Raw genomic sequence first — 121,896 nt, 5'->3', positions numbered from 1 at the left:
TGAGCACTCAGATCTAAATGTATCCCCATCATTATGTGATGCCAAGGGGACTACACCGTCTCCTACAGATACAACAGTGAACATCAGTGGGGTCTACAAGAGAAAAACAAGAATGAAGCAGACTGAGAAAACTGACACTGTGGCTCCAGACCTACTATGTGTTAACTCTGGAGAGACTGGAACCCTAGCTGGGATATCATCCACAAAATCCCATTCAAAAACCACTGACTATCAGCATTCTGAGCAGGATGTCAACTCAACAGAAGATTCAGACCAGAGGGAGGCTGACGGAGGTGAAAGCCTGCCCCCAGTGAATTTGGTTTCAAGTGATCCTAATAAAAGCATATTTTGTGAAGTGAGTAATGTGCTCATGAAGGATCCTGCATCTGTCTATTCACCCAGTGGTGAACGTATAGTGGAAATCCAAAATTCACTCAAAGAAAAGTCTAACAACCCCTCTGGGACCCCTCCACCACAAACAAACACCACCGCTGAGAGCGAAGCTCCACCAAAGTTATGTATATCCGAGTCCTTGAATGCTGAATCGGGAGAAAGCCTAAAGACGGATGGGAAACAAGGCCAACCTGATCAAAAGTCTGCCAGGGACAGGGATGAGAACGCCTCAGAGAGAGACCTATCCCAAAACATTCCCAAATCTAGGCCCGTCTCAGAGCTCATAAAGGAGACCATTCAACTGCATGAAAAGCTGCAGCAGCAAGATAGGCCGAAGCCGTGTGAAGCCAAGCCTGATGGGGCCTCTGAGCAAGGCCATTCTATAAAAGTTGCACAAATGAAGGCAGCTTTTGACACACCTCAGAAATCCCCAGATAAGGTGCTCGAACGTAAGACGTCTGTGAGAAAAGGTAAGGACATTCAAAGACAGCCTGCCTCTATACATTAGTATCAAATGAATGGGTACAGCACATAATGAACCCACTGTAAGTATATGTGAATCAATAAGATGTATGTGAATAAATGTGTCACTCATCTTTTAAAATGTAAAGAACGGAAGAAATCAAATTTTACAATCAACTGGTTTTATGATATGACTAAATCCATTTGCAACACCCTTTATGTGTACACAAGAGTGAGGGATAAATCGGTTTGGGTGACAGGATAGAAGCGTTTTCCTTTGTGTCCCTTTCTGCACCTGAATTCGCGAAATACCGCCATCTTGTGGCGTTCATCTAAAATGGCGGTCCATTTTGTTCTCGTGAAAAGCACAATTTTAGACATTTTAAATGGAAAATCTGGACCCTGGTTTAATCTGGATTAAATCAACGCACATTTGGATTATTTTACCGGACAACCGCTATGGTTTTTCCACACATTTTACGTGGGCCGCTGGACAAATGAGGAAACGTTTTACAGCTCAACATGTCCAACCTGCACAAACACTTGGTTTATTTCCTTGAAGACGTTACACGAGTATACCCGAATGAAAATGTTATGCTCCCTTACTAAATATTTTTTTCTGTGTTCCTGGTTTTTCTCGGTACGTGTTGTCGTATCTACCTCAGTTGTACGATTTGTCAATTGTCCCAGTGCAGACAAGCAAAGCCGGAGGGTTCCCCTCCCCTTTTTTTTTTTCCTTTTTGGATCCAGTGTGTTTTGCTGATTGGTGGCCGTGGTTGCTGCTCAGTCATCGCTGTAAGCCATAACAGAGGCGGGACTATGGGAGGGCGCTGCGGTCGCGCAGTGACAGCGGAGGGAAGAGAGAACACACAGGCGAGTTGTCAGCAGCGTCTTTGAAACGGGCGGAATCAATTGGGATAAAAAAAAAATCGTCTGGCTATATTAGCGTTTTATCGGCTGTCGGGGATATTTTTATTTTGATATTGGAAGGTAAGTCTGAATCATGTAAGGATGGCTATGTTTTGTTTTCAAACGTGTGTGTGGTGTGTATATATATTTTTTACCGGTAGTGCAGCTACGGTGGCCATTAAGATGGGAAAAGTGCATGCGTTAGCCGAATGAATCGGGATTTTCCGTGGAATTTGAATTGATCTTTTTTTTGCTAAGCTAGCGTTAGCCCACGGTAATTAACCCCCACGAGCAGTGTCGAAAACCGTTATGGTAACCGTGTAACTGGAAAACGGGACGGGAATTGTGTGTTTGTCTTTTCTGTAGGGTTTTTTTAATTGACATCCTCCCCGTGAAATGCGCCGTGTTTTGTGTTGTGTGAGGTGGGGTGGGGTTAGCCAACCACAGTGCGGAAGGAAAACTCGGAATCGGTAGATCCTCAGGCGTCCACACGGGGGGGGGGGTGCAGGCAGTGCAGCCGCGCCCAGGCCAGTGGCATTTTGAGACCAATGCTAATCATAATGATCTCTCCAAATTAAACATTTCAACTAAATCAATTTAGTCGATAATACATAAAACGTTTTTTTTAATCGGGTGAAGCAATTGGTATGCTGCACACACCAGTGCTGCACACACTAGTGCCTCTTAATTTTTTTCATTATTATTATTATAAAGCTACTTTAAAATCAGCCGAAAATGCTGGGCAGGGTCTATAGATAGACTGGTGAGATGGGTGGCAGGGTTACGGTGGGATCAGCATATGGAAATGCTTGAGCCAGCGGCATAGATTGCTGTGTCTATTAATCATCAACCCTAACCTTCTGCTTGGTTTGGCTATAGCACCTGGAAAATCGTTAGTGTAATATTATGAATAATGAACCGAGTCAGTCCATAAGCTACAAATCTACCACTCCAACTGACGTCCTGTTTTTGAGCTCATATATGCCTATTGGGGTACCGTATAGAGCCCAGAGGCATTGTATTGAAACCTATGACTGCTTTGGGGTGTAGCTTATTTTGAACTATTGAACCGTTTAAAAGGAGAGGAAAAAAGTATTTGCGGAGAGCGGGTCAAGTGACAGATGCCTGCTGATTTGCTGTACAACAGTCAATCTTAATTCACAGATGAAGAAACTGGATTGTTTGAGACACATTCCTCACTGGTCACTCTGCCCCGTATTGACCAGCAAGTTCTCATTATTAGTCGCATTATTAGACTCATTATTAGTCTTGTTATTAGTCTGAATTCCACTGCAAGACCAGGTAGTCCAGCTAAGTTGTTTTCTAATTTGTCCTTCAGCTTCTTGAATGTTACATTTTCGTGTACTCTTCTTTTTTTACCTATTTTTGCTTACTCTTTTTTTTCCAGATTGGTTGTTTGATCATTCAAATTTATGCCTGTTATAAATAGTTTGAGTTGGCCTCACTCAGTGGCTAGTGTGATGATCAGAAATGCTCTGGCATTCGGGAAAAGCTTTAATTTGCGCGTCACAAAGACATGCTTAAAAACTCGGTGATGCTTCTCTTTTAAAGGATCAGACATAAATGGTGACTTGCATTCAAACCATAGTAGACAGATGATGACCCACATAGTCCTCATTGACCCCCCTGTATGTCAGTATGCCACAGCTGTGGCTGATGTGTTCAGTCATGATGACAATAGGGCAGTTTGATTTGCAATGACTGTGACTCGTGTGCCACAAGGCAGACTAATATGCATTTTTGGCCCCTTGCTAGAACTACTCAACTAGGTGTAATCGGTTTGGGAGTCTTCTCATGAGATGCAGAGCAGGTGAGGGCTGGCTGATGTGCTCAGGGATTTCATGTCGCCAATTCCACAGCCATGTTTAGGCATGTTGTCCGCTCCAGATACATCAGCCTCTTCACACTGCGCTGCAGTGTAAGGTCTGCAGAAGTGAGTACCCTGCCTCGCAATGGCTTGGCTAAGAGAGGAAATGGGTCAGGAAGCGGAGGGAAATTAAGCATGAGGTGTGAGGAAGTTTTGACTATTAACTAGTGCAGCACAGCACACTGGCGCTCCATGACATGAGCTCTGTTGTACCTCAGGATTTTGGAGAAGTATTAAAATCACTGAGAGAATTTCTCACATTTACTTTATCAGAAGCCTTGGCATCCCAGGTAGTTCAACTCTGGCCAGTCCAGCTGATCATTAGCTTGCTTGCATAAGTCTGATAAGTGGACGCAATCTCTCTTTGGGTGTTTTGTTAAAATGTTGTTTTGCCAACAGTACGTCTCTGTGTGAAATGTTTTATCAGTACAGGCCTAAGGTGTGTTGTGTAAATTAAAGAAAGTAGAAGAACGTATGCGATCTCTTCCTGTTAAGCATTCAGATCAGTCTGACAGAATATTAAATATTAAGCATTCTAAGGAAAGCCAGCCAATCAGAGCATTCCTTAGTTTGTGTCAGGTCTGGTCCTGTGCAAGATTTAATCTAAATCCACACAAAACAAGAGGTTTGCTTTAAATCTTTCAAAAAAGGAAATGCTACAACTTGGAATTTTTTATAGCTAGAAAATTTAGTTTTTGAGTTTGATGTCCTACAAGTTCTTTTTTTGCAGGTCCATTTGCCATTAGTTTGTGCTTAGGACCAGATGGTAGAAAATCTCATTAACTGAGCACCTGTACAACATAGCATGTGTTGTATTTGTTGTTTTATTTGTACATTACTAGCCTGATAGGTGAAGAAACTCACACACACAAAATAATTACACTTAGCACTCTTAAAGGCTCACACAGTTGTGGCAGAGACATGAACACAGTAATTAATCTCTCAATAACGATACATTTAAAAAAAGATTGAGCCAAAAATACAGCCCCACATGCAACCTTTGCTGAAAGTGACCAAAGACGATGAGTCCAGGATAATTTAACTTTACAGGAGATCCAATTTAGATAAGAAAAAAACATGATTAGAATGCCCTATTTGGCTATGTTTGTTTAATACACAGGTTTTAAATCCTGAATGCAAATTTCAATGTTAAGCGATATCAAAATAAAACCCATGTCCAACAATGAGTTTCTTCTTCCAGGTTGGCTCATAAGTGTGATGCATTATGTATTTGCCTTTTTTTTATAGAATAGTCCTTATATAGAATTTTTATATGTGTATGAATATGTAGAATTAGATATAAAATATTGCCAAATCATTATGCAGATTGACAAGACCGCCATTGGTGCTGTGCCCTCACAGGGTACCAATGGAAACTATCAAATCCGCTGTGGCGACCCCTGGAAAACAGGGAACGAGCCGAAAGAAGAAGAAGAAGGAAGTTCTTATGTAGAATTTCTTTAGTTGTAACTGGTTCTTACGATTTTTGGGAGTACCTCTGTTAGGCAAGTAGGAATCCTAGGATTAAAAACAATTACTTAGAACAGATGGTTCAAATGCCCTTTCTCCTTTTGCCCTCAACCTGCACTTGGAACTTTGTAATGCTATGTAATTTGACACATCCAGCTGATGCACAGACTATTAATTCTGCCCCCCCACCCGCTTCTGACAACATCTGGTGAAATGGGGCAATGGGTGGAACAGTGATCACTGGGAAAGGATGAAACTAGCTGACCAGGAAGAGGAAGTGACAGGCTTACTTGCTAGGCTGTCATAGTTGAAAGTCTCTATATCTGAAAGTAGCCCTTGTTAAATCGGATCCCCCATTCGTGCAGATGATCCAAATACCTCAGTTAGAGTTGGCATCATGTCGGAATGGTTTTTCATTGAAGGGTTGTTTTCGTTTAGTTTCATTATTTAGTCTTCTTACTTGGGAGTAAACATGAAATTTTAGTATTTTGCTAACGTTTGCATAAAATTTCCATTGTGTGAACAGGTTTCTGATTGAGGCTTCCCACCATTAGCAGCACACTTGTTAGACAGTCAAAATAAAAACAAAGCTTGTCCTTGTTTAAGGTGTTTTATCAGATTTCTCAAGAGGTCTCTTTCAATATTGGCTTAAAGCAGGATAAGAATTGGCTAAGATGAAGGCCTCTCTTTTGAGAGACATTTGACATCTTTTTTGCTGTTAGGCTTTAATTTGCAAGGTCATATTGGGTCTCCTGTTTTTAAATCGGTGTTCCCTTGTCTTTCTAACTCCTGAAGTGTCTGGTATGGTACATATGTTGAATATGTATAGACAGGCTTTAGCTGATAGGCCTGATTAGAGCAGTTCCTCCTCACAATGTAGCCCTGGAACCCTGTTAGTCTATAAGCTTGTCACCTCTGAAGTCCAGCAGAGTACAGCAGTATTACAGTGATTAACTGATGCGTACTATGTTTCTAGTAGTATTTCACAGTGAGCTGGGCAAAAACCACATGTTCGCCCGGGAGTGGAAAGAGGTGAAAAAAAGAGCACGTTATCTCATTGTTGCAAAAAGCAATGGAATGCAGCTGGAATCTGATTACAATGGTAGTCCGTGGCCTTGGTTACATGAAGGGGATTTAGGTGGCGTCTCATGTGTTCTTGGTTACAAAAGGCAAAGGTTGCCAGTGTAGGGAGAGCCCTGAGGCGACATCATTGAGGCGGGGGACCGGGGTCATGGGGCAGTATGGGTCGCAGACTGTGGGAAAAGATAAGCCATTCCCGTGTATGTCAATGGGCTAGTTATTATATTTTGTATTAATTCACATGTTTGGAAGAGTTTGCCAGTTTATTTACACTGGAAAGATTAGAAGAAGAAAAAAACAGGCGTGTCATAGGCCCTAGACCAGTGCTACTCAGCTATGTGCCATGGAAGGCTGATAGTATGCGGGTTTTAGTTTAGATTAGTTCCTCCTCTTTGGTTGTAGATGTGCTAATCTGTGAAACCAGCTTGTATGAAGTTCAATAGAATAAAAAAAACCTGCATACTCTCGGCCTTCCATGGCACATGGTTGAGTACCACTGCTTCGGACAATTAACAGTAATTGTCTAACACACAGAAAACACAACAGGGCTTTCTGAGAAAATCTCTCGAAAGTGAACAGTGACCTGTCTGCTTTTCTCATTACTAGCTACTTTGTGACATGCCATGAATTGCATCAACTTCAATTCTGGTTGTGAGGGTCATAGCCTGCGGGAGGGTCTAGGGCAGCAGTCCTCAATCATGTGTGGGAATGCCATGTGTATGCAGTTCTTAATGGCAGCCCTACACTTCACCTGCTAATATGACTAATTAGACCTCCTCTGTCTAGGTGAAGATGGTCCAGTTTGTGAAATCATTTGGTGGTAGTCCTGTTGGGTTGGAATGAAAACCCACATGCAACATACACATAGCTCTCCGTGGCACGTGTTCGAGTACCTCTGGTTTTGGGCGGTGTGCAGGTTTTGTTACCTATTGAGTTTTACCTTGTTATGAGGAAGCAAGCATATTACCTGTCAACATAACATTTATTGCTCAACATTGTAAATCACTAATCCCTGGCAAATATCACTTGAATTTTAATTTCAGAAATTCCCAGATTGGAAACATTTCAAGAAGACCTTTTTTTTAAAATATTATTTATTTATAAGATTTTCAACACATACAACAACATAACATAGCATAACATAAAACACATATACATAGTTTTTAAAAGAAAGCAAAAAAAAAAACGTTCAATGCAAAACAAGACAATTTGGTGACAGTAACATACTATACATACTGTGTGCTTTTTATATTAGGAAAACAGGACTCAGCCAGGAAGTACAAGATGTTGGTACAGTGCGGGGGGGGGGGTACCCAGTCAATGGGGACAGAATCCAGTTGCAGGGACCTGACATGTCCCAGGAAGGATTGCCAGATTTGATAAAATTGTCCATTAGAGCCGTGAATCTTTTTTTATAGTGCTCGTAGGGTTTTTATGGTTAAAACTCTGCTGTAATGTATATTAGTGTTCTTACGAGGTTTATTGTGATGACTAAGTTCTACTCCTAGTTTCTGACCATCTGTTTCCAAGTGTTACTAAAATCCCAACTAGTGTGGAAAGGAAATGGAGAAACTTTCATCCTATATAAACAAGGTATAAAAAAAAGCTTTTTTTTTGTCAGAACAACAGAGATCTTTAGACTTCATTCCAATTTTGCTTACCTTCTGTTACCTCTTACATACCCTGTTGTAAATTGTTGGTGGGGTATCTGTGTTAGGCCCCGAGTTATTCACCAAGGCACTTTGAAACTAAATCCTCCCAGTCATCCTAGAGAATATCAGTGTTGTTTTGTCTCCCTGACCATAAGATGTAGATGGTGAGATGACAAATGTTGCTGGTAATATTCAAGACTGATATTGTTAATTTTGGTACCGATTGGTCCGCCATGATGAGCTGTTATCATTGGGTCCTGCAGGCTGCCACTTTTTATTCCCAGGTAGGCCGGTTATGTAATGTTATGGTGATCTTGGCCTTTGTTTTTTTCCAGTTTAGCTGACCCTACCCTTGTCAAGAATGGACCGGAGACATGATGCCATGATCAGTCAGTCCCCATATCTGTTTATACAGGCCTACTCTAGTGCTGGGTGGTATGGCCAAAAACGTTGTCTGACAAAATTATCTTAATGAGAAGATAATGATTTTTATCATGACTTCTGTTAAATGACTTTCTGTCAGCTCTAAGGGGTAAATTTTGCTTCTGAATGAGATGGAAAATCCAGAAGGTTAACTGCCTTGAAAATACCTCTTTATTGCCAGATTACCCCACTGTCCAAATATGAACATGATTAATGCAATTAAACTGTAAACAAGTTATAAAATGGGCAGCAAGGAGGAATCACATTCTGTTCTGTATTTTTTTAAAGTCATCATCTGAAACTAAGAATAATAGAACTGTAAACAGGAAATTAACAGACAACAAGCGGGAATCAAATACTCTGCCCTGTTTTTTCCCCAACAATAGTAGCCATCTGAAAATAAAAATGAAAACAATTTCTGTTTTCAGTAAACAGTATTTACCTGTTATAAAAACAATTCGCAAGAACAGTTGTGCAAATAAATCTTCAGCTATAATATTAAGATTTGTTAAATTCTCATAGCCCTCTCAACAAAATGGCAGATGCAATAGCTGTAAATACAATACTAACGTCTACTCTTACGTTAGAAAAGTCGTAACTTTTCACATTATGAGGAAGAGAGAAAATTCTGTCAACAAACTGATTTTTTTTTCAAGTTTCCTGCTGGTAGGTCATGCTGTTTCCATCAAGATATCTTTATGCAAATTCTAAAATTGTGATGAGCAGTGATTTGACAACAGAGCTGTGAGATTGTTTTGTTGTTAAAAATGTTAACTTGATGAAATACAGCTGATTCACGTTTAATTTTTTTCAGCTTTTCAAGTCTGCTTAGATATCTTCATGACCTAATTGCATGTAGGCTAACCATAGCTAATGTTTCCTTGACCGCTGCTGCACCACTGGCCCTACCCCCACTGGTGATGTGGTACTGAAAATTTCAAGGTTTTCTGACATCAGTGGGCAGAAACATGCAAAAAGATGACAAACTAAGAGTCAGAGGCGCAGCTCCACACCACTAGTTTTAGAGATGCGCCACCTCGCTCTCCAAGCATCAAATTGACAATTTGCGCAAGTATATAGTGGATGGAGATGAGCTGAAATTGCGTACTACATTTCCTAGCATAGCAGCAATGCTGTTTTTTTTTTGCTGGGGTTTCCCCCCGCTTACCAACATGAGTGGAAAACTGTCAAGAGGCAATAATGAAAATAATAGTTGTTTATTTCAAAATCAAGGAAAGTTCAGTCGAGCTAGTTATCGATATATATTTTATTGCCCTGCACTAGCTTGTTCATATATTTGCATATTGGTTTTTATTGATGTATTCTGTGGGTGTGGCAGTAGTATCGCTTCATCTCATCCCTCGCTGACAAACCAGTTGGAGTACGAATAGCCGTTGACAGGATAGGATAGTCCAGAGTTCAACAGGAATGTGTAAACATAATCATGTGTGGCAGATATTGTTGGTATTAAGATCTTTTGTGATTGAGGAGTCATCAAAATCATTGATGTAAACACACTGCTCTAAAACCGGAATATAAAATCAACACATCTGTTTATGTAATGCATAACTAAATGTATTCTAATACAACCTGACAGCATACACGTACATTGGGCTGGCTCTTTCTTTGAAAATTTAGGGATGATATACTCCATAGTTCCCTTTTTTTCCCTTCTTTTTTTGACAAATTTAAAGGTCGTGGTGAATCTAGAGGAGAATAAGTGGGAGAATTTAGAGGTGACTGCATGCAGGTCACCACTAAGAGTTGGAGTGGCCATCATCTCAGTTCAGTCACTGAGTTGTAATGTGGTACAAATATACGGTAAAGAAATAAGTTTCCTCTTCTTGGGATGCTAAATAAATGCATATTGGGTATATTTATAGCTTGTGGGATTGATAAACTCCATTTAAGCACTAATGACTGAGTGCAGAGTCTCGAAATTGACCTTTGGGGCACATTAAAGGTTATGGATGACTGATTTGGACCTCATACCATCAGTTACTCAATGATGGCATTGAATCTGCATCTCAGCTGTGAGAGAAATAAACACAGGCCTGCTGGCACACTGGGAAGATATGAGCCTTCACTCTCCAATGTTTTACTCCTTTCCCCTCTGTTCTGTAGCTGATTTAAAGTCTTATGTCACAGCAAAACAATTTCCCTTGGTTTAATAGGAGGCAGCAGTCTGCTATACTGCATCTCCTTTGCTTAAATTGAGAGGAGAACCTTGTCATGCCTAACTCCTGGTGTGCTCTAGAGCAAAGATGAATAACCTGGCTTCTTTCCATATCACTTCAAGTTTTGCACCTAGTCCTTTGGGGCAACTTTATTGATTGTGGTATATACATTGTCTGATATGTGTAGGTTACCACTGACACAGGGCATGGTTTGCAATAACATAGCTGCTTCTGAAATAAGTGTGATATGGTGATATTAGATATCCAGACAGAGCAGTGGGGAAAAAAGGCATGGTTAGTTCTGGTTTTGGTGATACTTTATGGTCAGATTAAGTACAGAAAGGCTAGTAGAAGAATTAATTTCCCAGTAAGACCTAAAACTCCCCTGAAGGACAAGTCTGATGTCTGCTGACTGTGTGAGGTGTTTCATGTAATGTAGAAGAGGGTGCTTTTTAGCGTGTCACACAAGACCCATTTCCTGCTAGTCATTTCCTCAGGCTGTCACCAGTAGCCTATCAGTTGAAGACAGACCCGTGGTGTGATCCGCTATCTGTCTCTTCGCATCAGGGGTAGCTCTGCTGGCTTGGAAGATGGGCAGGTACACAAACCTCTGTTGGCTGCCCCTCATCTGTTTTGACTGGCAGGCCTTTGAGGCTTTTCTGCTTGAATTAGTGCTAGATCGGTGAGCCATCAGGAGTTATATGACTGACCACCAATGCATGGCCCCTGGATGACTTTGACTGGTGTATGTCTGACACTGATTGTTAACGAGAGTGGAGTTGGATTTTTCAAATATTTTAAAGCCAAATTTGGTTTTTAAAAACGTTAATCTTTTTTTCTTTTCAATAAACTACAAATAAATGCTGGAAGAACTTACTTTTTATTGCACGCAAACATATCCTTTTTGATACCATTTATCACTGTCAAATCAAAACAATAGCTATCCACAAATATTTAAATCATGGACACTTTTGCAGTTCCTCATGTTATGGTTACTGTTGGGTAGGCCTTTCCCACGAAAAGTCATGCAGTGCGTGGCATTTTATATGTCTTCCACATGTCCTCAAAAAACCCCCCAAAAAACAAAACAAAAACACAAACACAGAAAAAAAACGCTGTTTGGAGACAGAATTTAAATTCAAAGAAAAAGAGAATAATACACGATTTTTTTCTGAGTCAGTGAAAACAATGCAGTGATTTTAAATAATGCCAAAATATCAATAGTACAAATAATATAGTACAAATAATAGTTAATGTTGACATGCTTTTTATGTTTCATTTGATCATTAATAGGCCATGACTGAACACTGAAAAAGGAGAATAACATTGCATTGATGAACAGTATAGAAACGATTGTTAAGTATCTTTTAATGGGTAGTGAGAATTTAATGCTTATTTTGCTGCACAAAATATTTGGTGGGTCCCAGGCCAAAAAATATCTCCACAGGTGGGTCATGACATGAAAAAGTTTGGGAACCCCTGTGCTAAATGATCATATCTTGCATTTTTTATTCAGTTATGCCTTTTATGCTTTAGTTGTGTGTGAGAGAGAGAGAGAGAGAGAGACATCCCAGGAGTGCTTTCAACTCTTCATATCATTGTTTAGGTGCACAAACTATCTAAATACACCCCACATCAGTAGACATCAGTGTGCTGATTATGAAAATGTACCACTACTGCATTTTTGTCAGCTTTGCTTTGCCAAGTGTATCTATAGGAATGGCCTTTGAGTCTGTAGCCGCACTAGTTGTGACAGTCCGTGAAAAGGAAACTGTGTCATGTTCCTAAAGAGGATTGTCACGCTATGCCACACGAGTTGAGTCAAGCCCCAATGTTTCACAACCAGCAATAACCCCACCCAAGCTGATATCGCATACGTAGCCTACTACAGCTGTAAAAGCCAAACCCTCTCCATAAAGGTTTCATATCCAATGCCTGTAACCTTGTTTATAAAGGATTGTTGTTACATATTTTGACAAGATTGCATTTAAGCCCCAAGAATTGGTATTAACTGTCCAACCGAATGAATTCAAATTATTCAAATTTGGCCCAAGATCCAAATTTTATCACTTTTATGTTGTGAAATGAAAAGTTATAGACTGTCAAAAGTCTTACATAGGCTTAAGACATAGTCTGGGTATATTCCCAGTCCCCTTTGAGTTTTCATTTACAAAACAATTCCAAACAGCTTATACATTTTTCCAAACCTGCAATCTCTAAGCTTTCTCATCTATCAGTTTGCCTCATTATATACCCCGTGACCTGTAGCGTGACCCCACCTGTTTGTTGTGCTGACAGCACTGATGAAATCTATATTATAACAAATCGTCAGTGGATTATTATTAGCCAGTATTTTCCCCCAGAAGCACAAATCCAATAAATCATCTGTTATACTTCACTTAATACTTGGGCAGCATGGTGGCCCAGTGGTTAGCACTGTTGCCTTACAGCTAGATGGTCTTGGATTCAAACCCCAGGCCATCCCAGGTCCTGTCTGTGTGGAGTTTGCATGTTCTCCCCATGTCTGCGTGGCTTTCCTCTGGGTGCTCCGTTTTCCTCCCACCATCAAAAAGACACGCATGTTAGAATTAACACTCCTCCTGTCTGTGCCCCTGAGCAAGGCAATGGAAAGAAGAACTGGAGTTGGTCCCCGGATGGTGCAGCTGCCCACTGCTCCTATACAATAGGATAAGTTAAAGATTCTAACTTCAATAAATACTAATTAAATTTACTGTCTTTTGTAGTGACACAATGACGATGCAACCTATCGGCCATTGATGAAATATAAATATAAACCTGTCTGTGGCAACATTTCCACCAAAAATCCCAAAGGTCGCACAGGTAGTGATGCATTTACCGTCACCCAGCAGTGGTTGGTCCACCACAGAGGATACGTGGAACAGACACGTTTGGAACTGACGCATGTTCTGGTGTTGTGGTGAATGAACTCCTTGGTGGTTTCAAAATGACTCCACGGAAGTGTATGCCAAAAAAAGAATTGAGATTGCCACTTTAAGTGGGTATAGACAAAGAATGAATGAATGACTGAATGTGATACATTAGTGCTGCCAAATATACTCGTACATTCAATGTCACATGTCATCTTTGCTCTTGGCCTACGTTGGTAAACAGTCCATAACAAATAACCATCTCAAATTCATTAGCCATACGCAGCTAAAGTCAGCGTTGTTTGAGGAGCACACAGACTTAAATTGAACAGTTACCTTTCATTGTACTGCAGATGGGATAACATCTTTAAGGGCTTGTTTTGAATCTCTAGACAAACCTACTTTTACAGTCACACATGATATTCCATGTTTTCCTCAGCATTATAGCGAGGACAGCAGAAAATATCAACAGTGCAACTGGAAAGTAACTATTAGGGTTGCACAATTAATCATGTACAAACGATCACATCTCATGACTTTAATTCGGGCAATTAATTTGGGCAGCATGGTGGCCCAGTGGTTAGCAGTGTTGCCTCACATCAAGAAGGTCCTGGGTTCGAACCCCAGGGTTGTCCAATCTTGGGGAGGGGTCATCCCAGGTCATCCTCTATGGCATTTGCATGTTCTCCTCGTGTCTGTGGTGGGTTTTTTGCGGTTGCTCCGGATTCCCCCACCATCAAAAAGACATGCATGTTAGGGTTAAAACTCCTGTCTGTGCCCCTGACCGAGGCATGGCAAGACAAACTGGAGTTGGTCCCTGGGTGCTGCACAGCGGCTGCCCACTGCTCCTAGCTACACAGCTGGGATGGGTTAAATGCAGAGAAAGAATTTTCCCACGGCGATTAATAAAGTAAATCAAATCAAAATTTCCATAATAGAATATTGCCATATTGGCAATCACAAAACGTTTATTTCTCTTGGAACATTCATTGTAAATGATCAAGATGTCATTAGACAGCTGCCACAAATAATCGGCCTATTCATTTGAAGCGTAACCCTGCCACCCTACCAGTGTGTTCCATGTGAGCGTGCACGTTTGTGTTTCTTTTTGTGCAGCGTGCAGGAATAATGTATCCTGCACATCAATGTGGGACCATATGATAGCAGACACAGCTATACTTGTGTGTCTATTGCTAGTAATGTGAATTTGAAAACCAATTTCACAAGACTTTGCAAGTTTTCAATTATTCATTCATTAATCTTAAGCCGCTTCTCCGGGGTAGGGTCGCGGTGGCAGCAAGCTAAGTAGGACACTCCAGACGTCCCTTTCCCCAGAAACGCCCTCCAGCTCCTCCTGGAGGATCCCATGGCATTCCCAGGCCAGATTGGACATGTAGTCCCTCCAGCGAGTTCTGGGTCTACCCTGGGGTCTCCTCCCAGTTGGCCATGCCCGGTAAACCTCCAAAGGAAGGCACCCAGGTGGCATCCTCATCAGATGCCCGAACCACCTCAACTGGCTCCTTTTGACGTGAAGGAGCAGCAGCTCTACTCTGAGCTTCCTCTGGATGTCCAAGCTCCTCACCCTATCTCTAAGGCTGAGCCCAGACACCCTACAGAGGAAACTCATTCAGCCGCTTGTATCTGCAATCTCACCCTTTCAGTCACTACTCAAAGCTCATGACCATAGGTGAGGGTTGGAATGAAGATTGACTGGTAAATTGAGAACTTTGCCTTCTTGCTCAGCTCCCTCTTCACCACAACGATCCGGTATAATGTCCGCATTACTGCTGATGCTGCACCAACCCACCTGCCATCTCACGCTCCATCCTACCCTCACTCGTGAACAAGACCCCGAGATATTTGAACTCCTTCACTTGAGGCAACAACTCATCCCCAACCAGAGGGCGCAATCCACCATTTTCCAGTAGAGAACCATGGCCTCAGACTTTGAGGTGCTGACTCTCATCCCAGTCATTCCACTCTCAGCTGCAAACCGCCCCGTGCACGCTGGAGGTCGCGTTCTGATGAAGCCAACAAAACCACATCATCTGCGAAGAGCAGAGATGCAATTCTGAGGTTCCCAAAACAGACACACTCCTCACCTTGGCTGCGCCTTGAGATCCTAATATCACAAACAGAATCGGAGACAAAGGACAACCTTGGCGGAGTCCGACACCCACCGAAAACGTGTTTGACTTTGTGCCGAGAATGCAGACACAGCTCTCACTTTGGTTATACAAGGACTGGATGGCTTGTAGCAACTGCCCCGGTATGCCATACTCCCGCAGTACCCCCCACAGAGTGCCCTGGGGTACACTGTTGTAAGCCTTCTCCTAGTCCACAAAACGCATGTAGACTGGCTGGTCAAACTCCCATGCCCCCCTCAGCACATCCACAAGGGTAAAGAGTTGGTCCGTTGTTCCACGGCCAGGACGGAATCCGCATTGTTCCTCCTGCATTCAAGGTTCGACAATTGGTCGGTGCCTCCTTTCCGGCACCCTAGAGTAGACTTTCCCCAGGGAGGCTGAGCCATGTGTTCCCCCGATAATTGGAGCACACCCTCCGGTTTTCAATTATTTTCAACAATAACAGCATTGAATACACCTGGCCAGGGTGTCTCCCTACCTGCCACCCAATGACTGCTGGGATAGGCTCCCGCATCCCTGCGATCCTGAGAGCAGGATAAACGGTTTGGATAATGGATGGATGGATAGTGAAAAGATACCAGCTTGAAACGGGCCCAAATAGTAGTGAGTCACTTAGTGTTATTAACAACATACCCCTGTCTCTCTGCTGGGCTCTCTATCCTTATTCTTTGCCTGTAACATTTGGGGTACATTATAAAGTGTTCAAACCAGTACTAATCCTTCCAATAGTCGATGTGGGGTAATATAACTTTGGTTGACTATCAGGCTGTGACAGAGCTTACCCTGATGTGTTGTCCTTGGAGTAGCTGGCTATGCATAGCAACATATGATACTGATTGAACCTCACTTATTCATAGAGTTGAGGGTGGTGTGAGTGGGGAGCTCTGTGCACGGCCCATGCCAACCTCAAGAATGCATTGATTGTTTAGTCTTGGCTAGTCGCACTATTGTGGTGATAAAACAGTATGTCTTATAAACCTGTCTCTACTGCAAAAGACAATGCACTCTTTACACTCTTGTTTTATTGCCAGTTAACTGGCCCAACAGCATTGGTGTTCAGACACTGTTGCAATGGACAGTTTTCACTACTCACTATGACCAATTCTCCCATGACCCACCAATAAAACCTTGGGATGCTTAACACACACCATTTTGTCCTCCAAAATAAAACCCCTTCTGTATTGTTCTTTTTCCCATTGTGACAGCTCAGGATCTCAAGACTTCTCCTCAGTTATGTTACGTTTTGATTTTTATCATGAACTAAGAAATACTCCGTTTTTTAGGCTCGATTAGGAGGCAAATGTTCCAAGCTGCTGTTGCTTTGTTCTCATTTCCATGCAGAAATCATGAGATATGAATGATTAATGACATGGTATCAGGCACTCCCATCAGTGGGCTTTCTTCAGCATATTTAAATAAAGCTTGTCAACTCCGTGCCTTTTTACATTATAACCTTACAAGGCATAATTTTTTTCTTTTTTCCTTTTTTGCCCCTAACACATTATGTTTCTTTTTCACATTCCTGGGCTGGTATTTTCCTGATGTTGCTAAGCAGCATGTCTGTATTAGTAAACATGGCCTGGACACCTCTTGGCAGAAGTGTCTCGCCAAGCCTCGCATCCCGATGTGGCTGATTCACAAATTGCAGCCAACTGACCACAAATGCATTTGCCCACAACATACACGCCCCATAAAATGAATCTTTTCCCAACCGTGGGGGAGAAAATGTACACGTCTTCATGTTTGTCAGCCTCTCACTTTCCCCCCACTGTTGAAGGGAAAAGGTCTTTTGGTTTTTTTTTTTAGATTTTAGCCTAACCTGTTATCCCTGTCATTCAGTTGCATGACCCTGTGATTATCCCCCATGCAGTTGTGGGACACTAAGCAGAATGTGACAGCATGCAGTGAGGTGTGTCACACACAGCAGTCTCCAGGCCTTTCAGTGAGGTGGGCCAGTGTGGAGAGGGGCCTGGAGCTGTAAGCTGTCTGCCAAAGGGATGCCAGGGGTTCACTAAGATTGCCACGAACATGTAGCGGGAAGGCCAGGCTTCATTACCCAGACATCACTTTGATGCCATGTATCGGGTCTTGCATAGTTTCAACTTTTAAATAGTTGTTGAGGACTTTATCAATGGCAAGTCTTCATATACGCTTGCTCGATCCTGTTTGTAAATACAGATGAGGGGAAATGCATCAGTGAAGACCCAGATGATTTATTCATCGTTTACTTTGCCCTGTCCACCAGATTACTGGTGAAGTCAGATGTACACAGTGGCTCCACCATTATGTTTACTGTTTTTGCCCCTCCTTTCCTCAGCTCTCTCCCTTTCAGGGAAGCCTTCACTCCAGCCAAGATGACATATGGTCCCATCAGAGAATCTGTAGGGGATGGCTCCAATTTAAGATGTGAAGTGGCCCACAATTAGCCTGTCAGACAGTTAGTAAAACATTTATGCCTGACTCATCTGGCAGTTCCATGACAAAGGTTATTATAAGGTTATTAAGACTTTGTTTTGTGTCAATTCTATGCCATATGTCTTAGTAAAGAGCAAAAGGAGATGCAGGGAAAAGGGTTTTCACATTGGAGATATTCAGGTGGCAGAGGCTACAGCAGTGAGTTCATGTTGCAGCAAGAGTAGGTTTCCTTTTGTATTTAAGTGTGTCACTTTAGTACAAAAATAAATAAGATCTAAGATAGTCTGCACATATTCAAAGAAATCGCATACTTGGTGAACATTGTTTGAAAAGCTGGACTGAATCTGACAGATTTGGCATACTGCTCAAGCAGAGTCTTGGCATGCATTTAGCTGCAGTCTTATCGCTTTCAATTTTTTATCCACTGCGTTTTATTCCAGTCTTCACTGTCAGATTCCCTTGTTGAGCTCCCTGATACTCTCAGGGAACTGTTAGGTTTTGGTGCATGAAGGTGAGCTGGTCTGACGATTTAAGAGTGTCTAGATTGTACAGCCTTAAAGAAATTACATTGTAAAGATTCATGCCAGGTTTTTTTTTATTTTATTTTTTTATGTTAACTGTTTAAGTGTGTGTTTAACTGTTTTCACATAGATTCTGACTAAAATCATTTGGGCTATCCTCCAAAGTGATACAATTTGATAGACAGGGAAAACCATGGAGAAAATTGCTATGATGATAACTTTATATCTTTTAAATCTCTTTTAATTATTGAAATATAGTTGGAGACATGGATAGAAAAGCTTCTAGTCTGTGACTTAAGCATTTTTCAGAGTCTGCTTGGGCCCAATAAATGTGAATGGGGACAATGGATTATATTGGTGGCATAATATTTTCACCAGGTCAGTGCCCACAGACCACAGTTTCCATCCCTGATTGAAAATCACAATTTACACTGGATCAGAAGTTATTATAAGTTTGCTGATGACTTTGGACAAACCTGAGATTTGTAAGTGTTATGGTTGGTGTGTCTTTACACCAGCCATTTCATGTTACACTTTCCTAACACTGGAAAAATTTGGATCAGCTGTTATTTCATAAGGCATGATGACCATAGCATTGCTCACACTGTCAATAGAGTAAGGCAATGAAGTCACACAGTTTGTTAGACAATACTCAGAAGAATAAATATAAATGCCCTCCAATGTTTTGGTCCTTTTAAAGACTATTCAGCAGGTACAAGCTGGCTAAGGTCCTCATCTTTTCTTTCCCACTTGCTGCAGTGGGTTTATACATTAGGCAGGCCGTTTAACCTTCTCTTTCTATATCAGTTTAAATAAAGGTACATAAGCTTGGGTCCGCAATGGTGTAGCGGTCTAAGCATCGGCTTTGTGTCGATGCAGTTGCCCACTGGGGACCAGGGTTTGCGCCCCGGTCTCGTCAGATCCGACTATGGCTGGACTCAATGAAGCAGCCATAACTGGCAACGCTGTCATCGGGAGGGGGGCGGAGTCGGCTTGTGTTCATCACATGAATGCGTCCCAGTGTGTGTCGGAAAAAGCAATGGTTCGGCCTGGATTCGCCTTGTCATCGAAGTGGGGAGGCGTCTCCTTCGAGACTGCCGGCCGGGGAGACGCAGTTGGCGAACACATGCAGTAAAAGGTTGGGTGTTTGAACTAAAATAGGGGATCGATTGGCCACTAAATTGGGAGAAAAAGGGAAAAATCAGAAATAAATTTGTAAAAAGAAAAAAAGGTACATAAGCTTATTGATTAAGGAAATAGATTAGGGGCGTCTGGGTAGTGTAGTGGTCTATTCCATTGCCTACCAACACGGGGATTGCCGGTTCGAATCCCTGTGTTACCTCTGGCTTGGTCGGGCATCCATACAGACACAATTGGCCATGTCTGCGGGTGGGAAGCCGGATGTGGGTATATGTCCTGGTCGCTGCACTAGCGCCTCCTCTGGTTGGTTGGGGTGCCTGTTCAGGGGGAAGTGGAACTGGGGGGAATAGCGTGATCCTCCCACGCGCTACGTCACCCTGGCGAAACTCTACACGTCAGGTGAAAAGAAGCGGCTGGCGGCTCCACATGTATAGCAGGAGGCATGTGGTAGCCTGTAGCCCTCCCCGGATGGGTATAGGGGGTGGAGCGGAGACCGGGACAGCTCGGAAAGAGTGGGGTAATTGGCTGGCTACAATTGGGGAGAAAAAGGGGGAATAATCCAAAAAAGAAAATAGATTAGTAGATAAAGGTGGATGGAGAAGGAGAGATTGGGAATCCTGACGAGGCTTTAATGTTGAATAATGTGTGATCAATATTTCTTTCTCACCATCATGACAGTTTATATTTTTCCTACAAGGAGATTCTCAAAGGTTGCATAAATCCTGAATAAACATGTTGTTTATGTACATGTGTTATACATGCACACTGGGTCTTAGTCTTTTTACTGTTGTCCTTGCTTAGCCAAGTTGTTGTCAGGCTTTCCTTAAATCAGGCCTGGACTTTGAGCCACAGCAACAGTATTAAGCCCAATGGTTCTCATGCACCGTAGCCTTGTCATTTTTAATTGGCATTACAAGGTTCCCTTTGACCCCTCCTAATAGCATGTTACTCTGCATCCAGTTCTGCAGTGCATACAGTAGGGTATTTTGAGATCACATTTACACCATGTTGTAAATGGGTTATTAGGTTTTTGTGGCATACATTTTACCATGGCAGCCTCAAATTGAGACTAGCTACAGTGGAGGAATTGTGGGATGGAGAGGGTCAACTGGGATTTTTTTTTTATTCTAACGAAGCCTCGCAAAGCAGAGGTGGATGATTTAAGCATCTGTTCACGCACATTTCTCCAGGCTTTGTGGTGCAACTGCAACTCGCTGGTCTTTCTGTCTTGAAGTGTGCCACATTTAACAACTGGAAATCAGAGGTGGTGACAGATTACGAAACTTCCGAGACACTTTACAATGAATCCAAGCCTTGTGATGCGCCGTGAGGAATATTGTGAGGTCATCCATTTTAGGTAGCCAATCAACATGCAGTACAGAGGAATACAAACGCAGCACCACACCAAGGTGCAAAACAATGGAGGACGAGCAAGTACTTTTTAGTTGTTCGTGCCAGCCAAAAAAGAAGACCCGTTTATAGTCCTTTTTTTTCAATTGCTTTGAGATTAAAGAAGAGCAAATCTTGATTTTTCTGATAGTTAAATACAATATGTGAGCATGAAGGTTTATTTGTGGTCAAATGAAGATGATATTCTTCCAGCCGTAGCCATTCCCTTCCATTAATCTGCTGGCCATATGAGGATTGTTGGTCTTTTCAACTGAAAGTGCTTAGTGAACTGACCAAATATTTCCCACTGCTATCTAAAAAGGGGAATCTTTTAGAGATACTTTCTTGAGCTGTGTCAGCCTTTTCTGGGGGAGTAACCAAATTGAATGTATCAGGCATATGCAATACTCATTTTCAGTAATTTAACAGAAGATTTAGGGAATCTTATTACACCTGTGGGAAAATTGCAAAAAGGAATAAGAATAAAGTTAAAAGGGAAGGGAACCCCCACAGTGTTGTCAATTTTTTCTTTAGAAAATTTGGAGTTCTGTTAACACTGACTGTCTGGCATCAAAATGCTCTTTGAATTCCTTTTAATGACTCATTTATTTTACAAAAGCGTTTGGCTGTTTGGAGATTTCCACATCCCTACAGGAAGAGCTTCCTGCCTGCATTGGAGAGAGACACGTATAGCATGCTTCCTACAGGAGAGGGATCAGATCACAGACACACATGCACACGCACTCGCACACAAACACATACCATGAAAACCACCACCAGTAACAACAACACATGTCCCACATCCTGTGCTGCTCCCGGGTCACGTACATGGGTCAGAGTTGAGAACTGTAGAGGAGCATACTTTCTAAGAGGTTCTGTTAGGCTTGGATGATCTTCAGAAAGTTGCTTTTTTCCCCCCATCAAATACCAAAATGGGTTAATGGCTTTTGTGTTACATTAAGTTGTTGGTTAGATTGTGCAATTGTTTTGTTCATTTGGTCTGAAACTGGCCAGCTCGCCATTGTCTTTGGAAGTGGTCTGTTATTGTCAATTGAGCAATTGGACTTGAAGCTTTTGAATAGTCTCGTTTTCCAAAGCTCTCGTCTGCCAGCAATTTATGTCTGGGAGAGACTTTCAGCTGAACCAGCTACAGTCTGTTTTTGTTCGAGCTGGGTACATCTTATTTTCCTTTAGAAGGCACACTCTCTTAGTATGTGTCATGGAAAAGGGGCCTTTCCAGCATTGCACATGCTTTTTGATAGTTGGCAAAATCAAAAATGAAAAGGCTGTGAACTGTACAGGAGGACGATTCTGCTTATTCCTTGAGACTTTTATTTTTGTTGGTATTTTACACCTTTATGGATAACGACAGTGGCAGCAGACAGGAAATGGGGGACAGGGAGAGAAGGGTATGACTTGCAGCAAAGATCACCAGCTGGATTTGAACCAGCAACGTTGCGACCATGTGGTCATGTGGTATGCACTGTAACCATTCGGCTACAGAGGCGCCCATGAAACACATCTTTTACCGCACTGTGTGTCCTGCTGAACATGAAATCTCTGTTCATGTTGCGCCAGTTATTGAATGAAACTTCTAAAGCAGTTTTCCTTTGTCTTGTTCTCCCATTTCATTCTCTCCTTGCTTCCTAGGTAACTTTTATCAGCACTGGAGTTACTGTGAGAATACTCCCAATTTAATTTTGTGTGTTACACTAAATTTGCTTTATTTAATAGAATATAAAGAATGTTATGGAACAAATGTATGAACACTTGTATGAGACAAAATGGCGCCGTCTTACAAAGTCATCATCATCATGCAATATTCAAACCAGTTTGAAATTATCAGAATATTTCCTCATCTTTGGTTTTTAAAGAAATACAGTAGGTGAGGACATCTAGACTAATAGTATCAGTCTGATCAGTATGACACAATTCAGATTCATATCAATCAGCTCATTGGATACTATGAGGAGTGTTGAATTGGTTCCCGATAGTGCCGTCAAGTATCAAAAGTATTTAGTCCACGGTGGTGTAGCGGTCCGAGCATCGGCTTTGTGTTGATGCAGTTGCCCGGGGTTCGCGCCCCGGTCTCGTCAGATCCGACTATGGCTGGACTCGATGAAGCAGCAATAATTGGCAGCGCTGTCATCGGGAGGGGGGCGGAGTCGGCTTGTGTTCGTCACATGAATGTGTCTCTGTGTGTGTCGGAAAAAGCAGTGCTTCGGCCTGGATTCGCCTTGTCACGAAAGTGGTGAGGCATCTCCTTTGAGACTGCCGGCCGGAGAGATGCCGTTGGCGAATGCATGCAGTACGAGGGTGTGTGTTTGAACTAAAATAGGGATCGATTGGCCACTAAATTGGGAGAAAAAGAGAAAAATCAGAAATTAAAAAAAAGAATCAAAAGTATGAAGATTTTCACTGTGACCAAACACTACACAAGTAGATTTTTCTGCTTCACACACCTTCAGCAAAATGGGGGAACGATGTTTTGTTTTTCTTTTCTTTTGTTTACTTGAAATGTGTGTTGTTTATTTTGGAAGACGGGAAAAGCATAGTCGTGGAGACGTGGCAAAATGTATGAGTGGAAAATTATAGTTTTAATCCCGTTTCTGCTTCAATATTGATGGAGGGCCTTAAAGTGGTAGTTGACTTGGGGGGGGTTTGGTTATTTTACGGCATCTAGGAGACATACTACATTGATCCGGACCAATTTTTCTGTTCATAGAACCTGAATGTTGTTATGAACATGCACTAGCACTAACATGGAAGCAAACGGGACAGCAATTCCGTCCTGTAAAACAGCAGGAAAATGTGCTTCTGACTCCAAATCAATGTGCATACTTGATGGCTTGTGCGATTGATCAGAGTAACTTTCTAGCCTTTTATTTGGAATTAAAACTATAAATATGAACAGTGCAGTGGAGGTATTATTTTTTCCGTGTTTCGTATGAACCTCCACGAGAAGTGTAAGTCTTAAAATGGCAGAATAAACATGAATAATCTGATAATATTAAATTGTACAACCCAAGAATACACATATTAGCTGTGCATGTTGCATTGGAGTCATTAAAGTGCCCTTTTTCTTTTTCTTTTTTTTTCTCCTTTTTTTGAGCCAACTGGATAGCTGCCCCGTTCACTTCCATGTTAGTAATGTTTTGATATACACTTGTAAACGGTATAACATTTGGGGAAAAGTATATAGCGTTTTTCCATTGTCAAAAATGCTTACTAGTTGAACAAACAGAATGGGTGATTTAATTATTTTTTTAGATTTAAAAACAGACAAAAAGTCTTAACAAATCTTGTATTTTAGATGTTGTTGGGTATTAGCAGCGACACAATGAATGCTTGTAGCTCACCATTGTGCTTATCAGTAGCCCCATTAGCTCAAGTCTGATCACAGTCAGTGTTGTGTCAGGAGGAGGAGGATAGGGAGCATCTGTTACATCATGAACATGGAGCCAGAGAGCCACACACATCTGGAAGGGGAATGTCTTGTGTGAAAATATCCACAGATGCTCTCAATCTGTACGAACAGGACATGCTTCAGTGTGTGCGTGTATGGATAGGATGTTCTGAGTTCTTGGAAGTTAAGAAGTGGCTCAAGTAGCCTGCATTTGTGTGTGCCAGTGACGTAGCAAATACATCAGTATACCTCAGTGTTCCCAGCCTTTTGCAATCGCGAGCCTTACAACTTTTCATTACTACTGAATGCTACTCCAGTGCACCTCTGAACAGAGAGGGAGTAACAAATTGGTAAAATCAGCAGGCGTAAAGATGTATCAGAATGAGAATTTGTATACAAAAAGCTGTTGAAAGCATATATTTGGAGACTACTGATATAGCTATTCACTATTGTATTGATCCTCATGGACAACACATTTCTTTGCCAATTAATATATTGTTAAATTTCTCTCTCTTCTTCCTCACACAGATATGTTCAGACGAGTTGTACGACAGAGCAAGTTCCGTCATGTCTTTGGTCAGGCGGTGAAGAATGACCAATGTTACGATGATATCCGGGTGTCAAGGGTCACATGGGACAGCGCCTTCTGTGCAGTCAATCCCAAATTTGTTGCCCTAATTATTGAAGCTAGTGGGGGCGGAGCGTTCCTGGTTCTTCCTCTTCACAAGGTAAGTGTATAGGATTCTGTACATATAGTGGTTGATTCTATGTGGTTTAGCTTTGTATAGTAAGTTATTTGATTATTTTTTTTGTCTATGATTTAATTTCTGATCTTCACTTCACCTAACTAAACTTGTCTCTCATTGGCAATCAGTGGCTGCTACTCTTGGAATATTTACATCCTCTTCGAGATTGGATGGTTGAATCTGTGAACTCATGACACCAGATAACCTTTGTTGACTGTGGGTCCAACTCAAGCCTCTGATCAACATTTCCCCTCCCTATTTCAGGATGGGCAAATGTGGGGAAAATCCCATTGGTTATGTTCAAGTGTGCACCCAGATTTAAAGCCCAATTGACTTTCTAAAGATGCAGCCTAACAGCCTCTCTCCCCATCATATAGAATATTCTGACACAGCGCAGTATGTAAATCTTCCTTGATGGCAAAAAAAAGTTCACTTTGGGGAACTGCACAGTGACCACACACTGTAACAAAAACATCCCAACCCACTGTTGGATTTCAAAATGATATACATGTTCTTTTTCTGTATCTTGCTCATTTATTCACAAAGGATACATTCCAAATGTATACATTAGAAACATCTTTCAGGTTGTGGTTTAACGGAAGGGTATTTCTGGTTCTCTTGTCTGTGGTCTCTCATGGCCTGTTTGAGTGGGTGAGACAGAGATTGATTTTGACAGCTTGGTTTTGTCAGTAATGCAACATCCACTGGGAGTCTGTTGTGACGTGAGATTGAAGACTAGCCCAGATGTTGGTGACACTCACTACCGATGCATCAGCACCCTGAGACGCCTGTCTAGTCCTAAGCACTACTGCTAGTGGAACCAATGAAATCTCCATAAATAAAGCTTCAGGATTTTCTATATGTTGTGTGTCCATAAAAGTCAAGGTCCTCTTTGAGAAGTGATGCCTTTGGATGCTCTAGCATTAGCCTTTAAAGACGCTGTGTGAGATTATGCATGCATGTAATGTTTCGCTTGTTTAGGGGGGGGGGTTTGTCTGTTTTTTTTTGGGGGGGGCAATAATGAGTTGAATAATAAAGCCTTGACAAATGAGGGGTAACATTCAATCAACCCCCCCCCCCCAACAGGCGGGAGAGCCTTACAATTATACTTCTCTTCTTGCCTCTGTTTTTGGCAGTAACGGTCTTTTGTCTATGTTGTTGTCAGTAAATAAACATTTGCATTACAGACACTGTCTGCTACAAGCAGGAGTGCTGACTGTAGACGTCCATGTCACTTGGGATTAACATTTACCAGCGAACTTTTTCCCCAGTGCTGGCATGTATACAACAGAAACCACACCAAAGCCCAGAGGGGAATGGTCTCCCTGCTCTTAACCTCCATATAAGGGCCTCGAGTTGCTCCACTCTGACTGCATTGCTCAGGTTGGAACGAGGCAGTGTTTGAAGCGTGTTTGGCTGTAAACAAGTTAGATGGGTGAATACTACTATCTTCCTTCTTCTAGCCCTGCAGTCACTGCTGGGCTCATTAAGGTTTAACAGAGGTCAAACACTCATCAAAATCAAAAGGGAACCCTGGAATATCTCCCAGACAGCTCTTGGGTGAGATTATGGTGGCCAGTGGCTATAGCAGTGACCCTTTTGCTGGTATTTCTGTTTGGCTACTCTCACTTTGGCCTAGTTGCAAGGCCTGACACCCTGAGTGACATAAGTGCCGCTATGCCGTTGTCGAAGCCAACCTGGGCCTGTAATTAGAGCACGCCAGTACACTGCCTTGTCATCTGAGAAGATTCTGGCACAGAGGACCGGATCCTCGGGCCTGTCATCACTGAATTTAAGCCTCTCAGCACCTCGTTCACTATAGAATTCACTCTTGGAGCTTGGGCTGGAAGCTAGATTAGCTTCACACTCCTTCTGTCCCCTGTTTGAATGAGCTGCCCTCTGCCTGACATGTCACAGTACAGTAATGGTGTGTTCACTTCACTGGACAAAGTTGGCTTTCAGCTCTTGAGTTAAAAGTAGTGGGAGACTGAGGTCTTTATGTACAGTGCAAAGCCTGAACAATTTCCACAAGTTAGATCAAAGAAAGCTCTCTTGATTTTTCAGATCTGCCCACGTACAGGCTGGCACTGGTGACATGGACTAATCTCTCTGTAATGGCATTTTCTCCTTCTAAAAATTCAATGTATTCAGAAACTGAGAGTGAAAGGGGATTACGAGTCAATTTAAGAAAATAAATGCTAGATCCTTGTAGTAAAGGAAAGTCTGATCAGTATTTAGTATGACCACAAACAAATCTCTGCTGAGGCAAGAAATCAGGGACCCAAGATCCTGTGTGTGATGGCGGGCTGTTCTGCAGCCTGGAGCTTCAATGTTGATAGTGAATAATGGACAGATTTCATTGACTTTGGATCAAGTTAGTTTGTACTTCGATTCCCAACTTACATTTTTTAAAAGTTAGTGCTATTACTATTTCAGCTGATCAGCTTTATCCCAGAAAACCATTTTCTGCTTGTTGCAATTCTGCACATCAATGTCACATCACAGATAAAAATATATATATATAAATTCTTTTGATTCCAACTTGAAGTTTTAGGGCACACGACATTGGAATAACAAAAAATTTGGATTCAGTAGTTTTTCCTTGTAATTAATTTTCAAGCCACGGGTTTGTTTTTTCTTTTAAGATTTATCTTTTGTATTTTATCACAATGTCATTTCTAAATGAATCCTGTGTGTAATCTTTCAGAGAAAAGGCAGGTACATTTGGTACTGTCCATATCGCTCAAGCCAACTGCTGCAGTGGAGTGAGGCTAATCTTACACCCATAAAGTCTACAGCGTATCATAGTGACACTAGCCGTGTTTCCAGAACATATTTTTATGCACATTTTGAATTATTGCATTAGACAAGGTTTATGGAAACAACAAAATTCGAAACAACTTCCTCAATTTCATTAAAAAAAGTTTTTACGCTCTCTTGAGGGGGTCTTTGTCTTTTTTGAAAAAGCGTTAATGCGCTAAAAGGGGGATGGAAACAACTTTGCCGAATAAGTTCTGACATAGCGAACATTTAACTCATGACTGATCAGCTGTTTCCACGGTCGGCTTCTTCCCGGATATTCCCATAATGTGCATTTCTTTGTCTTCGTCTCTGGACAGCATGAAACATGGGCAATAATAGCTGACATGAAAGAACAATTACATCTTTACCAATTGAAACAAATTCCAGAAGACCTCTCTCCATTTTCTCTTGTAGATGGCCAAGGCAACCAGTTTTGTTTCTGGTTCACAACCTCTACTTCCTCTACTCCGTTTATTACAGCCATGTGTAACATTGCAAACACCGGCAACTTCTGACAAAATTATGCTTTGCATAGCCTAGTTTTATTCTCTTCAAACCAGTTAATGGAAACGTGCCTAATTCACATTTTCTTTTTTTGGGACATTTCAAAATTTTGCTTAAAATTCGCTTGACAATTAATGGAAACGCAGCTACTGTAATGGATCAGTATTACAGGTACACAGTCATTTTATATGACAATGATTGTCACTCATGGGGCTGCTTAGAAAATGGCTTTAATAATTTGTGATACATCTCCATTTCATGGATGAGCATGCTGATTGGAGAAAGGCTTAACTGGTATTTCAGTCAGTCAGTCATTATCTTGTTGGAAACAGTACCACTGCTAAAACTTCTCATCAAGGGGCAAATCATTTGAGTGGTTTAATTTTTGTTGTAAGGATATGCACCCCCCACCCCAACCAACCATCCCTTATGAGAGGGGGCATCTGGCTGGACAGCCCATCTGCCCATGCTGTGCTGCTCCTGGTCTATGTGGGAAGCCAGCTGCTCCAGGCCTTTGTCCCAATGCTTTCACCCAGCCCAGCCCTTTGTCATTGTCACATTCTGGCTGGGGGGAGGTAGAGGTAAGATGCTCCTTCCCCCTTCCCTAAATAAGCCTTAGATTATGCTTCATTTCTTAAACCTAACGTTGTGCACTTACGTGATATAAATCAAGAGTTTTAAGGTTATTTTTCTCAAGCTGTAAACATACTTTAATGACGTTTAATCTTGTCTGCATTCATTTTCTCAGATCCACAATGTGTCCCTTTTTTCCATTTAGCTGGAAATGGGTAGCATCTCTCGGGGAGGGCAGAGGTTGATGTCTGGGGTCTGTGACCTGACCTCGGGTCTCAGGCTCATCTATAGGAGTGGTCAGCCGATGGTGCAGGGAAGGGGCCAGGTCGGCTCTTTGTTTCTGTGTGAATGAGTAGGATGAGGTTTGTGCAGCAGGCCAGCATGACTCAGCGCAGCCATGAGTATTGTTGCTTCCTCCTGTCAGAACACATAGGGATTTGTAGGAAGGGTGTAAGGTGTCTGTCTGAACACGTCATTCCCTTCCCTCATGCTTTCAATCTCTCCTTTTCTCCTCTCTTAGCTGGATGCCTACTAATTTATTCCCTGATTTCCATATGAAGGAAGCTGTGGGAGTGTGAATGGAGCAGCTAGCAAGTGTGCAGTGAGACATACCAGTTAATTCCTCTCTCTCAATCTGGCTCAGGACAGAAGGGGGGGGGTCTCAATAAACCAGCACAGTTGTTATGATTCATATTCCCAATGCTTTGAAATCCCTTATTTGATTCAGCCAAGCATGACATTATTAAATTCTCAGTGGTGTCTAGCCCGCTCTTGCCCCAGCATCTTCATTTTCCACACAGTCTGCATGTTTGAGTCACTATGTGACATATTTAGGATAATGTTCGCTTCTCTGGTTTCCTGTTTAGTCCATTTATTTTTGAGCTTCTTGTATTTTTTCTTTTAATTCTCTACTACGCATATGCATATATTTCAGGCAGGCTCCATGTTAGTGCCCCCAAAATACCGCTTACAGAAAGGACAATCAGATTGGAGAGCATGTTTGATTTGAATCCTGTCTCTCAACCCCCCCATTCATCCAGTACTCAACCTTTGGTATAAGTAATCCCCGGCTGCGCACATGGGAGTGCACTGTGCACTCTTGTTTTTTTTTTCTTCCCCTCGGTCACATACACTTCATTGGCCACAGTCTTATGCTCTACACACACATTTTACGTTGGGCTTGCTTAATATGAAGGGGTCCCCCCCCTCCCATATTCTCTGGCCAATCTGTATTCCAGGACGTCTATACTGCCTTAGCCGCCTCTGCCTTTGCCACTGCTGCCGCCGAGTCCTGCTGACTGCAGATTTTACCATATATGGTCATTCATTGCTCCCTGCCTGACAGCCTTCCAAGACCATTTCCTCCCTGTGCTGCCATTGGCTGCTGCTAGCAGCGCCGGTACACATGTGAATTGTGGGATAGGCTTGAATAGGAAGAGCGGCCTAGATGAGAGAACCAGTTCTAGTGTCAAGTGGGTTTTTTTCTCTCCTTCTTTCTGTCTTGCACAGTCGCTTAATGTCTCTCAATGTCTCATTTGTGCGCCATCATTCCTTTTTATTATCCTTTTTTGTAACTGTGATGACAAGAGTGTTAATGATGACATTGATAGTTTCATGTGCACTGGCAATTGTTTACGAAACGTGGTTGATGGTTGTCTGTGAGAAGTTGAGAGTGTGGTATCATCCCTCAAGACAATCATATTGGTGTGGAAAAACTCATTTTTTCCCTAAGCTTCAACAGCAAAGTGTTTTATATTACACACTTTTGAACAGCCTTTTGATTATATGAGGCATCATGCCTGTAACATTTTTTTCAGGTTTACCACCTAGATTGTCTACTCAAAGTAACATATTTTCCACAGATGGAGCATAAAGATTCCATGAAGCTTTTCATATTAAGAACTGAGAACTCAGAAACTGTCTTACTGCTAAAACGGGACTTGGTATATATCCGTGAAGACGTTTTGCCTCTCATCCAAGAGGCGACACGTCTTCACGGATATGTACCAAGTCCAGTTGCACTTGATTCAACTCCTTTGGATAACCATGACCTGGATGAATGAGAACATTTACAGACTTACTGCTAAAAGTTTACACATACAAAGCATTTATATTGGTGAGACCTTGCATTAAAAAGCACAAAGGACATAGCATGACATTCTAAAACAGAAATATCTGACTGTTCAAAAATAAATATCTACAGATATCTAATTTGAAAAGGCACTAATGGAGTGTGGGGACCTAATCTTCCGTACAAAGCAGAAAAACTAGCAGTTTCACAAGTTGTAAAAAACATTCAGATAGTGGGTCTACAGTAGTCATTCTCTGAGAACTGTTCTATTACCCTAAAGTATGTATATCTGAGCAGGTGATATCAAGTACACAGTATCACTACAGTGATTTTAAGTGGGCTGAAATATGAAGTATACTACTATAACTATACTTATTATCCATAGTTGCCAGATGAAAAGTGATGGTCGCTGTTAGATACCAGCAGTAAGGGTTTGATGTCCATTAATGTTCATGCCAGTTTAGAGGGTGTGCATGGGTGGGGAAAGAAGCTTATGTTTTGCTTCATTGTTTTTGTATCAGCCTGTATATTATCTGGCATCAGTTCCTGGAAGGAATGGCATGAAATATGCAGTGGCCCTAGGTTAGAGTGGTCGGTATTGATCTTGCCCCCTTGCCTCTGAGACTTGGGAGTCACAGAGGTCCATGAGGGTTAACATCAGTCCAAAATGAAATACTTTAATGTCATTGTACATACATACAACAGAATTAATCTCTGCATTTAACCCATCCTATGCACACACACTAGAACAGTGGGCAGCCGTGTATACTAGGAGCAGTGGGCAGCAGCACAGTTCACAGCCAATAGGCTTGCTCTGTCCGGTGAGGTGGCTGACCCAAAACAGACTGTTATGGAGGATGTTAGAATGGACTTTATAATGACTTTATAGAATTTGTGTTGTTAGGTTTGCCTATAGTATGTGATCACTGTCCTTTCACCCTCTATTACCCTCCATTATGCTGCTAGTTTTCCTGTAGTGTACTGTACTGTAATGAACCTCCCCTATTATTGAGAAGTTGTAAATCAGACAGGAGCTCAGGGTCTGATGGGGCTGCTGCTACTACTACTTCAGCTGTTTGTCTCCAGGCCATGCAGGCGAGGAGAATTGTGAAAGTGGAAATTTCCACTAAGCTTTGTGAAGCACTGGGCAGCATGCTTCGAAGACCCTCCAGTGATATGCGTGTGTTAATCACATGTTTAGCTGAAAGGACGGGAAGTATGCAGGGCTATTGTGTGAATGAAAAGAATGCCATCTCTTGCATCTTTTTCCCTTCCCTTTGTGTTTGATTTATGCTTTATTTTTCTTGGAGTGTGATTCACTCTTATTTTGTGATCCTCACTTGTTGCTATGCAACAGGTTGCTTGTCTGGCCTCAGACATTCCTCGTGAGGGATATAAATGTCTTCAGTGCACTTATTGACACGTTAGGTATTTAACTGCTGTGTTTAGCCCCTTGCTATTGGTGTGGGTGTTTTTCACCCAGCACCTGTCAATTTTCTCAGCTCTCACCTCCCTCGTCTGGTCAAAACGATGCTCACTCCCACAGTTTTCAGTTCCGCTAATCACGCTCCCTCGAGGCTGGTTGCCTTGGAGATGATCAGTTCGTGGCTCTTTTTTTTTCATGGCTGGTTTTAGTTAGGCGACCGGTCTTCCACTGCTTGCAAAGGTATCCTACTGTGTCACCAACCAATCTGCTACATAACTCACTGTTCACTTGTGTGACATAATTTGAGAACCTGATGGAGCCTGATTTAAGGCAGGTAACAATGTACCAAGTATTAATCTTTCCAATTTTGTTAAGAACTCCTCTTTAATTTATTATTGTTCATTTGGTTAGCACCTTACAGGTAAATTTTAAGACAGTTTCAGAGTGCTTGAGGTCTTGCAAAATTCCCCGTAATGCTTAGGTTCTTCTAGAAGGAGTGGAGATAGGGCGTGGGACAGGTTGGCACAGGCCAGCTTGTCTACACTGCTCTCAAGAGCTGATCCCATTGTAGCAAACTTTATGAGCTGCCTGTCATACAGCTTTAGACATACAGAAAGCCATTGGTTTTGAAGTGTATATGATCATACATGTTAAAAATGCACTTTGTTTTCCTGGCACAGTGGTGTGCCTGCCTAGTATCGGCAGTGTTTTCACAGTTTGATTGTTTATTGGCAGCGCTTACCATTACAGTGACCTCACTCCACGCAAGCTGCATTCCTGCCTCATGTGTAGATAATCATGCTATCAAATGCTGTTTACTCAGGATCAGGGCGAGATCCACTAGTGTTCCCCTCTTTGACCCCAGAATTCCTAATTGGATATATCAGACACAAACAACATTAACGCCTCAAAGGGTGCTACATTTGACACCCCAGTGTCCCCCTTGCTCTCATTGGGAACAGCCATACCAGCGCTGCCTGGGGCCGAGGTGAGGAATGTGAGGAACGTCTGGCTCTCTGCTGAACTGGCCAGCAGCCCCCCTCCACTGTGGTAACAGCCCTGGCCTCATCTGCCACGGCCTGAGTAAGCCAGGAGGTCAGGCTTTGCAGGGCTAAACTTTGATGTTGCTGGGCTCCTTCGTTAATTGCCACAGCACAGACTGGAGTTAAGAAGTAAGCATCACGCGATTGTTTTAGTTGATGATAAATGGTTTTAAAGTATTGACATGAAATTACCATATATTGAGACTCATAGCATTTTATCATTGCTTCTGGACTAGAATTAAAATCAGTGGTTTTGAGAAATGTAAATGTCCAGCAGAATTGTGCGGTTCCATCACTGATCCAGTCATCATTGAGCACACAGCCTTAATCTTCACTGGCTCTGTCAAACAGGCTTCTGTGGAGAGGACAGCATTCGTCAGCGGGAAATACCAGACAGATAGGAAGTGTGTGTGTGTGTGTGTGTGTGTGTGTGTGTGTGTGTGTGTGTGTGTGTGTGTGTGTGTGTGTGTGTGTGTGTGTGTGTGTGTGCGCGCGTGCGTGTTTAAGCCAACTTACTAAGGATGTTTTGTAGCAGTGTTTGTTTTAGAACACGGCCATACAGAAGAGCCTCATTTTCTCAAACCCTATACAGAATTGGTTGTTTAGTAGCAGGGCTGACCAATATATTGTTTCAGTATCCGCAACACAATGTGGACATGTGCAGTAGTCACATTGTAAAGGTTGCAGTGTGAGGCAAATTGGGCCCATCTGTCACGTTACACTAAAATGTTTTCACTGCTTGATTATAACACAAAACTAGCAAGGTTCGCATTTTTCATACTCCTGTTGAAGAAAAATTGTCTATTCCATTTGACAAATAATGTCTGATTGAATGACTTTGTGGTTACTGGTCTTCCATGCATGTTGTGCATGCAGAGTGAATCACCAATCACAATTGCTCTCGTTAGGGACAGTGATATGAAGCTTCCTGTAATCTCGTGACTCTTTTGTAGATACCACCTATTTTTCACTCATTCACAACCAAACCCCCTTCTTTAAGGTTTTTTTTTAAAAAAAAATATGTCGAACATGGATTAGCCTAGACTAATGGGTGAGTATGGATGAGTATTAGCTTAAGAATGGTGTCATATTGAGTCAAGCAGAGTACTGAACTGCCTACCCTAATCATTGCTATAGTGACAAATTATTTCCAATTGGAGCTATTTAAATTGAAAGCTGCATATTGACTCCTGTTTATCTCTAATAATGTAATACATACGGCAAAAAAACAAATATTGCAATGTATTTTTTTTTCCATTAGTGTTTGTTTGTAATATGAAGAATTAAGAACTCTGAAGTATAGCTTACGACTCTAGAATAAAGTTTGTTCATGGGTGCAATTTGCATGCAGGGCAGGCTCCTTCTGAATTGTTCTAGATGGATTTTTTGCAGCTTAAATGTTGGATGTACCTAGATGGATGGATACCTAGATGGATGTACAAATACCACATTCCAACAATAAACCTATCCACAAACGATTGTGTATATTTAAATATATATATATATATATATATATATATATATATATATATATATATATATATATATATATATATATATATATATATATATATATATTCACAGTATCACATTGCGTTGCTGTTGGACCAGCCATTCCGTTTAGATTTATGAGTTTGGGATGGATCAGTGTTGACTGAACACGCATTTTACAGTCAGAGATGGTGCACCCAGTTCATAGTCTACTGGTTTTTGCTCTTGTAAATTAAGATTTATTTCTTGTCTCCAGACTGTTTCATGACAGCATAAACAAGCTTTAAACAAGCTTTAAACCACCATAGATGACCAGCTGAACATAAAACCAAGAATTTTTTTAGCAGTACACAATGTGTTGCCCTACTTGACTGGGACATCAGTGAATGTCACATGTGTCAAAAACTGAATGCTAGTACAGCATATTTTTGATGTTAAGGTTTATAATATATTAAGATTTTGAAAAATAGAATTTGTAATAGTGTAATGTCAGAAGATCAATGCAGATAGTTTAAAATGTAATGGCATAGAAATTGATATTTCACATTAGTATCAAAAATGTACCCCTATGGTTAATAGTTGTGGCAGGTGCTTACATTTTTTAACTTTTTTCTTGGTCTGGAAATAATGAAAGTATGCACCTCAAAACTTAGAACCTGTTTGTGTTTTAGAAAATAGTATTGGATAAAAACACCAATTAAATGTTGTAGAAGTTATTTGAAAAAGGAAAGGATGTAAAATCACTCATTGCTTAAAACAGTTGTTTTATTCAGACCTCTTGATCAGTTTGTCTGAACTCCTGTCCCTATGACACCTGGTCACCTGCATCTTCCCTGCTATAGACCCTGCACCGAGAAGTTTTTTTTTTAACAATGTCTTTAATTTTTCATTGTACATATGTCCGCATTATTATGCAACAAATTACATTGCAAATTTTAACTTGCCTAAACAAACAAAACATGCCCCCCACCCCAGCACTCACTTGTTCTCTTAACATCTCCCTTGTATTTGGAGCCAAAATGAATATAAACATATGACAAAACCAATCATACAATTCCATGGTACCTCAAACAAACAAAATAAAGATACATACATAAACAAAAAAATTACGTCATTGCAACAAAATTTCAAAACATGCCTCCATCCCCTTCTAGAGTCTACGCTTTACCTTTGTACCCTACATTCTTTAAGTAACCTGTCCTAGTTTTCCTCCTGTAAGAGCTCCCCTATATCTCCATCTTTTATAAAATCAATGAATGGTTTCCAGATTCTTTCATAAACACCCATTTTATTTTTTAAGGTATGTTATTCTCTCTTGACATACAGTGCGCCATATTCTTAATCCAAGTACCAACTGTAGGTGCAACAGTGTTCTTCCAGTTCAAAGCTATCAGTCATTTTGCCTGCAGTATAGCAAAATCAATAAATTTATATTCTTTAATTCTCAAGTTGAGATCTGTTGGATACATGTAGAACAATATCATCTTGGAGTCTAGTGGGATATTTACGGACAAAATTATCATAATTGTATCGATCACCTCCTTCCAGAATTTCTTAATTTTGTCACCCTTCCAAATACAACATATAAATGTTCCTTGAGCCTCATTACATTTAAAACATGTGTCAGGTATATTGCTGTTATATATTCAGTTTGACAAGGGTTATATAAGTCTGCACTGAGAAGATTTGGGAAATATACTGTGGAAAAAGACATGGGCCTCTCTGCTAAAATCCAAGCTGACAACCCACTTGTGAGGTTTTGTGCTTGTAAAAAATAGAGTAACAGTTCAAGCAAATGCTAGGCATTGCCAGGTGTGCCACAAAGTTTCAGGCTGGAGGTTGTGTCGAGCTACACATTCGTAACCTGAACATGTAGCCCAGCTCCATCCTCCAAGAAGAGGATGGGAGGCAGAAATTTGTACTTCCACCCAGTATGTAACCCTGCCCCAACCTTTAGCCTTCAGGGGTACTTGGCTTGGTTGAAGCTGTTTGGGTGGAATGAGCATGAAGCTTGCTATACAGAACTTAAAGCTTTGCACAATTTGGCTCAAGGTGTAAAGTCACTTGTGCAGCTGAAACAACGCAGTCTGTAATTACAAGCTGACAGCAAAAATCATTAGGCCTACATTCTTCTTGAAGAGAGTTGAGGCCCAAGTAAAATTTCACCAATCACTGCATCAAGCAGAGCACAGGGTCAGTACCATCCAACAATAAATGAATGGTGTTTGGTTTGACTCCCAAATATAGTAAGGCGGAGGTCCTCTAGTGTTTGAATGCTATTGTTAAACTCTCGGGCGTTAGGTCAAATGAAAGTATATCGAGCCATATTTTTGGCCACGAACATAGTTTCATACTAGCATAATTTGGATTAGCGCCACACATAATACATCATTACTCATTTGCTATTAGTCATTTTGTCTTGATGTTCCACGAAAGCCTCAGTCAGTTAACCAAAAACAAATCTGCATGTGGTTTTTAGTAAGCTGTTCCCTTTTCGGTCAATTTGACTCAAGTCTCAATATTTATTTAAGTTTGTGTTATATGTCATATAGTGTGTATAATTTGATAATTTGCAGAGGTGGTAGAACCAGGCCCTATAAGTCGAAGTCCTAATGGTGTATTTGCTCCGCCCATGTACTAAACTAGATTTCATTTGCTAGTCTCCCCTACCTAGTGGAAGAGCGGTATTGATTAATCAGCTGGTTTAAGAACATGGGTGGAGCAAATACATGGTTAGGACTTTGACTTGCCGGACCTGATGCACCTGCCTCTGATATTCAGCATTGTTTCACTATAGCTTATAATTTTATATATTCTGTATTTTTTTCTCCATAACTTGTGATTATTTAGTGCCTCATCAAGGGGTTGTACTTTCATTACTGCTTGTCTACTCTGTCCACTTGGCACCTATTCCATGCCTGCCAGCCGGATCCCTCCTCTGATGATTTTCCTGGCAGTTTCTACTATGTTTTTTTTTGTTTTTTTTGTTTTTTTTTACCCCTAACATTTATTTATTTTTTTCCTGAGTTTTTCCTTATCCAAATTTAGGGTCTAAAGATAGCGGATGTCATATATTGCATGGACTGTAATGTGATTTTAAATTCCTCTGGGACTAAATCGTTATTTAGGGCTATACGAGTCAATTTAAGTAACTTGAATATATACATGATCCATTTTCTAATGTCTTTTTCTTGCACTTTTCCTTAATATGAATTTAAAAACTTAAATGAGCCATTATCCCTTGTATATTGCTGCTTTTACCTTCTTCTTTTTTTTGTGTGTTAACTAAATTTGAGTGTGTTAAACTACTGTTCCAGTTACTGTCCGTTGCTGTTCAAGTGCTGTTCTGTTTTTGCCAGTTCTTCTACCTATTCCTTTTTCCACTTATTCTATCTATCTATCTATCTATCTATCTATCTATCTATCTATCTATCTATCTATCTATCTATCTATCTATCTATCTATCTATCTATTTATTTATTTTTGGTGCTCTGTTGACCTGTTTCGCTGTCAGCTGCTTTGGCAACATTGTAATTAATGCAGTCATGCCAATAAAGCATTATTGAATTGAATTGAAGTGTTAAACTGAAATTTAGTTCTAGGTCATGAAAGGGCATTTAAGTAAAAAAATGGGTTATTTCTGAAATTGCCACACACCATGGGTTGGCTAGATTGTCTAAACGTCTAAAGTACTGTGTGTAGATACCACCCCCCATGTTCAGTAGTGGTGAGTGGTTTAACACTGTTGAATCAGTAGATCCTTTTGAGCTTTTAAGTTTTCACGTTTCAAGTGCAAAACTCCTCAATCGACTTATGCATGGTTTTCAGTAGTCCAGTAAATGGCTCACCCACTTGATCACAGTTATGAAGGTAGAATGGATGCTTATTGATAACCTATATTGTGCACTAATACTCAGCAATTGTAATATCAAAACATAATTGAAAACTCTTATTTTACTATAAACCAATTAAGCCTGAGCCTTGGCAGCATTGAACAATTTTTTTTAAAAAGCTTTTTCAAATGCGTTTTGTTAATTCAACGGTGTCAGATTTTTTTTTTTTTTTTGGTTACTCTTTCAATCAGAAATGGGAACAATTAAGATATGTGACCATTGAATTTGACAGCTTAAATGACTGATAAGGAAAACCAGTAGCATATAGTTTTGGAACATACAGTACTGTTTCTTGAATTCAAGCAGGCAGACCTGGCTGCTAGATTTACAGTTTGGTCTGAGTTCAGTTATCTTGCTTTTCAGCATGGGTATGATTCAGAGCCCCATTCACCACATGACTTGTTTGCTGGTGTCTGATGCGCTGAAGCTTACAACTTTTATTGTGAAGCAGTTCGCAGCAGTGTAGCGATACTAGTCAGTTAATTCAGTACATGGCATATTCAGTGCATACCATCTGATAAATTTGAGGTTGGCGGTATCGCCATAAGAAGCGGTACGAGTCGAGTTGGTACATGCAATATGTACCACTTGAGACTCAAAATGTAATCAAACTTGAAAATGATTAGTTTAAATGTGTTTTGTTTATTCATTTTGCCCTTCTCTGGTGTTCAGCAGGGGGGATGAGGAATCATCAGTCAAGTTCAAATGGTCTAAGAAGTGAATTTTAGGGGGGACTTTTGAAACCTTGAAAATAAGTAAACTGGAGATAGTTCAAGTGGTCGAACAACTTCCCAGATCTACGTCATTTGAAACATTCAAGAGATGAAGGGAGCCTTTCAGTTGAAAACTATCCGGGGAAAACAAGTTTCCATTACTCTTTATCGCATCTTGTCCTTGGTGATGCGTGAAGTCAAAACTTCTTTTTCACAGCTTCAGAATTTGCAGAAAAATAGCTTGATGGAAATGCAGTGTGACTTGCCGGGGACCAGCTCTACAACCACAGACAGTTTGTTGACGGGCTTGTCTTTCTTGTTCTTCACTTGTCAAGTTATTCCATGTGGAGTACATGACTACTTTAACTTGTATTCTGTTAACAATCCACACAAGAACTGAATCTGAAGCTAATGTTCTTGGCTTTTTGTTTGGAGGACTGAAGGAGAATTTGACATCTGCTGATTAGTAAAACTGCAGGATTTTTTACCCCCCCCCCACACACACACACTTGTAATCTTGTGAACTTTTTGTAACAAATACTACATTGACTTTAAATGGATGCTTCCAAATTTGTATTCAAATAGGAATTTATCTTTTTATTATTTTTACAGCGAGCTAATGTGTTGGAAAAATAGGACTGACAGAGAATGTGATTCCTGCTTGACTGTTTTGGGATTTGTTAAAACTGTAGTTTTGCATTTAATTGCAGTAATCATGCTCAGATTTAGAAAACGGCATCATCTTGGAATAAAAATGCAATTACATGGCATTTAACCCCTATGGACTATTCATTTAATTCAGAAGCAAAATTAAACCTTTAAACCTGACAGAAACGTGTATATCACTCATTGTGATAACGTTAATTATTGTCTGATAGGAGTTTTTTTTTAATTGCGATAACATATTCTGCCGTATCACCTTGTTCTACATGCATCCATATAATACACACGTATTGATTTTGATCGCTAGTCCAGCTCTGTGTCAGTCTGCTGATCACATGAGGCAGGAGGCTGCTGTGAGAGGAAGTGGGGGGCATTGACTTACTGTGACCTGTGTTGATATCCAGCCAATATTGGACAACACCAACCTTATAAGTTAACCTTCTGTTCACTTACTGAATCTGCCCAGTCGCCTTCTAAGATCCGAGCAGGGCTCCAGGCTAACTTATTACATTTGGTTGCACTGGTGCGCCTAACTTTTTCATTTAGGTGCACCAGCACTTAATTTAGGTGCCCCCAAATTTTTTTACCAATATGCAACAATACCGACACAGACATGGGGAGAACACGTAGACTTCACAGAGAGGATGACCGCCAAGGTTGGACTACCCTGGGGCTCGAACTCAGGACCTTCTTACTGTGAGGCGACCGCGCTAACCACTGTGCCGCCCATGCATTGCTTTTTAATGTTTGGCTTATGTATTCTCTGTTTATCTTTTAAATCTTTAATTATTTATATCTTTTTTCCCCTTTCTTTTCTTCCGTTGTGAAGCACTTTGTCGCACTTTCTGTGAAAGGTGCCATCTGCGTCGGTTTCCTCCAGGTGCTCTGGTTTCCTCCCACAGTCCAAAGACATGTAGGTCAGGTGAATCGGCCATACTAAATTGTTCTCAGGTGTGAATGTGTGTGTGTGTGTGTGGGGGGGGGGGGGGGGCTTGTGATGGCCTGGCGGCCTGTCCAAGGTGTCTCCCCCCTGCCGCCCAATGACTGCTGGGATAGGCTCCAGCATCCCCGCGACCCTGAGAGCAGGATAAGCGGTTTAGATATTGGAATGGAGGGCGGCACCGTGGCACAGTGGTTAGCACGGTCACCTCACAGCAAGAAGGTCCTGGGTTCGAGCCCCGGGGTAGTCCAACCTTGGGGGTCATCCTCTGTGTGGCGTTTGAATGGGTTTCCTCCGGGTGCTCCGGTTTCCTCCTACAGTCCAAAGACATGTAGGTCAGGTGAATTGGCATTACTAAAATAAATTGTCCCTAGGTGTGTGTGTGTGTGTGTGTGTGTTTGTGATGGTCCTGGCGGCCTGTCCAGGGTGTCTCCCCGCCTGCCACCCAATGACTGCTGGGATAGGCTCCAGCTTCCCCGCAACCCTGAGAGTAGGATAAGCGGTTCAGATAATGGATGGAAAATGGAATTGAATGGAATGCAATAATACCTTTATAACAACTAAAACATGTTACATTTTTTGTCGAATCTGCAATTTGAATAGACGTCTTTTTTCTGTTCTCTTTTTGTTTTTTGTTTTTGTTTTTTTCAAGTGTTGGCCACCCCAATGAACTGGGCACAGGCAGTGTCATTGCTGTAGGTCGGGTTTACATTCAGCCCGTTCTTTTTCATAAGGATTTAAATTTAGTAAAAGGCAGCGTTTCTGACTATATTATAATCAGTATTAAATTTTATTAATTTATAACTCCTCACTGCATCAGTTTGCTGCTATTTGGCACTGAAACACTTTTCCCTCCTGTATTCCGAAAAGATCTGCCCTACTCTGCCTCTGATTGGCTACTACTCGTTGCCTTCGTTGGTTCGATTGGTTAGGTTTAGGCATGAGAGATGGTTAGGGTAAGAATATCAGGGTCAGAGCCAATCAGAGGCAGAGTAGGATGCAGTAGGATGTCTTTGAAGAATGCGGGTGGGAAAAATAAAGCTACACACACCTGCTAAATTTAAGGCGCACTGGTGTGACCAATGAAAATGTTTAGTCGCACTCGACAGATTTCTGAAGCCTGGAACTATGTCTATGTGATGTGCAGGGCACACTGCACAACAAAAGCTGCCAAGCTCAATGTCTGCCGTACTGTCGGCAAGGAAGTGATACTGAGAGCTGTAAATGTTGGGTGACATACTGACTCATGCCCTGGACTGGTTTTGTGCAATCCAAGGCCCAGAACACTGTCTGCCCCGTGTCACTGAGTTTGTCTGTTCTTTGTTCTAAATTGTCATCCCTGACTCATAAGTCATTAGAGTGTTGCTGTCATTTCAGGACTTCCGGATTGGTTCCATTGTTGATTGATTGATTTATTTGCTTATGACAAAAATGAATAGGATTTCTGGTCAATCACATAGCTACAGGTGTGCCTGGATGTGCCTGTGCCATCTCAAGCTGGCTCACCCAGCATAATCATAAAAAATGTATGAGTTAACTGCAAATTTAAAAAAAAATCTCTTATACTTTTGAAATTAATTGGAAAAAAATTGATGCGACCAATAAAAATAAAACAATTCTTGCTTCATGTTTACCATATGATGATGATAGGTCAGATTTTTTTTTTTGATTGGTAGTGCATTTTGTAAATGCCAGATTGCAAACAGCCCCTCCTCTTTCACTCAGTGGTACTGCCTGCGCATTGCACAGAGGAACAGAAGCGTACTTTCTGCTAGCTAGCAGCTTTTAACGTAGGTTAAGATAAAAATCATGGCAAAACGAAGCAGTTTGCTTATGTTTGTCACAAAAAGATGTAGGAGCAGGAGGGAGAGAATTCAGCTCCAGTTCAGCTAACATTCTCATCCCAGACACCTACTCCTGCTCCAGTTTCTTCTCAAGTAAGTGGCAAGTATTAATGACACGGACGTGGCTGTTAATTCAGCCACTTCCCTGTCAGCAGCTGTACTACTGAAAGACTCTTTTAACCTGTCAGTCAGATAAAAACTGGTATCAGGTCATCCATGATGACATACAGACTGAACCCGTCCCTGCTCTCCTTTGAAAGAGAACTAACTGAATCATTGGAATATAATGAAATAATTTCAGTGTTCAACACCAAGCCCCATCGTCTCCTGCTGTAATCATCAAAAGTAAGCTAATTTACAATTTTGTACTATTGTAGTAGTTGCCTATTGCCTGTTTCAGTATTGTTTATTGGGTTTTGAGGCGGCGGCATGGTGGCGCAGTGGTTAGCACAGTCACCTCACAACAAGAGGGTCCTGGGTTCAAGCCCTGGGGTAGTCCAACCTTAGGGATCATCCCGGGTCGTCCTCTGTGTGGAGTTTGCATGTTCTCCCCGTGTCTGCGTAGGTTTCCGTGTGTGTGTGTGTGTGTGTGTGTGTGTGTGTGTGTGTGTGTGTGTGTGTGTGTGTGTGTGTACATACACACAGGGTGTTGTGATGCGTCTAGTGCAGCAGTGTGTAGTTGGAGGGAAGGTGCATGTGTTCTTCCAACCCGCTTGTGTCCCTCCTGCCCTTAGCTTGCTGCCGCTGGCTAGCCTTTGTGGTGAATAGGGAAGCATCCTAGCGTGTAACCCTTCCCTTGCCAGTACATAGCCTCTCCTTCACCAAGACTCCTGCCAGGCCTCCCCGTGGCCACACATGGTAACTGGGGTCTTGCGGCCCCAGGCTAACTTGGCAGGGGATCTCGGAGCAGCAGTGGGCCCCAGAGATATGGTGTGCAGGCACTGGCACCTATCAACCACTGCCCCGCTGCCTTGTGGGTGAGTCTGGAAGACATAAGGCTAAGGGAGCTTACCCCAACAGAAAAGCAAGCTGTGGCGGCACGCTTCGAGGCGGTTTCCGAAAAACTGGATTTCCGGCAGCTCCCTGCAGTTGTGTGGAGGTGCCGGTCGTCTAGGGATCCCCCTTGCCATCGGAACCATCTCCTCTACAATCAAGTCATGTGGCGTTGGGAGAAGCGCACCCCCCATGCCACTTTAAAAACCATCTCTGCGCAGGTATCTTCTGCTATCTGAGTCCTCAAAGGACCCACAAATAGATGAAGATGGTCATCATCGGGCACGATGGACAACCAGCAAGCAAGCAAAGTGTGTGTGTGTGTGTGTGTGTGTGTGTGTGTGTGTGTGTGTGTGTGTGTGTGTGTGTGTGTGTGTGTGTGTGTGTGTGTGTGTGTGTGAGCCCTGTGTGATGGCCTGGCGGCCTGTGTCTCCCCGTCTGCCACCCAATGACTGTTGGGATAGGCTCCAGCACCCCAGCGACCCTGAGCGCAGGATAAGCATAATAATGGATAGATGGTTTTGAGGCATCCAGGTAGCGTAGCGGTCTATTCTGTTGCCTACCAACACGGGGATCTCCGGTTTGAATCCCCGTGCTACCTCCGGCTTAGTCGAGCATCCCTACAGAAACCATTGGCTGTATCTGTGGGTGGGAAGCCGAATGTGGATATGCGTCCTGGTTGTCGCACTAGCACCTCCTCTGGTCGTCAGGCTGCCTGTTTGGGGGGGGGGGGGGCTGGAGGGAGTAGCATGATCCTCCCACGCGCTACGTCCCCCTGGTGAAACTCCTCACTGTCAGGTGAAAAGGAGCGGCTGGCAATTCCACATGTATCAGAAGAGAGATGTGGTAGTCTGCAGCCCTCCCCGGATTGGCAGAGGGGGTGGAGCAGCGACCAGGACTGCTCGGAAGAGTGGGATAATTGGTCCGGTACAATTGGTGAGGAAAAACGGGGGGGAAACGTATTTATTGGATATAGTTTTTATTGGGCGTACAATTGGATTTTATGCTGATGTTACTGTGTGTGTTTGTGAGTGTGTGTGCGCGTGTGTGTGGTGTGTGTGAATATGTAGCCGCCGTGCCAGGCTATGTGATGCTGTTAATGTTTGTCTTGGTGCCTGTAACATTATCTCTGATGTATAAGGCTTGTATGATTAAACTGTGGTGCATTCAGGCAAGTATAGTTGTAATGGCCTATTTTGGTTAACAGATGTGTTTCAAAACCTATTAAGTATGATTGGTTTTAGACAGGCTAGGCCCACCTGATTTTCTCTGTGCCCACCCAAACTGTGATTTCTGCCTACACTGTTGTTTCTGGTTCCTGTTTATGAATAGTTTCATTCTTTAAATATGTAAAACCGAAATATTAGTAATACTGCAGGGTGAATTGCTTATATGCATTATTAACATATTCTAATTCAAAGTATATGTTGGCTATCAAAGTGCAGATGGGAGTTGCAAAGCTACCATTTCTCTCTGCCTAAAACAGCCAAAAATGCTTAAAATGCTAAGCTAGTTAATGCTAGTGATTTTTTTTTCCATTGTGGTTTCAAAATTGGTTCACACCCTCCTTAACAAATACAGATGTTCATATTAAATCAAAATGTCTTAAGCAAAATGGTCCATGTTGGTGTCGGACACAGTTCAAGGCAATCATTTTATAACCCTAGTCATTTTCCTATTAGCCTGGCAAGGCAATGGAACCCGGAATCCCTTATTTGGATGGAAAATGTATGTCACACTTCAGTAGTCTATTAGTAGCCCTTAAAGATCCAGCGCCAAGAAAATTATGTTTTCCAATACGCTTTTTTGCCATTTTTTACTATTATTAGACAGCGACAGTGAAGAGGCAGACAGGAAATGGGGAGAAAGAGGGGGGTATGACATGCAACAAAGGTCACCAACTGGATTTGAACTGGCAGCAGTTGTGACCATGTGGCATACGCTGTAACCATTCAGCTATGGAGGCGCCCAATCCTATGTTTTAACAGAGTCTTTGTGGATGTAAAGTTATTAGATATTAGAACTGCTGCTGTTGTGCCAATATGACTTAAGCTCCTTGGAAAAACTACCATCCTGGTTATCAACATAACTAAATTGTTTTTGAAAAGCCAATCTGTTTCCTGTAATAAATTGCATCATCTGGTACAGAGCTCTTCAACAAGGGGTCTGCGACCCCTTAGGATGTCCTCAGAGTTACTGCAGGGGTCTGCCAAATTATTTGATCCCAAACTTTTTTTCATCCGAAAATACACATTAACATAAATACAACCTATAGTAAGCAAATATACATCTTTCTATTCGGTAAAAAAATTACAACATTGAAGATACCCCATGAATCCTCGTGCAATAAATAATGTGATCACCCTGAAAGCCAAGCACCAGCTAGCTATCCTATTCTAAACCACTCTAGGTGCGGCACCAATAAAACACTGGAAATAATGGCATGCCATATTAGCCAAATAGATACGCATTATTAGCCTAAGTATACAGCCATTCATATGTTAATGTGATCTACAATGGATCGCTTTGTAACTTCTCGACCAAGAATCTCTGACAGACCCTGTACTTCATCACGAACCACTGGCGCAAGTTCAGGGGATAAGGCTAACGCACCTGCTAACAGCCATGCTACAACTGCTGCTAAGCGCAAACGAGAGAAGACCCGAAAATATTCAGAGAATTATCTTGTTTGGATTTACCTTTAAAGAGACTGAGGGCGTTCAATTACCAGTGTGTGTCATCTGCTCTGCCGTGCTGTCAAAACGAAAGTATGAAGCCATCAAAGCTGCAGCGCCACTTGGAGACAACCCATACTCACTTGAAAGAACAACCAGTGGAATACTATCAGGCCCGTCTCAAATCTCTCAAAGGCCAACAGACATTGATGAGACAATCAGCTGAAGTTGGTGAGCTAGCTTTGAAAGCCTCTTATCAAGTTACTCTTCGGATCGCTCAGAACAAAAAGCCATACACAATTGCAGAGGATTTAATATTGCCTGCGGCCAGTGATATGTGCAAAACAATGTTTGGGACTGATGAGTATGTTAATAAACTGAAAAGCATTCTGTTGTCGGACACAACCATTGCTTGCTGTCTTGATGGCATGGCATCCGATGTGAGGGTGCAACTCTAAGAGAAACTGAGGTTGGCAAAGGCTTTTGCATTACAATTGGATGAATCCATGGACGTGTCAAGCGATACTCAACTTTTTGTGTTTGTGCAGTTTGTTGACCAAAATGAAATGCAGGAAGATTTTTTGTGTTGTAAGCAGCTGCCTGAACGCACAAGTGTGAAATTTTCAAAGTGATCGATGGTTGTTTTTTGTTTTGTTTTTTTTTTTCAGAGAAAATGACATACCCTGGGCAAAATGTGTTGCAATGTGCACTGATGGTGCAAGAGCCATAAATGGTTTAAAAAGTAGACTATGGCGATTGTCAAGTGTGGCTCCCCAATTGATGTGGCTCCACATTGCTTTCCTCTACGAGGACCACACAGCAAAAAATGTCATTCTCGCCCAGTCGTTTGAACCCATTATCCAATTTTGAAACCATTTCTCTTAAAGCAAGTGAAAAAAGTGTCAGTGAGTGTGCATTGTTTTATTTTTTTCTGAGAAACTACGACTATGATGTGCCTTTATTAAGATAATGCCACTAGTATGATGTGCCTTTATGAAGATAGGGCCACATGATTTAAGACAAGTACATCAAGTATCTCGCACCACTGACAATTTTTTTCAGTTTTTTTTTTTTAGAAAATAGGGTTTTAAGACTGAATACAAGATTAAATGACTTGCTGAATTAGACATCTTTGCTAGTGCAGCTAGCCACTCGTCATTCTACAGACGCATTGCATGCTACATAGGGAGTCTCTTGTCGCCAAAGAAATGTGTGCTGAATGGTCAGATGACATAGACTCTGTCGTGAAAGTTGTCAATGTTGTCAAGAAGAGTGCTTTGCGAACACGTCTCTTTTCCTCTTTCTGTGCTGCTGCGGGAGAAGAACACACTACTTTACCATTCTGGGGTTTGATGGCTTTCGTGTAGAGCAGTGCTGTCATGCATGTTCGAGTTGCGTACATCTATTCGCGAGTTTTTACTTTGCCAAAACTGCGCAGAGCTGGCTGCAAATTTCAGTGATGATGTCTAAGTTACTAAACTTGCATATCTTGCAGACGTTTACACTGAGCTGAACAGACTCAACAGTTCTTTGCAAGGCCGCAATACACATGCCATCCAGCTGTATGACAGAATGGAAGGCTTTCTGAAGAAAATCAAAAGATGGAGGGAGTGAGTCAGGGAGGGCACTTTTTCCATGTTTCCATAAGTGGATGAGTTGGAAGATTCTGCAGTGCTCTCGCCTCATGTAACACGTACAATTGTTGCACACTTGGAGGCACTTGAGGGTCAATTTGGGAAATACTTTTCTGAGGCTGACTCCTGGCGCAGGGACAAGACATGGATACAGTTTCCATTTAAAGATAAAGCAGCAGATGGCTCAAACTTGACAGTGACAGAGGTGGATAAGCTCATCGAACAATCCACTGACAGTACATACAGAAACATGTATGAGACAAGACCACTCATTTGGTTCTGGATCGCTTGCCAGAAAGACTTCCCACAATTGACAGCAAAAGCAATGAGAAGCTTTTACCTGTTGCAATGAAGTATCCTTGCGAGAGTGGATTTTCCTCCCTTACCTACCTGAAAAGCAAGTACAGGTCAAGACTGCAGCCTGAGGCTGATATGGCCCTCTGCCTGACAACCTTCATCTGCCCTAGAATAGACAAGCTGTATGCCACTCACCAGGGTCAGACCTCTCACTAAGGTAGGAGCTGTGCGATCCACACATAAAGTTAAGCTTAATGCTTCATTGTCCCTCGTGAAATTGTAAATGTAAAAAATGTCTATACAGTAGAATTAAAACATGTTCTATAAAGCAGGGATCCTCAACCTTTTTTGCACCTTGGACCGGTTTAATATTGACAATATTCTGGTGGACCCGGGGGGGGGGGTTAATAATGACCGGAATATTGGTTAGGCTTTTAAGTCAATAGTATTATAACATTTAAAGTAGCATTTGGACATTAGACACAGTGCATATTTTCTTCGCAACAACATTGCAACTCACCAATATCACTGAATCAGTGGGAGCCCTGGGATTGTTTCCCTGCAGCAACACGGTCCAACCGAGTGGTGATGGGAGACAGTGTCACCCAAAGGGTGTTTCTTATGTCCAGTCTATTCCGCAGTTTTGTTTTCATTACATTCATTGCAGAAAACCCCGCTTCACAGAGATATGATGTTGGAAATTGAAACAAAGTTTTCAGTGCTTTCGTGGCTATCTCAGGATATTCAGCTCTGACTTTGTGATCCAGAATGTCGACAGAGATGTTACATCAAACATACTTCTCAGCCGACCGTCATTTGCAAGCTCGAGGAGTTGATCTTCCTGTGCTGATGTGGAGACGATTCGCCGGGGACATTCACAAATGGGTCACGGATCCATTCCCTTACATTTCTTGGGTCAACTTCTTGGGTAATTTCTATGTGTATCACCCAGTGTGTAGACTGGCATTCAGGAGCAACCTCTTTGACTCGGGTAGTGAAACCAGGCAGCCGTCCGGTCATAGCTGCGGCCCCATCTGTGCATAATCCAACAGAATGACCAGTCCAGTGTGCCTAACGTAGTTATCCAGAGACTTGAACAGTTCTGCCCCAGTTGTGTTAGTTGGCAGCGACAGAGCACACAACATATCCTCATGCACATTGTCTTGAAATGTAGTATATCGCACTCGAACCAGCCTTGTTGTCGACATCGGTAGATTAATCGACCTGGATAGCATACCATGGTGACTCATTAAGCTGTTCCAACAACTCTGCTTCTATGTCCTCCGCTATTTCATCAATTCTCCTTGAAGCTGTGGTAGCTGAAAGAGGAACCTTTGCCACCTCGTTAGCTGCAGCTTCCCTCCAACAGTTCACAGCACATGTCCTTGGCGGCAGGCAGAATCAATTTTTCGCCGATAGTGAAAGGCTTCTTAGCTTTACCAATACGACTAGCCACTAAGTACGATGCTGTCAGAGCAGCAGCATTTGTAGAGGTGGTGGCTCAGCACACGCTTTTGTCCCAGTTGCTCACATTGTTTTCGATCAAACAACTCCATGGGTTTGTCCTTAAGTGCAGGGTGCTTGGACTCAAGGTGCCAAAGCCGTTTTGAGGGCTTCATTCCCTCATTAGACAACTTGTCTCCACATATCACACATAGGGGGCTCAGAGCATGCGAGTCACAGGTCGCAATAAAGCCGTGTTTTAGGTACGACTCGTTGTGTTTCCTATTGAAGGAAACTTTTTTTTTTTGCTGTCTCGGCCTCTGCTGTCTCTGCGTTGTCATCGTCATTAGACCTTTTATCTCCCCTACCTCTTCAGAAGAAATTCTCAAGCGACATTTGTTTTTTACCAGTACTCATGATAGCTAACTAGCTGCTAGTAGCGAGTTGACTGAGTGCGTCTCTGAGTTATGAAGTTAGTTACCATTGGTCTGCCGAATGCCATGTGAATGAGTGATAAAATTACATCATTGTACACACTTCAAGTATCCGTTTCAAATTAAAAGCCCTCTAGCATTACACGGTCTACCAGGCTTTTATTTGAATATTGTATATCATATTGTTTCCTTGCAGCCTGGTAGCAAATGCTTTGTGGCCCAGTGCTGGTGCGTGGCCTGGTGGTTGGGGGACCCCTGCTATAAAGCACCACGCTGTTATAGATAATCTATATAGTTCTGTTTACATATACATATGTGTGTGGGAGTATAGGTATATGTATGTGTGTGTGTGCGTGCGTGTGTGTGTGTGTGTGTGTGTGTATATATATATATATATACATATACATATATATATACACACACAATTTGTTTTTGTTTTTTTTAATCTTCCACTTATTCAGTTCACTTCCGTTCAAGTAATGTAAGTCAGTGTGCACTCTTAATTTTCCTAAATAAGAAAAGAATAACAAAAAACATGTTTTGTAAATATATGAATCTGTCAATAATTATTATTTTAATGGTTTAGCATTGAATACACCATTACAAAGTACTTTTATACATGGTACTATAGGCCACCCTACACATTATTGTTGGCATGGTTTAATAAGCAACACAATTGTATTTTGATGTGTAATAGGGAGTCCCTCCGCCATGTTTCTATCAGCCAAGGGGTCCTTGGCCTGAAAAACGTTTAAGACCTCTGATCTAGTACTCTGATTTGATTGGACAATCAGCGAATTGTCATCATCAGTCAGTCTTACCAAAGCCAGTCAATAGTTGCCTGGCAACATTATGCAAGTTAGCAGGATAGCTAGCTATCAAGCACATTAACATTGACTAGCTTTGACTTCATGTTTGTTTTTCTTACTGCCAATTCACAATTTCCTGGTCTCTGATGTGTTAATCTCTTCAGGCTCTTGGGATGGAGTGGCTGCACTTTGTGCTCATGGCTTGGTCATATGACGCAATAGGGGTTGTGCTCGCCACTTTGAAGACTGTGACCAACAGAGGAGTGTCTATAACCAACTGTGAATAGAGGCCGCTGCCCTTCAGTCCACCAAGAATTGGCTGTGCTCAGAGGGGGTGTGCTAAAAGTTACAACAAATCAAATAATACATATGAATCTGAAAAATTACACTCCTAACATTGATATTCCAGAATAAAACCTTCCTGACTGAATTAAAATCATTGAGTTGCACCTTTTAAGTGAGTTGAGTCATCCAAATACCTGTCAGTAAACTGAAAGCAAGGAACTGTAAATTGAATTTTAAATAATGGTATCTTACTGATATTAAAACTTGCTGCTGGTCCACCCTCTTGTTCAATTTAGTTATGTGTTGCACAGTTGGGCTTCTAAGACTAACATGTAATACTTGGATCTGTTCATTCCTGTTCATTAGTGATTTCTTCAGGCCCTGCCTTGTCGTTCACCCAAGAGGGTGAAAAATACCCCACACTACCCATGATTGCATTTGTAGCTCTCAAACTTAGTAGCCTATCTTAAGCCATTCTTGTCACTGTGCCCTGCAAATGGTAGAATAGCTGTAGACTGCCTTTTTTTTTTAAATTTTTTTTTTATTAGAGAAGCCATTATGCTTTAAATAGGGCTGCAGCAGCAAGACTTTTTCTAGGTGACATCATCTCTCCGGCCCTGCGGTGGTACTTGGAGTCAACAGGAAAGAATAGGGTGTGTCTCTCATGCTCTCATTGCGCTGACACATAGCATGTAGAGGACACCTGATCCTACTGGCTTTTAGGGTTAAAAGGTCCAATCTGCCAACCAGAGGCTGGTTCCAAATGGACAGAATAAGACAACCAGCATAGTAGGATGTGTGTGTGTGTGTGTGTGTGTGTGTGTGTGTGTGTGTGTGTTTGCGTGCAGCATGCATGCATGCGAGAGTCGCTCAAAGGGAAATTTATTTGTGGTCATCTGGTTGTGTAAGTGCATTATGTAAAGGGCTCAGCTTAGTGTTTGATTCAGGGTTATCATTTTTTGAGTAAGGAGATGCAGTAGAAAACTAGGCATCTGTTGGCATGTGTCTACTGTATAATGACGTCATCACAAATAACATTCCTTAATTAATGTGGCTGGTCCAATAGGTGCGAAGTCTAATCTTGGTATGCTCATGTGTAGCACAAATAAAACCCAAGGCTCTTTTCCAGGGTTGAAAGATGACTTGACAAAGAAACACTGTTGACTCTCTGGTTCTAGCCTTTGGTGTGTTTTGTTTTGTCACCTCTTTGCTTATGGACTATGTAATAGGAACATTTGCTAATATTCGGTTTCAGAATGCAGGCTAGTCTTACAGCACTTGTCTTCGGTTGCCTTTGCTTTTGTTTTCTTCCCCGAGATTGGGCTCTTCTCATCCATAGCTACTGAAGGTTTCCTCTTGTCTAATTCCCTGACAGTAATATAGGTATGCTGTTACCCATGCAACAGGTCAAGTTTAAAACAAAAAAATCTTAAATTAAATTGTGCAGTCAATCCCAAAACAAGACTGCAATTGAAAGAAAGCTCTTAACATGTCTTCAGTTTTCTTTGGTATTGTAAAAACTCAGACTACATACTCACATCATCCATGATCTCATTGGTTTGTGTTTATCTCTTTGTCTTGACAGACTGGACGCATTGACAAATCCTACCCCACAGTGTGTGGTCACACAGGCCCTGTGTTAGACATTGATTGGTGTCCCCACAATGACCAGGTCATCGCCAGTGGCTCCGAGGACTGCACAGTCATGGTAAGCTTTCTGTGTTCCTGCACACCTGAACCAAGGCATCTACCTCTCAGTTGTGCAATACAAGTAATACTCGCATAACCACACATGCATACCAAATGCTTAAGCTAACTAAATGACAGGAGGCTACATGTTTTCATTGTGAAAGACCTGATTTTTGTAGCCATGGGCTGATGCAGTCTTCACTCTTTGGGGTAGATGAGGCTCATGTGTCACTGAAGTTGGAGCTGGGGAATGATTTAGCCATTTTTAATGTGCTGAGGTCACCGATTTGTTTGAGGCTGATGCCTCGCTTTTCCTCATTTGTCCTTATTTGGTCCACGAAAGGCAAGTAAAAGTGTACACTGCATGTTTTAGATATGCTACACCACTTCCCCACCTGAAAGCCCTGACTTCCCTTTTCCTTTTGCTTAGTGGATCAAAAACATTCCAGTCTCTGAATAAATGCAGTGTTTTGTATATTTTTACAGAAGTTCAACCATTAGCAGTTCCTCTCTTCATGACATTTGATATTGTTGCTAAAATTTCACAGCCTGAATAGGTTCTTTTTAGTAGTGTTGGTTGAGTTTAAGGATTTGTTATTAACTATTGCATGTGTCAACAGTGGATTATTACAGAGAAGTGTATTGACTGTCTTGTTTTTGTTTTTTGTTTTTTTAGAAGTTCCGCAAATAGGGCCGTTAAACCAAGGACCTCACTAGTTTGTGTCCCTTGTGTTAAGGCAGGGAGAGCCAGAGCACAAGAATTTCATTGTCTTCTAATACACATGACAATAAAATTGAACTTGATGCAGGCTACATTCTAAAATATGACTTATTGGTAAAAGTACAAGCATTGTTTATTTTTTGTGATAATCCATAATGTTTATGTTACTAAATTTGGGTGTATAGCCTCGCTGTCACTATGCCATATTTTATGGGTTGCCACTGACTTTTAAGTCTCTGCTACCCCCCTCAGGTTCTTTGGAGAACTGTACATTGTCTGTGAAATGGTAGTACTAATGAATGTATTTTTTAGATCTCAAGTTTATGTAGCCTTAAGCGTTTTTAGTTAAAATAAAATTGAGCTTTTCCTTTGCAGGATCCCCTGTCTGTTTTTTAATCCTGACCTTTGCCTACCAATTTTCTTAACAGGTATGGCAGATACCTGAGAATGGTCTTGTCACTTCCCTGTCTGAGCCAGTAGTGGTCCTGGAGCACCACTCCAAACGGGTTGGCATCATCTCATGGCACCCTACAGCACGCAACGTCCTTCTCAGTGCAGGTGAGAGCCTTCCCCTCTGTTCCCTTGAATGAAGTTATTTTCTTTCTCTTCTAAATCATCAGAAAACATAGATCAGCTGTTTGAGTGCCCATTTAGTAGTTCATTATTTGACTACTTAAAACTACAATACCGAAGATTTAGATGTAAACGAATGTCCTTTTCCCCTCAATCACTGGTGTTAAGACAGTTGATAATCCAGGAGTATCAAGTCAAGTTTATTTGTATAGCCCAAAATCACAAGATAGAACCAGTACAATATACAGCAATATATGACAGTATATGTCATACAACACCCACTATCCTTGGACCCAGGTGAGGAAAACTTCACAAGAAAAACCTTATCAGGAAAAAAAACCTATGAGAGAAACCTCAAGAAGAGCAACAGGGGAGGGATCCTTCTTCCAGGAGGTACAGACATGCAATAGGTGTCAAATGCACAAAATACACAAAAATAACAGAATTATAATGTAACATCATAGATTATTCAGAGCAAGGTAATTTAGAATATGTAAAGTTAATGCATAAAATTTAGCAAATTTAAATGTGCTGGGTGATAAATTTGTAAATAGATTGCAAGGCAAATTTAGTGAATATGTGTCCATCCAAGACACCATTAGGAACCACCCAGATGCAGTCAGACCCCGCACCACAAACCCAGCTCTGCTCAATGGGGTCCTGCAGTGAGAACAGACTTCACATGCACACAAGAGGCGAGGCAGACTCAGACACAGCATTCACAGAGAGAGAGAGCAAGAAGACAAAAGAAGTGACGAGAGTGATGCAGAAGTTGTCAAAGCTAAAATAAATGGTATAAAAGCAATTTTAAATGAGAATAGTGCTAAAGATAGCATAGATATCCTAATCATGAATGATTTGGCTCATTTTAGTGCTTAATGTTGGGTAGATCTTTCTTGGGAAAATTGATTTTGACATTACAGCAGCCAAATGCATAAAAAAAGCAGGCAGAAGCAGGTTTGAAAAAGAAGCAAAGTTGTTGTGTTCAGTAGGCAGATAATGCAGACGAAGCTTCTAGAAGACCTTTACCAACAGATACAACATCATTGGCTAATATTCAGGTTCAACCATTTTTTATTTGTTTGGCAAATGAGTTTCATGGGACAAACACCAATGCTTTCACCGTTGGTGTCCTTGTGTTCAACAAAGACAACAGTCATCAGGGTTATAACTTTAGATAGCATGCTGCCAAACCCGTCCTTCCTGCTATCCTATATCTTTAAGCTTTCGAATAGAGTGGCCCCAAGAGTTACCCCATGAAGCTCGTTCAGGGTGTCTGTGGGTCCTTAAAAAGTCCTCAAAGTTAAGTTCAATTTTACAAATATGAGGCATTAAAAGTCATGAAATTGGCTTAAATTTGAATTTATGTCTTGGATTCTACACTATAATTTTATTGATTTTATTTTTGTCAGAATTAGTTGTTCTTCTGTAGCAGAATCAAAGTTTTCGATAAAACTTGAAGCCTACCTAATGTCTACCTTTACGCTACAATTATATTTGCCTGCTACACTTACCTGTTGGGGAAAATGCCTATTTTAGATTAAACCAACTCCCTTTATAGTTGCCTATTGTGACCTATGTACATGTAGAGAGAAAGCCAAGCAAATCCTTTTGCTAACCTGTCCCAATACCCTGTGGGAAAAGAAAATATGGTCAGATTTATTACAATACCTAATCTCATAGTATCTTGTCTGACCTGAAAGAAACTGTTAAAAAGGAAACTGTTAAGGTTTGTAGAACGAACCCAATAGCGACAACACAAGACAAAGTAAAGCACCAACCTGGCAGGACTCGTAGAGGAGAGCCGGCCGGGCCTGGACAGAAGGGGGAGGCGCTTCAGGCGGAACTTGAGAATAGCTTCTTAAAAATGGGAAAACGTAAACTGCCCCCTTAATCCGAAAAGGGAAAAAAGTAAACTGCTCCTTTAAAGTCCGAAAGGGAAAAAACGTAAACTGCTCCTTTAAAGTCCGAAAGGGAAAAAACACAAACTGCTCCTTTAAAGTCCGAAAGGGGAAAAAACACAAACTGCTCCTTTAAGGTAGAAGTCCAACCGAGTAATAAGATCCACAGTGAGAGAGGAGAAATTAGAATATCAAAAACTTGATCTCAACTAGAAAATCACGATGGGAAAATCCAATGGGGAAAACACAAAGAGAGTTCTTCTCCGAACAAGCTCTCAAGGAGAACTGACACAAGGGAATAATCAAACAAGCAAAAACACGGAGAATACTACAATCTGTACTCCACCGGGAGACACAGAAATGTCACAAAACTCGAGACGAAGAATTTACTCACGGGACTGTTCAGGACGAACTCGCGACGAGTTCTGGAAAGCAAACAAACTTATACTAGAGTGGTTAACGAGTAGGCAGGCTGCAGGTGTTTCAGACGCGCCCCTCCCCCGCTCTCATTGCTGGTTGCCAGGTTGGTCAACAGACCGAGCCCTAACAGTACCCCCCCCTCTACGGGAGCCACCAGGCGACCTGCCAGGCTTGTCAGGGTGACGGCGATAGAACTCAGCGAGCAGACCAGGGTCCATGATGAGCTGGCGGGATACCCAGCTTCGTTCCTCCACCCCATAGCCCTCCCAGTCAACCAAATACTGGAACCCCCGTCCCCTGCGTCGGACGTCCCTCAGCCGACGGACCTTCCACTGTGGATGCCCATCCACAATCTCAGGGGGAGGCGGAGCTGGGGCCGGAGGCATAAGGGGGCTCTCGGAGACAGGCTTTACTCGGGACACATGAAAAACCGGATGGATCTTCATGGAGGCCGGGAGCTTAAGACGCACAACTGCAGGACTGGGTACTTCCTGGATCTCGAAGGGTCCAACGAACCGGGGATTCAGCTTCTTGGCAGAGGACTGAAGGGGGAGATCCTTGGTGGACAGCCAGACTCTCTGTCCGGGTTGGTAAGCTGGTGCTGTGGATCGGCGACGGTTAGCTCCTCGTCTGGCACGTTCCGTAGCACGGAGCAGCGCAGCCCTGGTGATCTCCCAGACACGACGACAGCGGTCCAGATGAGTCTGCACGGAAGGAACCTCCACTTCGGACTCCTGTGCAGAGAAGACGGGCGGCTGGTAACCCAGGGATGCCTCAAAGGGCGAGAGGCCGGTGGCGGAGCTGACCAGGGAGTTGACCGCATACTCGACCCAGGGGAGAAACTGACTCCAGGAGGTTGGCTTCTTGGCAGCGACGCAACGGAGAGCAGATTCCACACTCTGGTTCATCCTCTCAGTCTGTCCGTTAGTCTGCGGATGATATCCCGACGAAAGGCTGACCGAGGCGCCCAACCCCTTGCAGAAAGCACGCCACACACGGGAAACAAACTGGGGCCCTCTGTCTGACACAATGTCCTTGGGAAGTCCATGCAAACGGAAGACGTGGCTCATCAGGAGGTCAGCGGTTTCTGAAGCAGAAGGAAGCTTAGGCAAAGCCACCAGGTGAACACCCTTGCTGAAGCGATCCACCACCGTCAGGATCACTGTGTTGCCCTGAGACGGAGGAAGTCCAGAGACAAAATCCAACGCCACATGGGACCAGGGCCGACTGGGAATAGGAAGGGGCTGCAGCAGACCAGCCGGTGCCTGGTGAGAGGCCTTGCTGCGGGCACAGATGGTGCAGGCCATGACGAACTCCTTGACGTCCCTCCTCATAGTGGGCCACCAGAACCGTCGAGCTATGAAAGTGAAAGTGCGGTGGACTCCAGGGTGGCAAGCGAGCTGACTGGTGTGGCCCCATTTGAGGACCCGAGACCTCACTGAGTCCGGAACAAACAGTCGGCGAGGCGGCACGTTGCTCGGGGCTGGACTGGAGCGCAAGGCGCGCTTGACCACCGTTTCAAGGCCCCAGGTCACCACGCCAACGACCTTGGTCTCAGGGAGGACGGGACTTGGTTCCACCGTTACAGGTTCCTTAAGGTGTTGACGAGACAGAGCATCTGCCTTGGTGTTGCGGGAGCCAGGACGATAAGTCAGTGTGAAGTCGAACCGACTGAGGAAGCTGGCCCACCGTGCCTGCCGACCATTGAGACGTTTGGTTGCCCGGATGAACGTCAGGTTCTTATGATCAGTCCAGATGGTAAATGGATGCTCTGCCCCCTCCAGCCAATGGCGCCATTCCTCAAGTGCAGCCACTACAGCGAGAAGCTCCCGATTACCAACATCGTAGTTCTCCTCGGCGGGAAGGAACCGGCGGGAGAAGAACGCGCAAGGATGAACCTTCTGGTCGGCCTCTGATCGTTGGGAGAGCACAGCCCCCAATCCGGTGTCCGAAGCGTCCACCTCAACTATGAACTGCCTCTTGGGATCGGGATGGAGTAGGACGGGGGCACTGGTGAACCTCTCCTTGAGCGACAGAAATGCAGAGCGAGCAGCTGGGGACCAGACGAACGGCTGAGAGGGGGAGGTTAGACGGGTGAGGGGTTCTGCTACAGAGCTGTAGTTTCGGACGAACCTCCTGTAAAAGTTCGCGAACCCGAGGAAGCTCTGCAGTTCCTTACGTGACTTAGGATCCGGCCATTCCACCACCGCTTTGATCTTGCGAGGATCAGCTCGAGTCTTGCCTCCCTCCACGATAAAACCTAAGTAGTCCACTGACTCAGAATGGAACAGGCATTTCTCAGCCTTGACGAACAGCCGGTTACGAAGGAGGCGTTCGAGAACCTGCCGCACGTGCTGGACATGCTCCTCGAGGGACCTGGAGAAGATGAGGATGTCATCAAGGTAGACGACAACGAATTGGTCGAGCATGTCGCGAAGGATGTCATTCATGAGTGCCTGGAACACCGCCGGGGCGTTGGTGAGGCCGAACGGCATTACCAGGTACTCATAATGACCACGGGGAGTCTTAAAGGCTGTCTTCCACTCGTCCCCTTTCCGGATCCGAACGAGATGGTAGGCGTTCCGGAGATCCAGCTTAGTGAAGACAGTCGCCTGGGTCAGGGGTTCGAGGGTGGAGCTCATCAGAGGCAGGGGGTATTTATTCTTGATGGTGATGTCGTTGAGTTGGCGATAATCAATGCAGGGTCGGAGACCACCATCCTTCTTCTTAACGAAAAAGAAACCAGCTGCCACCTGGGAGGATGAGGGTCGGATGAGCCCTGCCGCCAACGATTCTGAAATGTAATCGTCCATAGCAGCCTTCTCGGGGATGGAAAGGCTGTAAAGACGACTGCTAGGGAGAGAGGCCCCAGGACGGAGGTTGATAGCACAATCATATGGCCGATGCGGAGGGAGAGACTGAGCCCGCGTCTTGCTGAAGACCTCCCCGAGATCATGATACTCGGGAGGAACAGAGGAAAGATCGGGAGGAGGGGCAATCGGAACAGTCTGGACTGCTGGACCAGGTGCGGCCTGAAGACACCGGGCGTGACAGGAGGAGCTCCACTCCAAAATGTTACCAGACGACCAAGCAATGTGTGGCTCATGCTGAGCCAACCAGGGACGCCCCAAGATCACAGGAACTAAGGGAGACTGGATGACGAAGAACTGAAGGCTCTCCACATGGTTTCCAGCAATAGTGAGAGACACGGGACAGGACTGTCGGGTAACACTGGCCAGGCGGCGCTCATCCAGAGCAAAGGCCTCTATTGGCCTCTCCAATTCCTCACATGGAATGTTAGCTTGAGCAGCAAACGTAGAGTCCAAGAAACACCCATCAGCTCCCGAATCGATGAGTGCGCCTACAGTGAGCCGCTGGTCTGCCCAAGCCAGGGTAACGCTCACAAGATGGTTAGCCGGAGCAGGATGGCGGGAACAGGAAAGACGGCTCACTAGGATCTCCCGGGGTCCCAGTGAGCCTAATCTTTTGGCCGCGTAGGACACTCGCTGATCCGGTGTCCCTTAAGACCGCAGTAAAGACAGAGACCTGCCTTGAACCGGGCCTCACGTTCAGCGGGAGTCAGTCGTGTACGCCCAAGCTGCATAGGTTCCTCCTCTGTCACTGTCTGGGAGGAGGAGAGGCTTGCCACAGGGGAAGTGGAGTGCGACGAAGAAGAGCCCCCTTCGGAAGCTCTGGATGGCTGAGAGGTAGAAACGGTTCCCCGTAGACCTCGCTCGCGCCTTCTCTCGCGGAGACGTCCATCGATGCGGATGGCAAGGCTGATAAGGTCGTCGAGAGAGGTAGGATCCTCCCGGGTGGCTAGCTGATCCTTGACGGCATCGCTGAGGCCCCTACGGAAGGTTACCCGAAGTGACTGGTCGTTCCAGCCACTCTCAGCCGCAGCCAGCCTGAACTCGACTGAGTAGTCAGTGACACTGCCACTGCCCTGCTGGATCCTGCTCAATCGGACACCCGGATCCTGACCGTAAACTGGATGATGGAATACCTTCCGAAGCTCAGCCACAAAGTCATCGTAGGAAGAGCAGAAACTGGCCCCCATGGACCAGGAAGCAGTGGCCCACTGAGCAGCGCGGCCAGTCAGCAGGTTAGTCACGTAAGCAACTTTTGCAGCATCTGTGGTGAACCCCCTGGAATGGTGGGCGAAGACAAGCTCACACTGCATGATGAACGTGGCACAGGTCTCAAAGTTGCCATCAAAAGGCCTGGGATTGGAGATACTGGGCTCCCGGAAATCCGAAACATAAACGGTAGGATTGTCTAAGGCAACGGCTGCGGGCACTGCTGGAGGAGGGGCGGCCGGAACTGGTAGGACAGCTGGCTGGATGGTGATAGCCGCTGTGAGAGTTTGCAACTGCTTAAGAACCTCCTCTTGTTGGCTCGCGAGCGCCGCTTGCTGGGCCGAAAGAGAATCCACCGAAGCCTGGAGGGGTTGCACCTGAGCCCGGAGGCCCTGCATGGCAACAGCGGCCTCTTGTAGTTGCTGGCCGTGGGAGGCTGTAAGCTGAATCTGCTTATAGAGAGCAGCCTGGACAGGATTGGCGTCTGGGTTGTCTGGGTTCATAGTGAAGGCGAGTTCGTACTGTTAAGGTTTGTAGAACGAACCCAATAGCGACAACACAAGACAAAGTAAAGCACCAACCTGGCAGGACTCGTAGAGGAGAGCCGGCCGGGCCTGGACAGAAGGGGGAGGCGCTTCAGGCGGAACTTGAGAATAGCTTCTTAAAAATGGGAAAACGTAAACTGCCCCCTTAATCCGAAAAGGGAAAAAAGTAAACTGCTCCTTTAAAGTCCGAAAGGGAAAAAACGTAAACTGCTCCTTTAAAGTCCGAAAGGGAAAAAACACAAACTGCTCCTTTAAAGTCCGAAAGGGGAAAAAACACAAACTGCTCCTTTAAGGTAGAAGTCCAACCGAGTAATAAGATCCACAGTGAGAGAGGAGAAATTAGAATATCAAAAACTTGATCTCAACTAGAAAATCACGATGGGAAAATCCAATGGGGAAAACACAAAGAGAGTTCTTCTCCGAACAAGCTCTCAAGGAGAACTGACACAAGGGAATAATCAAACAAGCAAAAACACGGAGAATACTACAATCTGTACTCCACCGGGAGACACAGAAATGTCACAAAACTCGAGACGAAGAATTTACTCACGGGACTGTTCAGGACGAACTCGCGACGAGTTCTGGAAAGCAAACAAACTTATACTAGAGTGGTTAACGAGTAGGCAGGCTGCAGGTGTTTCAGACGCGCCCCTCCCCCGCTCTCATTGCTGGTTGCCAGGTTGGTCAACAGACCGAGCCCTAACAGAAACCGCTATGGCTTAAAAGAAACTAGAATGGTTCAGTTCTAAACCTACCCTTTCCCTACTTTATCCTTACCTCTGCACTAAACCAAACATACAGTACGTAACTATACAACACCTGCAATATTTGTCCAAAAAATTGAGATGAATGTATCGCTTAAAAAAATGAAAGGGAAATTACCTTCCTCAGGTCACTGTGTTGATAGTAGAAAAACCTGCCTGTTATTCTGTCATTGGACTCAGAATAAGTTGAATATACAGTTATACAGTACGGCAATCAGTAGTCTACTTTTGTGAATCTATTCTTTGTACTCTAGATATGAATTGTTATAATGAAATTGAAGTCAAATTCCAGACATATTGTTGGGCTGCTACTTATCATTGTTGGGCTGTACAATGCTAAATAAGTCATGAGTCAAAGTGTCAAAAATATTTTCACCAAAGTAATATTTATAAAGCTGACCGTACTGTATGACATTAAATGGACCCCTCTCAGCAAATTGTGGTCTCTTTGTGCCCCTCATTTTGGAAAAATCCGAGAATTACCCCTATTTGTTTGATCTATCGACTAAAACCTCCCCTCATTACTTGACCTAAAATTGATCTCAAATTTATTTTTATATTTGGTCTTAAAAAGGTCCTGAAAATTATTAAATTTAACTCTCCGATAGATAGGCACCCTGTCATTGATTCTTGGGGTCAACGCAGATCTAAAAATGAAAGCCACTTTGTTAGGGAAGCAGCTGTGCTCACAGCAGTGTGATCTATCAGCAGCCCCCCTGTGTTTGATGTGGTGCTCAGGTGTTGCTAAGCCCTCTCTCTTGTCTACTGCCAGGCTGCGACAACCAGATTGTCATCTGGAACGTGGGCACAGGTGAGGCCATGATCACTTTGGAGGACATGCATCCTGACGTCATTTACAGCGTCTCCTGGAACCGCAATGGCAGCCTCATCTGTACCGCCTGTAAGGACAAGAACATCCGTGTCATCGACCCCCGCAAGGAGCAGATTGTGGCGGTGAGCAGAGCTTTCAATGAAATTAGATTGACCGGTGTTTTTAATTTTGATAGTCATTGCATATCACTCAGATGAAACTGAATCTTGTTAAATTAGACAGTTTACATTTAGGATTAGATTAAAATAAAATAAAAAATATATCTGTTATTGCCACATCGACGTCCCGGACAACAGATTCCGTCATTGTCACTTTTGCTACGATTGAATATTAAGTAAGGATGTTTGAGCTGAAACATCCGTCTAGTAATAAAAAGTCAAATATGAGAGCGCTTCCCAGATTTTTTTTTCTTTTTTTGCATTATTTGTGAAGTCTAGTGAATCCTTAGATTTGCTTTCAAACACTAATGATTTAGTTAACTGCTTTCATAGTAACACAACTGCTTTAGATAATGTCATTCCACTAAAACGTATATCAAGATCAAAATCATTTTTTGTATCACCTTGGATTACTGAAAGAATCCGTACCCTGAAAATTGAGTATAGGAATGCTAAGACAGTGGGGAAAAAAATCAAAGCTCCCAGTACACTATGTGCATATGAATCTTTTGTTACAATCGTATAGGAGTGAAATTAAAGATTCAAGAGCAAAATATTTTTCAGAGCTCATCATCCCCAAGCAGAACAAGCCCAGATTCTTATTTAAGACTGTTGATTGTTTGTCAACCCTGGAAGGAGAAAAGGACTTGTACCAATTGGCAAGACAGAGGGACTGAGCTGGGAAGGATGTGCAGCAGGTTAAGTTGATGAAGGATATCGATGGAAATGTGCTGACAAGCGAGGAGAGTGTGTTGAGATGGTGAAACGGTACTTTGAGGGGCTGATGAATCAAGAAAATGAGGGTGAAAGAAGGTTTGATGATGTGGGGATAGTGAATCAGGAAGTATGAAGGGTTAGCAAGGATAAAGTGAGGGCAGCTATGAAGAGGATGAAGAGTGGAAAGGCGGTTGGTCCAGATGACATACCTGTGGAGCCATGGAGGCGTTGAGGAGAAATGGTAGTTGAGTTTTCAACTAGATGTTTAACACAATCTTGGAAAGTGAGAGGATGGCTGAGGAGTGGAGAAGAAGTGTGCTGGTACTGATTTTCAAGAATAAAGGTGATGTACAGAGCTGTAGTAACTACACAGGTATAAAGTTAATCAGCCATAGCATGAAGATATGGGAAAGAGTAGTGGAAGCTAGGTTAAGAGGAGAGGTGATGATTAGCGAGTAGCAGTATGGTTTCATGCCATGAAAGAGCACTACAAATGCAATGTTTGTTTTGAGAATGTTGATGGAGAAGTATAGAGAAGGTCAGAAGGAGTTTCATTGTGTCTTTGTGTATTTAGAGAAAACATATGACAGGGTGCTGAGAGAGGAGGTGTGGTATTGTATGAGGAAGTCGGGAGTGGCAGAGAAGTATGTAAGAATGGTGCATGATACGTATGAGGGCAGTGCGATGCGGTAGGAGTGATAGATGGGTTCAAGGTGGAAGTGGGGTTACATTAAAGATCGGCTCTGAGCCCTTTCTTGTTTACAGTGGTGATGGACAGGTTGATGGACAAGATCAGGAAGGAGTCTCCGTGAACTATGATGTTCACGGATGATATTGTCATTTGTAGTGAGAGTAGGTTGAGGAGAGGTGGAGAGAAGAGGAATGAAAGTCGGTAGGAGCAAGATGGAATACATATTCATGAACGAGAGGGAGAACAGTGGAACGGTGAGGATGCAAGGAGTAGAGGTGGCGAAGGTGGATGAGTTTAAATACTTGGGGTGAACTGTTCAAAGTAACGGGGAGTGCAGAAGAGAGGTGAAGAAGAGAATGCAGGCTGGGTGGAGGAGTGTCAATAGTGATTTGTGACAGTAAGGTCGAGCAAGAGTGAAAGGGGAGGTTTACAAGATGGTAGTGAGACCAGCTATTTTGTACGGTTTGGAGACAGTGATGTCTCCAAACCTCTCTCCTCTATCTCCTCAAACCTCCTCTCTCTCCTCAAACTTCACAGTCTCTGTCAGAGACTGTGATGGGCTGATGACCTGTCCAGGGTGTCTCCCCGCCTGCCCAATGACTGCTGGGATAGGCTCGAGCATCTCCGCGACCCTGAGAGCAGGATAAGCGGTTTGGATAATGGATGATGGAGCCAGTGGCACTGATGAAAAGACAGGAGGCGGAGCTGGATGTGGCAGAGTTGATGTTAAGATCTTCATTGGGAGTGACGAAGATGGACAGGATTAGGAATGAGTGTATTAGAGTTAGAGCTCAGTTTTGAGATGGTTTGGACATGAGGAGGAGAGATGCTGGGTGTATTGGAAGAAGGATGCTGAAGATGGAGCTGCCAGGCAAGAGGAAAAGAGGAAGGCCAAAGAGGAGGTTTATGGATGTGGTGAGGGAGAACTTGTAGGTGGTTGGCTTGACAGAGGAAGATGCAGTGGACAGGAAGAGATGGTAACAGGTGATCCGCTGTGGTGACCCCTAACGGGAGCAGCCAAAAGGAGAAGAAGATTGTTTAGTGAACCCTGATTCTCCTGGTGTCCCTATCACTTCAAATGCAGAATGTGAAAGGTTTTTAACCTTTTTCATAGGCAAGATTTAGGACATTCGATCAAAGATTCACCACCCCCCACCCCTTCTGTGTCAGACTTATCTTGTCCTCAGTTGAATACTTTTGTGTTTTTAAGGAAATTACTATCCATGAATTAATTGAAATCATTTCACACATGACACCATCAATAAGTCCACTGGAAATAATACCTACCAAATTCTTATTAAAGGTTCTAGATTAGGGATGGCCAACCATGTGCCGTGGAGAGCCATGTGTGTGTAGGTTTTCATTCCAGACGGACTCCACACCAAGTGATTTCACTGATTCGCAACCCTTCAACCAAAGAGAAAGAATGTATCAGTGAAATCACCTGGTGTGGAGTCGGGTTGGAATGAAAACCTGCACACACATGGCTCTCCATGGCACATGGTTAGCCACCCCTGTTCTAGATAATGTAGCCCCTTGCCTGCTTTCGGTCATCCGCAGTTCTTTATCATCTGGTTGTGTTCTCGATTATTTTAAAACTGCTAGTGTTCAGCCACTTCTCATAAAACCTGGTTCTGATCCCACTGACCATAGCAACTATAGACCAGTTTCTAAGCTTCCGTTTTTATCAAAAATCCAAGAGAAATTTGTCTCAAATCAATTGTTGGAAGTCTTGATTTGTAATCATATTTTTGAAAATTTTTCAGTCAGATTTCCAGCACAAATACAGCAGAGACTGCTCTTATTGGAGTTATCAATGATATTTTGATGAAGGCTGATGCAGGTGAATTCTCGGTGCTGATTCTGCTTGATCTTAGCGCCACTTTTGATACGGTGGATCATAGCATTATAACTGAAAGGTTGATAACTTGGGTTGTCCCAGAAGCATTATATATGTATGGTGTGTCACAGGGCTCCTTTCTAGGAACAATTTAATTTTCTCTTTATGTACACCCACTGGGGCACATTATCAAAGAGCATGATATCTAATTTCATTGCTATGCAGATGATACTCAATTGTACTTGTCTGCAAACATTCTGAATTAGCTAAGTTATCTTCTCTGCATAATTGCCCAACTGCAGTTGAGGATTGGATGGTTGAAAATTTTCTTCAGCTTAACTCTTCCAAAACAGAAGTCCTTATTATAGGCCCTGAGCACACTTATGGCCAAGTTCTGCCTGCTCTTGGCACTCTAGCTCAGCATGTTGTTGTACCCACTGCTAAGAACCTTGGAGTTATTTTAGATCAGAGTCTCACTTTCGAGCCCCATGTTAAGAGGCTAGCTCAGTCATGTTTCTTCCACTTGAAAATATCTCTAGAATTAGATCTTTTATAACTTTAAATGATCTTCAGAGTTATTCATGCTTTCATTACTTCTCATCTGAATTATTGTAATGTTGCATTTACATGCCTTTGCCAAAACATGATTGCATTGCTTCAGAGTGTCCAAAACACAGCCACCAGATTTAGCCAAATCACGAAAGCATGATCATATCTCCCCTTTTTGGTTTCCCTTCACTGGCTGCCTGTTCGCTTTAGAATCGATTTTAAAAGTCTTGACTTTTAAGGCCCTGCATGGTATAGCAATGCGCTACCTAGCTGAACCTCTAAATCATTACTCACCAGCCTGTATTTTGAGATCCTTTAATAAGGCCCTGTTAGCTATTCCCCAGTCTAGGCTGCAGACCAAGTGTGACGGGGCTTTCGCTGTTACAGCCCCAACCCTTAGGAGTAGCTTACCTGAGGATCTTCGACTAGAAAATTCACTGCCTTCTTTTAAAGCGTCTCTCAAGACTTACTTTTACCATATGACTTTTACTTAAGTATTTTATCTGTTACTTTTTTGTGTTACTTTTATCCCTGTTTTTAACTGTTTAGTTATTTTGTTCATTGACTATGATTTTGTAATTAATTGTCCTGCCTTTGTGAAGCACTTTGTAATGGCAGTATTGGAAGGTACTATATAAATAAAGTTATTATTTATATCCTGAGGATCCAGAACCCAGTTTTGGTTACCAATAAACTGAATTGAGGGTGTTTTTCTTTCATAATCATTTTAATTTCGAATTGGCTTACATGGGGGCATAATGGGCAGGGAAAACAATCCTTAAAGTGGAAGGCTCAAGTGGAAGGTGGAAGGCCCAAAATCCCTACAACCTGCATGAACATTGTTCTGTAGGTGACCCTCTACTCTAAACACACTGGTGTGGAGCTTTTTGGGGGGGTGGGGTGGGTTATGCTCCCACTAAACAGCTTGATTTTACAATCAGATTCAGAAAACAGTGACTTTGCCCCCCCAGGAGTTGATATGAAGGGTTGGATTTTTATTTGTTTTGAAATATACTTCACAGGAGAAGGAGAAGGCACATGAGGGAGCTCGACCCATGAGGGCAATTTTCTTGGCTGATGGGAATGTCTTCACCACAGGTTTCAGTCGTATGAGTGAGAGACAGCTCGCCCTCTGGAACCCAGTAAGTTGACGCTTTGTGGTGTCTTCACTGTACAGCGATAGTGTGGCTTTTCAGCACTTGAGTCACAGGAAGCTAACTGACTGATGGATTTTCTTTAAACTGAAATGCAGTATATTAATAAGCATACAGCTCTATGAGTGTCAAGATTCCATAACAACGTTGTATAGCTAATTTGACAAATGGCACTTCAATTTTTTTTTGGGGGGGGGGGGTGACTGGCAAAAGAGAAAGCCTGCAAGTATGTTCAGTGGCAGATGTCAAGTTGGATATGTGTGGTTTTGAAAAAAACATAAAACTGCATTATCCTCGACCCTATACAATACAATCTTCTGGGCTAACCAGCAGTACATTATTCCCCCAGATCCCTAAACCTCCTGCATCAGAAATATTTTTGTTCTTCAGCTAGTTAACTCCAACAGAATCACTGACTTGTCTTCATGCCTTGTTTCAGCAAAGCATGGATGAGGCCATTTCTGTTCATGAGATGGATACCAGCAATGGAGTGCTCCTGCCCTTCTATGACCCAGATACCAATGTGGTTTACCTGTGTGGGAAGGTAAGATGTTGTTTTAAGCACTCAATAAATTATTCTTCACTTAAATAATATCCAGATGTAGTGTAGGAGCTCAGTCTATTACTTTGAGCTACTGAGATGTCCAACCCAGAAGTGACCAAGCTGACACGCTTTGCTTTGGTTTAATGGTACCATACACTACCACTTGTTGTGTTGCAGTCAGTACAGAATCTATAGGTTGTTATTCGGTTACATAATTCTTTTTATTGCTTCTTCCATACATGTATGAATAAAGTCAATTTCCCAGTTTCCATCAGTAGACCAAATACACAACTTACAGCATGACAAACGTTGAGCGCCACAGCAGTCAAAAACCCTTTGCCTTTCTGGGGTCAAACACCTGACGACAACAATACCTATATACCTGAGCCCTAGATACCAGCAAAGCGACACCCAATGTACACACAGTAAATAACAAAGTCTGGTTATTCCAACAACATATTTGGCTCCTACATGTTATTTTGGCATATATTTTTCTTTTGGCCAAATATAAGACTTTATGAGCCTCTTCTATCTCTGTTTTACAGGGTGACAGCAGCATCCGCTACTTTGAGATCACGGACGAGGCGCCATATGTCCACTACCTCAACACTTTCACCACCAAGGAGCCCCAGAGAGGCATGGGCTACATGCCAAAGAGGGGCCTTGACGTCAACAAGTGTGAAATAGCTAGGTAAGACCAAACAAGCAGTAGGGCTATCTCATATAAACAATTTTGGATCCAGACCTATGAGAATTATCAAAATTTGAGTACGTTCACATCTTAATCCTTATACTGGACATTAATAAAATCAATATAGGCTAAATGCAGCATCACGCAAATAGCTCCTCTCTGACAGTTGTCACAGAACAGTGCAATCTCAGGTTGATCTAATTATAGACAAAACAAATAGCTTAGATAATTTTCCCACTTCAGATATCTGTTAACAATTTGCAACTGGACAAAAGATGTGGAGGCCATCTGATCCTGCATTTATAAAAGGATAAGAAAATGGCACGGTCAAAACAAAGAGCTGACACACTAGGATACAGCAAACCAATGTGTTGAATGTACAAACCCCAATTCCAATGAAGTTGGGACGTTGTGTAAAACGTAAATAAAAATAGAATACAATGATTTGCAAATTCTTTGACCTATATTCAATTGAATACACTACAAAGACAAGATATTTAATGTTCAAACTGATAAACTTTGTTTTGTTTTGTTTTTTTCAAATATTCACTCATTTTGAATTTGATGCCTGCAACACGTTCCAAAAAAGCTGGGACAGGGGCATGTTCACCACTGTGTTACATCACCTTTCCTTTTAACAACACTCAATAAGCGTTTGGGAACTGAGGGTGCTAATTGTTGTAGCTTTATAGGTGGAATTCTTTCCCATTCTTGCTTGATGTACGACTTCAGTTGCTCAACAGTCCGGGGTCTCCGTTTTCGTATTTTGTGCTTCATAATGCGCCACACATTTTAATGGGAGACAGGTCTGGACTATAGGCAGGCCAGTCTAGTACCTGCACTCTTTTACTATGAAGCCACGCTGGTGTAACACGTGCAGAATGTGGCTTGGCATTGTCTTGCTGAAATAAGCAGGAACGTCCCTGAAAAAGACGTCGCTTGGATGGCAGCATATGTTGCTCCAAAACCTGTATGTACCTTTCAGCGTTAATGGTGCCTTCACAGATGTGCAAGTTACCCATGCAATGGGCACTAACACACCCCCATACCATCACAGATGCTGGCTTTTGAACTTTGTGCTGATAACAATCTTGATGGTCCTTTTCCTCTTTAGCCCGGAAGACACGACGTCCATGATTTCCAAAAACAATGTGAAATGTGGACTCGTCAGACCACAGCACACTTTCCCACTTTACGTCAGTCCATCTCAGATGAACTTGGGCCCTGAGAAGCCGGCGGCGTTTCTGGGTGTTGTTGATATATGGCTTTCGCTTTGCATGGTAGAGTTTTAACTTGCACTTGTAGAGGCGAACTGTGTTAACTGACGATGGTTTTCCGAAGTGTTCCTGAGCCCACGTGGTAATATCCTTTACAGAATGATGTCGGTTTTTAATGCAGTGCCGCCTGAGGGATCGAAGGTCACGGTCATTCAATGTTCGTTTTCAGCCTTGCCGCTTACGTGCAGAGATTTCTCCAGATTCTCTGAATCTTTTGATGATATTATGGACTGTTGATGATGAAATCCCTAAATTCCTTGCAATTTTACATTGAGAAACGTTGTTCTTAAACTGTTGGACTATTTGCTCACGCAGTTGTTCACAGTGGTGAACCTCGCCCCATCCTTGCTTGTGAACACTGAGCCTTTCGGGGATGCTCCTTTTATACCCAATCATGACACTCACCTGTTTCCAATTAACCTGTTCACCTGTGGAATGTTCCAAACAGGTGTTTTTTGAGCATTTCCTCTACTTTCCCAGTCTTTTGTTGCCCCTGCCCCAGCTTTTTTGGAACGTGTTGCAGGCATCAAATTCAAAATGAGTGAATATTTGCAAAAAACAATAAAGTTTATCAGTTTGAACATTAAATATATTGTCTTTGTAGTGTATTCAGTTGAATATAGGTTGAAAAGGATTTGCCAATCATTGTATTCTGTTTTTATTCACATTTTACACAACGTCCCAACTTCATTGGAATTGGGGTTTGTAATAAGCTGGAGGTGTACCACTAAGAGAAGATGGTTCATAAGCAGCAAATTAACTACTGCATCTTGCAAATAAATATCAATTTTACATTTTTTTTAAAAACATAAGGTACTACCTACACCATGATATTACATTTTGAATTTTCAAAAATCAATCAGTGATACATTTTCCTGTTCAATACATGAATAAGAGTTTGAGTGCTGAATTTTTTAAAATTAATTTTGAAGCAGATTCAAATCTTAAGATTCGACCTGAGAGTCCTACCAAACAGAGAGGTAGTTAGGCAATAACTGGGTCTGATATTCACCCTTGACCAATTAAGTGAAGTGGAATTTTTACTTTCTCCACTAGAAGGTAGTATTTACTCACAATATAATGTACAAGCTCCTATGAAGCCCGAGAGGAACAGAGCTACTGTGATGAATTAAATTGTGTATTGTCTGTACACTCTTGTAGCTGTACGCAAGGGTGTGGATAATTGTTCTTTGTAATTGTGTGTTAACAGATTCTATAAGCTGCATGAAAGGAAGTGCGAGCCTATCATCATGACTGTACCTAGAAAGGTAAGTATCCTGAATGGCAACTTGGCACAGCTTTCTCTATCACAGGCTATGCTGTTAAGTAGCTGTGTAGTTGGGGTTTTATGTGTATAGTATTTCCTGACAGTTTTCTTTCAACCCGTCCCCTCCAGTCGGACCTGTTCCAGGACGACTTGTACCCAGACACGGCAGGACCGGACCCTGCCCTGGAAGCCGAAGAGTGGTTTGAGGGCAAGAACGGGGACCCCATCCTCATCTCCCTCAAACATGGCTATGTCCCAGGCAAGAATCGTGACCTCAAGGTTGTTAAGAAGAACATTCTGGACAACAAGCTGACCAAGAACACAGAGAACACAGGCCCCGCTAACAAGTCTGCCTCTCCCACTCCATCCATTGTAAGTTTTATTGTTTAAGGAACAACAGTGCAACTTTGGGATCTGTTACATTGAGTATAAAGCAAATTTAGACCTTGCTCCATAGTTAGGACTTAACACTGTACTACTTTTTTCTGTCACTGTTCAATGTTGTCACGGAGGTGAGATTTTGGACGTTTAAACATGTTAACGGATGTTTGCATTTTTTGCCATTTTGATATGTATAGTGGGCTACTCTACTCTGCATTGCTAGGGTTTCAACACCCTTAGCTTCACCACTGTGATTCGGTAATTAATGCCCCTCAATTCTACCATAATCACTGCAGCTGTCTCTCTGGAACATGCAAGCGTTCCCAGACTGATTATATATTTTTAAGAAGCATGGCAGATTACTGGCTGACTTCATGAGGTGGTTTGTAGATGTTGTTCAACCCCTTCTCTGACCCACAAACTAAGACTCTGCTGCTGCTCCTCTGGGCGCCTTGCTGCTGGGCGTCCTGCCCCACCTCACCCACAACATAGCCACCCGCCTTGGTCCCAGCCCATATGGGCCTCTGCTTCATCTCTCTTCAACTCTGGCCTGTAATCATATTGTAGTTCACTGGGGCTCCTGCAATGCAGCCTGCAAAATGTGTTAACCCTCAATATTCCAGGCCCTGCCAACATGGCTCATGCTGTGAATATGTAGCAATTTAGGAAAAGAGGTTATGCTTTTGTCAGTATAGAAATCTGTACAAGGGATCATGTTCGACATCGCTCCCATGTTTGACCGCAGACGTGCCTTTGTGATCGATAAGTATGAGCATGCCAAGAAATTTTCTCATGTGTTCCCCTCCTGTTTCACGCAGAAAAGTGAAGCCAAGCTGGAAGAGATCTTGAAAGAGATCAAATCTCTCAAGGATCTGGTCAGCAGTCAGGAGAAGCGAATCATCAAACTTGAAGAGCAGATGTCCAAAATTGCCATTTAAAGGACCCTTTCCCAAACCCACTACAATTCAGGACGTTCCATTGGCTGGGAGGTAGGCGGGACCAGTCACTGCCAATCTCAATGACAGCGTTCCTCCTGAGGCCTGCCTCACAACGATCCCTAGCAACATTCCAGATGAACTTTTTTCTTATCCAGCCCCTAACCCCCCGTTAAGACAGATGGAAGAAGGACGCGTGGCATAGTTTTGCAGAAAATATTCTTGCTTTCTGTTGAAAGATAAATCTACTCTTATTAATTTGTGGCAGTAATTTTTATTATGTGATTATTGTATTAAAAAAAAGTCTTACATATTCCTTCTCATTTTAGAAATATGACCAAGAAAATCCCAATGTGAACAACGTCTATTTACTATGGTATACCCAAATGTTTTTTCTAAGTAGGTATCAGTATTTCAGTAGCTCCATACCCCTCTTATACTGTTGCCAAATTCAAATGAATTCTGTTTACACCTGATTGACAGTATTTTTTTTTCTTCGTTTTTTTCTTCGTTTTTTTTTTTTTTTTTGGGGGGGGGAGTTTCAAAATGCAAATGGTGAGGCTGAATGCAGTAGACCTGCAATGGGGGGGAGGTCACCCATTTTATCAATTACTGTAAAAAACAATTAACAAAAAAAAAGATATTGACTGACAATTCAAAACCAATTTAAGGAGAAAATTGCTCCAGAGTTATTCAGTTTGGCTGCAACAGTCTTTGACACTGAGGACTCTCAGACATAAATGATAGATAATTCTCACTGTCTGTGTTGTAAATTCATGCCTCCTTTCTGGCATGTCCCCTACCTTCCCCCTTCCAACAGTTGATGTAAACATGCAGACCTTTTGTACTGGTGAAATAATATGCATTGTCCATTTAGGAGTAAAAGACACCAATTTGCCGTTGTTTTACCATTGTTTGTGTGAAAAAGGACACTTTGTAAAATTCCTCTCTACATTCTGAAATCGCTCTAGTTCATGGTGCTGACTCTGGTCCAGTGGTGAGGTGTAATTGTGACATTTATGGGGTTTTATGGATATAATTTGTGTATGTTCTGCCTTTGGGAAGACCATTGACATTGTGGAATTTCAGCCTTTCCCCAGAAAAGCCCTGCAAGCTGTGCTTTGTTTTTTTTTAGAAGAGGTTCACTCACTAACCTCAATGATGAGTATGTATAGACTTGCTCATGTTTTAAGATTCAAGTGTAGTCAAGTACAGATGGATTCTCCAAATTTTCAGTCCATTATGTGCCATCGCCATCTCAGATTCAAACATTAACGGTCTTGCTTGAAAAAATCAACAGTTAAGTGATCCCACCATGACTTCACTTTTTAACTGCTGGTTGATAAAGCTGCCACTCATTTCAGAAACTATTCTAAAGTTTTACGGCTTGAAGTATACGCAGATACATGCCACATATGTCCTGAGCCTACTGGGTAATGTTGTATGGGTGTACCTTTCTTTTTTTTTCTCGTGGTTCGTCTTCACAGGCAGGAAACATGAGGGAGGGGTTGGTTATGAAATGGACTCACAGCAGAATGTGACTGAGGTTTCCCCGTATCTCTGATGAATTGAATAGTTGGGTCACTGGTTCACTGTTAATTTTGGTCTGTTTCTTGTCCCAGCTATGCTCTTTGCATTTCCCTCCACTTATCCCCCTTAGCACTTCCACTTATTGTTTTTTTTTGTTTTTTTTTTGTTTTGCTTTTTTTTTTGGGAAAGGATATTCCTCCAAATGTCCCAAGTTTATAAAGTCGGATAACAAGAAAAATATGGGCCCATTTAGACTGTCCCCGTTTCTTATAATGGATTTGCCAAGTGCGATAAAAGCTCTGTTGTCTTGATATTTTAGTTCATTTTTCAGACAGAAGGTGAGACAGGTAGTCGTTCGGTCTGTTATTTGCCTTTAAAAAGTTTGTTACCACTGCAAAGACCTGAAAGTGCCATAGAGGAGACTGTGGGAGTGTTGATTAGAGGGACTGTGTGAATAGTTTTGACTTAGAGTTGCTTAGAAGTGACATTGGATAGGCGCACACGTTTAACTACACTTTGAGATGCTGAACAAATGAAGTACTTGACGCTTACACTCTGATCAGGGGAACAAATTCAGAGCATGTCAGCCCCCCTGGATGTTGTCCAGTCTTCCCAATCCATCCCACAGCGCAACGCGCACAGAGCAGCATTTCGTCTTGAGGTTTGTTGCGTAGCATTCACAAATGAAATCGGATGCCAGTTTATACGAATGCGCCTAACAACTGAACGCTTTCCACCACGGTACGGGTATTTAAAAAAAAATTAAAAATAAAAAAAAAAGTAAAACTGGGAAGCTGTCAGCTGCATGCGTAGCCCATTGACTCGTTGGTAGTTTTTGAGATACAATTCTGAATTTGAGCACCACTTGTTAGCATAGACCACTAGCAAGAGAAACCTCTGAGATGCAGAGTGCTGTGGAAACGTGGGTCTCACAGAAGACCTGTTGTCTGCGACTATACTGCCCTATCTCGTACATCAAACTGCCACTATGGCTTTGTAGCACTCTAGGCACAGGAGTCGTGACGTGAGGATTATTAGCTGGTAGCTGTTCAAAGGGACACCGTAGGTTGGAAAAATGCAGTTGAAAGGTAGATGTATGTTTTGTAATAAAGGCCTAGAAAATAACTGAAAGTTTTGTAAATAACATGACCTTTTTCTTTTCTTTTTTTTTGTTCCTTTGTACTTTTCTTTTTCTTTTAATGTTCGGTGGTTGTGCTGAAGAGGGTATTTGTCTGGGAGTTGGGTTATGGTGGGTGTTAAATGTTTCCCCTTGTTTGTGTTCCATCAAATGCCATCAAATGCATCGTGAGAAAAACAGAACCTCCATTTCATCACAGGTGTTATCAATATTTGAAACAAAGAAAGTAATCGCAGAAGAAAAACAAGACCGGGATTAAGCCTTGTGTGGAGGTCTGCTCAGCGTTTCTGTTCATTATCCCTGCTTCAAATATCAAACGTTGAATATAAGAAAAAAAATTAATAAAGAGATTTTAAAAAGTGGGTTCTCTGCAGTGTTTTGAATTTGTGGGTGTTGTGATTTGGCTGTGAAAGTGTTTTTCTGCACTAAACCAATAGCCTGTTTTTTTTTTTACATTTGAGGGAGAAAATGCAAATCAATCTGTGGGTTCCAAATTGTTGAGTTGAGTATCAAGCACAAATTGCTCACTGGGATGACTGACATAAAATCAATTGGAAAATTGGTCATGCGTTTATATACACGCGACGGGCATTTAAGCCATCTAAAACTGATGTTGAATGGATCATTTGTTTTCCAAAGTTGCAGTGTTCTCGCTGAAGTGTAAAAACATGAAGCCATACCCTGCAATTCAATCACGTCACCGGACTGCAGATTGACCTCGTACATATAACCAACCCGCGTGTGAATGCATGCTCAAATGCTAACTTTCCTGCAGCGGCGACAGGGACTCCAGCTGTTGGGCATAAAGGGAGAGTTCACCGATGTTTTTCTGGTCGTGTAATCGGTACTGACGCGTAAGTTAGAGGGGTTGAAGCAATAAAGTCCTCACTGTTTTACTATATTGGCGGAGAATTGGGTAGTGTCCTGTTCACAGAGTGACTACATGTACCAGAATGCATTGCGCGTATACCTCTGTATCGTGGTCCATAAAATCCTCAGTGCTAGTGTCGCGGGACGCCATTTACACCATCGGAAATTTAGTTTAGCTGAGGGAATAAAGATGATGCGGTTTGAACAGCGTCTTTTAGAATAGAATAGAATAGAGTATTGGAAACCATGCAATGTATTTTTTCCAGCCGCCAACTGACGTGTCGATACGTCACTTGGTGGCCACAAAAACTGTTTCATTGCCCCCCCCCCCCCCCCCCCAGAGATGCAGAAACGATCTGCAGGTGTTTTTCAGCTAGGTGCTATCCCTGTCGCAAATAGGCGGATATAACGTTGAAAAATAGTGCATTTTCCCATCAAGTTTCGCGTTAACGTTAGCTAGTGGTTAGTAAGGCTGCCATTCAACGGTTCAGCTAGCTTCATCTAATCACGTTTCTGAGGGAATGTCTATGGAGAATTTCCCCACATGGGCTCCCAACCTGGCAACTCAAAGGGTTTTTATTAATGGGTCATGACATCTTATTTATAACAATAGATGGGTTGTTAACCATAAATAGGGTAATTAACACTTAGGAATGTGCCCTATTGTTAAGCGCAACCTGAATTTTACATAACCTTTCCCCTCCCACCCAGCACCTTGTTATTTCACAATATCGGCTCTTTAAGAAACTAGACTTCAGGAGGAAAGATCCTCACTATAGCAGTTTATGAGAACACAGTGACATCTGTAGTTGACTGCTTAATGTTAAGCAGTTCTTCTCTAGTGAAAGTATCCAGGTTTGACTAAGCGGACAAAGAATAACAATGTTTTTTTTTAAAAAGGTACTAGAGATGTCCAATTTGGCCTGGGAACACCTTGGGGTCCCCCAAGAGGAGATGGAGAGCGTTGCTGGGGAGAAGGCCGTCTGGAGTGCCCTACTTCGCTTGCTGCCACTGCAACCCGACAAGCGCTGATGATGAAATGAGAGATGACATGAGGTACAAGAGAGCGTTGGACCGAGGCTGCCATCCCGGCGCCATCTTGATGATGATGATGATGATGGTGTTTCTGATGCTCTCTCCAAACGTGAGATGCGTCTAACCTTCAGCAGTATTGTCCCTAATCATCAGACAGAGCTTTTAATCCACAGATCTGAGGGATTGGCCCTGAAAGGCCATTTTTAAACTTTGAGAGCTCTGTTGTGGAAGATGGCAAGATACATAGGCATAGATTTTGGTATGGACTCAATGGACTACTGAGTTGTCCCTTCTAATATTTTAGCGATCGCAAATGACTTTTGCTCATTTTAAATCCACAACCGCTCCCATCCGTCACTGTTAGGTCTATGCAGAGTTGTAGGCTCGCAGGTTTCCCACTGATTAGCAGTAGCTTCTGTATGAGGGTTGGTATTTGTCATAGTTTAAAAGAATCACGTTTAAACAACTCTATCAGAATCTATTATCTAAATCTAATGTTATTTGACAATTTTTAAGTTTAGATCAGGTCTAGATTGTTTGCTAACTTGTATTCGTCGCTCAAACATGTCATCAATTTAACATCATCAACTACATTTTATTGTTGGTATGGAGAAATGCTCTAAAAAAAGGAAAATTGATATCGTATCCCTTTTTATGAAGTCCCAGATTTCATACACAGAGACAATTCGAGTCGCTTTACATAAAGGTTTAAAAAGACAAATGATAGATACAAAACAAGATACAGAGATTAAATAACAAGAATATTAAAAGAATAAGATAAAGAATTTAAAAAGGAAATCAAAGGATAACCAGAGCTGGATAAACAACATAATAATGGGCTAATCAGATGGAGGCAGAGCCTCCCATTAAAATCCGTTGAAATTAAGTTCACAAGTGCAAACAGCCATGGAAAACTAACTGGAACAGCACTTGCAGAGTAACATTAACTGCACCTTCATTTTTGCAGATTGTTGGTCTGTAACCTTTACACACTTGTGTACATGGCTGGGTGTGACACACACACACACACACACACACACACACACACACACACACACACACACACACCATCATCATCATCATCATCATCGGCGATCACGCGAGGTCAAGTATGAGTGTCCTTCTAGGTCCTTTCGGGTCTTCAGGTGGACGTAGAGGCCGATCCTGGAGCCGCATATTTTGGGGCAATGGGGGCAAGGGTGTGAAGAAGTGGTTGAGGATGTGGTTTTGGCCTTTCTGAATCTGCATTTATTTTCAATAGCACAGTGGCAGTCATGGTTGTAGCACCCAGCACCCTCACGGACAGCCAGTCCCCAGGCCTCCCTGTTTTTTGCTGTTTGTTCCCAGCTGTTAAGGTCAATGCTAAACCTTTTGATGTGGGCCTTGATGTTACCTTTATATTGCTTCTTTTGTCCTCCTGGGGCATGGCATCCTGTCACGAGCTGAGAGTAAATGACTTCTTTCAGGAGGTGAGAGTCAGACATGCAGAGGATATGGCCAGTCCATCTCAGCTGATGTAGTGCAAGGGTGGCAGTTATAGTAGGCATGTTGGCCTCCTCGAGGACGCTGAACTTGGTGCGCTTATCCTCCCAGCTGATCTTAAGGATCTTCCTGAGGCATTGCTGTTGGTATGCCTCAAGTGCCTTCAGGTGCCTGCTATATATGGTTCAGGTTTCTGACCCATACAGTAAGGTAGGCCGCACTACCACTTTGTATACCAGAATTTTTGTTCTGGCCTGAAGGTCACAATTTTCAAAAATTATTTTACTCAATCTTGAGTAAAAGCGAAAAAACGTCAATGTTGTCTTTGGAAGAGAGAAGGCTGCCAAGATATGGGAACTGTTCCACATTTTTGAGTCTGGTGCTCGCCTACAGGGCAGTAAAAGGAACAGCGCCTTCCTATCTTCAGGCCATGGTCAAACTCTAAACCCCCACCTGACCACTTCGCTCTGCTGCCTCGGGACGCCTGGTTGCCCCGTCGCACAGAGGCCCCTGCTGCCGATCGACCCGGTCACGACTCTTTTCTGTCCTGGCCCCATAGTGGTGGAATGAAGTCTCCACTGATGTCAGGACAGGGGAGTCGCTGCCCATCTTTCGGCGCAGGTTGAATACTCACCTCTTCACAAGAACTACTACCCTGGTACTTGCTCTTAGCACTTATTGTATTCACTCATTTTTAAAAAAAAACTCTTTCTTGCGCTTTTACTTTAGCACTGGTTTTGCTCTTAGATGCTTGTTTAGATGCACTTATGACCTCTGATGACTTGTAGTTCTCCTGATTAAATGCACTTATTGTAAGTCTCTTTAGATAAAAGCATCGGCTAAATGACTGTAATGTAATGTAATGTAATGGTGTTGTCTACAGAGCTGGATGGGGGCAGAGTAGGCATATTTCTGTTGGGTGGGGGTTTGTAGAGGATATGGGTCTTTTTTATGTTAATGCCCAGGCCAAGCTGCCTGTATGCCTTTGCAAAGACGTCCAGTATGCTCTGTAGTTCCTCTTCTATGATAGACACTAAAGGCATTGTCATTGGCATACTGCAGCTCTGTGATGGATGTGGTGGTGGTTTTACCTTTAGCCCTGAATCTGTTAATATTCAGAAGATTCCCATCAGTCCTGTACATGATTTTGACTCCCTGAGGCAGATTGGGACCCGTGAGGTGGAGGATGGTGGCAATATAGACAGAGAACAGGGTTGGGGTAATGACACAGCCTTATTTAACTCCTGTGTGGACCTTGAAGGACTCTGTCTCATCTCCATAACTGCTGAGTACTCTAGCTGACATATTATCATGTAGTAGTCGTAGTACTCTGATATATTTTTCAGGGCAGCCTATTTTTGACAGAACTAGCCAGAGGGCCTGGGGGTTTACAGAATCAAAAGGTTTAGTTAAGTCTATGAAGGCCATGTACAAAGGTTGATTCTGTTTCTGCTGGGCTTTTTCTAGGAGTTGGCAAGCATTAAAAATCATGTCCACAGTGTCTCTGTTAGGACAAAAACCACTCTGGGATTCTAGCAGAATTTCCTCTGATATTGTCTGTTGGCCAAGACCCTAGCCAGGGCTTTCCCTGTGGTGGAAAGCAAGGAAATGCCATGGTAGTTTCCACATTCAGCTTTGTCCCCTTTCTTAAAGATAGAGACAATGAGTGTGTCCCTAAGTTGCACAGGGATTTCCCCTTTTTCTCATATTTTAAGTAGCAGGGCATGGATATGTCAGAGGAGTGTAGGTCCACCTGCCCTCAGTACTTCTGCCAGTATTCCATCAGCACCAGCAGCCTTGTCGATTTTCATCTTCCTGATGGCATCCTGGGCTTCTCTTAGACTATGTGGTGTTGCCATGTCCTCTTTTTTGGATTGTTGAGGGAGTTGTTGGAAGGCATTCATCTCGGGGCTTGATGTAAAAGGCAGTGCTCTTTCCACCTCTCTTTGATTGACTCATTGTCTGTTAGTAGTGTGTACCCATCTTTGGAGCGAAGGCAGGTTAGACAACAGTGGCTGGGACTGTATATTGTTTTAGTAGCATCGAAGAAGCTTCTGGTATCCCTGGCATCTGCAAGGTGTTGGACCTCAAGGGTCTTCTTTGTCCATCACTGGTTCTTCAATTCCTTGACCCGGCTTTGGACGGCTGACTTTGCTCTTGCATGGGCTGTTCAGTTATTTTGGCAGTTGATGTCATTCTTCCAGATGGTAAAGGCTTGCCTCTTGATGTTGATTAACCGTTGGATTTACAGGTCATTCTCATCGAACCAGTCTTGGTGGTTCTTCATCTTATGGCCCAGAATGGTTTTACAGGTGCCAGTGATTGCAGTCCTGAGCGTATCTCAGTGGCTTTCAATATCATCTGGATACTGCTTGGGCATTGATGTACTGAGCATGGCCTGAAACTGTTGACAAGAGGAGGTATCAGTAAGTCTTTCTATGTTAAGCTTTGGGTGGCTCTGCTTTTACTGCACCCTTCTTTTCTGGTGAAGCTGGATGGACAGGGTGGAGCGGATAATTCTGTGATCAGTCCAGTAGTCATCTGCACTGATCATCACTCTGGTGTTAAGTACCTTGTGTCAGTCTCTTTGACGGATGATAATGTAGTCAATGAGGTGCCAAATGTTAGAATGAGGGTGCCTCCAGGTTGTTTTAAATTTGTTCTCCTGGCAGAAGAGTGTGCTGGGGATGATTAGACTGTGTTCTGAGCATGTTGTTAACAGCAGGATACCATCGGAGTTTGTGTTTCCAACTCCTTCCTTGCCATTATGCCTCTCCACAAGTTGCAATTTCATCCCACAGTGGCATTGAAATCTCCAAGCTGGATTAGCTTATCCTCCTTGGGGACTTTGGTGAGAACATTGTCCAGGTTGGCATAGAAGGTCTCCCTTACTTGTAAGTCAAGTGCTGGAGCTTATGCATTGATGACAGTGATGCTTTTGTTATTTACAAGCCCCAGTCATATAGTCATCAGGTGTTCATTGATGCCCAGAGGATTCTCAGCAAGGTGGTAAATGGGGCTGATTTTGATGGCAAAGCCCACACTGTGGCTCCTCGGCTCTTCAGCTGCTTTTCCTTTTCTGAAAAAAAGTATAACCAGCTTTCACCTGTTTCAGCTGCCCTTGGTCAGTCAATCAGGTTTCAGAGGGTGCAGCAATATCAGTCCGGATTCTTCTCAGCTGTCGGCCAATGATGGCAGTATGCCATTCAGGTCAATTGCTGGATTGATTGTCTGTGAGGGTTTGTATAGTCCAGCCTCCTAAATATATGAGTTTCTGTTTCTAACCACATGGTGGTGATCCCTCTGGATGCAGTGGTCCAGACAGGAGGTATGAGGCAGACTATGTTTAGGGCACCTTTTCTAACTCACTCCCCAACTGGGTTGAGCAGAGTGGATCCTAAATAGGGCTGCTCAGTCATGGGTGCAGCAGCCAAGAAGCCCATCTGCCTCAGTCCTAGGGCTTAGCAACTGACACCCACCACCTGTGTGCCAGGTTGGGGCTAGGGGCTGCCAGACTCCACTGTCCTGCCCCTGTCACCTCTTCCTGATTGCCACAGAGCTTTGACCCAGGATGTTTATGGGTTGATCCTTGTGGGAGGACACCTGTGCATGACAACTTTTTACCAGGAGAGGCTGATGCACCTGCAGCCATCACACGGTCCTTGGAAGGGGGTTGGCCAGAGTCCAATGGCATGGAGAGCCAAGACGATTGGGGACCACCCTCTGTTGCAGCCTTCATACACCTTTACTGGCATTGTGACCCGAAGACATCTTCCGCCAATTATGCCATTGAGGTCTTTGTTGGATCGGGCTTCACCTGGAACCTCCTCCTTGACCTATTCGCCTTGGGTGACCCTACCAGAAGCCTTGGTATCCTATCAGGAGCCTCTGGATGGCATGGCTCTTGGGATCATTAGTACATGCAAGCTTCTCCACCATGACAAGATAGCGATCTAGGAGAACACACACACACACACACACACACACACACACACACACACACACACACACACACACACACACACACAATATAGATACTTTATTGTACAACTAGAGGATATTTATTTTCACCTTTTGTACAGAGTCTCACATACAGTAAATACATGTACACATACTATACATACCACAGGACATACACGGAGAACATGTAGACAGCAATACATTAACAAAAAAGTTTAGAGGTTCAGTGTGTTTAGAACTTTAATGGCAGAAGGAATAAAACTTCTTTTAAAGTGGCCCGTCCCCAGGTGAGGGACCTGTACCTGAGATCAGATGGAAGTAATGTAAAGAATGGGTTTAGGGGTGAGGGGATCCTGAGTTATTGTTAGTGCTCTAGCTATCATGGCTTTGCTATTGAGGTCTGATAGGGTAGGGGTGGGAATGCACATTGTCCAACAAATGATTCAAAAATGTCCCTACCAATGTTGTAACCAAACCTATGCCCTTGGCGGGATATGATGATGTCAAGAGAGCAACAATGCAGGAAAAAGTGGAAGTGGATTGTTTGAAAAGTGTTTGCTTAAACAGGGTGTATTGGAACTTATCCGAACTCCCGACCAGTCGTGGTATCAAGATCACCAACCACTTGTCACATGTATCCACAACAACATGGTGGAAACACAGAGGTCTGACTCATTACAAACAAACTCCTGCATTTTGAGCAGAGGTGCTTGGTGATAAATGCTTGTAGAAGACCATAGGGTTTATATGTTCAGTCAGTACATGTGTTTTGGGATGAGAGGCGTGCCTTCTCTCTTTCCACCGGTCTTGTGTGTCCTATCAAGACAGGCTGTAATCAAGGGGACTTAATTAGAGAGGATTCAGAGGCAGGCAGAGAAATCTTGGGACTCGCCCTACCAAGTACAGAATACCCGCTAACCCTCACCGTAGGCCCAATGCACAAACTACAAAGGTGTGGTTCAGTTAATGCAGTAAGATAAGTTCCTCAGTCAGTTAAAGCCAAATTGTAAGCCATCAAAACATAACGTGATCAACTGGATGGAAAGATGTAAGCAAAATAAAAACACACCCACAAATGAAACTTTCTTAACTCAGCAAATAATTCAAATGCAGGTTTTTTCCATCTGCCATAAAACTGAACAATGTATGAAATCTTTTTGATATGGTTGTTCCCTCTAGAGAGAGAGAGAGACAAAGAGCGAGAGAGACAGAGAGAGACAGATAGACAGACAGACAGACAGACACAGAGAGATGTGAAGAAGTGTGCATGGCTGAATTCATGGAAGGTTTCTCTACACAGACATACCAGTCAGGATTGTAGATGGGAGGAAAGGAGAGAGGGAGGAGAGGTTGAAAACAGGGATGGACATCATTTTGCTGTAAGCAGGCGCAGACCCGACCTCCCAGTATAACTTGCCAGTGGAGGGCGGATGCTTGGAGCCTCTCTTCCACCCTCAGCTTCCTCTCACTACTTTGTCTCTCCGGTTTTCTCTCTTTCTCTCGCCTTCTTTTGCTTTGTCTCATCCCATCCAGGGGACTGCGTCAAGGTATCATTTTCTGTAAGTACAAATATATATATATATTCTGTTTAATGTGAATATCCACAGTAGGGGAGGCATAATGCAATTTTTCAATGATGCAATATATCATATATATATTTGATATGCATCTTAAGTGACAGTATAGTTTTGGTATGAGATATTGAACTTTATTTTTCATTTTCAGAAATTGTTTATTTTAGGCTGTGAGAAATTCGCAGATGTTTTCTGACATAAACTGTTTAACATTTTGACAAAAGAAGGGTTATTTTTTTCCAGCAATAACAGAGGTTGTTTCAAAGTCTACGAGTATATCGTAACTATCATACAATCCATGTGATTAATTATTAATAACTGATATAATTAGTGGATGAACAATATCTTTTGACTTTTGTGAAATAAAACTCATCATCTTGTGGCCCTAATTATATGGTAGGCCTATGTATGGCACTGGCAGGAATCTAACTCGTGCCCTTTCTTGCAAAAAAAAGGAAAAAAAAATTTTTCACACTGAAAAAGTTAAGACATGGCACTACTTGAACTGTGAAGACGAATAATGCTTTAACAAATGCGTATAAGGTGATGAGTCACAATTGTTCAAGCATTCAAATGAGACAGAAATTAATTGCACCACTGGTGTACGATAAGGCCTCGGTTAGCGGTAGAACCAGTGGAAGACTCCAGATTTCATGTTATTATGGATCCTGGATGTAACGGTGGTCTCAGAGAGGGCATCCTGGACCTGTAGCTGTACATCCATACATGAAAACCTAGCCCGCCATCTGGTTTAGTAACGTGTATAATACGCACATGTGACCACACGCAGAGACATGGGCACTATAATGTAGTGCAGGCAGGGATTCACTCTAATGTGATGCTGATTAGAAGCTTGTCATCAGCTAATTACAAAGTAGGCTAAGGTTAACACTCTGACTGGGCTCTGAATAAAGGCCGGATTTCTCACTTTTTATAGTAAAATACGGATTTTGTTCAGTTTACTGAGAGAGAGGCAGAAGAAGGTGAGGGCAGAAGTCGATGTAGTGTGCGTCAGAACAGCGTATTGAGTCAGTTGACACCATAATAGTTTTCCGGGCATGGCACTAAAGTGCAGGCTTCCCTGCATGCAGACATATCTTCACCAGGTCCCTGTTTCTGTAGCCCGCTGTAAAACAGCTGCTGCCCAGTGTAAATATAGAGGCAGCAGCCACAGGTCTCCCACGCCTCTCTGGTCCTTGAGGAATATATATATATATATATAGCTTCCTGTGGGCTTTGGTGTGGTGGATGGGTGGCCTCCATCCACTGTACAAATTATAAGCCCTCCAGTGCCAAACTCACCGTCTCCACCCCAAATAAGTAATGGCTACTCTCTTCCCTGCTAAAATAGATTTGATACAAGTAGGGGAATGGGAGAAAGAAGTGATTTTTCTTCTTTTTTTTTTCTACCAGCCCAGAATTTTTCTTTCGATGCACACAGCATCATTACAAACACATACAATATCTCAGACAATTTACAGAGTATGTTTTGTCACATCAGAGAATGTATGTCTGGTAGATTAGTAAGTAGTACCTGTTTAATTTCAAATGATAAATCTAATTCATACAGCGCTTTTCAAAACAAGCTAAAATGCAGGTATAACGAATCTGTAAAAAAAAGGAGTCGAATCAGAAATAACAAAAGTTTGAGGATGCTAAAAGGATGTTTTTGAACAGTCTCTGCTGTAAAGGTATGTTTTAAGAAGTGACTTTGGGAGGATGGTGTTGGTTAGTTTAGCCTGAGCCCCCCCCCCCCCCCCGACACAGCTTTCCTCAGGCTGGGAGTTCAGACAGATAAAGGGGCTGGTCACCTTTAGCCATACGCCAGGTCCATAGGACAAACAAAAGGAAAGTAGTGTGGTGCTCCAGCCTATTTGGGGCACAAATCTGCATTTTGTCGCTGAATTAAAATGTCCTCTTGTCACCGCAGGATTTGGCAGTAAAGATGACGTCTCCCCTGGTTTTTCACCTCACATGCGTGACCCTGCTCATATTCTGGTGTAGCGGCTGTTATGCCTCTCCCCTTCTCTACAACATATCCATGGATGGCAGCGGTGATGAAAGAGAGCTGGAGCTCCTCTTCCCTACCTCTTTCTCCACCCGAGCACCGGTTCAAGTTACTTCCCCCACCGACACTCCTTCCCTCACCAACACCATCACCACCACCATGATCCGCCTCAAGGACTTTGTCCTCAGCCGCGTGGTGGACTTCTTGCAGGAGAATTTGCTCATCATCATTGTTGTGACGTCTCTCCTCATTGTCATGGTCTTTATCATCTGCTGTGCCTCTGCCATGAGTCACAAGCGCAAGTTGGAGGCCTACAAGCCCCCCGCTCATCCCCCCAGGAAGTACACAGCGGACAAGTCCGGAGGAGCCAAGAGCTCAAGCGAGCTCCACGACAGGCCGTACGCCGTCGACCACGTTAAGCGGGTCCAGACTCAGAGCATGGCGTCCCCCAAAAACCTGCGGATGCCCTCGAAGGCGCTAGTGGGCGACAAGGGTCGAGACGTCAGATCATCGCCCCGTCAGGAGGTCAGGAAAGTCAGAGAAGAGGAAGAGGTGGAGAGGAGGCGAGAGGAGCCCAGGCACAAGGAGCAGTCGAAGAAGAGAGAGGAGGTGCAACACAGCCCTGGCCCGAGCACCGGCTCCGGTCACCCTGTGGTCTGCACCTGCCACCTAAAAAAGGCAAGCCACTAGGTAATTTAAGGTTTTTGTTGACTGAAATACATTGGGGATCCAACCTTTGGGAAAAAAAAAAACCAAAACCATGAAATGGAGGTCACTTATTCAAAAACATAGAAATGTGCGAAATAAATCCAAATGCATTACAATACAGTTTATAATTGCCTTAAGAGTGATCACAGCTGCTAGTAATATGTTTAGGTAAAAACACGTCCTTCTCATTAAAACAACGTAAGTTATCTTTGAAAAAGTTGATTCGGGAAAAAAAGCAAAACAGAAAAACATGAACACATGAATTAATTAAGATGATCCTAACTGTGTCCGCAGTTTGCTATTATATGTATCTCCACATATTATCAAGATTGTGAGTTTTCTACAGCCCCCCCCCCAAAAATCCCCCAAACATTTCTGATACCAAAAGCATTCGGCTGAAGTGAAAGTCATAGGACTGGATAGTTAGTAGATTTCACTTGAATATCTTTCGGGCCATCGACCACATCAAGTCTCAGGCCCGTTTGTCCTCGCACCCAACGGTGTAGGGTCACGAGCGCCAGCAGCTTGTTTCTTGATTGGTGTTAAAGGTAGAACGAGTAGGATTTGTCGGTGGCGGGTTGTAAAAACAAAACATTAAAAACACACACACACACACACACACACACACACACACACACACACACACACACACACACACACACACACACACACACACACACACACACACACACACACACTACATTCAAAGTTGGCCTCTCCTCCCCGGCTCGATGACACCAGAAGTACGCGCCCCCTGACGACAGTTGCCAGAACACATGCCAGTGCACAGGCCAGCTCAGCGTCGCTCTTCATCCCCGTCCAACCCGCCGGTGCTCGGCAGCGGGTGAAAGCCAACCCCAGATTCACTCTCGTTTCGGAACGGGCTTTGCCCGCTTGGCGTTTCGCCTCACTCTATTTGCGTCTTTTCGGCGCTGCGTCCGCCATTGGCGCGGCTTACTCTTGGATGCGTGTTTACGATGTCGACCTGACACCTGGTCGCTACGTTTCTATAGTCCCGCTGCCCAAAGGGTAACGCCCAGGAGCGTACTGTGCCGAGCAAAATAAGAAAGCACAGGCAGGGGACAGGGTCCTCAGGGCAGATATACACACCGCCACACACGTCTAGTGGGTCACAAGTGGTGATTGAGAGGGATTATTTTTGTGAGTCTGTACAGTGAATTTTAGGAAAACCCCTACCCATTCTACCTTTAAAAACCTACAGCGCTATATTAGCACCGCAATTCTGTTCAATTCAAAGTACAAGAATACTGACCTCAAAAGCTTCTCACCATACAATGTAAAACAAGTTTAACACCACTGAGTGGACATTTTCCAAAGTCTGAAAAGCCAGTACATGAATTTGAACTATTTGTATTTCGTAAGTGAAGTGAAAAAGAAATACTGCACATCACCACCAGCATTAGAGTAATCTTGCACACCCTGTTGTATGGGATATAGATTAAGCTCGTGGGGTTGTTTATTTATTAATAAAAACGTCCGGGGTGTCTCCCCGCCTGCCACCCAATGACTGCTGGGATAGGCTCCAGCGTCCCCGCGATAAGCGGCTTGGATAATGGATGGAAGGATGGCAACAGCCTGATGCCCCGATGGTTCAACTATTTAGAGCTTTACACTCTAAATTTCCTCCCATACAGTCCATGTTTTCGCATTGGTTGCTGTAAAACATGAGATCTGGTCAGCAGGTGATGGTGTTTGAGAAAATGGTAACTTCTTGTGTGTGTGTGTGTGTGTGTGTGTGTGTGTGTTTCCGTGTTGCCATTTGTGAAGCTGTTTTACTAATATATTTGTACTTTGTGTACTTGGCTCATTTATGGTCTTTGGTGCTGCAAAGGAGAATTTTGAGGACTTGATCTACTATTTTCTATCCCCGACTATCCCGGTCAGGGTCACGCGAGCTGCTGGAGCCTCTCCCAGCCTGCATTGGGCGCAAGGCAGGATCTGACGTAATCAGTTAAAAAGATTTCTTATAGCAATTTCCTGATTGACTTTCATATAACTTTGTTTCGTGCGCATTTACTTAATGTTATTTCATATCATATTGTATCTCACTTTTGAGATCCTGATTCACCAAGCTTTGTATATTTACCCAAAATAAAAATGAAATGATAAAGAAAACATTAATTTCTTACATGTTTTCCCACCTTAAATAATTATTTTGATGGTAATTTTGGACTTCCTTTAGGCTGTACTCAGATAATATTTTGTATCTGTCATCAAAGGTGAATTATTTCTGGAAAAATAGTTTCAGGTTTTGTTTTGTTTTGTTTTGCTTTGCTTTGCTTTGCTTTGCTTTGCTTTGCTTTGCTTTGTTTTGTTTTGTTTTGTTTTTGGTTTTTTGTTTGTTCGTTTGTTTTGTTTTTGTTTTTGTTTTGTTTTTTGAGTAAATTCTTTGTGAATCGGGGTTTGAGTTTTATTAAAAATGAGTTTTAACATTTAAGTGTAAGATAGATTTTAGGATTATTTGTATTGTTCTTGGTGTTATTTCATTTTTTTCGGATTCGCGATCAAAAGCATATAAATGATTTTTTTTTAAGTTGCTGGTGTCGTTGTTTAAACATGACGCGTCACAGACGCACAGAGGCCAGTTAAGTCCTGACATCTAGAGCGTAACACGTGTTCTCCTTTCTCGTAATCGTGTGATTTGATTGGAAATCCGCATTAAGAAGCTTGAGCTTTGAGTTGTATGCAAACAAGTTGTGTGATATTTACGTTGTACGACAATCTGATTTGGTATGTCTGCAGATGAGACTGTTCACAAAATAATGTATTTCTTCATCCTCATGTTTAATAAAACTGTTCACGTTAATGACGTCTCTGTCCATGTATCTGTTATTGAAAACAAGTCGTGCAACCGGACACGAAACTACTGCTCTGGTGTTTCACAAGAGACCTAGGAATAGAAATGGTAAGAACAGGAAAATGAGATGATACATTTACAGAGACATTTAGTTTAACTTTGGAATGTGTAATTACAAGCTGTAGCCACTCAACAATCACTTGTGGCTATTTTAAGATAATTGTTCAAATGTTAGATTTCTACATTGTGTTTTCTTATAAACTGTAAACTTTCTTGCATATGAACGATTCTACTTATAACTTAGAAGTGCTCATAAAGATACGCATGCACAGGTTTGTGCATCACTGCATTTGTTGCTGGCACCATCAGGTGTCATAGCCGAACATAAAGACAGTAAAAGGCACCGGAGCCTGCAGAAAACAAGAGCCCCTTTTGTCCTTAAACTGGCCGCCGTACAAGAGTCTATCAATATTTCAACAGCAGTCAACCTGATACGCCATAGTGTTAGCTCAAAGCCATGAAATAAATCTATGAAACAATCTATGAAACATCTTGATTGGGTTCTGTAAAGTAAAAGCCTAAATCTTCGTTTTGAGAAACCTCTGTTATGCGATATTGAAAATCACCAACTTCACTGTTATGCTGCTCTCTTGTGGACATTGCCTGTAACTGACCGGATGGGTAAGTTCTGTTAGAAATGTATTGTCAAAACCAGAATTTTTCCTTTTCATATGGATATTTCTTTGTAAACGCTAACCGATATGCATTCTTAAGATAATTGAAAAATGATTGCAAATTAAATTTTCCTGCTGAAGAAATACATATTTGCTTTATATATATATATATAATCCAATGAGTCAAGTAAATTCTCTATGAGACAGTACAAGCCTGTTTCATGTCATAAGCAATCATCAGCTGTCAATCATATATATATATATATATATATATATATATATATATACATACACACACACACACACACACACACACACACACACACACACACACAAAAGTATTGGGACACACCTCTTAATAAGTCAGTTCGTGAACTTTCTTCCCTGCTAAATATTCCACGGTCAACTGTAAGTGGTATTATTGAAAAGTGGAAGCGTTTAGGAACAACAGCAACTCAGCCACGCAGTGGCTGATCATGTAAAGTCACACAGTGGGGTCAATGAGTGCTGAGGCATGTAGTGCGTAAAAGTCGCCAACGTTCTGTTGACTCAATAACTGCAGAGTTCAAAAGTTCCTCTGGCATTAACATCAGCATAAAAACTGCACTGGGAGCTTCATGGATTCCAGCTTTATTCCATGAAGCTTGGAGCTTCATGTAATGGGTTTCCATGGCCGAGCAGCTGCATGCAAGCTTTACATCACCAAGCACAATGCCAGGCATCAGATGGAGTGGTGTAAAGCATGCTGCTACCGAACTCTGGAGCAGTGGAAACGTGTTCTGTGGAGTGACGAATCACGCTTCTGTGTCTGGCAGTCTGATGGACGAGTCTGGGTTTGGTGGATGCCAGGAGAACGTTACCTGCCTGACTGCATTGTGCCAACTGTAAAGTTTGGTAGGGGAGGGATAATAGTATGGGGTTGTTTTTCAGGGGTTGGGCTAGGCCCCTTAGTTCCAGGGAAGGGAAATGTTAATGCTTCAGCATACCAAGACACTTTGGACAATTCTATGCTTCCAACTTTGTGGGAACAGTTTGGGGAGGGCCCTTTTCTGTTCCAGCATGACTGTGCCCCAGTGCACAAAGCAAGGTCCATTAAGACATGGTTGGGTGAGTTGGTGTGGAAGAACTCGACTGGCCCGCACAGAGCCCCGACCTCAACCCCATCAAACACCTTTGGGATGGACTAGAACAGAGATAGTGAGCCAGATCTTCTCGTCCAACATCAGTGCCTGACCTCACAAGTTTCCCAGAAGAGTGGAAGCTGTTATAGCTGCAAGGGGGGGGGGGGCAACTCCATATTAATGCCTATGGATTTAGAATGGGATGTCATAAAAGTTCCTGTTGGTGTAATGGCCAGGTGTCCCAATACTTTTGTACATATAGTGTGTGTGTGTGTGTGTGTGTGTGTTTGTGTGTGTTTGTGTGTGTAGCGTTTTTTTCCAAAACCGTCAATGGTGTTGTTATAAGTGCTAAACTAATGAGGAGCGGAATATCAATGCAGGTACAGGGAAAAAAAACTTTTAATACATTGCAGTATAGGCCTGTTTCGTGCGTCGTGCACTCATCAGCTGCTAATGTGGTTGGTGAGTGCTGCTATATATATATATATATGTGTGTGTGTGTGTGTGTGTGTGTGTGTGTGTGTGTGTGTGTGTGTGTGTGTGTGTGTGTGTGTGTGTGTGTGTGTATGTGTGAGATTGTGATGGTCAGATCCGGATACCCACCGGAAGGGGTCAACTTTCCAAAGAGCAAACATCAAAGACAGCGATGAGGACACAATGGCTCAAAAGCAAGCGTAACCTTGTAGTGGTTGAAATGTGAGACCTGACAGAGCCTTGCACTAGGGTCAGATTCCCTGCTCTTTTGTCAATGAGGTGCTAAATAATTCTAGAAAATGCTAGCCCTTCACTTTCCCTCCTCCAGACAGGTGAAAGGAAGGCACATGGCTGTAGGACCACCCAACCAGGCTGTCTCTGAGGCCTGCAGGGCAACTCCAGCCTCTCTTTGGACTAGACCAAAGGACCATCGACCTATAGCTCATATAAGGGATGAGTTGGGGCAAATTCTTGTGTTTCTCTCATCTGTCGCATTAATGTCTGAATTTATTTATTTTTTTGATATTGTACAATTTGTCACACCCCATTATTTGACATTGACAGACAATGGAACTCTCAATTGATTTGGATGATAAGGATGCAGAATAGGTAACACAGCCCCTTAAGGTTGTCATTAATCTTTGATGAGTGCCTGCTTGGGAATCTCCAAGACACCGTTTATGTTTCGAGGCACGGTTAAACATACAAGGATCACTGGGACAAGAGCTGGCTCGTCGTGTAGGTGGAGCAGATAATTCAACCATAGCAGAATGGTAAGCAATAAGCATTACATGATTGAGCCATAGTACTTTAATTGTTCGGTGTTTGTTAGGAAATGTTCAACTTATCTGGATTCATCCACATTGTAATGCTGAATAATATGATGCACTGGGTTTTAGAGGGGTGCTTGATGTAGATTGTTACATTAGTCTTGTTTATCTTCGATGTCTTGCCGTCATCTCTGCTCCTTTATCTTTCACAGTGAGTCATGAATTGGCACCAGTGTGGTGTCCTACTGGTTCTCTGTGTCTGTCCCCTAGTCCGCCCGATGACGTCTCCCTGTCCACTGGGCTGCTGCTGTGCTCGTCCAGGGCTTCTGGTTCTTTGCGAGTCTCTGGGTCTCAAGTCCCTTCCTCGCTCTGTGCCTCTCAGTACCTCAGCTCTGTCTGTAGCCAGAAATCAGCTTTGTAATATAGACCACCTCCTCCAGCCTTTCTCCGTTCTACAGGAACTCAGCCTCAGTCAAAACCAGCTGGCCCGGTTCCCCCGTGGCCTTCCTCCGAGCCTAGAGATCCTGCAGTTACAGGAGAACCGCATCACCTACATCACCTCCGGTGCTCTGTGGCAACTGGGGAACCTCACTCGCCTGGATTTGGAGGACAACCGTATCCGTGCCATCCAGCCTGGAGCACTTCAGGGCCTTCGGAAGCTGCAGGTCCTAACATTGAAGGGCAACAAACTCACAAGTCTGCCACTTAATCTGCCGCCCTCCCTGACCCATTTAGACCTGTCAGCTAACTGCATCTCTACACTGGACCTGCTCTCGCTCTCTGCACTGGTCAACTTGCAAATTCTCAAGATCAACAGCAACTGCTTGCGTTCGGTCCCGGAGAACGCCTTTGACAGCCTGCCACATCTCCGATCTGTAGAGCTGGCAAACAACCTGTGGGTGTGTGAGTGTGATATCTTGTATCTTTACCGCTGGCTTCTGAGCGGCAGGCTGAAGATGGCAACTGACTTGGTGTGTTCTGAGCCAGTTCACCTTGCTCACCGTCTGCTTCTAAATCTCTCTGTTATCACCATTTGTCCCCAGGTTGTGAAGCTAAATGAGAGAACCTCCTACCTTGGCTTTTCCTCTAGACGGGAAAGGAAGGTGGATAACAACACCATGGAAAGTGCTGCACCCGATGTCCAATTCTCTGTTGCAAATACTGGGAATTTTGCGTCGACTGGTAGTTCATCAAAGCAGAAATTGATAGAAACATCCACAGCTGTCAAAAGCTTCCAAGTTCATAATATCCACAATGTTCATATGTCACGTATATTACCTCAAAACTACTCTTTGGAGACTCTTAGTTATGAGGAATGCTTATCCCTCACCACATCGGTGAGCTTACCGCAAGTTAATATCACTGCTTCTATCCTCAAGGAAGCAAGGTGCCTGGACAATACCACAGTGCTGTATCCTTTGAGTAATTCAACTTTCAATGAAGGGGCCGGGCCCCTGCTCTCCACAAACAAGGTGGGCTCCTTGCCTACGCAGAAGCCCAGACCTCTCTCTCAGCAGGACTCCTCAGTGGTAATAGCCTTGTTGGCTGTGTTATGTGTAGTAGTAGCTTTCTTAATGCTGGCAGTGTTATTTGTGCTGAAAAAGATCCTCATTCACCAACAGAGGGTGTCTCCTCTTCAGCAATCTTAAATGGTATTATGAACACATGAAAAGTGAATGCTGATTTTATGTAAATCTGACAGATGGCTTCAGCACAATAACTCAAACCCAATTGTTATTTACATTTATTTTTCTACAAGAATGAAACATGCGCGCACACACACACAGGATGGTCCTTGGGTTTCCTTGTGCTATTGCCCTGTACAGCATGTAGTTCAGCTATTGATATATATACAACTCCATTTGTGGAATGAATCCTCCCACACAGACCAAAAAGTTTATATACACAGTAAGCAAGCTATAACTTCAATGCCAAAATAAAAACCAAAATGAAAAACACAGCAAACAAATTATTCCTGGCTTATATAACTATATTAAACTTCCCATTGTAGGCACGCAGTGTAATAGTTATAGTGCCGAATTCCCTTGTGTTGATTTGAACAGACGAGTCCTGAAATATCCTAATCAACAATTACATCAAATTTTGATCATGACTAACAAGGAACATATTGCAGCCATAAACAGAACCAACCTTCCATTTGTGTTCTGAAACAAGAATTTTGGCTTGAATTTTAAAAGCCGATGCTGAAAAAAGTATTACAGGAGGGGGGTTTATTGACTTTTTGGATTGTAATACTGTTGATGCAGAGATGACGAAAACTTGATAATTCCTTGTGTAAATCAATTCATCCACCAAAGCTGAAAAGTATCAAAATTACTTAATTAGACACTAACTGCTGGCTTTCACACCCTGCTCCTCATCCAGTTGTTTGATTCTGTAGTCAGACAGTGCTGCTTTTATGGCATCTTCAGCAAGCACTAAAAAAGAAAGATTAAAATGGTTCAGGGGGCATACTCATGAGTAACAACCATAAAATAATATCAAAACAACCCTGTAGCAAACTTTTTTACAGATGAAAAGGGTTTTTTTTCTACATATACATTATGGAAAATGAAATGCTCACTTTGCTGCACAGTGTACTTACTAGAACAATGAAGTTTGACTGGAGGAAGGGACAGTTCTTTGGCAATGTCTGTGTTCTTAATTTTCAGAGCTTCGTCGATCTGTGTGGTGAAATATGGAATAAAATGAAACTCAAACAAAAAACAACTCAGCGGCACATTTAAAAGTGAAGACCCATGTTTGGGTAAAATAAACGGAACTCACCGTTTTCCCCTTCACCCATTCGGTTGCTAAAGAACTAGAAGCAATAGCTGAGCCACAGCCAAATGTTTTGAATCTTGCGTCCACAATCTTTCCATTTTCGTCCACCTGGACCTATAAGGGAATGAAGAAGCACATTAATTTGAGTGAATACAGCAAAAGTGAAAGTTAAGACAGGAAAAAAGGTGATTTTGTATACAACATGAACGCTTTGACCCCCCACACACCTGAAGTTTCATAACATCGCCACAGGCTGGTGCACCCACCAATCCTGTCCCCACGTTTTTGGCATTTTTATCCAGGGAACCCACATTTCTTGGATTCTCGTAGTGGTCAACCACCTTTGGAAAAAAAAGACGGAAAAGACGTGTTGCAGATGTAACACGGCTAAATTTCTTGATTAGGCCTGTTATGTTTACATAAAAGGAGGCGTCGTAGCTGAGGTCACAACGCCAGTCACACAGCCAAAGACAAATACACACGTAGAATTATTGACGCTTGCATACAAGTTGAAGGTTTAGGATTTGAACCAGACATCGATGTATTTTACCTTTTCGTGATATGGACAAAGTGCCTTCGACTCCGGTACGAAAACCTTTCTGCCCAACAACGACAGCGGAGTCGCACACTTTCGTAAACGTAACATCGCCATATTCGGCCAGACGATCGTTTACGGAAATCAACGGGTAATCACGAGCTGTGACAAACCGGAAGTTTCCCGGGGGCCCGGCCCCGAGTTGTTGACAAACACGAGGGTTGGTACTAGAACGCGTCGTCCGGAGAGAGGTGGGAGGGAACTCCGCTGCACGTCATCAAATGCTCACAACGGAATCGACCAACACCAACTCGGGGGTGCTTCGACTACACATGACGTCACGGATTATGTTGCTAGCTAGCGTTACTATATAGTTATTTAGCTGTGTGTTTTTCACAATTCTCGTTGAAATAGTTGGTTTGTAAAAGTGCGAGGACCGAAGGCCCGAGCTGCGTCTAAGGAGCGAGGCCGCAGGCTCGGGGGGTGGGGGTCCTGTACGAGCGAACGCGCGCGAGGCCGAAGGCCTGAGCTGCGTCTAACGTCAATCTACTGTTTCCCTCCGTTCCTAAACTGAACTAGCCCCTAGTAGCCTACCCAAGCCCTACCCAATCATAAGATTGTTTTTTTTATTGCACAAAGTGAACAGTACAAATTCATCACAATATATTAAAACATTCATACAGTACCGTTCCTTTCACACAATAAATCATAAGATTGGTCGATTCCGCTGTGACCATTTGATGACGTGCAGCGGAGTTCCCTCCCACCTCCCTCCGGACGATGCATTCTAGCACCAACCAAACACGAGTTATGCCATCGCCGAAGGTGAATCCATGTCAAAGACAGGAGACCCATTGGTTAGCGGATATCCCAGAAAGTTAAATCAGTACACATGGACATAAAGTTTTGTGGGAGAAACGTTTCAGCACTCATCTAAGTGACTTCGTCGGTCTCAGCTGACTGCAGGTATCCCCAAACTTATGAACAGCCCACTTACATCACGACCCAAACTTGTTTTATATTTTGGTGAATTCGGGGGGCAGCCCGGCCGGACCGTCACAGCCGGGCTCTCCCGCATCGCGGACGACAACGTCAGAGCCGAGATCTCTTGCACCGCGGGCGACACGACCCACACCTGTTTTATATTGTAGCGAATTCGGGGGGGGGGGGGCAACCACAAGAACTGCCGCGGCGCGAACCCGTATCGCCCGCACCGCGGGAGACATCGCTGACTGCTCGACTAAAGGGTCAGACCCTTCAGCCAGTGGCCAACGTGTCTACTTATCCATGCACGTTACACTACCCCCTCCTTCGGGAAGCGCGTCCCCGCACTTAAGCATATCAGCTCCTTCACGCCTCTGGGCGCATACGCTTCCGATGGCCTTACGATCTCACCGACCCACTTCTGACACCAATGTAGCGAATTCGGGGGGCAGTCTGGGCGACCGTCGCCACAGGAACTGCCGCGGCCGGGACGCGAACCCGTATTACATCGCTAACCGCTCGACTAAGGGGTCGGGAGATACGGGTACGAGTCCCGGCCGCGGCAGTTCCTGTGGTTGCCGAGCCTATTTATCCGTGATCGTTACATTGCCCCCTTCCTTCGGGATTCGCGTTTCCGCTAATCGCCACAGCCAGGACGCGAACCTGGGACTCCCGCACCGCGAGCGACTACGTTAACCACTCGACTAAAGGGTCAGACCCGTTAGCCAAGGGCTACCGTGTCTACTTATTCGTGTACGTTACATTACCCCCCCTCCTTCAGTATATCAGCTCCCTCACGCCTCTGGGCGCATACGCTTCTGATGACCTCACGGTCTCACCATCCTATTTCTGACACCAATGCAGCGAATTCAGGGGGCAGCCGTGGGAACCGCCACAGCCGGGACGCGAACCCATAGCTCCTGCCTCGCGGGTAACAACGTTAACCAGTCGACTAAAGGGTCCGACCCGTTATCCAACTGCTACCGAGCCTATTCATCCGTGATCGTTACAATATATAGTGTAACGGACTCAGTGACGTGTTGGTTTTTGACTGCTTGTTGCGGTTGCTGGGATTTCCGTGATGTCAAGGAGCGTGTTGTATGCTTAGAGGTTGTGGGGTCTGTCTCCCTACAGGCACAATTGGCCCTGTCTGCAGGTGGGAAATCGGATGTGGTTATTTGTCCTAGTCGCCGCACTAGCGCCTCCTCTGGTCGGTCGGGGCGCCCCCCGGATCGGAAGAGAGGGGGTGGAGCAGCGACCAGAAAGAGCGGGGTAATTGGCCAGATACAATTCCGGGGGGAGGTGAAACAAGTTGTAGGGTTTTGTCAGTAATTTTCAGTCGCCTATGGCGGTGGTTTGGGTGAGATGGTGTACCTGTGATTGGCAGAGAGCTAGGGAGGATGTTTGTGTTGTTGTTCCTGTTGGTTCTGGGGAGCAGTTAGATAATAAGCTGGAGCCAAGCGGGTTAAAAGTAATGCGGGAAAGTTTTTGTTGTTTTGGCGTGACGCTACAATTTTATGTCAAATTTCCCATTGTAGGCAGGGGATACCACTACTCAGAGCGAATTATATTAAGTGAACAGCATTACCAAATGCATTGGAGACGCATTCAGTATTTGTGTTCGTATGCCTCTTTTCAAACTGGTCAGAATTAAAGTCCACGTACCCTACGTTGGCAAGTAATATCACTCAAACAGTCAGTCAAATACTCCACCCTCTGGCGTCTAAGATGGCACGCATAAGTAGCAAAAACATGGGCGATATCTGATGAATGGAAAACGGGGCTAACGTAGCTCATTCGCAGCCAATCATCGGCTATACCTTTGTGTCTAAATAAAGTAAGATTTGTTTGTTTGTTTGTGTACACCACTATTATAAGGGGCGCTCACCTTCAACATGCACTTGACATTTTATGTGTTTGACGATGACTGCCACACTGATGTCCGATATAAATGTCCTTGTCAGTGTGGATGGATTTAATGGCAACGTTAATCGACTTAAAAGTATTTTGATTCCCCTATTCACCGCTTCTGGATAATTTTTAGGTGCACTTACACTATTACCCTCCACATGAGTCTTGGCGATGATGTGATTACTTTGTGGCGCTCTCCAATGCCAGTTGGTAACACAAGTTTTCATGTAACCCGGGGTTTACGATTTACGAGTTACAACAGTAAACGCTGGTGGGGTTGGGCGGAGAGTTGCCCATAGGGGTCCGCCTCTTACGATACGGGCTTGTTGTCAGGCTGTTAGCAGGCAGACGAGCGATCCAACATGGCAGCGCCAGGCAACGCAGAAGAGACGCAGTTGCAAGAGATGGAGGAAGATGCAGCAATGGAAAGAGAGATGGAATCAGAGGAAGAGGAGGAGGAAGAGGGCATGGGTGTCGAAAGTTCAGACGACGACGACGAGGACGACAAAGAAAATGAAGCCGAGATTCAGCGTTTGGAGGAACAGGTAAGATGCAGCTATGACGGAAACTCGTGATAGCTATAACTAACGCGACGGCTAGCAAGCCAGAATGAATGGGTAATGCGCTCATTGCATGCTAGCAGTTAGCTTAGCAAGCTATACCAGGTTCGTCAACGACTCTCACCGGGTGCTGCTGCACTGCACGGGGGTGGGGGGTGGGGGTGCAGTAGCCAACGTTAACCCAAGCTATGCTTAAACTGACGTATATGAAAAATTGAAGAACGAGACAAATCACGTAACCTAGTTAGCTTAAAAAAAGTTAACCTCGTTAGCGTATTGCAAGGGCTAATGGCTAGTTTCAGTAATAACGCGCCCTTTTGCATTGAATCGTGACAGTCCAATACACGGTAGTCAAGAAATAAACCATTTTGGCGTCACTTTTTTGTTTATGTACTTAAAAACGCTGGAATAACGTATGTGGATTATGCTTGCGTTCGCAGAAGTGAATTAGTGCGTCCGTTTGTTCATTCGTGCAAGTCTGCTGTCGGACCTCATAGTGATCATTGCATTTTCGAGACCACATAGTTATTATTACATTATACGCTGATATGTAATAAATTTAATGCTGTTCTATTTTTTTTAATCTTAAACCTTATGGGATTTTTCAGCTCTCCATCAATGCATTTGACTACAATTGCCATGTGGATCTCATCAAACTACTGAGACAGGAGGGTGAGCTATTGCGACTACGCAAGGCGAGGCAGAAAATGAGCGAGCTTTTCCCACTCACCGAAGGTTGGTGTATGGACCAGTTTTTGGGGATGCAAGTGACGGGAGTCAGTTCCCTGTGAAAATATAATCAAACTGTCTCATCAGCTTGATTGAGGCCAAGCTTTGACTTTTCCTGCAGAGATCTGGCTCGACTGGCTCAAGGATGAAATCCGTCTGGCTCAAGAGGAACCTAGTCGAGAGAAAATAAACGAACTCTTTGAGAGGGCTGTGAAAGACTATATCTGTAAGTGTACTTAAGATTCATCACTGTTGTTTGATGCTGTTTTTATTTGAACCTTATATCTAATTTCAAGTCTTTACACCCAGGTCCAGATATCTGGCTTGAATATGCTCAGTACTCGATTGGTGGCATGGGATCACCAGGGGGGATAGACAAGGTGAGAGCTATTTTTGAGAGAGCCCTGACTGCTGTGGGTCTACACATGACCAAGGGAGCAACAGTGTGGGAAGCCTACAGGGAGTTTGAAAATGCCATACTATCCACAGTACAGGTTGGAGTTTCATTCAGTACAACTGTTCTTGCCACACATCCTTCATCTGATTTTGCTCTTGCTCTTGCTCACAACTCTTAACTCTATGCAAACACAAATGAAGACATTTTAGCGTTTTGAACGTGTATTTTGCTGAGTACGTACCTCTTAAAAATATGTTAGAGTAGCGGTAGGTGAAGATGCTTTAAAATTGAAAAGCATACCCATTAATTTGTATCCATTGCACATATTAATGTACTAAAGCATGCATTCTTTTTGTAGTGACACATTTGTCTTCACAGAATAAAACAGTTTTTTGAACTTATTTGATGTTAGCAAACAGGCTTTTCCTTGGTTTTCACACCCATTTTCTTCTCATTCTTACTTCACAGCCTCCTCCTGGCAGGGTCCCCTCCTGTGAGGAGCAGGAACTGCTAAATATTCAGCTTGAGCGCATCCATACACTGTTCCGCCGCCAGCTGGCCATCCCCTTAATGGGTGCGGATCTAAGTTCTTCTTTTCAGAGTGTACTTCAGAATGTCACAATTTCTATCTATCGAATTTTCAAACCGGTCAAAATAACATGGCTCACCTAGGAAATTACTAATTTGTTCAACGTTGAAAAAAAAAATCATGGCCTTCTGATCTTCTGGGATAAGTTGAGTGTTACATAGATAAAGTCTGGCTTTTTAAAAGGAGCATAGGACCTTACAAAGAGAGTACACTTCTCCGGCCCTAATAACACAGTCCTACATGCCACCTACCTGTATTTAACTACCAATAACTACTTGACCTGTCACTGGACAGGACAAGCTAGCCAGATGGTCTGGCATTGTCTGAATTTGTTTATATATTTTTCTGCTTTGACTGACTAGCCACAAGCAGTCTTTCGAACAGCAGAGTCAGTTTTGTACATGAACCGTGCCAGCATTATGGTTATTATAATCCCTCCTTATCCGGACATGTCACTTACTGAATTTTGTTCCCTCTCAAATCAAGACGTGAAGGAAATATGCTTTACTACAATGCATGTTTGGGTTTGGTCAAAGTAAATTTATTTCTGTATTCCGATTCTTTTATCGTATTGGTGCAAAAGTGTGCTTTATTTGATACATTTGTGCTCTTTTATAGACATGGAGACTACACATGCAGAGTATGAGGAGTGGTCTGAGCAGGGGGTGCGTGAATCTGTCTCTAATCAGTACAAAAAGGCCCTACAGCAGATGGAGAAGTGCAAGCCTTTTGAAGAGACACTGGTAATCTCATAGTAACTAAATCATAATGACTTCGAGGTAAGCTTTGTACAATTGTACCTCTGGAATGGTATTAGTTATTGCTGTGTTGTACTGATTTATGTCTTCTTGTATTAGCATATGTGATGTAGCCCTTGAATATTGTTCGTAGCAATCACAGTGCCTTTGATTTGCCAACTTCTCGTTGCAGCTGGTAGCTGAGCCTCCCAAGCTGGCAGAGTATCAGGTCTATATTGACTATGAGCTGAAGGAAGGTGACCCAGCACGCATCCAGATTACCTTTGAGCGGGCACTGGCAGAGAATTGCCTGGTACCAGACATGTGGGCTAAATACACTACCTATCTGGTGAGCATTCCACTCCTCTGCAGCAAGCAGTCACATGGGTCTGTATTGCACGAGGCTTATTGTCATTTTTCATGTTTTCTGTCATAAACATTTCATCCTTAAATATATTCGTGGGTATTTTTAATTGCTGTAATAGGACCAAAATTGCCATGCAAACACCGAAGGTCAGACAAAATCTAGTGATTGATTAGGATGCTGTTCAATTAAAACCAATTACCAGAGAAGGGTTTATTAAGAATTAGTTTTGAACTCTTAACCAGGCAGGCTCACTCTGAAATTTTTGGATCTTATAGGATCTTTGTGTCTCACCTGTGCAGTATCTAAACCATAACTAATGTACGACCAAGGCCATTTTAACAGCTGCATCAGTCTCTAGATTTAGACTAAAATTTTTCATATGGCTCAATACCCCACAAGCTGATCGAGACAACCCTGGACCAACAACATGTACCCAGTAAGATCAAGGACCTCATCCTGAACTACTATGGGAACTTCAGGCTCACAGTCACTTCTGGGAGCACAACAACTGACTGGCACCGGTTTGAGAAGGGAATTATAACTGGGTATATGCCAGTTATAATCTGGTATACACCCAGTTATAATCCCCTTCTCACCCCCCCTATAATCCCCCCATGGCAAGGGTGAAGAGTAACACTCTTCACCCTTGCCATGAAACTGAGTGCAGAGGCCTTCTGTCCAAGTCTGGCGTTTGGCAGCCTCCCATCAGAGCCTTTATGGATGACCTCACTGTCAGCACATCATTGGTGCCTGGTGGTAGGTGGATCCTCCAGGGCCCGGAGAAGCTCATCTTCTGGGTGAGGAGGAGTTTTAAACCAGCCAAACCCAGAACCATGGTGTTGAAGAGGGGAAAAGTGGTGGATTGGTTTTGCTTCTTTTTGAATGGCATTGTAATCCCATCCATTACCGAGAAATCAGTCAAGTGTCTAGGCACGGTCTTTGACTGTAGCGTTAGGGATGCAGTGGCAATCCAAGCAACCATCAAGGAGCTTGAGACTTGGCTCACCACAGTAGACAAGTCTGGCCTACCTGGCAGGTTCAAGGCTTGGATTTACCAACATGGCATCTTACTCAGAGTCCTCTGGCCTCTACTGGTTTATGAGGTAACCCTGTCGACAGTTGAGACCTAGGAGAGGAAGATCAGTAGCTACCTCTGGAGATGGCTGGGTCTGCCGCGCAGCCTTAGCAGTGCGACACAGTATGGTAGGAGCAACAAACTCCAGCTCCCTATCAGCAGCCTCAGCAAGGAGTTCAAGGTTCTCACACAAGAGAGGCACTGCTCTATCGGGACTCCAAGGACTATAGAGTGGCATCAGCAGGCATTATGGTGTGGACAGGCAGGAAATGGAGAGCCTAGGAAGGCCTGGAGATTGTAGAGTCTTGGCTGAGACATAGAACTTGGGTGGGTACGGTGGCAACTGGACGAGCAGGGCTAAGGCCCATGGCAAGGACGTATGCCATCTAGTCGTGGAGGAGGTGTGGGCAGGTGTCCAGGAGGAAAGGACCAGCAGAATGGTGGGCATGTTGCAGCACGAAGCATGAACAAGGTGGGAGGGTGTGCTGGAGATGAAGATATCCTGGGCAGATATCTGGTAGGCAGAACCGCAGCAGATCAAGTTCATGGTACAAGCTGTGTATGACATTCTATCTAGCCCAGTAAATCTCCATCTCTCAGGCAAGATTGATTCTCCATCATGTCCTTTGTGCCCTGGAAAAGGTTCACTCAAGCATATCCTCAGCAGCTGTCCATCAGAACCTGGGGGAGGGCCGATACCGCTGGTGACATGACCAGGTCCTGAAGACAGTTGCAGAGGCCATCTCCAAAGCTGTGGCCAACAACAAGCAACCCCGCAGACAGAGGAACATTGCCTTTGTCAGGGCTGGTGAGCAGCCTCAGTCACAACCCAGATCAGCAGCCAGTCTCCTCACCTCTGCATCAGACTGGGAGCTGCGAGTTGCCTTGGGGGAGGGGGGGGCAGCTGAGGTTTCCAGGCCATGTTATGACAACTTCATTGAGGCCAGACGTAGTGCTATCATCAGCTTCTTCAAAACAGGTGCTCCTTATCGAGCTGACAGTTCCCTGTGAGAACCGGGTGGAAGAGGCAAATGAGCAGAAGCGGTCCAAGTACCAGTAGCTGGTGGATCAGTGCTGGAGGAGAGGCTGGAAGGCGTGTTGTGAGCCCATTGAAGTGGGGTGTAGAAGCTTTGATGGCCGCTCACTGTGCAAGGTCTACACTCTACTTGGCATCACTGGAGCTGCAAAAAGGAAAGCCATTAAGTCTACCATGGAGGCTGCAGAGAGGGCCTCCAGATGGCTTTGGATCAGAAGGAGTGATCTGTGGGCCAGTGCTGATGAGACACAAACCAGGATCTGATCAGTCCTGGCTGGGTCGCCTGAGCAAGGGTGTATGATGTTGAAAGACCCGAAACCCCCGAAGACCTCAGGATACACCTCTGATGATGTGTCCCAGCGCATCCTAGGATGTATCTTCGAATCATTATGCTTGTTATCCAGCAAAGTAATACACAGTTGGACTGAAGTGCTTTAACCAAGCTGAAATTGAAATTATTATGTTGCTGGGTATGTTTCACCATATTGCCCTTGTAGAGAGGTATGAAAATTTACGCAAGCCGCCTGTGTTTATTTGGCAAAGCAGGGGTCTTAAAAGTTATGGCTTACTTGTTCATTTATAAGTGACGTAAAATCTGTAAATCCAGGTGGGTTGATCAAAGACAGGATAGATAATTGTATACCTAGAGTGGAAAGTATAATCAGTGGATATTTCGATTTGTAAAACCCCCCCTTTTTGCTATATCTGTTTCTTTTGGGTGCAACAGGACCGTCAGCTGAAGATCAAAGACATGGTTCTTTCTACTCATGAGCGTGCTGTCAGGAATTGCCCCTGGACCATGAGTCTGTGGAAAAACTACCTGTTAGCCCTGGAAAGGCATGGGACTGACCATCAAACTGTCTCAGGTAACCAGAACTGTCGCATAGGCTGTGCAAAGTGTGTGATTGAACAGGGCTTCGCTCCTCTAGGGCCTGACGCCTGGCCTGCATTCCTGCAGTTTTTTTATATATATATATAATTACGTTATGACTGTTCTTGAACCGACATGCCTCTAAAATGAAATTCCTGTGTGTCAGTTCCATTATGAATAGTCAAGGTCACATGAAAAAATAAAAAATGATTCTGTTTTTTTTCCATTTTTGATATTGCATCGTTACATAGGGCGTGCTCCATCTCACTGATCACTGTGAGGAAGGAGATGGAGAAAGGAATGTCGGCTGCACGAGAGCATGACCGATTTCGTAAACATGAGTTGGGTGCTGAAACAAAACAAAAAAAAATGTAAAAAGAAGAATTTCATAAGTCAATGCGAGGATCGCTGAATAAATTTGTCAACACTTCCAGACATGTGGTAGCTGAGCAGGTGTCCAAAGCTAGCCGGTGCATGTGACTCTAGGCTACGTGTAATGACCGGTCTGAGAAATTATCTAAAATCTGAATGAAATGTATGCTATAGACCTGAAATTTTTAATTGTAACATAATGTCATCCTTCCAACATGCCAAAAGAAGAATTTCATAAGTCAATGCGAGGATCGCTGAATAAATTTGTCAACACTTCCAGACATGTGGTAGCTGAGTAGGTGTCCAAAGCTAGCCGGTGCATTTGACTCTAGGCTACGTGTAATGACCGGTCTGAGAAATTATCTAAAATCTGAATGAAATGTATGCTATAGACCTGAAATTTTTAATTGTAACATAATGTCATCCTTCCAACATGCCGAAACAAAGTGACAGCTGAGTTGACTTGATGATGTAAAACCAATAGTTTCACAGCTGACTTTTTTTTTGTTGCTTTGAAAAATTATAATAGCAAAAAGTCATAGCTGAGACTGTCTGCATGATGATGCCATATTATTCTACTTTTTAAAAATGTATTGCACCAAGATTACGTGTGCAGTAAAACTATAATAGCTGTGTGCAGTATAAAACTAGAATAGCTATGTTGTGTGTGACCATGATTCCTGTGCATGCGTGTCAATGATCAGGGCCTCACAATTCAAGTTCACACAGGGCCTCACAACCCCCTGCAACGGCCCTGCACGTAACCATAAAAACTTCTAAGGCATCGAATGTTTTAGGGTCTCTCCCTAGAAGGTTGCTAAATTTCTTATTTGTTTACATTTGACGTGGTTTGTTTTGCTTTTAGTTACACCACACAATTCCTTTAACACTAGAACGACCGAAGACTGTCATATGACCATTTTGGATTTTCAAAGTTTAATAACTGGGGGGAAAAAAAGAAAAGATACAGACCTGCAGCTCCCAGAATGCTCCTAAAATTGCATATATTCGCATTGAAATGAGTTTTAGATCAATCGCAGCAACAACAAAAAAAGTTACGATAAGATCTACCTAAAACGACAATGACCAGTCAAAATGACTGCCCGTAATTGCGCGTGATCATGCGTATCATGTCACTATTTACGACATGTGTTGGTCACATCATTTCCTTTGCGAAGTTCATTGCTCTGTCCAAGAAAAAAAAAACTAGCGTTCTCCAGTGCAAAGTAATAGTCTAAACTTGATTTTGGGCAACATGTCAAACGCATCATGACTACCACCGAGGCGTTGCAGTGTTTACAGCGTTGGACAGTGGCCATTTTAAATTGTTTGAAAAATAGTATTAAAGTTGTTAAAATGTTAATTTTGGTGTCAGTCGTTTCTTAACAGACATACTAACATATGTAATGCATTGATATCTCAATTGGGTATTTATCTTGACAGAATATAGAGTTTAGAAACTATGGGCGGTCATCGCCCATGGTCGTTCTAGTAGTTTTTAAGTTCCGGTCGTGGTTTGGGACTGTTTCAGTATTTATTTTCAGTTCTTTTTTTACATTTCACGTTTTATAGGCCTTGTTATGTTTGTTAGATTAGCAATATGTATTTTCTGTTTTGTTTTTCAGGTAATATTTTCACTTTTTCAATTTTGCTATTCAAGTTTGACCATGTCTCTCTGGGGTTTAAATTGTTTAAAAATAATATTATAGTTGTTAAAATGTTAATTTTGGTGTCAGACATTTCCTAACAGACATACCAACATATGCAGTGCATTAGTATCTCAATTGGGTATTTATCTTGACAGAATATAGAGTTTAAAAACCGGCCGTCAATTTGACCGCCCATGGTTATTTTAGGTAGGAGTGAAATGCTGGTCATTCTAGTTTAATGAGATTTAATGAGCTGTTCATACAGGCATGAGCAGAATTCGACAGCAAAATGAGTTGTGAATCATTTTGAAACTGATAAGCTGTTTGGAAATGTGAAAATGAGCAAAAAATAAAGTCAGGAAGCAGTAGATAAACAGAATATGCCTGTTAGTAACCTAAATTGTATGAGCCAGAGTATGGTGTGATGATATTGAAAAATCTGAAACCATTAAGCTGATTTGTTGTACTTGATCGAGTCACACTTTTATGAAAGATTTTTGTCCTCCTCACAGATGTTTTTGAAAAGGCACTGAATGCAGGTTTCATTCAAGCCACAGATTATGTGGACATTTGGCAAGCATACCTAGACTACCTAAGGAGACGTGTGGATTTCAGTAAAGGTGAGGGGAAAGCTGTATGAAAAAAAAAGTCTTTTTGGTTGGACATGATCCAGTTTACAGATCAGCTCCTTACTGAGTGATGTATCATGCTTTTCTCAGAATCAAGTAAAGAGCTAGAGGAATTGCGGGCAGCCTTCTCTCGGTCTTTGGACTACATGAAGCAAGATGTTGAAGAGAGTAAGTGGATTATAGTCCTGTTGAATTCTGGGTTTGTTTGTTTGTTTGATTTTTGTAGTCGCTTAAGTTGCTCTAATTTGTTTAGTTATTCTAATTTGACTTGTCATGGTCTTGCGCTCCTGCAGGGTTCAGTGAGAGTGGAGATCCTTCCTGTACAGTAATGCAGATCTGGGCAAGGATAGAGGTAAGGGCAAAGAGTAAAAATAATTTTGATGTTTAAGAACTGTTTCATGTGGTACATTAGTAAGTAAGAGTATTTTAGCCTTCTTAACGTGTTGTGTTGGCAATTAACATTTTCAAGTCATCAGTATGTAACTTGAGATATAGTGGATCAAGTGACATTACAAAGCGCCTTACTTATAATTGGGTAAATGCTTAGTATAGAACTATGGTCATGACAAAGCTAAGTTATGTATTCTGCATACTACTAGAGTAATGAGACCACTATACAAATCCCATTGAGGTACAACGACATAGTTTGTGTAGATGATTTTAAAAACATCAAATGGTGTAATCATTCTCGGTATTATACCAAATCTTTTTTTAAATAGAAGTATGTAAATGAATACATAAGCCATATAGTTTTCCTTTGTACTATAGGTTTGTTTCACATGGAAATGATCAATCCAAATGAAGTGTTGTTTTTCCTCTCCCTACCAGGCCCTCCACTGTAAGAACATGCAGAAGGCCAGAGAGCTTTGGGATAATATCATGACAAAAGGGAATGCCAGATATGCCAATATGTGGCTAGAGTACTATAACCTCGAAAGGTCAGTCAGTGCACAATTTTTCATGCCATTTACAATTTCTCTATCAAGTACAATTTAATTTTAAGCCCCCTTTGTGGCAATCAATTAGCTGAAAACTTCGTGCAGGTAATTTCCCAAGTTTCTCATGTGTCTGCTCATAGGTCCAATGGAGATTCCATCCACTGCAGGAAGGCTCTCCACAGGGCTGTCCAATGCACCACAGACTATCCAGAACATGTGTGTGAGGTCCTACTCACTTTTGAGAGGGTTGAGGGTGAGTTGCACTGACAGAGGAAAGAGTGGAAGAAATTAGTTTCTTGTACTCCCGCAAATGGGGACCAACTGACAGGAAGTGGGAGTAGTTCAAATGGTCAGAAAGCTTGTGAACATAAGGTTGAATGTTCGAGTTGATCGAATCTTGGGAAATTCAGACAAGCAGAGTAAAAGAGTAGCACTCCCCTGTCCCTCAGTAACAGTCATGTCAATAACCTAAAGCACGAAACTCCACCTTCAGTTGCTCTTGTGTTACAAATAGATATGTTCCACAGTAACTGTCAGACCCTAAATATTGTGCTTTCTCGTCTACAGGTTCTTTGGAAGACTGGGACGTAGCAGTGCAGAAGACTGAGACACGTCTGAACAGACTCAATGATCAGAGGGCCAAAGTAAAAGCTCGTATTAGTGCTGTACAGTGCAGGTCCATTTTTTTATTTCCTGCCGTCTGCTTACTTTAATGTTGTCCACCCATCTGTTAGGTGGCCGAGAAAGAAGCCAACCTAGCCCGCCTAGAGGAAGAGAAGTCTGATCAGCGCCGGAAAGCTAAAGCAGAAAAAAAGGCGCAGAAAAAGGGTCAGAGGGGAAATCAAGTTGGAGAGAAAAGGAAAGTAGAGCACGATGCCTATCCGGTCGATTGGGATAAAGAGTCGGGTAAGGAAAGAGATGTAGTTTAGCATTATGCATTTATATTTTCTAAATAAAAAGACAAAATTGTTGGCTGAAATGTATTTAACTTTACCCTTCCACTGTATTGTTTATAAGGGTGGGGGATACCTGCAGTCAGTTTAGACTGAAGAGGTCACTTAGATGAGTGATGAAATGTTTCTCAGCAAATGTTGTGTCCAGATGAACTGATTCAACTTTCTGTGATCTCCTTACCTGGAGTATTGAACATGCATAAAGACTTAACCTTTCCTTTTCTTTTCTCTGATGAAACAAGCTCCTAAGAGACAAAGAAGAGATGTTGACCCTGGAAGTGAGTATATGGAGACAGAGACTGGACTGTATGGGCGAAAAAAACCCCAAAAGCCTGGACCACCTGGAGCTAAAAAAGCCCAACAGGGAGCAGCACCTGCAGAGCAAAGGCAACAAGAGGAAAAGCCTGAGCTCCGCAATGACAGGAACAGTGTATTTGTCAGTAACCTGACATACACCCTGGAGGAGCCAGAGAAACAGCTCAGGACACTGTTCGAATCCTTTGGTCCAATCAAGCAGATTCGCCCGGTTTACAGCAAAAGGGGATCCTTCAAAGGTTACTGTTATGTACAGTTTGAATCCCAAGTGTCTGTCCCTGAAGCCCTAAAACTGGATCGGCGAGAGGTGGAGGGCAGGCCCATGTTTGTATCACCATGTGTTGACAAAAACACAAACCCTGACTTCAAGGTAAATATGGCCAATAGTTTGTATGAGCTTAGGGCAGGGCTCCAGACTAACTTTTTACATTGGTTGCACTGGTGTGCCTAACTTTTTAATTTAGGTGCACCAGCACATAACTTAGATGCACCCAAAACTTTTCATCATGCTTTTTGGTGCTGCAATAATACATTTTAAGTGTAATGAATTTTTAGAGTAGGTGCCAGTCTAATGTATGCCTAGTTCACCCTGGGGGCTCTGATGAGAAACAAATGTCATGGACGCAGAATATCCCATTCAACTGTTTACTAAGGTTGAACTTATGATATGGTTTCTACGATACAAGCATAACAATAGAATAGAAATTAAATATCCAGCCAATAGTGTGATAGCGCATATTAATTATGCGGTCAATGAACATTAGTCACTATATGCAAGTGACTGAGTAATTATTAACACAGTATCAAGAAATGATAGGGTGTCCGGGTGGTCTATTCTGTTGCCTACTAACACAGGGATTGCCGGTTTGAATCCCTGTGTTACCTCCAGCTTGGTCGGGCGTCCCAGCAGACACAATTGGCTGTGTCTGTGGGAACCTGGCTGTGGGTTGTGTCCTGTGTTGCTGCACTAGCGCCTCCTCTGGTTGGTTAGGGCGCCTGTTTGGGGGGGGGGGACTGGGGGGAATAGCGTGATCCTCCCATGCGCTACGTCCCTCTGGCAAAACTCACTGTAAGGTGAAAAGCGGCTGGCGACTCCACATGTATTGGAGGAAGCATGTGGTAGTCTACAGCTCTCCTCGGATCAGCAGAGGGGGTGGAGCAGCGACCAGGACAGCTCGGAAGAGTGGGGTAATTGGCCAAGTACAACTGGGGAGAAAAATGGGGAAAAATAAATTTTAAAAAAAGATTCCCCTCAATACATATAATGTACTTCACTATAAAGGAATTATGTACTTTGAAAATGCAAAAGAATTGTGTGTTCAATGTTATAAAGAATAAATCAGTGGATCCTGTAATCTAGCACGAAAGGTACAAGCAAAGAAAAGCGTCTGATCTTATGGAGATGCCATATGGCTTGGTGAAATTCAAGCACACTGGTGCAACCAGTTAAAATGTTTAGACGCACTTGACAGATTTTTGGCAGGTTGCATGCATGACCAAAATGGTCACACCCTGGAGTCCTGGCTTAGAGGGAGGTGAATAGGCGTTTTATTTTTTTAATTTTTTTTTTTTTTAAATTTACGTTGGACACATGTAGGTGCTGTACCTTTTTATATTGTTACTTGACAACACGCTTTTACATTACTTTCCCTATAGGTATTTAAATACAACTCATCTATGGAGAAACACAAAATCTTCATCTCGGGGCTGCCCTTCTCTTTCACTAAGGAGCAGTTAGAGGAGTTGTGCAAACATCATGGGGTCATTAAAGATGTCCGCTTGGTCACATATCGTTCAGGAAAACCCAAGGTGAAGTATATGGAAGAACAAAAGACAGCATCTGGCTACTCGGCCAACCAGAGAACTTTCTTATATAATGATAATCATTGAGTAGCGGTTTTGATTCAGCGTGTTGGGTTTGAATGATGAATGTAGAGCGTATGAATGTATGAATACTTCTGAAACAGCATGACACGCAATATTGCTGCATTTAACTTTTTTTTTTTCTTCTTCGTTGATGTGCAGGGTCTGGCGTATGTTGAGTTTGCCGATGAGGCCCAGGCTTCTCAGGCAGTCTTAAAAATGGATGGCATGGTCATCGGCGACTACAAAATATCTGTTGCCATCAGCAATCCACCCAGCAGAAACATGAGGGACCAGCCTGGTTCCAGTGGGCCCATGGCAGCCATGATGCCTCGCCAGGTCTTTGGATCGTAAGTTCTCTCCTCACCCACATTAACTAAAACACTGTTCTAACTAATCTGCTGGCTAAAAACTAATTTTTCGGCATCACTGTTATCTTCAACATCTATTAACCGATAGTTTTATTCATCTTCAAATCAGTGTTTTTGTTATTCATAATCCCTGGAAATGTATTTATAGTCCAACACAAGAAAAAAGTTGGCCAGAAGAAACGTTTTTTTTTTCTTCTTTTTTTTTGTAGGAGAGGGAGAGGGCGTACCCAACTCTCGCTAATTCCTCGCTCCCTGCATCGACCGAGTGGATCCACGGGAAAAGCTGAGAACGGAACTGCAACCAAACGAATACCGGGAGCAGCCAGTGCAGCCAGCGACACTAGGTTTGCAGCAGAGACAAAACCTTTGTCCAATTCAGACTTTGCCAGAATGCTTCTCCAAAAGTGAAAGGACAAGCGCAAGAAGTACAGCTGCCTTCAAATACAGAAAGCCATCTGGTGTCCTTTACAGATCAGCGATGGTGACTTTTTTGTGATTGGTTAAATATCTTCCCTTTAATGCCGTCCCCTTTGGTTCCTGTGAGAATGCCTTAATCACTGTAGGTCCTGCCCTCGATCACAAGCCCTGTTTAAAAAAAAAAGTTAACAAATGTTTGAAAATACTCCTAATTGGTATGAGAAAATCTTGATCAATGTTTTTGTTTGTTTTTTGTTTGTTTTTTTTTTTAGGGTGGTTAGTAAACATTTTATAAAAATGTATCATATCTGTGTAAATATATAAAATCGTACACCTCAAATTTTAAGGTGTAGTTTTTTTTTTTGTTGTGATATGTGAAAGTTGAGGGAAAAGTGTTTTTAAATATTCTAATAGCCAGTAAATGGTGTTTATTGTTTAAATTGTTTAAAAGGTATATGCAAACGGTGACATTTGTATTGTGGTATAGTGGGTGTGTGTACGTAAGTTGGATGTGCTATAAAATTGAAAAGGCATACTCCATAGGTTTTCAACAACTGTGTTCTACAGTTTTATCTTGACCCCTGATGACAACAAACTTAGCGTGACTGTCAGGATTTTGTCACTGAATGTGATAAACATTCAATTCTTTGTATCATTTCTCAATTACTGTCTGCTGTGCAAGATGTTTGACTGGCTGAAGAGCACCCAGACACAAATGGAAAAGCGTAAACCAATGCTAATGGAATTGGAATGAACTTCATCTCAGCTTCAGGGCAAAACATCCTGTTGTCTTGTACAAAATGGCCCTTTTCATCATGGATAGGTCTCACTGCAAAAACGTAGAAATAAGATTTGTAGAGCTACCCAGAAGTATTTCTCATATCTATTTATCCTCGTACTACATTTGTTAGTGTTATGATCAATAATATGATCCATCTATGCGGGGGGGGGGGGATTAACCAATACAAATTTGATAAAACAATTGTGGGGGTTGTTTTTTCACTGTAGTATGAGGTGAGGTGGGCAGATTCTATGAGAAATACAAATTATTTGCTGAACTAGGACCTGTGTTGAATTTTAAACTGAGTAGGACTTCTATACCTATATTTTACAAGAAAATTAAGTTGACCAAGGAAGGTAGTTGACACTTGTTAATGTCTGATATAAATTATCCAACAGGACTAAGGTGCTGTTTGATCTTTTGATTTGGATAAGGCCATCCATGTCAGGTCTCGAGTTGCATCCAAAGGCTGGAGGCATTTGGATACAACAAAGCAGATTGCGAGGCAGAAACTGGCAGATTAGTTTTGATTTCTAAAAGCCCTATGAACAGTGTCGCGCATGTACAGCTACATCTCATCCCACTATGTGCAGAGCATGAAAATAAGCCTAAAGTTAGTCACCAAATAAAATCCAACATTTTTAAAATTTGGAACGCAAGTCTATTTTTTTTTTCCCTGTTGTGTTTGACTACTTAAACTGGCTTTTTTCTTGAAGATGGCATTATGTGAACTATAATCAGCTGACAGCTTATTAGTTTTCCTGGAAAATTAGACTTTTATTTTTAAGCTTTATCTTTGAGCCTGCGTTGTCCATAATTACTGGAAAGAATCTGTGCAGCTCTGGTTGCAAAGTGTTTAAAGAACATCTTTATTCATTGGTGTGAAGAAAATGTTTGTTTGTCCATGGCGCTCTGCTACACTACTTTATAGTGTACATTGAGTTGTTATTGTGGTTTGAATTCATAAAACTTTGCTCACTTCCCATACAATATACATAGAGCTCAAATTTCAAACAGGTCCCTATAGTTTTGTAATGAATTTCAAAGTTTTCATGAGAGATGGAATACAAAGCTATATGTATCAAAAGTTAATCACCACAGTGGCCTAATTTAGATTAAACAAAAAAACAAAAAAACATTGGTCTGTAGAAGTCACCTTTTGTTTTATGTTCCATACAAAAAGATGGTGTGTGTGCATTGCTGTTTACTATCTTTTATATGGTCATGATTTCTTCAGAAGTCCTGCAAATCAATTTGGTTTATATTTATTTTTCAGCTTTGTTTTATGGTTTGCCTTTGTATTTTGGGTGCAGTAAAAAAGTCACCATGTCACATTACTTTGTTATTTCTGGTCTAAAATTTTTTAATAAAGAAATGGTTATTCATTACAATGTCATTCTGAAAGATCCTCACTGATTATTCTCCACTGCTGTATAACCCGCACAAATTCATATCGGAATATAATACAGTTTACTTTGTAGGAAATAAATATTAAATAGAAGAAAGTGCTTTACAGTGGGAAAAAAAATTACATCCATCTCTGTGAATAGTAATCCATAACCAAATGAAATGCCTACACACTAAAACATTTGCAGTACAAATTGGTCATTCCTGTCAAAGATTTTAAAGTAGCATGATTTTCCTCACAGATGACAATATCAAGCTTACGTCAAGCAAGAATATTAAAAAAAAAAAACTAGTAGTCCTCAATGCTAATCATGGTATTCAAAAGGCAATTTGAAAATAATGTAACCTCTCCATAGCACTGTTGTGCATTACTTGGTTTGTTTGTTAGCAAACTCAAGCCCAGCAGTCACATTTCAATTCAAGAAGTGATACAGGAATGATGTGGACATGCCAATGTTTCTGTAACAGCATATTCTGATTCAGCAGGTGAAAAGACTAAAGAAAGAATGGGACTTATTAAGATGGGAACAAAACAGTAGTCAACTAAGAGGCTGAAACTTGTTGCAAAGCTTGACAAAGCATTTTAAGTCTTGAGTCATCACTACGCCAGGTTATAACATTGGTAAAGTGTGCAAGTGTACAAACATCCCTATAAGCCCTTTTTGATCATCTTCCCTTTGCCCCTACCCTCCCACCCCCACCCCAGCTCAGTTGTGTACTGGTATAGTCTGTTTGCAGTCAGGGCAGGCTTGGTGGTGACTGGCTCCTGGCAGCCCTACAGCGTGTTCAGTCGTAGCAATCAAAAGTGTGTCCAAGGTGATTTCTGTGCATTTGGCTATGAAACGAATAAAGGGGCGAACATCTCCCTCATTGGCTGTATCCAGAACTGCATAATATTCGGCCCTTTGTTCTTTACGAATTGTAATAGGTGGATAACGCGCCTGCATGAGCACAAGGTTCATTAGCAGGCGTGACGTGCGTCCATTGCCGTCCACAAATGGGTGCACGTACACCAGTTTGTAGTGGGCGAGTGCAGCATATTCCACAGGGTGCAGCTGCAGAGCTTCCTCAGAGTTGAGCCACTGAACCAGCTCTTGCATGTGTTGTTCCAGGTCCTGAGGGTGGGGTGGGATGTGTTGACCCACAAAAACCTGACTGGTACGCAGCCTCCCTCCCTCCACTGGGTCTGCATAGCCAAGCACACGCCGGTGAATCTCTAGGATGTCGGTGACAGTGATGGCTCCTGCTCTTGACAACAGAGTGGTGTTGATGTACTTCATGGCTGCATCTACACCAATTGCCTCACTCTGCTCTTGCAGGCTCTTGCCAGGCACAGCGTAGCGCGTCTCAATAATGTGACGGATTTCAGACAGAGTGAGTGTGTTGCCTTCAATGGCCACTGTGTGGTATATGTGGTGGTAATAGGTTTCCTCCATCACCCGCCGCAAAGCAGAATTTCCCTTAGGAATCGACATGAGCCTTTGCACCTTACTATCGATGATGCCAAAGTGACGCTGGTCAATCTCCTCCACCAGAGGAAGAGTGCGGTCTCGGCTGACCAGAGCCTTCTCATTGCATGGAGAGATGGCCAGGGCCTTGGTGTAGAGGTGGTCTGCCTGAACAACATCTTTCTCCTCCTCCAAAATGGTCCCAAGCTCAGTCAGGGCATCCACAAAGTCTGGGTTCATGTTAAGTGCATGCACCAGCAACTTGTGGGCCTTCTCTCTCTTCCCCTGCTTCTTCATCTCCACAGCCTGCTGCAGTGCTGCTTTGGCCTCCAGTTCAGACTCTGCAATAAGCAAAAAACATGCGGCATCATCCTTCAATATTCTCTATATGGTAACAGTTCAACACAAATAAGATGTTTTTACCTCTGCTTGGCTTGAACCTATGAGGCAGGAGATCAAGAGCAGTAAAGGGGACCGTGAGACTGGTAGATTGTACAGTCGGTTTTTGAGCGCTTCCCCACAGCTGGCAGCGTATTTGAGCAATGCCCTTCAGTGTGGCACAGCACTGTTCTTCGATCCCTACCAATGGCATCAAGAGTGCCACCAGAGACCCAATGAGGACACACAGCAGCGGGCCCCATCCTCCCAAGACACGACCACTAGTGTAACGCCACACTATTATAGCAGACATCATCACTAGTTAAATCCTCCATTCTTAAATGAAACGTCCCTCATCTACGACACTTTCAGCCTGCATAGACGAACGAAGATGGGCTGAGAGGTTTAAAACAAGGACCGACATTACGACCATATGTAACCCACTGAGTGGGAAAATCTCCACTAGCTTACCAATACTTTAGCGGCTTGCTAATGTGCAAAGGCACTTTAGCTTCTTCGTAGCTTCTTGAAATGGAACAAAATCCGCCCTCAACTCATAAGTGCTTCGCATCTGTAAATTAGACTAGCACAATGAAATACTGACAAAGAACAGGGGTATAAAACGAACCCCTTACTTCCAACAAACGCGATACCGTATAATACACGTCATCAACACTTGTGAACATCTTGTAACGTCATTGGGCAGCTGCACATTGATAACTATCGCGGATTGGCTGAAAATGTAGCAACGCAGCAAGTGGTTCGTAGCTGTTGTTGATTGAATGTATGCAAAAAAAACCGGTCTAGTGAGAAAGATTCACGACTCACCATTACCAAAATAAAACGCTCAAATTATGAGCGCCCTCCAGTACCAATAAGTTCAAAATGGTAAAACACGAGTACGGGTGAAAGTGGCTTCATGGCTAAAGCGGCAATGACTCCCATTTTAGATCTACTCCGCTTCGAGCACCCTCCGCTAACGAAGTTAGAGTTGGAGCGCTTTCCTCCATAGATCCTCTCCGATGTAAACGTGTCCCCATAGAAATTCTCTCGAAAATCACATCATTAGACGAAGATAGCCGAAGTTTTATGGCAGCCTCGCCAGCCGTGACCCTAAACTTAATCAACAAAATGTAACCGTAACGCTAAATTTAACCACTGTGACTATAGTCACTACTACGCGAAAATCGACTTTTAACATTTTCAAGTCGTAATTTATGTGAATCGGCAGTCCTTGCCGACCACATGGTTTCCGTGAGAATGTCTACGGAGACACAGTTCGGCGTAGTCGGTAGGGCTCGGGGTTGGGGTGGGGGTGCTGAAGTTGTATAATGAGTCATTTCTCAATGACACGTTTCTGTATTTCTTATAGAGTGTATCTACCTTGATTTTGTTATATATAGAAAGGCTGTAGTGTTTAACCCAGCCACTGAGGATGCGTAAGCCATTGCATTCTTAGTGCCGGTCCCAAACAAAGGGCGGTGGTGTATGCTTCTACGTGAGTAAGGCTTGGTGCAATGACAACCCAGTCATTGCTAAATCCTGTTCACCCAACCTGGAATTATTGATGATGAACTGCAGGCCATTTTATTCACTCAAATAAGTCACATCCATTATTATCGCGTGTGTTTACATTCCACCGCAGGCACATGCTGATACCGCACAACCACTTTTAGCGGAACAGATTACAGGGGTGGATAACAAATACATCAGCTCCCCCTATATTCATGGGTGATTTTAACCACACTGATCTGAGATCCGAAAGCAGTCCTCTACTGTACATAATACAAATTAAAGTTTGTGCCCCCTGCAGTATATAATGTTGAACATTCCGATGAAAACCATTCCGCCTCTCTGGGGCTTTGCGTCACTCCAATAAGCCCCTCCCACCAAATGACCTTCACACTGCTCTCCAACCCTTTACACTCGCGTACAACAAGAAAATATCAAAGCGAGACTTGTGAATTTGTATCGTAGTTGATAATCTACTACTACTACTTTCGGCTGCTCCCGTTAGGGGTCGCCACAGCGGATCATCCGTTTCCATTTCTTCCTGTCTTCTGCGTCTTCCTCTGTCACACCAGCCACCTGCATGTCTTCCCTCACCACATCCATAAACCTCCTCTTTGGCCTTCCTCTTCTCCTCTTCCCTGGCAGCTCCATATTCAGCATCCTTCTCCCAATATACTCAGCATCTCTCCTCCACACATGTCCAAGCCATCTCAATCTTGCCTCTCTTGCTTTGTCTCCAAACCGTCCAACCTGAGCGGTCCCTCTAATATAATCGTTCCTAATCCTGTCCTTCTTCGTTACTCCCAGTGAAAATCTTAGCATCTTCAACTCTGCCACCTCCAGCTCCGCCTCCTGTCTTTTCGTCAGTGCCAATGTCTCCAAACCATATAACATAGCTGGTCTCACAACCATCTTGTAAACTTTCCCTTTAACTCTTGCTGGTACCCTTCTGTCGCAAATCACTCCTGACACTCTTCTCCACCCACTCCAACCTGCCTGCACTCTCTTTTTCACCTCTCTACTGCACTCCCCGTTACTTTGGACAGTTGACCCCAAGTATTTAAACTCAGATGTCTTTGTCACCTCCACTCCTTGCATCCTGACCATTCCACTGTCCTCTCTCTCATTCACGCATAGGTATTCCGTCTTGCTCCTACTGACTTTCATTCCTCTTCTCTCCAGTGCATACCTCCACCTCTCCAGGCTCTCCTCAACCTGCACCCTACTCTCACTACAGATCACAATGTCATCCGCGAACATCATCGTCCATGGAGACTCCTGCTTGATCTTGTCCGTCAACCTGTCCATCACCATTGCAAACAAGAAAGGGCTAAGAGCCGATCCTTGATGTAATCCCACCTCCACCTTGAACCCATCCGTCATTCCAACCGCACACCTCACCATTGTCACACTTCCCTCATACGTATCCTGCACCACTCCTACATACTTCTCTGCAACTGCTGACTTCCTCATACAATACCACACCTCCTCTCTCGGTACTCTGTCATAAGCTTTCTCTAAATCTACAAAGACACAGTGCAACTCTTTCTGGCCTTCTCTATACTTCTCAATCAACATTCTCAAAGCAAACATCGCATCTGTGGTGCTCTTTCGTGGCATGAAACCATACTGCTGCTCGCTGATCGTCACCTCTCCTCTTAACCTAGCTTCTATTACTCTTTCCCAAATCTTCATGCTGTGGCTGATCAACTTTATACCTCTGTAGTTGTTACAGTTCTGCACATCGCCCTTGTTCTTGAAAATCGGTACCAGTATGCTTCTTCTCCACTCCTCAGGCATCCTCTCACTTTCCAGGATTGTGTTAAACAATCTAGTTAGAAACTCCACTGCCATCTCTCCTAAACATCTCCATGCCTCCACAGGTATGTCATCAGGACCAACTGCCTTTCCATTCTTCATCCTCTTCATAGCTGCCCTCACTTCCTCCTTGCTAATCCGCTGAACTTCCTGATTCACTATCCCTACATCATCCAACCTTCTCTCTCTCTCATTTTCTTCATTCATCAGCCCCTCAAAGTATTCCTTCCACCTTCTTAGCACACTCTCCTCGCTTGTCAGCACATTTCCATCTCTATCCTTGATCGCCCTAACTTGCTGCACATCCTTTGCAGCTTGGTCCCTCTGTCTAGCCAATCGGTACAAGTCCTTTTCTCCTTCCTTAGTGTCTAATCTGTCATACAACTCACCATACGCCTTTTCCTTTGCCTTTGCCACCTCTCTCTTTGCTTTACGCTGCATCTCCTTGTACTCCTGTCTACTTTCTTCATCTCTCTGACTATCCCACTTCTTCTTTGCCAACCTTTTCCTCTGTATAATTTGCTGTACTTCCTCATTCCACCACCAAGTCTCCTTGTCTTCCTTCCTCTGTCCTGATGACACACCAAGTACCTTCCTAGCTGTCTCCCTCACTATTTCTGCAGTGGTTTTCCAGCCATCTGGCAACTCTTCACTACCACCCAGTGCCTGTCTTAACTCCTGCCTGAACTCCACACAACAGTCTTCCTTCTTCAACTTCCACCATTTGATCTTCGGCTGTGTCTTCACTCGCTTCCTCTTCTTGGTCTCCAAAGTCATCCTACAGACCACCATCCGATGCTGCCTGGCTACGCTCTCCCCTGTCACCACCTTGCAGTCTCCAATCCCTTTTAGATGGTGCCTTCTACATAAGATATAGTCCACCTGTGTGCACTTTCCTCCACTCTTGTACGTCACCCTGTGTTCCTCCCTCTTCTTGAAAT

At 43.0% G+C, this 121,896-nt stretch overlaps 5 protein-coding genes across 6 annotated transcripts; 3 read left to right on the top strand and 2 right to left on the bottom strand.

Moving 5' to 3' along the window:
- Positions 1–1,682: 1,682 nt before the first annotated feature.
- Positions 1,683–76,394, top strand: coro1ca (coronin, actin binding protein, 1Ca). 2 transcript variants are annotated; one of them, XM_056275509.1, is made up of 11 exons: positions 1,683–1,845; positions 24,889–25,088; positions 53,225–53,347; positions 54,478–54,607; positions 63,104–63,285; positions 68,141–68,260; positions 68,712–68,816; positions 69,362–69,507; positions 71,995–72,052; positions 72,181–72,423; positions 73,251–76,394. In XM_056275509.1, exons 2-11 carry the CDS (start codon positions 24,891–24,893, stop codon positions 73,368–73,370), a joined length of 1,425 nt encoding a protein of 474 aa, XP_056131484.1. In that variant the 5' UTR covers positions 1,683–1,845; positions 24,889–24,890; the 3' UTR covers positions 73,371–76,394. The 2 variants fall into 2 exon arrangements, with proteins under 2 accessions (XP_056131484.1, XP_056131494.1); XM_056275519.1 differs by lacking the exon at positions 68,712–68,816.
- A 10,507-nt stretch (positions 76,395–86,901) lies between these two features.
- Positions 86,902–87,654, top strand: tmem119a (transmembrane protein 119a). The gene has a single exon (XM_056282939.1). It carries the CDS (start codon positions 86,902–86,904, stop codon positions 87,652–87,654), a length of 753 nt encoding a protein of 250 aa, XP_056138914.1.
- Positions 87,655–95,260: 7,606 nt separating this feature from the next.
- iscu (iron-sulfur cluster assembly enzyme) lies at positions 95,261–97,039 on the bottom strand. The gene is made up of 5 exons (XM_056289118.1): positions 96,864–97,039; positions 96,541–96,654; positions 96,317–96,427; positions 96,135–96,213; positions 95,261–95,967 (listed from the first exon to the last, which is right to left on the bottom strand). Exons 1-5 carry the CDS (start codon positions 96,963–96,965, stop codon positions 95,879–95,881), a joined length of 495 nt encoding a protein of 164 aa, XP_056145093.1. The 5' UTR covers positions 96,966–97,039; the 3' UTR covers positions 95,261–95,878.
- Positions 97,040–100,105: 3,066 nt separating this feature from the next.
- sart3 (spliceosome associated factor 3, U4/U6 recycling protein) lies at positions 100,106–116,458 on the top strand. The gene is made up of 19 exons (XM_056283567.1): positions 100,106–100,288; positions 100,912–101,038; positions 101,154–101,258; positions 101,342–101,526; positions 101,898–102,003; positions 102,637–102,761; positions 102,949–103,104; positions 105,961–106,099; positions 108,638–108,745; positions 108,845–108,922; positions 109,048–109,106; positions 109,583–109,692; positions 109,833–109,945; positions 110,260–110,336; positions 110,427–110,598; positions 110,888–111,330; positions 112,617–112,769; positions 112,986–113,173; positions 113,404–116,458. The coding sequence occupies exons 1-19, from the start codon at positions 100,106–100,108 to the stop codon at positions 113,600–113,602; spliced, it is 2,826 nt and encodes a 941-aa protein (XP_056139542.1). The 3' UTR covers positions 113,603–116,458.
- A 48-nt stretch (positions 116,459–116,506) lies between these two features.
- On the bottom strand, positions 116,507–118,284 carry ficd (FIC domain protein adenylyltransferase). The gene is made up of 2 exons (XM_056293833.1): positions 117,671–118,284; positions 116,507–117,588 (listed from the first exon to the last, which is right to left on the bottom strand). The coding sequence occupies exons 1-2, from the start codon at positions 117,939–117,941 to the stop codon at positions 116,507–116,509; spliced, it is 1,353 nt and encodes a 450-aa protein (XP_056149808.1). The 5' UTR covers positions 117,942–118,284.
- Positions 118,285–121,896: the final 3,612 nt, after the last annotated feature.

The sequence above is a fragment of the Lampris incognitus genome, chromosome 1, assembly GCF_029633865.1.
Source record: "Lampris incognitus isolate fLamInc1 chromosome 1, fLamInc1.hap2, whole genome shotgun sequence".
Taxonomy (NCBI): Eukaryota; Metazoa; Chordata; class Actinopteri; order Lampriformes; family Lampridae; genus Lampris; species Lampris incognitus.
This window is presented reverse-complemented; position numbering and strand designations above follow the sequence as displayed.

Excerpts from the sequence above, each read along its gene's own strand:
- coro1ca (XM_056275509.1), top strand. The coding sequence starts at position 24,891 with ATGTTCAGACGAGTTGTACGACAGAGCAAGTTCCGTCATGTCTTTGGT. Across the intron at positions 54,608-63,103 it reads CAACGTCCTTCTCAGTGCAG|GCTGCGACAACCAGATTGTC; the intron begins GTGAGAGCCTTC and ends GTCTACTGCCAG. Across the intron at positions 72,053-72,180 it reads TCATGACTGTACCTAGAAAG|TCGGACCTGTTCCAGGACGA; the intron begins GTAAGTATCCTG and ends CGTCCCCTCCAG.
- tmem119a (XM_056282939.1), top strand. The coding sequence starts at position 86,902 with ATGACGTCTCCCCTGGTTTTTCACCTCACATGCGTGACCCTGCTCATA.
- iscu (XM_056289118.1), bottom strand. The coding sequence starts at position 96,965 with ATGGCGATGTTACGTTTACGAAAGTGTGCGACTCCGCTGTCGTTGTTG. Across the intron at positions 96,428-96,540 it reads GCGATGTTATGAAACTTCAG|GTCCAGGTGGACGAAAATGG; the intron begins GTGTGTGGGGGG and ends ATTCCCTTATAG. Across the intron at positions 96,214-96,316 it reads AATGGGTGAAGGGGAAAACG|ATCGACGAAGCTCTGAAAAT; the intron begins GTGAGTTCCGTT and ends TTCACCACACAG.
- sart3 (XM_056283567.1), top strand. The coding sequence starts at position 100,106 with ATGGCAGCGCCAGGCAACGCAGAAGAGACGCAGTTGCAAGAGATGGAG. Across the intron at positions 101,039-101,153 it reads GCTTTTCCCACTCACCGAAG|AGATCTGGCTCGACTGGCTC; the intron begins GTTGGTGTATGG and ends CTTTTCCTGCAG. Across the intron at positions 110,337-110,426 it reads TCAATGATCAGAGGGCCAAA|GTGGCCGAGAAAGAAGCCAA; the intron begins GTAAAAGCTCGT and ends CCCATCTGTTAG.
- ficd (XM_056293833.1), bottom strand. The coding sequence starts at position 117,941 with ATGATGTCTGCTATAATAGTGTGGCGTTACACTAGTGGTCGTGTCTTG. Across the intron at positions 117,589-117,670 it reads TAGGTTCAAGCCAAGCAGAG|AGTCTGAACTGGAGGCCAAA; the intron begins GTAAAAACATCT and ends TGCTTATTGCAG.